General features: G+C 39.4%; 7 protein-coding genes across 9 annotated transcripts in view; 5 read left to right on the forward strand and 2 right to left on the reverse strand.

Annotated features, from left to right (window-relative positions):
- The first annotated feature begins 9,409 nt into the window (after window positions 1–9,409).
- On the forward strand, window positions 9,410–18,918 carry rheb (Ras homolog, mTORC1 binding). The gene is made up of 8 exons (XM_086272168.1): window positions 9,410–9,722; window positions 10,493–10,564; window positions 14,383–14,450; window positions 14,566–14,648; window positions 14,753–14,809; window positions 14,911–14,958; window positions 15,364–15,445; window positions 18,116–18,918. Exons 1-8 carry the CDS (start codon window positions 9,671–9,673, stop codon window positions 18,206–18,208), a joined length of 555 nt encoding a protein of 184 aa, XP_086128294.1. The 5' UTR covers window positions 9,410–9,670; the 3' UTR covers window positions 18,209–18,918.
- An 875-nt stretch (window positions 18,919–19,793) lies between these two features.
- On the reverse strand, window positions 19,794–21,260 carry ly97.3 (lymphocyte antigen 97, tandem duplicate 3). Its single transcript, XM_086271391.1, has 4 exons — window positions 21,126–21,260; window positions 20,672–20,741; window positions 20,308–20,430; window positions 19,794–20,090 (listed from the first exon to the last, which is right to left on the reverse strand). The coding sequence occupies exons 1-4, from the start codon at window positions 21,228–21,230 to the stop codon at window positions 19,984–19,986; spliced, it is 405 nt and encodes a 134-aa protein (XP_086127517.1). The 5' UTR covers window positions 21,231–21,260; the 3' UTR covers window positions 19,794–19,983.
- A 995-nt stretch (window positions 21,261–22,255) lies between these two features.
- On the forward strand, window positions 22,256–24,898 carry LOC147308107 (gamma-crystallin N-A-like). The gene is made up of 4 exons (XM_086271385.1): window positions 22,256–22,406; window positions 22,605–22,853; window positions 23,308–23,453; window positions 24,583–24,898. The coding sequence occupies exons 1-4, from the start codon at window positions 22,386–22,388 to the stop codon at window positions 24,716–24,718; spliced, it is 552 nt and encodes a 183-aa protein (XP_086127511.1). The 5' UTR covers window positions 22,256–22,385; the 3' UTR covers window positions 24,719–24,898.
- A 2,322-nt stretch (window positions 24,899–27,220) lies between these two features.
- Window positions 27,221–39,782, forward strand: LOC147308108 (activin receptor type-2B-like). Its single transcript, XM_086271386.1, has 11 exons — window positions 27,221–27,736; window positions 31,074–31,281; window positions 33,116–33,231; window positions 33,620–33,771; window positions 33,949–34,092; window positions 34,257–34,400; window positions 35,086–35,234; window positions 35,442–35,556; window positions 35,700–35,838; window positions 36,078–36,208; window positions 36,497–39,782. The coding sequence occupies exons 1-11, from the start codon at window positions 27,685–27,687 to the stop codon at window positions 36,689–36,691; spliced, it is 1,545 nt and encodes a 514-aa protein (XP_086127512.1). The 5' UTR covers window positions 27,221–27,684; the 3' UTR covers window positions 36,692–39,782.
- Window positions 39,783–40,554: 772 nt separating this feature from the next.
- Window positions 40,555–72,148, forward strand: LOC147308109 (rho GTPase-activating protein 29-like). 3 transcript variants are annotated; one of them, XM_086272177.1, is made up of 22 exons: window positions 40,555–40,761; window positions 41,382–41,773; window positions 54,936–55,079; window positions 59,100–59,199; window positions 59,515–59,587; window positions 59,839–59,899; window positions 60,497–60,646; window positions 61,246–61,310; window positions 61,419–61,529; window positions 61,722–61,802; window positions 62,142–62,309; window positions 62,444–62,581; window positions 64,274–64,461; window positions 65,799–65,965; window positions 66,469–66,603; window positions 66,978–67,076; window positions 67,680–67,843; window positions 67,971–68,159; window positions 68,347–68,484; window positions 68,744–68,979; window positions 69,533–69,833; window positions 70,186–72,148. In XM_086272177.1, exons 2-22 carry the CDS (start codon window positions 41,473–41,475, stop codon window positions 71,443–71,445), a joined length of 4,269 nt encoding a protein of 1,422 aa, XP_086128303.1. In that variant the 5' UTR covers window positions 40,555–40,761; window positions 41,382–41,472; the 3' UTR covers window positions 71,446–72,148. The 3 variants fall into 3 exon arrangements, with proteins under 3 accessions (XP_086128303.1, XP_086128304.1, XP_086128305.1); XM_086272178.1 differs by lacking the exons at window positions 40,555–40,761; window positions 41,382–41,773; window positions 54,936–55,079 and adding an exon at window positions 57,897–58,187; XM_086272179.1 differs by lacking the exons at window positions 40,555–40,761; window positions 41,382–41,773; window positions 54,936–55,079 and adding an exon at window positions 58,454–58,636.
- A 636-nt stretch (window positions 72,149–72,784) lies between these two features.
- Window positions 72,785–117,253, forward strand: LOC147308110 (retinal-specific phospholipid-transporting ATPase ABCA4-like). The gene is made up of 50 exons (XM_086272182.1): window positions 72,785–72,936; window positions 74,200–74,312; window positions 74,539–74,632; window positions 74,819–74,960; window positions 75,060–75,199; window positions 75,849–75,976; window positions 76,150–76,347; window positions 80,740–80,829; window positions 83,163–83,400; window positions 84,298–84,437; window positions 85,060–85,176; window positions 86,990–87,187; window positions 88,642–88,847; window positions 90,735–90,911; window positions 91,710–91,932; window positions 92,653–92,874; window positions 93,386–93,590; window positions 93,686–93,778; window positions 94,243–94,440; window positions 94,915–95,092; window positions 95,429–95,560; window positions 95,694–95,833; window positions 95,916–96,053; window positions 96,422–96,603; window positions 96,801–96,906; window positions 99,468–99,673; window positions 100,209–100,263; window positions 100,510–100,569; window positions 103,349–103,509; window positions 103,775–103,899; window positions 104,005–104,103; window positions 105,000–105,281; window positions 105,513–105,545; window positions 105,681–105,786; window positions 105,877–105,951; window positions 106,238–106,407; window positions 107,894–108,071; window positions 108,194–108,309; window positions 108,511–108,658; window positions 111,081–111,204; window positions 111,991–112,120; window positions 112,261–112,381; window positions 113,077–113,139; window positions 113,387–113,493; window positions 114,188–114,329; window positions 114,617–114,751; window positions 115,044–115,147; window positions 115,347–115,439; window positions 115,580–115,829; window positions 116,287–117,253. Exons 2-50 carry the CDS (start codon window positions 74,247–74,249, stop codon window positions 116,401–116,403), a joined length of 6,951 nt encoding a protein of 2,316 aa, XP_086128308.1. The 5' UTR covers window positions 72,785–72,936; window positions 74,200–74,246; the 3' UTR covers window positions 116,404–117,253.
- Window positions 117,254–140,229: 22,976 nt separating this feature from the next.
- The window catches only part of LOC147308111 (noelin-3-like), a 10,262-nt gene continuing 6,970 nt past the window's right edge, over window positions 140,230–143,521 (reverse strand). Inside the window, exon 6 of the mRNA XM_086272590.1 lies at window positions 140,230–142,455. Within this exon, the coding sequence (XP_086128716.1) occupies window positions 141,778–142,455 (678 nt within the window). The 3' untranslated portion in view covers window positions 140,230–141,777. The remainder of the gene's footprint in view (window positions 142,456–143,521) is intronic.

Genomic DNA, 143,521 nt, shown 5'->3' on the forward strand with positions numbered 1-143,521 from the left:
GTTTAACTCCTCTCTGGAGGGGAGAGGGAGGGGAAACAGGAGGACAAAGGAGGGGGGAACAACTAAGCTGTAGTGCCTCTTCACCTCACTGTACAATACCTTGTGCAATACTTTTTGTAAATAGTCAACAGTGCAATAGACTCAATACTTGAAATGTGCAATTCACTTGTATTTTTATTTTTTATTCCTATTTATTCTATTTATCCCCTTCGTATATTTTATTTATATTTGTCTCTGTATTTATATATGTGTGTGTGTGTGTGTGTGTGTGTGTGTATATATATATATATATATATATATATATATAACAATTCTGTAACTGTAACTTCGGTCGTTGCTGTGCTTTTTGGAAGTCGAATTTCCCAGAGGAACCCACCCGAGGGATTAATAAAGTTCTATCTTATCTTATCTTATCTTAATTTTTAATACTTTGTCAGGATTTCTTAGCAGGCAGGTCCTAAAATCTGGTAACCTTGGATATCACCAAAGAATGCATTTTCTCATTTTTAATGCTTTCTATGCTTAAATAAGAGCTCTTTTAACTACATGTTGAGGGTTCGCAGCACAAACACAAATGTTACATTTGGCCAATCAGATGGGATTTTAATACTCAAGGCTAGTCAAGCTTTTTATCCTTGAGAAAACTAAATGAATAGGGCAACACTTTAGTTCTAGCTATACTGTTGGTTCCTCTGGCGGTTGCATCCATCCAACCTGCCATCCAGAGGCTGCAGTGTCACAGCTGCACAAAGCGTGATGTGTAGCCAAGTTTTGGACCAGATTAACTAGTGTGCCAATTGGTCCATCATCATATATTCCTTTGAAGCTCCTACATGGACACTCCAGTACTGGCTACAGTCCCTCAGTTTACTCACAATCTAAAACAAGTCATTTTAGCTCTTCTTCCTTTGAGCTAATGTTATTTCAGTTAGTTGCACCTCGCAAACAGAAGGCCTGAACAGAGGATAGGAGAGGCTGCTGTGCCTGAGATGAGTGTGCTCTCTTAAGCATCATACACATCCAAAATAGAAAATAGAACAGAAATAAGGAAAAAGTCTAATAGGTCTACCTTAAGTGCAAGTTCCAAATCTAAATAGTGTTTTACAGAAAGTAAATAAATACATACATGAGTAAGTAAGCGACTTCAGTTGTGGGCATCTCATGGATTAACAGGGCTATGTAGTAAAACACACCAACGGGAAGACAAATTATGTAGCTTTGCTGATTGCTACATGACATAAATTTAGCATGAAAGCGTTTTTCTTGTAAACGACTGATAAAAAATGAGCGAAGCTTGCCAGAAACAGTTGGAGAACCGCTGCTTTAGGCACGTTGTTAGCAATAGGAGTGCCCTTGTTTTATTTATTTTCAGCGCTTTGGCTTTATTTTTAATAAAAGCTTGTTTATATTGCAGCCCATGGGTTGAAATCACACAGTCAGACAGACATGCATATTCCAACTGAAAGTCTTTAGCTGGATGGTTTGCACACAGGGTGGTGCTGGTGTTTTAACGCTATATTTGTCTGTCATGCATTTACATATAAAGTAAATTTTAATGAAAATGATTTGGAAACCATAAAAATTTGCAAGCATGTCTGTAGTTTAACATGTATAGTTTTATTATCATTATAGTTACTATACCAGCATGCTGTTCTTGATGTTTCACAGGATACATCCCAGTGAGTTTAATTAAGTCTTGAAAGTATATTTCCTTAAACATTTACTAAATGTTGTCTGCTCTTTATGAATGCTATACAGCAAATGACATCTTGTCATGTTGTATAATCTATTTTAAACAATATATAACGTGAACCATAAAGATGTTGTATAAATGTTATGGGGGAAATATGAACTCGCTTTCCTTGACAGCCTTAAAGAGTCTGACCAGGACTTACAGCGGCCTTAGTCATCATTCTCCTCCCAGTCCAGTAATCAAAGTACCAGGATGACAGTTAGCAGTGATATCCTGCTCTGGGGACTCGGTGGCTCTGCTCTGAGCATGGCTACATCAGCACTTATGAATGACAGGTTGAACCATCTGTTTGCTGAATTGGACAACAGAGCTGTTGAGGTGCATTGGCCATTCAGGCAGCTGCTTGTGCAGCATGTCTCATCTTGGCAATTTTTCTTCCTTTTTTTCGTTTTGGTAAATTCTAATACCCCCACATCACAGAAACTTTTGTAGAAACTGGCTGACTGGTAGATTTCTTGTGTGTGTGTGTGTGTGCTTGCAACAAAAAACAAAGTCTTTATATAGCCCCGTTTTTGTTTTTTTAAGGCAATCTGCAGTGCTGATCTTGTGTATATGTGTGCCACGGCTAATTTCACACACAGCAGGATCGCTATATCCTGCCATCCTCTATTTACATGAAAAATGATACCTCAGCTGTAACTGTCAGACCATTGCCCCCCCCCCCATGTGCAAACGCATCCCCGGAGTGGCAACACCGGGCTCAGAACACATGCTGTCAAATATGCAGAAAGACCTTGGCTTCATATGCATATCCCTCATTATGGGTTAACTGTGTCATCTCAATACCTGAATAAAGCCAACACGGATGGACAGATGGAGGAAGGAGATGGGACTGAAGCGAGATAGGTAGGTTGATGGATGGATGGACAGAGGGAATAATGGTTGTGTCTCTGACAGAGATGTCATCGTGACATACCTCTCTCTAACACACTGTAGCCTAACACTCTGTCATAATCATGTGTGGCATGAATCTTCATTAGATGTTCCTTTTCTCCATCCCGTGCATGTTTTCTTCGAAATGAATTGTCCTTTCTACACCAGAGGAACAGATGTGTGGAAACAGCTTGAGATTTAGATTACAAGAAAATGGGATTTACCATTCCTCCTGCATTCACACAACACCTTAATACAGAGTCCCATTAGCGCCAAATGAGGATGAGTTATTCACTCAGCGAACAGTTACACCCTCCAGTCCTCAAGGCGACAAAAATGATCTCATTTGAGAAAGCTCATCTGGTTATGTGGCACAATAATGACTCTGGATGAGCTACCTTTAGAGACTCTAGTTCAAGATATATACTATTATTACTTGTTCATTATTGTGGAAGCTTCTGGCGATGACAGATGATATATGGTTTCACTGCCACAGAACCTGCTGTAGGTGTTTCTCCCCTGTTAAAATGTAAGAACACACCAAGACCCGAGGCTCTTTAGAGCCCATATTGCAGACACATTACTCCTCGAAGCTAGCACTCCTCCTGAAGTATATGCTCGCTCTTAAGACAGAATACAAGACAAGATCAGATCTGAGAGACAAGAAATATGCATTTCGCAAGCCCTTTGACTATTACGGTCAAAATTAGCACCACGAAATGGGAGAAAGCACCCGAGCAGGGCTGCACGGTGTGCCACCTGAGCTGATAATCGTCTATTATTCAGCAGGTGCAGATGTGAATATTCACACCACTGGACACTTTCCACCACTTTCCCATTTGTGCACGTGCATGTTTTCCTCCCTCAGCTAATGGAGTCTGTGGATGTGGCTGTGTATTTTTCTAAAAAATTGAGGATATGTCACACATTTGAATTGCCATCTGGAAATTGGCTGCAACACCGCTCTGCCTGAACCTCCAGGTGACACAAAGGATCTACTAAGCAATGCAAATTAGTAGGGAGGAAATTTGAGGGAGTGTCCAACAAGTCTGCTCGGAGGCTGTGTACGAGGCCAAGAACATTTCATTTAAATGTTACAAATGTTCATTTATTTACCAGATTGGACACGCTGACGTTGCCCCTGGCTTGTTGTGCAAAATGTCAGCATGGAAATAAAAGTGTTGTTATCATATTCAAGCATACTGAAAAAATACTGGCGTTAAAACACAAATTCACAAACACTCTGCGTCTTTTTAGAATATTTTTCACTTCCTTATCAACTCTAAGTGAAACACCTCTAGTGTGTATCTTGTAATCTGCTAATCTCTCACCTCAGGCCACATGCCAGGCATCTGTAGTTAGATATGTAGTGAAGCAGCCAGATTCATCTTGAGATAAACTGGGACAACATGATGAATAGATAATAAAGGCACCCATGGGAAAGCACTATCCGGGTTAACTCCACTGCGTAAAGATACCATTTGTAATGATGGCTGGAATCAACGGGGAAGCAGAGTGAGCAAAGCTAACTGGGCTCCTGAGTGACCAAATCAGTCGTGACTTTGCTGATACAGCAGATGGGGTGTACAAACCAATTGTAGCCTTGACAACAACAAGTGGGGTGATGAAGTACCGCCGAGCATCCTATCTGGGTCTCACCTGCTCATTGCTATAGGCTACTGGATGCTAAACGAGAACAGCTGTACAGTCAATGCAGTTCTGCACAAATCACAGAGAGATAAACTTTTAAGGCTTTTTTGAAGTACAGGTTTTGACCTGGTCACAAACTTCATGCTCAAGAGAAATGTGGGAAATGATGATCAACAATTTATAGTCGAACTGGATTTTAAGTTTTGGGTAAGGTCCTAATAGGATTTCTAGTAAAACTTAAACATTATGGCCAGGCTTGCTGCTCTGATCCTGGTACTGCTTCCCGATTTCCCCTTCATCTTATTTCCTTCCCTTCACTCCACTCTCCGCCAGATTGCTCAGCTCTCTGTTTGAGGTTTTCCTGTTCAGCTGTGCACCAGCTCACCTCGCTCCAGCTCACCAAACCAACTGACTGTGGATTAATCCTATCTGTCCCACTCGCCAATCGTCTCCAGCTACCCAGTGGCCATCAGCCACTTGCCTTGCTCCAGCACCCCAGCCTCAGCCTCTACCTCTGGCTGAGCTCCTCCAGCCCCCATCGCTCTACAACACCAGATGGCGAGTCAAAACTTCCTGCCTGCCACATCACATGCTGTTCATTTATTACTATAAATCTCCTTCAAATTTGCTCTTAACTCAGTTTCTTACATCCTGCTTTTGGATGTTCCAACCCAATATTATTCATAAAATAACATAAGAGGTCACGCTGAATAATCTAACATCCACATTAACAAGGCATTAAAATGCAAAGAGACATTTACAACAAGAACAAATGTCAGAGCTATGTCCTTGGAAATTGTTGTTTAACAATAAAATTAAATTAAAGAAAAGAATTGAAGTTAATGGGCTGAGTTTGCTCAGGTACTGCCAAGGCAAAGTCTGAATCAGTTAGTGTTACTATAATATCTGTTTTGGAACACATCTGATACAGTCTGGGAGGGAAATGCAGGATGTAGCTAACACATTTCAGATTTTTAATTGGGTTTAAACCAACTGTCGGCTGATATTGGCAGTGATTTGGTGCAGTTTATTTGTTTTATCAGTGCTTTTTGCTGAAAAGCTGCCTGCTACATCTAAAACGAATGAGTCTGAACCATCTGCTGGAGCAACTCTTTGCATATATATATTTCAACTATTGCATTTTTTTAAAAGATGCTGATCATAGCAACTTTAGGATGATTCTAGCTATTTTTATTTTATCTCAGTTTTCATCATGTGCAAAAGAAATGACAAAAAGTTCAGTTGGCAGTGATCATCGGGCTGATCCTGAAGTCACGGTGACAGCAAGTGTAGCGCATGTTTGAGTTATCAGAATCAGAATCAGAATCAGAATACTTTATTGATCCCTGGGGGAAATTATTTAGCCGTTCAGCAGAAGGACAATAAAATAGGGGAAATGTCACTGCCAGCTAGAATAAACCATCTATTGTGTGTGGTTGTGTGTCAGGTGTTATAGAGAAACTCATATTGGAATTTTTGTTTTGACTGCAAGTGACAGAAGTTTCAGGGCTGATGATTTTTCTGTTCACGCCACCAGAACTTGAAACAATAGGATCTGACAGGCTCTGTTCTAGAAATTAGGATGCTTGCCAGACCATCACTGCCAGCAAGCCATAAATGTTTCATGTGGTGCTGATATGGTAATCATTGGACCCCTACAATGACACCTTGTGAGAGTTGGATAACGATGGCTGTCTTTCAGGCCTGTGTGACTCTGGACTCAGTCCAACAGCTGAGGCACAGCCTGAAGTGGGAATCTGTCTGCTAAAAAAGCCGAGCTGGATCCAATAGGTGGATAAAAATGTCAATAAGATGAACAATATGAAGGTGCACCAGGTGTCCTTTAGGCATCGCACAGCTATGGACTATTGCAGAGATATGCCGTACAAATACATTCCTCTTACTTAAATATGCATTCCGTTTCATGAGGTTTGCGAGAGGGTCCAGGTGCCCAGTGGTGGCACAGACCCAGCTGGAGGATGTGGCTGACTAGTGCTCAGGCTGGCATACTAACAGAGCCAGGGGTGCTTTTCACAGCGAGTTGAAAGAGGCTGGCGCTGAAGCCACGAACCCAGGATTCATAAACGCGAGCTCCAGCTGCATGCCCACTACCTCCCATATAGATAAAGAAATTAGAGACTAGAAATGGTAAATGGCCTGTATTTATATAGCGCTTTACTAGTCCCTAAGGACCCCAAAGCGCTTTACATATCCAGTCATCCACCCATTCACACACACATTCACACACTGGTGATGGCAAGCTACATTGTAGCCACAGCCACCCTGGGGCGCACTGACAGAGGCGAGGCTGCCGGACACTGGCGCCACCGGGCCCTCTGACCACCACCAGTAGGCAACGGGTGAAGTGTCTTGCCCAAGGACACAACGACCGAGACTGTCCAAGCCGGGGCTCGAACCGGCAACCTTCCGATTACAAGGCAAACTCCCAACTCTTGAGCCACGATCGCCCTAGAAGTTAAAAAGCATTTTTTTTAAACCACACCCAAGACTGGACTTGAATACTGGTCTTGTGACATTACCTGTCACATGCAGCAGATGCACGTTGATCACATCTTCCTGCTGATGTGAGCACGACCTGTGTGATACAATTTGCTGGTGTGAAGAAAAAAAAGAAACTTCGATGGGACGGAGCAATAAAAAGGGCAACATTTCTAAAACAGCTCAATGTATTATTTGTCTGAGCTTCGTGTAAGCCTTTTATTAAAGTGAAACAATCATGTCAGACACCTGTTGTTCTTGCAGGGGGTATTTATTGTTGGTCTATGTCAGCACACTGAAATCCCTGGATAGACCATGGCTGTATTAACAGTATGACCTATTTTTGGTCATCATAATTTCCTGAGCATGTGTGTGTGCGCGTGTTTGAGTGGGAGAGGCAGAGAAAGTGACAGTGTTCGTGTGTATGAGTGGGCATTTGTGTGTCCAGTGATTGCATGCACCATATTTTCTGACACCCAATGTCATGCAGAACAAATCGCCTATTGCTGACACCAGTGATTTCTTGTCTCTACTGCTGAGAAGTGTGTGTGTGGAGGCAAAACAGTTGGGTCTTACTGACATTTCTGTGATTAAGTAGTAATGGTCCAGGACGTGACAGGGAAACTGGGGATTTCCTCGGTCACAGGGCAATAAGAACTGCACAGCTTGGGCCTGCGTGCTGCTATTTTTGGGAGTGTATATAATTATTTCAAGAGTTCTGCCACCAGAACTTTCTAAACTGATGTTTAGGCGCTCTGTCCACAAAATCCAACTTTACCGGGTGAATTGCTTGTGTTTGTGCCGAGGGATGATTGGCAGACATGAGTAACATTAAAAGCAAAGAGGACTCTCATTATCCCACCACCTTCTCCACGCCTGCCTTGAATTCCAGTCTGCAGATGGACTTAACCCACTAATTGCGGCTTGAGTTCCTATGGTATTGTTGCATGCCTGCGGTTTAGTTTAAGGTTTTAGTTATATTAAGAGATGGGTATTTTAGCGTTTGTAATAGAATATGCAATCAGCCCAAACAATCACGGATGTGTGCAGCGTGATTTATGCACCTTGTGCCTCACTGTTCAGGGACTTCTTATGACTCGATAGTGTGGAGCAACAGGGCAGTTTGTGATTTTAAATGTGATGCAAAAACGAGATGGAAACAAACAGTTGATGTTTCAGTGGGAATATAAAACAGTTATTTGTGCACATAGGGCTGCAGTACTCCAGTGAGTCCTAGGTAGCTATAAATGATGCTCTGTGGACATCTAGTGGCCAATGCTGAGATAACTGAAGCAGGATTTATTTAAAAGCAGCCCAGCTTTTTAAATCATCAGGCGCTATTACAGTAGTAATAAATCTTTACTTGTAGTAATGAGTCTAAGTCTTTAGTGGCCCCTCAATTCTTTGTCTTGTTTCCATATTATATTCTTGTAATGTGTTTTAAAGTGGTATTGAGCAATAAGTCTCCAGGCTTTCTGAAGTTCTTTCAAGTTTTTCTTTGGACGTTGGCTGCTTTTTCAGTCATTTTCAATCGAGTCCACATACCTGAGTATGAATCTTTTTGTTTGTTTGTTTGTTTGTTGCACTTTTCAACACTGTCCATTGAATTATCCAAGCTTAAACAGCACTTAACAAATTTAGCAGACCACCAGCTAGTCTAAGGTTCATGCCACAGAACCCTTAAATTAACAGTATTTACAACATTCTGAGGTTAGATTGTGATAGATCCAGTACTGATACTATCGATTCCAGTATTAGCAGTATAATATTTATTTAGATTAGCCAGTGGAATGGGGAATTTGTTTCCAGCTTCTCAGCTCAGCATGTAGCCCACTGAACAGTTTTTCATTTTGTTGTTTTGTTCGTTTTTTAAATGAAAAATATACCTCAAACATAAGTATACCTTTTTGTGCTGACTGTCTATTTTATTTATAATCTATTGCACATTTAAACAACAAAAGTTGACTCAAAGTCCTTTAGAGACAGGTACATCTAGGTCTCCAAAAATCCAGTTTCAAAGCTGTGCTTTATTGTTTTTGTTTCGTTAACTAATAATTGTGAAAAGTAAAAATCCCAGTGATTTCGTGAACATTAAAATGTGTTCAGAATTTGCAAACTGGTGAGGATTTATCTCCTAAATCATGACACTCGGCTCTCCCCTACATATGCTGCCTTCATAGATTAAAAGTATCGGTATCACTGGTATCTGGCAATACTGGCCCTGAATTTACTCAATGGTATTAAAACATTTATTCATATATAATTTTCCTTTCATTGATGTTCTCCCCCAGTATTTCCAAGCATTAATCTATGTTAACCTACTAATCTGTGGGATTGCAGTCGAGGCTGTTTCATTGTCATGTGATGCCTTATAGCCTCATTTCACACGGCCTTCTGCGCATCTACATGAGTAAGGACCATCATCCCTGTTCCGGTCCTTCCTGACCCTAAAGATATGAATGACACCCCGCCCGACCACCCAGCACGTCACGAAGCCTGACACAGCCAATGAAAATGTCCAAACCGGGTGCCGCTGATTAACGGACAGCTGCCTTATCCAACGGGAGCTTTCCGTGCGCCTTCATCCCCCGCCTGTGCTCTACGTGTAGCCAATCAACGCGCAGGATCAATTACTAATTCATTACTTCGCAAAGGGGAGTGACGCAGTTATTGTAGATGTATAGATACTCCATGCTTTTCTCATATGACCTGAAATTACATTTTTTTCAAGCTTTCACGCAAAAACAAAATCCACATAAACACAGCAAAGCAGAGGGATTCCCACTGTCATCTGCAAGCTGCATGACCATTCTCTGCGCCCCTTGAATTTGGATGCCATTCCGGGAGGAGGTTGCGGTAAACCCCGAGGACTAGATGCGATAACCATAAGGAGACATGCCGCAGCCGAAATCACGAAAAATCGCCATCCTCGGGTACAGATCCGTAGGTGAGTATGGAACGGAAGCTGAGTACAGCGGGGAAAGGCGGCTTCGAGTGGGACGCAGACCCAAGATTTTTAGCGGCCTTTCAGGCCAGTACAAGTCCAGCGTGAGAGCGCTTTACGCCTCCTATAATAGACTTAAATTATAGGGAGTAACATCTGACACGCGGCGTCTCAGGGCGGGCGAATGAGCGCCACCAGGTGAGACGTGGCTCTGCGGTGTGAGTGTAGCAGCGCAAGAGGCCTCCCATAACGTGTGCAAGAGAGAGATTTTAATCGATCTTATTGATAGGTTTCCGTTAGCCCTTAACCCCGGTGCCATGTTAGGCAGTGCCATGCCACGCAAAAACCATCGACGGCTTTGACGCATTTAGTTTGCGGTTTATTTAGTGATGTGTAAAAGCAAAGGATGTTGAGGATGGCAAGATGGCACACACAGATAGCACGACTGGAGGCCCAGGCAGCACCAACTGCAACCCTGTAATATCCCCACAGAGACGCGTGATGTGTTTATGTTTCCCTGCTTTGTAGTAACCTCGACGATTTCTAAACATGTTCATCAGTATAGTACAACGTGCTTCATGTGGCGCATTTAGGCTTGTTCACGGTTATTAAGCTTTATATTTGTATTTTTTTGTATCATTGTATGGCTACATTCACTCATAGAGACTGATCTCGACAAAAACAATCATAATGATGACTTCTATAGATGTTATCCCTTAATTGCTACACTGACTTCCTCCATCTGAGGTTAACTATCGTCTCTGTGTTTACAGGAAAGTCCTCTTTAACCATCCAGTTTGTGGAAGGCCAGTTTGTTGATTCCTATGACCCAACAATAGAAAACAGTAAGTGGGGATTTTTTTTTGAAATTCATACAAAAACCGTGTTTCCCCCAGGAAACTCTTTACATGAGGTGGCACACAACTCAGGTCCCTGTCTCTCTTGTGAATCAGTAAGTGAAGCCTACATGTATTGGCCCCAAAATAGCTGTTTCTGTGATATCCTATCCTCAGCATTGCTGCTCAGTGTGTACCAGCAAAGCTGACTATCAAGTTTATCCTTATTTATCATCCCAGCACTACAAATGTGTCAGTTTGTCATTAGATGCTCTTCGTACAGCAATGAATAAATCCTTACTGGTGCATCTTCTGTAAGGTCAGAACATCGTGTTCCTCATTATTTGTCATTTACTGTCAGCCCCACACTCGGATTTGCTTACAGCCAATTCTCACACCTGAAAAGCTGGAATGAGGATGTGTTAGCTTACGCTTTCCAGCTTTAAGGTTGTTCAGAGCACCTCGTGACAGAAGAAGTTAACCACCAAAGGATTTCATGGAGTGACAGTTGTTTTTCTTTCATAACTGGTTTATAATTATACTACATCAGGAGTACATCCACTGTTTTTGGTCAGATGCAACATTAAATATTAGAGCTTGACCAATATAGGATTTTCAACATTTGGTGATTTTAAAAATCAGATCTATCATCATATATTTTTTTTCTTTCAGATGTGAAGCACAAACAGATTTACATTTATTAATTGTATTATTATTTATGAGTCCTTATTTAAAAACAAAACATGACAGTGCTTATTAAAATAAACTTGTCTTATTGTCACAGTTAGTCTGGAATTTCCCGTTTCTGCTCTGTCAGACTGCTCAGATCGGTGTTTGCTTTGTTTGTGGTATCCAAACACCTGCTGGCAAAAGTCAAGTCACAGAGGGCCCTCTAGTGGACAAAATGTGCAACATCAACACTCATATCTTGAAGGGTGTTTCTCCTGTTTCTTCTTTAGTCTTTAAATGTTCATTTATTGTCTTTTGATACCTATATATCAGAAAATAGCTAATAAGGGAAAGTATTTGCTATTATTGTAGCCATTATAGTTCATGTTTGCCTTTATTAGCTATTTGCCAATTTCATAGACTCCCACCGATATAGCTGCAGGACCGATATCAGTTGGGCTCTATTAGATCTTTAAACTGCACTTATATGGACGCAGATATCACACAGCAACTGTTGTACGTAAAACACAAGGTAGCTTTATAATCGCTGCTGTTTGAGTCGTAGTAGTACTACACATGACAGTAAGTGGAATGCATTTGTACGCACTGTGTATATTCCACCTTATCTTTGTGGGTTTTTAACAAGGTTTAGAGACCCTGTTATGAAAAAAAGCAAGTTTGTTGTTTACAGAATTTTGATTGAATTTACTAATGAATCACTGCAGCTAGGGCTGTTCGATATAACGATATATATCGATGACATATAAAAACGTCTATCGTTTGATTCTACACTATCGTTTGTTTCGTGGTGTCGCAAAATAAACTGTTTACGGCAATATTTTTTCATTATTTTGATGGTCACTGTAGTGGCTATATTAATTTCTTAAAGTTCTCTCTTTCTCTTACATTTAATATAACCACACTACAGACAGACAAGCGTTTGTTTTTATGCGTTGTCGTTAGCAACAACGACGGTAAAACCACCGCGTGTCTGCTTGTTCCACATAAACCTTTCACAGTAAAGCTCAAGATCCTGTTGAGACTTTTCAAAATAAACTGAATCACGTGAAAGATGCAGAGTGTTTACGGATGAGAAGCAAAAAAGAGCCGTCAGGTGCTAAAAGATAAACCTTAGACTCAAACGTTAGAACAGGCTTTTCGCTGCAGCACGCCGTGTAATAAATACTCACAAAGAAAACGGCGGCCGTTACAACCTATGTCTAAAAATGTATAGTTTCATACATCAGTTAAAATACTCGACTCCAGGTACACGACGCCCCACTGGAAACACTTCACACAAGTCGAGCTGCCCGAGATTCACAGAATTTACAGAAAAGGTTAAATTTTTGTGATTTATATCGATATCGGGCGATAGATGTCTTAATATCGGGATATGAGATTTTGGTCATATTGCACAGCCCTAACTGCAGCTGTAATACAGTAATTCAATGTGATAAAAATGTGGTAACATTACAAAGCTTATGCTTTATATTTTACATTTTGAACTTAAAGTGCAGTATGAGAGAAAACGTTTTCTAAATGTGTCTAAATGTACATTATGTTTAAATTATTTTTAAAACTTGTATGATCTGTTCTCAAAATCTAAATTCTATATTATGACAGCTCTATGGTCTAAGTGACTTCTGATTGAAAGATAATGATTTGCAAGACTTTGCTGTTACCCAGCAGGGTGTGATGTTCCTTCTAAGCAAATGCATTTAAACACCGCAACAGCTGATTCCACCACTTTCCACACTTTCAACCAGAAAGAGAGAGCTTTCTTTTGAGATATCAGCCGGCGTGCCGTTTGGTTGAGATAAACGTTTCTCTCCGACTCGCATGCAGCGGGACTTCTCTAGTTAAGAAAGGGAACTTTTCTTAAAGACAATTTAAAAGCACTATTTTGGAGCGCAGGAGAACTTGCAGTTATTCATAACCTCCAAAACAAACCTGATCCCGGCCACCCCAGAGATTTGAGTCTGAATTGTAGGTTGCATCTGTAGGCTATTTCTCTTCTCCCTGACATGTTCGCTCACATGCTGTCCCACCCTACGCTTCTTAAATCTGTTGTCTGTATCTATAAATAATCCCTGGATGGTTAATGTAAAATGAAGTGCCAGCATTATCAGTGAGATGCTGCAGACATTGCATGCAGAGATCCAACCACTATTCATAAATGGGGACTGTGTAGAAAGGGTGGCAAGCTTCCGCTTCCTGGGAGTCAATATAGAGGAGAACCTTTCCTGGAGTGTGAACACCTCCGAGCTGCTGAAAAAGGCCCAACAGAGACTGTACTTCCTGAGAATTCTCAGGAGGAATAACATCACACAGAGACTGCTGGTGTCCTTCTACAGAGCCACCATTGAGAGTGTTCTAACTTACTGCATATGCATCTGGTACACTAGCTGCACAGGGGCTCAGAGGAAAGCACTCCAAGGGATTATTAACACCGCCCAAAAGATCACTGGCTGCCCTCTCCCCACACTGGAAGTTCTACACAACGCCCACTGTTTTAAAAAGGCCCAAAACATCATAAAAGACACCTCACATCCTGGCCACTCCCTGTTCGAACTGTTGCCCTCAGGCAGACGGTACAGGGCAATCAGAGCAAGGACTAATAGACTCAAACACAGCTGTTATCCAACTGCAATAACACATCTGAATACTACAAAAAAATGTCCATCACGCCACTCTTGTGTTAATCTATGCACGGTCTGAAGCATGTGTGTGGGAATGTATGTGAATGTTTTACTGTTATATCTTATTAGTATTTTAAGTATTCTATCTATTTTATTTATTGAATTTTATTGTTTTATTTATATTTTGATATTGCTAGGGATGATGCAATGATCGGGGACCATTCTTAATTTTGTTGTTCTCATGACAATGACAATAAAGTTTCTGATTCTGATTCTGATTCTGATGCCCGCTGTAGATAATATGACCCATCTCCAGGCTATTGACATTCCTGTCCTGAATGTGCTCATTGGGATGAATCTATAACTGGATTGTGTCTTGTATGTCCTGCAGAGAGTAATAAAGATACACTCAGCTGGATAGTACTGCATAGTTGCACAACTGTGCTATATTTGTCATACGTATAAGAGAAAAGAAATGTATTGTCGTATCTACAAAACATTGTTGTCTTGTATTTGCAGCATTTACTAAGATGATCACAATAAATGGACAAGAGTACCATCTCCAGCTTGTAGACACAGCAGGGCAGGTATGTCTCAATGCGCTGTTTATGAACCTGCCAGTGGTTTTGTTGATTTTTCTTTTTTTTTAATGTGTGTCGTAACAGTACATGCTAATTCCCTCACTTCAAATCCCTTTTCCAGGATGAATACTCAATCTTCCCACAGACTTACTCCATAGATATCAATGGCTACATACTGGTTTATTCAGTTACATCAAATAAAAGGTATAGAATTCCCTCCACTTCTCAAAACCAACCTAAATATCTCCTGTGTCCTGCATAATGAGGTGCACTGAAGAAAAGCAAATAAACTTTCCCGTTTCTTCCAGCTTTGAAGTTGTACAAGTTATCCATGAAAAACTGTTGGACATGGTGGGAAAAGTTCAGTAAGTTCAACTTTTCATTTTGCTCTTAAAGCCATTTCAAGTCATATGACATAAATCATGCATAAATGACAACATGGCATTTACTTTTTCCTGCAATGCAGAGTTCCAATTATGCTCGTCGGAAACAAGAATGACCTACATATGGAGCGGTAAGCGCTAGCACACACCTAAATTGTACATCCCTCGAGACAATAGGTATGCACATGGGTCACGTTTTTTTGGTTTGTGTGGAAATTTATATTTGGTTTCTTATTATTTGCTAGCAGAAATGAAAATTTCTTGTAAAACACACTGAAATACTGAGTATTTAATATTTAGTTCACACATGTCCCAAATGAAGACAGAAGCCATTTGCACTAAGCCAGGAAGCTGTGTTTAGCACTGTGCTTTCACTGTACACAACCCAGAGTCAGTGGATTAACATACACAAGCAGATTTCTAAGGAATTTAATACTGTGGGATATTTAAAGCAGAGACTGTGGCTTTATTCTGAAAGACAGTATTTGTGTTTTGGTCTGACTCTGCTGTCATCCCTGTGATTTTGCGCTCTTTAGAGTAATCAGTTGTGAAGAGGGCAAAGCATTAGCTGAATCCTGGAACGCTGCCTTCATGGAGTCCTCAGCTAAAGAGAACCAGGTAGGAAAGGCTTATTTAACTATCAGTGTGGGGGAGAAAAAAATGGGACTCTCCACCATTTGACTTTAGAACTGAAGAAGCTTCTCGGATGAGAGGTGAAACGTCTTCAAGTAACTTAAAGAAGTCCAGACGCTTTTCTTTGCAAGCTCCTTTGACTACGATGACCTGGATGACTGAGAACCTTCACAGACAACAAGGTGTGAAGTTTACACATGCTCCCTGTGACTGTGTAGGTTTCCTGCCACAGTACAAAGACATTCGAGTTTGAATGACCTTTAAATTGCCCACAGTCATGAATGTACCTGTCTTAGTATGTCAGCCCTGACATCATTTGGCAACCTGTCCGCTGCATATGAGGCCTCTCACCCAGTGTCAAGTGAGATCAGCTCCTGCTTGCCTAACCCTGTAGAGCAAAAGCCTGTAGATATACTGGAAGGATATGCGGATGGAAAATTACTGAATTGCTTTCATTGCACAGTGATGGTACACATCCACAGGATTCTTCATTTTCACACTTTGCATTTTCTCTCAGTGGAGACAAAGTTTCTGGTGCTGGATTGTGTTTCAATCAGGTCATCGAGTTGCCCACTCATAGAAGCTCTAGGTTACTTTAATAAAATCAGAGGTGACCTAGTATGACTTGAGACCTGTGAGAGCTCCTGAAAAAATGTAATCTAACGTGAAGACAGCCTCATCATGGACTTCCTGGTATGTTTTTGTAACACCAAGACAGATTTGCAAAAGAACAATAAAGCTGGTTTCAATTAGAAATTGTGGAGCAGCTGAGTTATGGCTGGCATTTATTCGACACTTTTTAATGGTTCTTCTGTCAAGCATCCAGCGCAGTTTGGTATGACTGGCTTGACAACGATCGTAAAGTTGTAATCTTCATTATGATGATGTGTGAAACTTGTGAAAACTTGCCTTTAACGCCATTACCTCACGGTATTACACATCATCGAAGACCATAAAAGGTGTCACTTGGAGTCTCAAACTAACATTTGACTTTGCTTTTTACTTCAAAACTGTGACCTGCAGCATTTTTTCAATGGCAGTTGTACTTATTAATCTTTAATAATCAGTCTTTACTAAGCCACAGGCTAAAAGGCCTCATACATAAGCTATACTTGGTAGCTGGCTTTTGGTAACTGAAAACACAATCAGGTGACAGGTTCATTTAAACGAGACAATGCAAAGTGACATGTTTATGTTTGTCTTCCACTTCATTAAAGCAGACACCCCAGGAAGATCTGGTTCTGATATGCAGTCGCTTTACTGTCAAGAGCAAATATCGAACGTATGAAGTGACATTGGAATTGAAATGTGATTAAAGGCATATTATACAGCTGGATTTAAATCTGCATAAAATGTCTTTTTTTTTTAAAAATCAGGAAACCAGATAAATAAAGCAGTCTGCACTGATTTACATCAGTCCAGGAGATAATAACTTGTCGCCTATAGTTGCTTTATACAGTATGAAAAGCTTCTCCTTTGTTTTATTATAGTCTTGCAGCTGCAATGCCACTGCATGACCTTCCACTATTTTTCTATTTATTGAATTACATACAGATAGCCTGCTTCAGAGTAAAGTCCAATCAATAGCACACACATCAGACTGGGTCTCTTATGATATGTATTGCACTGGCACTGTTAATGTGGGAGATGTAGGATCACAGTGGCTCATCAGTCCTGTCTGTCACTGCCTTCTTTCTTAGTACCATATGGTAAATGCTAAATGGACTAGTACTCATATAGCACTTCTCTGCTCTTACTGAGCCCTCAAAACACTTTTATGCTGCAAGCCACATTTATCCCTTTGCACACACACTCCCCTACAGCACTTTGTTTTGTGGCTTTAAAGGCTTTTTACCCATCATAAGCATGATCATATGTTGATATCAGAGGGATTTTGGGCTTTACTGTCTTTCCCAATCGTGCTTTAAAATGTGGTTATCAGGTAGCATTCTTCAGTAGTGAGATTGTGCTGCTTTACACCAATATGAAACCTCAACAAGAGTCCCTTAGCTCTTTGTGCATTAGCTGTTTCACAGCAATGAGCCCAGTGATTTGACTGGCTAAGAGTGAATTTAGTAGTCAACAATCAACCTCTGATTTATATTCCACTTAAGCCAGCCCAAAATAGCAGGTGTGCTTGAAGCGCCCACACAGTCTGCCTTTTCGAGACCTATCATTTGGCACTTTTCACGGCCCCTGCATTGCAGTGTAGACCAATATGTCAGCACTGTGTTTCCTCCCTCCAAGTAGACTAAATGTCACTAATGTATTTTTAACAATAGTTTATCCTCCCTAGACAAAAATGTGTTTATTCGGTATTCTTTTGATGCTAACCGTTTTTGCCACCGGCTTTGCCATCATACCCTAATAGTAGACAACAGTAAACTAGCCACATGTGAAATACAAAACAAACCCTCCTTCTGTTTGCTGCTGGATATATTTCTCAACATAGAGTAGCAAAGTTCATATTCAGGATGTCAGTTAACCAGCTTCAAATTAAGTTAGAGGCAATAGTGCTCAACTTCAACACAATGAGATCTCTGTTGTGACTAAAGTCTGTGAGGCTCCAGTGGATGAGGAGCAAATTCAAACGTGGTGTACTGAGGCATGTGACAGCATTCTTTGTGTGTGTGTGTGTGTTTGGCGCTCTCTTAGACGGCCGTGGAGGTTTTCCGAAGGATGATCCTGGAGGCAGAAAAGATGGACGGTGGCGTGCAGCCAGGAAAAACATCCTGCTCCATGATGTAGAGCCGCCCAATCAACACACAGGACACTGCACTGGGATATCCCGTTACTTGAAGGCTAGCTGCCAGTTCTCCTCCACCTCAACTGACTCCACCCCCAGGGTCCTAAATATCCAATATTGTCTATTTATGGCTCTGATTCCACTGTTATTTATCAGTATTCCCTTTTGTCATCCTTGTTTTTCTTCATGTGTTTGATAAAAGAAAAGGACAAGTGGTGGCTCCTTGTCTTGCATTTTCCACAACCCGCCCCTCCGTCTCTGGGCTCGGCACTGATGCAAAACACAGAATATCACAGATGTATCAGGAAAAATCCTATATCGGAAATGATGACAACTGTAACTAAGTTAGCAGTGGCTCAATGAATCTTTGCTTCCCGATATGCAGCTTCCATTTAGCCCCTTCCCTGTTTAAATAAAATGAGATAAGAGGATTGTCATATCTATCAGCCATGCATATGCCTGGAAAATGGTTAGATAAACACAGTCATTTTTTCTGATACATCACCTGCTGTTTGGTCCCATCCATATGCATCTCTTTTTCTACTTCATCTACACACCGTACCCACTTCTCTGTCCCTCGGTTTGTTTTCATAGCAGATACTGTCAGCCAAAAGGAAAAAAAGAAAAAAAAATCTGCATTCATTTTCTAATGTTGAAAATGTTGTACAAATGTTTTTGATTGTAATCATTAAAACGAAAAGTGGTTATCTAAGCAGGCTGTGTTTTTGAATTATTGCAGAGGCTGTTAGCTAATGAGTTTTGTCACTAGGAAGGCAGGGTGTTTCTCTTTGTTTGCACCCTTTTAATGATAATTGATATGTTTGGGCTAAAAGGAGAGAAGTACTTAGCCGTTTTGATTTGTTGAATGCTTTGTGCTTCTTCGTAAAAGATGGAATAAATTGAAAAGGGTGCAGGATGCAAGCACAAGGAGAATAATGATGTAATGATTTAGTGCAAAGTAATAAAGGTTTGTTCCACCTCATTGCAGTATAATAACTAAATGCTGATTCCATGCTTACGTTTTCTTTTTTTCCCCCAGGGAGCAGTTACTACACTTTAGAGGCACATCTAAGGTATCCAGCACTGACTGAGAACAGGAGTTGCAGCCATCTGCTGTTCAAACTTTTGTTTGTGAGATGTACCCAATCAAACGCAGGCTGACTTAAAGAGATGGGGGAGGGAGCTATAACAACTTATTATGGCTAGAACATGAACTGGGAGGCTACAATACTTTCTTACAAAAGAAGAAGAATTTCTATGAACTGGTATTCATGGAAGTTTCATTTAATTTAGTCCAGAAATACAAATATATAGCTGGATATGAGCATAATAAGTCCAATTTAATGATAATCAGTGAGCTATTGTTCCTTTAATAGTAGCACAAGAGTTTTTAAGTAAATTGAGGTATTTAAAGTAAAACCTTGAACTACTTGGAAGAGCTTTTATTACAAGAAATAACCCAGATAATAGTCTGTTGCAAGTATAACATGATGAGATTTTCTAACATTTGCCTATTTGGGGATTAGTAATTGGCTCTTTAAGAAAAAAAAGAAACTTAGTGTCAACACAAGAATAAGGACAAGCATAGGCGCTTTTTCAAAGTATTTTATTTTTCAGTCCAGGGAACTTCAGAGTATATTTTTCTAAAAATAGCTGCTTTAATGTGTTCACACCTGGGTTCTCCCCGAAGCAGCTGCAGTCTGCAGGATTCACTGGGGGTTAAGTGCCTTACTCACACTGGACTGCAGTAAATTGTAATTTTCTTTGATGTTGAATTTTATAAGGTGTTGCACATGTCTTCGCTGCAGCACTTCATATTAATGTAGGCGTTCATCTTCAACATTTCGCAGCTGTCCAGATCCATGCATTTCTGGTAATGGCCATCTACGAAAGCCAGATGAAAAGGTTATGTTTCATTTTTTAAACATTTACACAATTCACATACACTCGACAGTCTCCATTATTATACAAGGAATAGTGTCTCTGCTCTATGTGACCTTAGAAAGTTGATCAAAGTCATGCTTTTTTTATATAACATAATTTGCTTCTTGTACTCTTTGCCCCTTTCCCTACTGGAATAAATATAAGATGAGGAACTTACACGGTGCTTTGAGGAAGTTGGCGGAAGCGCACCCATTCTTTTCTGGTTTGCATGTTTCTACAGTGAGTTCACAGCTACCTCCAGCCCTTTTTGGGACACAGCGGTGGCAGTCCAGGGCTTCACCTGAAAACCAAGAAATAGAAAGAAGATTACAGAATAAATTCTGTCATAATGTGGCCGAAATGTATTTTGGGACAAAATAGCATTTACCAAGGATTTAGAAGTTTTAATTTAGATGTTAAAGAGTGGTTTGTGTAGGTTGTAGCTCACTGCAGTGAAGACTTTATAATGAAGAAAATGGTGCTCACTGTTGCACAGTAGCAGAGGTTATGTTTATACAGTGGAGAATCAGTGACAGACTCACCGGCTGTAAATAGCAGGGCGACAGCAAGAGCCAAGACCAACAGCTTCATTGTTCTGTTCAGCATTGCAGCCTATGCAAGATAAAGCACAGGCTTGATAACACGGACACAAAGTGCTTTCAAAACATCAAATTCCAGCACTTTTAATTCATGACATTTACCATGTATTTTAAACTTTTCCCTGTACTGAGTATTGTTTAATGGTCATATAAGACTCTAGAAAGTGACACACTCTTGAGTTGAGTATATATAGTTTAATTATATAGTTTGTATATAAATGTGTCCATATATCCCAATGCAGTATTTAAATTTGACAGATCATATATGATCCCAAAACTACATCATTACCTATGTTATATGCATGTTATTAAAAATGTTCCCAAAAAACTGCTGACAAGATCTAAAAGACAAACTGCATTTGTCTGAAAAAAGTCTTTTATATATACACATACATACCTTGCTGTATGTCTGTCTTGGTTTCTCCCAGTGACTGAGAGGACATCGGCTTTCCCTCTTTATATAAACCCTTTCATACTTTGCACTGTCATGGTAACATCCCATTAGGTTCTGTGGCTCTTTTAAGTCTATATACTTAGCATTGCACTCATCCGAGTACACTGTGTTCAGGGGTCATAGTTTCCCAATGCTCAGATGCCCTCATTAAGCACGAGCTGTCCACCTTTTATCCACTGTACAGTCTATAATTCATGAGAATTGCTAATAGCAATGTATGCATTCAGTTCAACCTCATATATCTATTTCTATAAGATACATTTGTACCTCAGGGGAATAAGAGAGAGAAAGAATCAGAAAGAGTCAGACGTACATTGTGTTTGCTTAAGGTGGATCATGTGTGACCTGTAATACCTCTGTTTAAGTGCTCTTTAACCTGTACTGACCAAATTTGATTTGAATCAAAACATTACCAAGGCCCTGACATGAATCGGCTCTTGATATAAATCTAATGAAAGGAAAGTAAAAGGGTGGAATAGCCACTTGCTGTTAAACAATGAAAGGAAATGCCTTTAAGTCCTTCAGAGCTGCTGCTCATGAAACTAAGATATCTTACATAGTGCAAAGTATTACGCACATTCACTTCTACCTACAGTATGTCCACATCAAATTACATCTATTCATAGTTGAAAAGCTGGTGACAAACGTGCTTTACAACCATGCAATAACTTGCATAGCATGCATAGACTGCCTGGTCTAACTCTTGGAAACATTCGTTCGGTTAAAACGCGTGAGCTGCTTTGCACACACTCCTGCCATTAATATTCATTTTAAAATAGGTTTTATCAGCACTTCAAAACAAGATGACAGATTTATTGTTTCCACTGAGCCAACCTTTCACCTCTGCTTTAACTTTCCCTCTCTGTGTTTGTTTTCCTCCCCATCTCCTCCCTCATCTGGACACAGCCCAAATATTACCCTGCAACCCCCTCCGCCTCAGTATAACATCACTCTCAAAGCCCAATCAAAGCAAAATCTCTCTCCCGCTATTGTTTCGTCCTCCCGAGCCAAACTCCAATATCAGCACTGGCACATGTAAGGGAAACTGCCCATGTGGCAAAATATCTAAACCCCCCATTGTTGTGCTTTTGTTGCTTCTCTCTCGCGATACCGCCACACTCTGTGCTGTCCATATATATCTGGGAGTCCAAATTTGTCCACTCCTATACTGTGTGAGTAATTTGGAACAGCCAACAGTGGAAAATGTCTCAGTACTCAGGAAAGGTGAGTACCACAACAAGAATGCAGCCACAGATTTAGGCCAGTGTTTCACAACAAAAGTTAATCACAATCACATTCATCTTGATGACCGGTCCAAACTTAGATGATTTTTTTGCATATCAGTTAGCTAAACTGATATGCAACATTTTTACTGTTTATTAGGAGGAAATACTCAAATCCTCACTGTTGTTATGAATATAGATTGTCTTCTATGAGGGGAAATGTTTCACTGGGAGAAAGCTAGAGATCTGCAGCGACTGTGACAACTTCCAGGACCGAGGGTTCATGAACAGAGTGAACTCTGTCCGTGTGGAGAGCGGGGCCTTCGTCTGCTTCGACCATCCAGACTTCAAGGGCCAACAGTATATTCTGGAGCATGGAGAGTACCCTGAATTCCAGCGCTGGAATGCCCACAATGATCACATGGGATCTTGCAAACCAATCAGGATGGTAAGAGTGTGTGTGTGTGTGTGTGTGTGTGTGTGTGTGTGTGTGTGTGTGTGTGTGTGTGTGTGTGTGTGTGTGTGTGTGTGCGCGCAAAAGATAGAGACCCCAGGGACAGACAAATATTTGGTTGGTTAAAAACACAGGCAGATGGGCACATGTGTGGCCTCATTTGTGCGCCTCTGTTTGTTCAAAGTAATAATGTTGGATCTACTTTTGCATAACAGACATCATCAAAGAAACTTTCAAGTTTTTACATCTGATACTTATGTAATCAGCTTAAAGAACTGCACTTATATTTCATCCTCCACATTTTCTAACCTTTAGATTTCTATAGGTGCAAGTGTTTTGTGCCCACAATACAGCCTCTGTCACATAAAGGAGAAAGCCTTGGTCGTTTGCAGAGAGCTGAAGTCAAACACTGTTGACTCAGCGATCACGCATGTCATTATCCTCCCAGCATGGAGAGCACTACAGGATGGAGCTGTTCGAGGGGGACAACTTCTCTGGCCAGTGCGTGGAGCTGTGTGACGACTGCCCATTTCTCCAAGCACGAGGCCTGACCAAGAACTGCATCAACTCTATCAAAGTTTATGGAGATGGGGCGTACGTATCTTTGAGGCCATTTATAGTTTTTGATTTAACTGAGAGAAGAGCGCATAAGACATGCCCTAAAACATTTCCTTCATTATCCTTAAGTAATGAACTAAACCTTTGTGAAACTGGCCACTTTCGACTGACCTGTTACAAGGTCATTTCACACAATATATTTTCCCACTTGTCTTTTGTTGTACTTAACAAGGCAGATAGTTCCATAAACAGATGTAAGCACAAATACATATGATCTGTATTAATTTTCTGTAGGCGTAGAAAGCTGACAGGTTGGGTTAAAAGAAAAACAAAGGCTAGCATTCAGAGAAAGTCCAGTCTGGCTTACGTGCAGGGCAAACTTTTCTAGGTGCCAGACCAATGACCAATGTGTTGCTCCGTATTAAACCTCACACATAAAAAATTTACAGTCTTTAACAGTGTAACAGCAAAACAGATGTTTTCATCATTTTAATAGGGACTACTTCTTTGGCGGAAAGCAGACTTATTAAAAAAACACTGACTAAATACAGAAAAATAAAATAAATATTAAAGTAAAGGTGGGAAATAAGTTTAAGAAAATGTGAACATAGTTATCTTGAATGCCAGTCTTTAAAAAGAGAGAAAATGAGAGAAAATGAATTTACTGTGGATCAGAAAAAGAGCAATGTTTGACTGGATCTTCACATGTAATTGGTCAATATTGTTAGTGGCATGAACAAAATTCTGAAGTCTCAGAGGTGGGGCATTCTGGGGCTTTAACAACAATGTTCTGAGGTTCAAAGTCAGCGAAAGGGCCTTTGATAGAGACCAATTAGGGTGTCTGTTTCTCCCACTACTTATACGCTGCCAGTTGTCTCTTCAGTGTTGGTGTTTTATTGGAGGCACCATTACACAACAAGTATTACATTAGAAAGAGTCTATCTCAAAACCAGACTTCTTGAAGCCTCAGCAAATCCAAGCAAAACTATCTACACCGACTGATCTCAGCAAAAGCAAATTAGAAAATGTGTTTTTATGTTTTTAATCTTTAAACATCAACCAAATTAGAATACTGCCCGAAACTGTTTAGTAAGCTGATTTTCTTTGCACTAATTTATTACATGTTTGATCCATTAGCTCTTATTTATTCACTGCTACTGAACAGGTGGGTGTTGTACGAGGAGCCTAACTACCGTGGTCGCATGTACGTCGTGGAAAGAGGAAACTACTGCACCCACATGGAGTGGCAGGCTGAGAACCCCAACATCCAGTCTATTCGCAGGGTTGCAAACTACTTTTAAAACCATCTCACTATCGCTGTCAGTGTGACTGCAGGGAATAGATCGACTACACTGTCAAGTCATCTCACACGTGGCTCTGTGGGGCGATAATAAAGATGAAGAAAATGTTTGGCACTGCTTGTTGTTTTATTTTTGTACTGAATTATTTAAAGGTTCAAATAAAGTAGTGATCCTACAGCATCTTCAATCTTACTTCCATTTATTGTTTTCTTCTATTAATGCACACTTTTTGTGCAGCTCCCAACTTAACCATCGCATTTCATTGTAGACATGGCTACAGGCTATGATTCAGGTAATTGCTTTAAGTGCTGTGCTTTCCCGTAAACTAATGGATCCATTGCAAAGTTAAGATATCCTGAATACCACTCCCACGCAGATTAATAGATGTATGTGAATTTTATTTATCCAGGGGGGCAATTAAATTGTTGTAATAGTTTGAAAAAAAGAACTTACTGCCTGATAATCAACTATAGAAAACGCTCTAATGAAAATGTCCAGTCTTTTGGCACCTACACAGGTGAATGGTCTGCAGAGTCAGCACTGAACAGGAGAAACTGTGTGTCCTTCCTACATATACAGTGTATAAATCAAAAGAGAAAGAGAGATTCTGCACAGGGTGGCAAAGCAGCTGTGCCTGCACTTGGGAGCTCTGCTACCACCTAGTGTCATCTATCTATTTTACTGCGGAGTATTGACACTCCGCTCAGGGTGATCTAAGGATCATGGCATAATTAACACCTGAAATTAATCTGCTACATGCTTTGTATGATGTGTATGCTACAATATATAAAAAAAAAAAAAAAAACAGAACAGGAAACACAATTTCCAGTATAAACCTCTTTTTTTTTTAAACCTTGTAATTTAATCTGACAATGCACATCACATATCCAATGTATTTTATGCCATCTACAATGCAACACAATAGGTGAAAGGCTGGTATACTTAAACGGATATGTAATTAACAGTCTTTTGTAACACTATGAGCTCATAGTTTCATGCTTTTAATGTGCCACTGCATCATTTCCCACATGTTCTCATTCTTCTACAAATGTCACACCAGGGCTGTGGCCGCTGGACCTTTAATGAGCACTCATGTGCTTTCTCTTCCAACTGTCATGACAACAGAACATTTATCTTTACAAGGTTTCGCTCTTGGCCTCTATTGAGTTACAGGGTCAATACAGGATAGCTTAATGAGGAAATGCTTTGTCTTAAGTTACACTGAATTGGACTAGTTTAAGGGCGATTACCTATGGCTAACCCTATTCCTAAGCCATTTGCTGCATAAATTGGCTGAGTGTCACCAACATGCCATTAGTCAGAATGTCAAAGTAGGAGAAAGAGTAGAGGGGCCGCTGTGGAAGGCTTAATGGCATTTTAACAATGTCACTGTTGATTTTCTGTGATGACGGGACTATTTATTTTGCACAAAAGACCTCAATTTTTAAAAAGTGAGCCTTAAATGCTTGGAAGGAATCTATGCACCTTACTATTAATACACCTTGACTACTTGCTCTAATGGAGGCACACGTTTCCTTTTAAGTAGGGAGTTCATAAAAGAGAAGCTGGATAAGCAATGAACTTTAATCCTTATGAGGGAAATACTTCTCAACTGTCTGTTGACTGTGAAAGTTAATGAACTTACTAATCCTTTGACACAAAAACATGTAAGATCACAAATTGATGGTGTTAAACAATAACATTTTAACATGAGCTATTAGTAGAATATCAGATTTGAACACTCTGGGAGATTATTGTCACACACTTTAAAAAAAGAACAAAAATAAAGGTTGCCAGTACATTATGTAGCACGGTTAGCTCTGTCTTGGTAGCTCTACATATTATATATCTTATATTTAATACTGTGTGATGGTAATTAGAACGAACGCATTTTAAACAGCATTTATGGTAACGTGCTATTCCAAATTAGGTCAGCTAATTTTAGCACCGCAACTTATGCATAAAAGATCATACAGACAGAATTTATTTAAGTACTTGTGGGGCTGCAAAAGCTATTTGTCACACTGACACAGAGGACGACGTGGTGTATTATGCATACAGCAAAAAGAGATAATTCTGCATTTGTACAAGCTTCCTTTCACATTCATAAGCATTAGCTATTAATCCTCAATTTAAAAAAATTCTTTGAAAAAGTCCACACACATTGCATTCTCACCTTTACCTTCGGTTGCATTAATCAATTAGCCTCGGAATAATTATGATTATGGTTTAAATGCGAGGCTGTCTGTTAAGAACCAAGGAAGTGGTGGGTTTAAACCAAACCCCGACCGCAGAAAGTGCAAGTCTTGTATCGGCTTCGATTCGGGACACACACCGACGTGGAAAACACACCTCTCTCCGGCATTTGTATTTCTGACGTGATATGTGTAAAAAACAAAAAAAAAAAACAAAAAAATGTGATAGTTATCGACAGGAAGCAAGAATAAAGTCATTTCAGGCGTGTATCTGCGGTGTCGCGTTAAGGTCACTCGCTGGCTGCCTGAATTCCCCTCTTTGTGTTTATACATCCGGGTTTCCCTGTTTGCAGCCCATTCCCCATTTAGAAGCCATTTTGGACACAGATCAGTAACATGCATGTAAACCCCGACCGACCTCCCGACGCAGCGGTGCTACTATTCAAGTGAATAACCTTAAAAAACAACGAGCTTCCATCTCGGGTGTTTTATCGGCTTCCTATTCGGGTTTTGGATCCACTTCCGACGCGAAATGAAGCACCTATTAATGGAATAACAACCTGGCAGTCAATTAATCGCCCCTATCTTTTCTTGCAACATTGTTGCAGCGTCGCGGCTATTGACACGCGCTGTGGCCGTGGTGGTTTAGGCTGCTGGAGGGACCGGAGGCCTGTGGTCGTTTTGATCCTGGACTGATGTTTTGGGCCACCTGAGTTTTAATGTTCGCGACGGAAAGCGGGGGAAATCTCTGCCCTGTATTTAAAGCGGAACATGTCTTTTTCATGGCTGACTTGTTCACTTCTTCTGGGAACTTTATGCGCAGGTAAGCCGCCGTTGTTGGTCCCGAATTTGCAACAGTTTAGTCGAACAGTTCGCCGCGATTATTTTCATTTTTTTCGTGGGAGTGTGAGTAATTTGTTCGCGTTTGAAATTTCGACCCGCGAACGAGTCCGCGGTTGCGAGTTGTTTAAACTTTGTTGGCAGCTCGTTCAGCTGGGATTTTTATTTCCCCTCTACAACCATAATCGCCTTTTCTCCGTTTAGCCCCCTTAAAGACAAATATGTCACACTCGGGATTTTCCCTCATTTAAACGCTCGAATCACACGTAGTATTTTCACAGGAGAATATATCTTATTATTATTATTTTTATTTTACATGTATCCAAATTTAAAACTGTTGCTCCTTCGCTGTGGCAGGAATAGAAGGCAGCAGCTGCATCAACATCCTGAAACCTTATAGGCTACCTCTCAGGTCTGCACTCTTGTTTGTGGTTACGGGCTCAACAAGAACCTTCTCCAAACACTCTTCCCTCTGTAAGGATTTGTATGAATCGTTGGCGTTTGATTTGGAGAGACGGCAGCTGTTGTCACAAGTCAGGTCTTTGTCGTGAATCGAGGTTATTGTCTCCCACTGCTGAAGTCTCCACAGGGTTTGACTTGGTACCACGTGAAATTGAGCAAGAGGGTTGTTTTTTTTCTTTTGTTTGTCGTTTTTTTTGCCAGCGTTTTTAAGCCCATATGGATAATTTTTAATGTCCCAAAACGCATGCAACCCCTCTTCCTAAGCTAGGTATCGCGTCTGTGACTGAACAGAGGGCTTTGAAACAATAATTTCCACTTTAGGTTTTTTTTCCCCCTCTAACTGTAATAAAAATTTAATTGAGGCACAGCTTTCTCTTGTGTGTCAGCAGCACTGTGGCTAATGTCTTTATGGTTAATAGATTAGGACTGGCAGTGTACAGTAAGCTGCTTCTGCGGAATTCATGTTGTTGTGGTGTAAAAGCTCAGTAAGTGACAGAGGGAGGGGGTTGGGGAACGATATTGTAGTAAAAGTCCTCGCGGATCATGTGACCGCAGATATCAGAAATGCCATCTCGGTTCAATGAAGCGTTGAGCATCGCTGCTGTGTGTTTTATCCTTTGCTACCTTGCTTACTTCCAACCTTTTTTTTTTATATATAATGACTGCGATCTCTGGCCACTGTGTGCATTGCCTGTTTCTTATAATGAAGTCAGTTGTGTGCTGCTGAACAGCAATATGTATGCATGCGTGCCTCTGAGTGTGTGTGTGTGTGTAATGGGTTAGTGGGGGTAATATTGGGGGATGGGCAGGCTCCTATAGGCAGGGATTTAAAGAGACAGGCACCTTTTTTTTTTAAACCCTCCCCCCCGCTGAACAAAGATTAGGCCTGGATGTCCAAGCTAAATTGTGACTAACATGTACTCCATGTTGTCTGCTTTTGTGTTTGCCACAAACCCAGTTAGGTAAACAATTATTAGGACACGGGACACATATTTTATAAAATTTGCCTCTTTGCAGCACCACAGTTTGTTTGAAACGAAGCAATCTGATACAGCTGGAGTTAGAATTTCAGCTTTAAATCAAGGGGTTTAAAAAGAGTGATTGCATTTACAATTTTTATTTGATTTATTTATTTTTTTTTACATTTTCACAGCCTCAGAAGTAACTCAATAATTAACTGATAAGACTTTTGATATCCATAGTTATAGTATAGCTGTTCAGAGGAACTCTCAATTCACAAACCGAAGAGGTGTTAATGCAAATAAAGGAGCCCATTATTTGGCTGACAATAAATAAATAAATACAACAGGGTGTAACTTGAAGAATTGTGGGTGGGAGTGAGAATTGGGTCGAGAAAGAAAGGATGCGCTAGGCAACAGGAAAAAGTCATGCAAGACTATGAGTGACAGTTAAAGTGTTTGACTTCTTTTGTTTTTGAAGATTTTTTTTTTCCCAACATCCAGACATTGAGCTGGGTGTAGGACTCAAGAACAGAAAGGTCATTGAGAATTCCATGACAAATTTCCCAGCTTTAAACAAAAGCCTGGAAAGTTTTGGAACAAAACTCTGGATAAAGCCAAACGTTTACTGGAATGATGGTAAGAGAAGAGGATGGAGAGGAAGGAGGCATCTGTCAAATATGGTTGAGATAGTGGGCGTATCATGCTGCCAGTGAAATCGAGTTGGTGTTTGTTCATAGATATACTATAGAAATACATTTTACACTGAAATTCAGTCAAGTGACTTTGTGCTGTGGAAGTCATTGTGTAGTGTTTCACAATGCAGAATAACAGTGAGCTGAAATGTGTTGCAGAAGCAAGCTCCTTAAGATTCATGTTGATTTCATTCACATGATCTCAGCCCAACTGGGTGTGCTTTTCAATAAAGATAAAAACTGAAGGCCAAAATACCCACAAACAAGCTACAACTGAAGGTGGCTGTAGTCAAGTCCAAATGAAGCATCTAAGGAAGGAAACCTGCTCAGTATTTGGTGTTGTCCATGGATTCCAGACTTCAATGAGTACAAAGAAGTTTTGTGCAAGTACTGGTAAAAACGAATCCATGCATGTTATAATTGTTTGTTCAGCTACTTGAAAATCAAGACCATGTGTTTAGAAACAAAAACAAAACTTAATTCATAAAAGGTTAGTTCAATATTTTATTAAACCCCCTGAAAATCTTAGAGTTCACACTTGAGTCACACCTAGATTGCTTCCTTTCAAATCCATGGTGGTGTGGTAAAGAGACATAATTACTGAAAGTAAGTCACCATCCAAATAATCATGGAACAAACTGACTGCACACGTCTAACATGAAATCCAAGAAGAGAAATGAGAATAATGCCTTTTCATTAAATCATTCACCACTGGAAGACTGACAGCTATTGTAAAAAAAAAAAATTACTGTAGTTTATTTTCTTTAGTGTTTCCTGTCAAAGCTCTCAAAGAATGTCTTATCGGTCTTTCCAGATGCGTCTGTAGTCTTTATCTATAGAAAAAGAATGCCGACGTATTCATGCTGCGATTCTTTACCACAGCAGGGCATATCATTGTTTTATAGCTAATTGAATTCTGTAATTTTCCCCTTCTTCTTTTTTAACTTTTCACTCTCTGAAAAGATCTTAGTTAATGTGATTATGCCGAACTTCTATTCAGCACAAGTTTCTTAGCCCACAGGAACTCCCTTTTTACTACAGAGAGCTCCCAAGCTTGGATACGTGCCAGAGTGACGATGGAGGCTCTGCTCGGCGATGTTTCGTCGTGGCACGGAGCGGAGCCTGCGCCATATGTCTGTGCTTCCGCCATTGAGTTTCGATTCATTACGATGTGAGCTGACTGAGACTTTTCTGTCATTCTCAGGGTACAGTCTTGGCGAAGCGGAGACCCGGGAGTGTGTGTACTACAACGATAACTGGCGTTCGGAGAGGACCAACCAGAGCGGCTTCGAGCGTTGCGAGGGGGAAAAGGACAAGCGTCTGCACTGTTATGCCTCCTGGCTCAACTCCTCAGGGACTATCAAACTGGTGAAGAAAGGCTGCTGGCTGGATGACTTCAACTGCTATGACAGGTCGGATAACCGTGCGAGGTCATTCGCTGCTGCGAATTTGCATTTATATTTCATGTACCTGGCTCGCAACCAGACTGACGACTGACTGACATTGAGGACAACAGAAAAGGTTCCCTCAGTACCTGCATATAGTTCAGTGCATCTTTTTGTGCCCCTCTCTCACTCTGCACTGTTAAAGACAAATTTAAAAAATGTTTTTGCCCGCCTTTAGTTTAATAAATGGAAGAGTAATCTCTTTTTTTCACCTCACCCTTTGGCCTCGTGATTTCGCAGAGCAGGCAACCATCTCATGCTCTTTGAATGTTTAAAGGATCTTTTTCATTTAGCCTTGTGATGTTTTAAAAGGTGAATAACAGAGAGAAACCATGGGAAAATATCAGTTGCATGCCATAAAAGCAACCACGTATAACAAGAAAAGGAGATTAACTGTGGTCCAGTTTCATATTGCTTAAGGTGCTGTCAGGCAATCAACCATACAGGTATACCGAGACAATTTTCTTGTGCATGAAGCATAAGATATATTCAGATATTTATATTAGCCACTTATCCAATTCAAGCTCACAGATATTCATCTTCAGACTGCTTGTTTTGGTTGATTAGTTGGCAAAACCTAAAACACATTCACTGTAGAATGATATAAATGTGAGAGCAGTGGCAAATATAGATATTAAGAAGCAGATGCCAGGTAATTTTTAGCAAATCATTTCCAAGTATGGGTGTTTGTGTCGGGGAAGGTTCTCTGCAGCCTACACATATTTGTGCAAAAGCCAGATAGCCTCTGTGAGCAGTGCAGCACACAGTTCAGCCTGATGATGGCAGATACATACTGTGACACGAGGCCACTCAGGATTTTGTACGTGAGGAGGAGAATTTAAAACTAGTCTTTATCAGAAGTCTGCATTGAATTGAGTGCCGCAATCAAACTTTCCAGTTATTAACATGCTATCCACAGCCTTTCCAACAAGCGGGGGTCCTCTTGTGGCATAGAAAGGGGAGCTGGAGAAACGAGAGCTGCGATAATTGATCCTACATGACACAACTGTGTGTGTGTGCTTTAAAATGTGTATTTTATGTGGCTTTTATTATCCTTTCGAATACTTTGGCATAATTTGCTAGATTAATGTGCAGATGTTGTGAGTTGCCAAATGGCAATTAAGTGACTATTTCACTGAGTGTTAGTGTGAAATTTGAGCATTACCAACATGTGACTAAAAGCTAGAGTGGCATATGTAGAAATTGTAGGTTTAGGTACAAGATGCTGAAATCTTCATTTACCCGTGAGCTGCTGAGGGTAATTACAATAGAACCTGGGGAAAAAAAATACATTTGCTGGTCAATTTAATCTGTGTGAAAAGCACCATTAAATGATTGTAGTAATTGAAGAGCAATGGAGCAGGTGGGGAATTTTGAGTACATGAACATTTAGTGTCAATGGTTAATGGGAGGAATATGCAGATGCATAAAGTGTGAGAAATCCTGTGATTCCTCGGAATTGGGAACATCTGCTGTCTTAAGAGGAGTGAAAAGATGAAAAATTGGCTGTAAAAATTATTTTTTTTCCCACCCTAAACACAAAAACTCTATAAATGTAGTCTTTCCTGCCTTATATTTGTTGATACCAGTACAAGTAACCACGCAAAGATGTGCATTAGGTAATCTGTGGCAATATCCGATCCAATTATTAGATTGCGTTGTCTTAGAGTTAATATACAGCAAATACATGAAAACCATAGACTGACACTACTAAACTTTAACAGCCAATAATAATATCAGAAAATGTTTTTGTCCGTTGGGTCTAGAACAGTAACGTTGATGCGCCATCTGTTGTTTTTAGGCAAGAGTGCGTCTCCATGGAGGAAAACCCTCAGGTCTTCTTCTGCTGCTGCGAGGGCAACTACTGCAATGAACGATTCACCCACCTTCCCGACTTGATTGGCAGTGGCAACCGAGGTGAGTGGCAAATGCATCGTATAGATAGTAAAGATCTCTTCTTTCCCACTGTGATTAGTAGGAGTGAATCTGCATTTCAATGAGACTACAAATCTCATTAATATTAATAAATGACGCCATATTTAAGAAGGGGCTATTGGATCTGACCGATTTTGATTATTGGGAATGTGTGTGATTCTTCTGGTTCTGGCTTTTTAATCGAGTGGGATAAAACAAAAATTAATCTCTATGTTAACTAATTTCTCATCTTAGAATTGATGTCAGGCAGTCTCTTACCCTGCCAATTTAAAATCAGCTCTCACAGCCTGTGAGGGACAAACGTGATGCTTAACATATCTTATGTGTCATACAGCTGACATGCCGTAATTATTCTGTACCTCCTTGACAGTGAAAATCCAGCCTCCACCCCGAGTACCTTCCCTGCTCAATGTGCTGGTGTACTCCCTGCTGCCTCTCTGTGTGCTGTCCCTGGCCCTCGTTCTGGCCTTGTGGATGTACCGCCACCGCAAACCTCCCTACGGCCATGTAGACCTGAGCGAGGTGAGACGGGCTATGCTCATCTTAGTGTGAGACTTGTAAGGCCATCAGTAACGTAGTCCTGACAAGGATGGAGTGCTTGTCACTTTTGTGTTTTGTAGCACTGAAATTGTTAATGTTTTGAGGTGGATTCAGCAGTAGAATAAGATGTTTTTATTTATTTTTATTTTTTCTGTTCAGGATCCAGGGCCAGCTCCTCCATCTCCCTTGGTGGGTCTGAAACCATTGCAGCTTCTAGAAATCAAAGCTAGGGGGCGCTTTGGTTGCGTTTGGAAGGCCCAGTTAATGAATGAATATGTTGCTGTTAAGATCTTCCCAGTTCAGGTATGTCATTAATTCTGGCTTAAAAATATACGTCATATGCTTCAGTGTATGAAGAGACGCCTTTTTTCTTGTTCTAGATTCCATGTGCGCCTTTTTGTTTTTGACCTCCAGAATGCTTCTTTGCATCTTCAAGCTCTAAAAATAACTCTGGTTTGTGTTTACAGGATAAGCAGTCATGGCAAAATGAGCGCGACATATTCTTGACTCCGGGGATGAGACATGAAAATATCTTGCGTTACATCGCTGCAGAGAAGCACGGAGCCAACATGGAGACGGAGCTGTGGCTTATCACAGAGTTTCATGAAAGGGTGAGAACATATTCTGTCTACATACAGAATGCACACAGACCGATACATCAACCCCAAAGCAAGTTTATGGTGAGGTATACGGCTTTTATGTCGACTAGTACCGCTGGAGGTTTTCCAATATTGAGCGAGCCTCTCTGTTTACCTCAAAACAAGAAAAGAGAATCGCAGCCTTTATTAAAAAGAAGATTTCACCACATATGTCTGATCTGCTGTTCCAGTAAATCCAAAAGCAACAGATCAGGCAGTGCTGCTTAAACTTAAGGCGGTTTGTTTTTTCTAAGCGTGTAGCTTAAAACGTTTGTATTTGATGTCAGATATTGCAAGATGTTGTGCATTTGCAGTGATGCTGATATATGAGGACGCAATAATTCTAAACACAAGTGGGACTGATTGTTGCAGCACCTTTTTATTCTTGGTATTGATACAAACGTGGTTAGTTGGAGGCATCAGTGCATGTGTCATTGTTTTTTTTTATGGTAAACGTTTAAATTGCTATTTTTGATGTTTTGAAGTATGAAATTGGGTTTCTGTTATATTCTCCCAGACTACAGTATTTGCTGTCAAATGGAAATGAAAGCAATTCCTGCTCCTTGGTGGATTCAGCAACAGCTTTTCGGTTATGCCTACGCCTGAATTCATGCGCAGTTGCTAATCCTTGTTTCATAATCCTTTTGTGTGTGAGCAGGGATCCTTGACAGATCACCTGAAGGGCAACACTGTGACCTGGACAGAGTTGTGTCACATAGCAGAGACCATGTCCCGCGGTTTGGCTTACCTTCACGAGGACATTCCCAGTTACAAGGGAGAGGGGCCTAAACCTACAATTGCACACAGGTAGGAAACTCAGCCTGGATTTCCTCAACTCTCGTTAGTTCACTAAAGATTAAACTGTTGCTTTTGATTTGAACAGAAATCTTAATTTACTGCTGCCCTCTCCTGGTTGTACCTCATTTAATATCTTTACTATGACAGTCTTTGTCTGACTTCTGTGACTAAACCTCCCTCTAATTAAGACATTGTAATGTGAAATTAATTCCCCAGGGACTTCAAGAGCAAGAATGTGTTACTACGAGATGACTTAGCTGCAGTCATTGGTGACTTTGGGCTTGCTGTAAGATTCGAGCCAGGAAAACCTCCTGGGGATACTCATGGACAGGTATGTAATAACTTCACTACTGTTTTTTTTTTTTTTTGGGGGGGGGGGGTTGTCTGCATTGGCTCTGTGATGCAATTGTTTGCAGGAGTTTCCTTCTGCTTATTCTTAAGTGGATAAAACCCCCAAATTCATTATCCGTCTAGGTGGGTACGAGGCGTTACATGGCCCCAGAGGTGCTGGAGGGAGCCATCAACTTTCAGCGAGACTCCTTCCTGAGGATAGACATGTACTCTATGGGCTTGGTGCTGTGGGAGCTGGTGTCCCGTTGCTCCGACACAGATGGTGAGTCAACGTGGTGAAGGAATGTGGCTTCACATTCATAGGTGAAAAGGTCACATTGCTTGACCCCGGGCCAGTAAAGATTCGTTTTTGTTTTGTCTGCAAAGCAAATGAAGGGCAAAGCTGCAATGTGGATAAAGTTACTCTTTAAATAGTTTTGAATTTTCAGAAGTCAAAGTACTGCAGTATTTTCTTCTTCTGCGTAACACTTTCCACTCTGTTGCTTTGCTGTCCCTTTGTAGGAACAGTTGGCGAGTACATGCTGCCATTTGAGGATGAAATAGGCCAGCATCCCTCCCTGGAGGATCTGCAGGATGTGGTGGTGCACAAGAAGATGCGTCCAGTCATCAAGGACTCCTGGCTCAAGCATCCTGTGAGTAACAGCATAATAGCTACTGCAGTTTCAGCAGCAATACCAGGAAGTGGTGCATCCTTTTAGTGAAGAGCTCAATGATTTGAGGTTAAAGTTCTTTGAATTTGTTGTGGCTTTGTAACTTTAAAATGAATGGCTTAAATTTGGGGTCATTAATAGAGTTAGAGATTTCTCTGATTTGGGTTTTATATTAAAATTATGAACAGAAGATGGACAAGTTTAGTAAAAATAAGCAAATGCAACTGCCAAAAAGAAAATCCTTATATATTTTGTCTTTTGTGCGTACAGGGGCTGAGCCACATGTGTGAGACCATCGAGGAATGCTGGGACCACGACGCAGAGGCTCGACTGTCTGCAGGTTGTGTCGAGGAGCGCATCGGCCAGATCTCCAGGACAATAGGCAGCACTACCTCAGACAGCCCCATCTCTTTAGTCACGTCTCTCATCAACGAGGACCTACCTCCCAAAGAGTCCAGCACCTGAACGGGTGACACCATCTTTCACCTGAGCTCCTGACTTTTTATTTTTCAAACCCAAACTCAGCAGATTTTCGTGAATATTTAAAAAAACATATATATAAAAAAACAAAAGAAAAACAACAACAAAAAAATACATCTAGCAACTTAAATGCAGCTGCTATTTTATCCCAATACTGGTATTTTTTTCCTGTTTTTTAAAGTGTGTGTGCGTGTGTGTGTTTCAAGTCGGATCCTACTAACACATCCATCTGCTGTAGTTGAAGTAGTAATAAGCTATGCGATGGGCACATCTGATAACACCCATGTGTCAAATCTTAAATGTTGTCATTACCTCATGTGTTTCTTTTGTGTTAGTCTATATTGTTTTTTTCTTTTTTTTTAAATTACCTCATGGGTTGTCATCGTCGTATTTCGCGTCGTGGTCCTGATCGTCTGCGGCCAAATGAAATGAACCTTTTTGCTCCAAACCTCAGACGACGTGCTGCACACCTCGGAGGAACCGTTTTGAGACTGTTAGACAACATAAATACATCTTCCTCAGGGGTTGAAGCTTCTCGATTTTGAAACTCTGAGTGCGCTCCCTTATTTTAAACCTGTGATTTCCTCAAAATGAAAAACGGAAAAAAAAAGTTTCAAAAAACAAAAACCGGAGCACAGCTGTTTTATTGTAAGGGAGGGAGCTAAATGGGAGCTGTATTGGACATTTTGGACTTGGATTTGGGGCAAGTGTCTTGTCCTCGGGGAACTACCTCTCAGGTATTCAGTAGGCTTCTTTGGAACATTTTCTCTAAGTTAAGAGCCGAGCTATCGAGCTAGCTATCATGGACATATTCCTGGATTTTTATTTTAGTTTTTTTATTTGTTTGAATTCAGAGTTACTCCTTTGCCAGTGCCAGGGGCATTGCTGGATGCTGTCTGAAGTTGCAATGTTACACATTCTTAATTTGAACTGTGTGAGTGAGTGAGTGTGTGAGTGAATCTGAAATTGATATGATGTGAGATGGATAGAAAGTTTTTAAAGTGAGAGTCATGGGCCATACTTGAGTAAGCAACATGTCTGTTTTTTAATTTCCATGAGTGCGTGTTCAATAGACTCAGTCGGACACCAGTTCCCAGATACCTCAGTCACTGTATGTCATGCAAGGAGAGCTCAAATGGTTGCCTTTTGTCTCAAATGCAATGCCATAGTTGTACCATAACATGAATACCATACATTGAATGTCCGTTATGCTGCTGTGACTATTCCAGGATACTCAAGGATTTGTAGATGTACATGCATTCTTTGTTAATATAACGCTAACATGTGATTACTATCCACGATATAATGTGAGGCTAATATTCTGTTTTTGTGCGTTTTTTATTTTGACTGGGTAAGCCGTCAGGTGCTTACTCCTACAGACTGACCTCAGATATTCTGAAAAGTACCTCAGGCTTTTTCTACATGTATATCAAATTGTGTTATGTATTTTATTGTGTTTTTGGTAGTTGAGATATTTTATTGCTGGTTGGGCCTCTTGTCTGTTGAGATTGAGATTTGATTTGATTTTTTTTGTTTTTTTTAGGAGTCTGACCAGTTTTCATGGTGTTAATTCTCTACAAATCTAAAAGAAGATGGGCAGATTTATGTAAATATGGGTGTACACACAGATGGCGAACACTGCTCAGTGATTTTTGGGGTGGGGTTTTTTTTCTGCGCTCTCTCTCTTTTTTTTTTTTAATAACACAAAATCAGGGCATTAATGTTCTCATTTTGCAGAAATGGAAGAGATTTCTCAGTTCCACCTCTATATATTTAAATAATTTTTATAACTAGCCCTGCATAATAATTGTTTTTCTTTTGGTAGAGAGTGGCGGTTACTGATTTCAGTGAATTTCAGTGAATAATGGTATCGGTCCCTCTGGATCAGAAGCTGTGTGGGTTGCACTTTGCATTATAGAGCTCAGTGTGTATATTATCAAGAACAAACAGAAAAAAACATACAGATTCCTTTTGTGATTTGGCTTCCTGTTTTGAACAGTATTGCCTCAATATTAACCTGCTGGTGTGATGTTCAGACTTGTTTAGTGCTAGTTTAGCCACATTGGACAACACACAGGCTCATCTGTTGTACGTTGATTAGTGCTGTGGAAAGATGGTGATTTTTAACAGTGATCTGTAATGCTTGCCGATGTGCAGTTTTGGTAAAGGACACTAGAAAAAAAATATCAGTCGAAATGGAACAATTACTTAACATTTTTAAAGTGTTTGGAGATCATCGTGTTTGTACCTACATTGATCGACTGATGATGCAGCACCATTGGGAGTCATGTGAGCGGTGGCATGTGCATGGTCCGAGGGTCCAGCAATATTTATTATACAGCAATAGTCTAAGTCTATCATAGTTTAAGACATTTAAACTCAGCTGTGACTTAGCAGGTTTCTTCTGCAGATCAATAAACTACATCTCATCACACCTGGACCATGTCCTGACGGCGTGGATGCGCTAAAGTCTCCTGATAAGTTGGGGGGGGAAATGCTGACGGTTGCATTTTTAATGTGAACTGAGCATGGCCCAGGTGCTTTCACGAATTGTGCCAGAAATAAAACAGCAGTCGCGTAGGGGATATCTGCTGCGGTCTGTTGTTACCTCCAAATGCTGTCTTACACCCAGCTCTTCTGAACAGAAAAACCAGTTACCTCATGCAGTACCTCATTAGTAACACTAACATGGAGTCAGCCTCATCTTCAACAAAAAGAAAAGAAAAAATGTATCAATTATTGCGTGTGTATATATCTATATATACATATATATATTTGACAAATGTAAAGGTTTTCTTCCTTTTCATGTGTGAATCCCGTGAAAGAAATCTTTTTTTTGTTTTTTAAAGTTCACAGTCAACATTGTTCATTTCTTGTCGTGTGGATGGATGTTTGACTGAATTGTGTGACTTTCCCTGTTTATGTGAACTGTGTGTGTGGGGTGTATGTTGGTTGATGATTTCACTAAAACAGTACGAATGGTAATTTTATCTGTGAAACAAAATGCTTAGAAATATAAACTAGATGAGAATAGTCATCCTTTTGTATATGAAAATAAAGACAAATCTTGATTAACCATTACTGGGTAAATGGAGTTCTTTGCATGTCTCTCACTGCTTTCAATACTGTCTGTCACTTGAGACAACAAAAAGATTAAAATCAAATAAAAGTGCTGTGAATATTTAATGGTAGAAGGGGGAAAAAAAATACGTGCACTATGCCTAAAGACTGTAAGACCGTTCAGGGTTTTTTGTGGCTGCATAAATCCACTAGATGGCAGCAATGGTGCTACTAGTTTGAACTGGTTCATTTGCAACATTTCAAGCTCAAGAGTACAGTCTGGCTTGAGTTCACAGTGAATGCTGGTATCGCTTTCCGTTAAATCATTGGCGTACGTTTTAGTTATTTTTGCGGCAATTGTGGAAGAAATTAATAAATGGACGCTCACATGATTTGTAACTCTTGCAATATTTTATAATACAACAGTAAATACAAAGCGTTAAACGTCACCAAATGTTGCCATGTATCTGATTCTAGGAAAAGCCAGAAAGTCACTACCGCATTCAGTCATCCGTATAATCTGGCTTCAGCTCATTCCTATAATGAGATCATATGCCTGATAGCTATTACATATTTTAGGCAAAGTAGAATGGCAAAGATTGGCTATTGTGTCCTCAAATGTACCCTGTATCCGATAAAGATACATTACAATACCTCACATAATTAAGCCACCTCCGTTTGCGCTTCTGTATTTGGTATCAAAATAAAACGTCCGCTAGCACATGAAGGCATCACAGAGCTATCCTTCGGAGGAATCTAGCCAATCAAAACGCGTCATGATTGTCATGTGACGAGCCGACTGGTAAATTACGATTGACTGGAGAGTTGCCGATAGTCAGCTACTTCTCGATGTACAGTTAGGCAAAGCTGACAACTTTTTGCCTTTGTTGGAGTTTGTTCGTGTCTCACGGAAATACTTTGCTGCCTTCTCCGTCTTCAATAAGCAACGTTTTATTTGGATATTGTTCCCATTATGTCAGCAAAGAGCCAAACAGGTGAGATTAGATAGCGTATTTTGGCTGTGCCAGGAATGCAGTTTATGACCCGAGGTCGACTGTTTTTACCGGGGAAGTAGCATCACTTTTTACTGTAAACTGTATGTAAAGAACCAGCACCATTTTAGTAGTTGCTAGAGTTCAAACGTCTCTTGCAAGCTTACATTGTGTTAACCTTCTTTTAACTGGATTGTTTTTTTGGGGATATTTTTTTGTGTGTGAAAATGTGTGTTACTAAAGGATAACGCTGTTTTGTTTTGTTTTTTAGAACTTAACGTTACCTTAACTAGCTAAGAGCTAAACGTTGCTTTACAAAACTTTACAAAAAACGTAATTAAGTAAAAGTGTTAGCTAAAAGTGGAAAAGCAAAAGTAATTTAAAGAAATGAAAGAGTGTGAGAAAAACCCCCATTACTTTTATGAACGTTATACGTGCTGAAACTCAATAGTTTTTTTTTTAAATATATATTTCCCCTCATATAATAATCATAATAATAATGATATAGGTTGAGTTCCGTGGTCACTGTATAGTTTTTTGTAATATAGTAAATTGAAATAATAACAATAATAGCCCGATCTACAGATAGACATCAAGTCCACGCGTCATTCTCTGTCTTTCAGCTGTCCACGGACCAGGGCAGCGTGCTGAGTTCAGGGGTTAGCTGGCCTACTGTACCCCCAGTAAAGGGTCGCAGCTGCACTGAATGCTGGGATGCTACGGAAGGGCAGCGGCAGCAGCAGTAGTGGTGGTGGAGGCGGTGGAACAAAGCACACCCAGAGACTGCCACAGAACCTTTCCGAGACATCTACAGAGCCTCTATCAGCTGGATCCAGTAAGACCTTGAATATGGGGCGCAGTTCAAAGAACCCAAACCCTCTGAGCAACATGGGCCTTACCTCCCGCCTGATAGGGGCACCCGGAGTGGATGTCGAGTATGTAATGCAGCTGGTGAATGATGTGCGGTTGTTTGCTGATGTGCTACACAACCTCAAAGAAGCTTTCCAGTATAAAGGTAAGTTCAGGTAGAGCTGGAATGTGGGGGATTGTGTGGGGGCTTTGGAGGTCAGGGAACCATAAAATGACAGATGATGAAAGAAAATGCACCCTGGGCGGTAGTGCATGCGCCATTAACATCAGATTCAAGGACATTCTTGAGGTTATTTTATGATAACGTACTATTGTTAGCACCGTACCTGCTTTGCTGACAGGTACTAATCCATCAGTTATGATTTCTTTGATATCCTAAGTCACATTCAAGTGATAGTTGAGAGAGCATGAAAAGAAAAATAAGAGCAGGAAAGTTAGTTTTTCCAGTTACCTAAGTATCTGAAATCAAGCAGCAGTGCTGACCGATGGTCTAGAAATAAAATCCTTGCTCTTTGAACTGAGAAACTAAAACCCAATAGTTAAAAGTTCTCTGCCAGCAAATTCCACTAAACACCAATTTATGTGGCATCATGTTTTCTTTGTTTGGCCAGTTGTAGCAAATTCCACACACCTAAACCTTTTTATAGCAGACTGTAGTGAATATCTTGTTTTGGAATCACTATTACTATATCACACCTTCACTAACCACAACATTTAGTGGCACACGAAACTGTAAAACACTCTGAACAAAGTGCCCAGGAAGACTGTGCATTTCATTTGTGATATTACCTCCCAAAGTTTGCCACCATAACAGCCAAAACCACCTGTGGCATGTTAGTGTGATAACAGCCTCACGTCAGCTACACCATGACTACATACTTTATACAGAAGAATACAGGACGAGCAGAGATTAGAGCAGAAACAGGGTTTACATTCTTTCTGTTTTTCTCACTTGGCTTTGATTGCTCGGCACTTGTTTGGAGACATATACAAACACTCTGCCCACACAAATGCTCATTATTTCACACATTATAAATACTGATAGTAGCTTGCTGTGAAAGGGCTGTTAGAGCTTTTTTATAATCAGCACTTAAAAGTTTAAAGTTGTCAGTTTAATAATTGATGACTACTAATGTTAAATTGCAGATTATAAGTGTAAGATTATGTTAACCTTATCTCCTACTGTACTCCTAAAAGACACACATATGCTGGAGTACTACTGTAGCTCTGGTAAGAAGGAGTGAGTTGTTTAGCCATTCCTCTGTCTTGGGGGAGGGGGTGAAACCTCTGTGTGAGAGAGAGAGACTTGGTTCTTGTCGTGCTGAGTGTTACTCTGAGCCGTCACAAAAACATTTGGGGTATTTACCTCCCCAAGAACAGCAGTGGTTATTCATCAGGTGGGATGAAATCATACCGTATGACCCCATAATGTCATTTGAATTAGTGTTTATTATTGCCGAGACACTGACATAAGCAGAATGGCAGACCAGCGCGTGCAAGATGCTGTTGCTGCAGTGTGGTTTCCTGCTCATGCAAATGTAAACAATGAGCCATTTTTAATTAGCAGTTAAGCAACAAAAAGTAACGAAAGATGGTAGGAGAAATCAAGCATTTTAGTCAATAGTTCTAGTTTAAGTAGAGGCTATGATTGGAGACTTAAAGAAAGACAAAACCAAACAATGCCCTTTCATTTTAATTCTAGCAAACATGAATCCAACAGGTATAGTACTTTGAACTAAAAACTATCTTTAAAGCTTAATAAATCTTACAATCAAAGTCTTAAGACCATTTCTTAAATGAAATGAATGAAATAGATGGATGAATGAATGGTTTACAGTAGCCCTTTATAGTGTAGGAAGATGGCTCAGCTTTTCATTTAAATCAGTTTAATCATACATATTGTTGAAAGTTTGGGGACTATAAAACAATGGGTCACAACACATGCATAGACATCAGGCATTCACAAAGGTTCTTGGTCATCATCTATGTTTGTCTACTACATTGTAGCATCCCTTGTTGACTTGGTGATGAATTGCTAATCTTATCATCTAAATCTTTAAGTCTTAAATTTGATTGGAGTTAACATATTAACAGCAGTTTCTATTTCATTTTCATGAAATCGTTTTTTAATATATATATATATATATATATATATATATATATATATATATATATATATGTGTGTGTGTGTGTGTGTGTGTGTGTGTGTGTGTGTGTGTGTGTGTGTGTGTGTGTGTGTGTATGACTGAACCATGAATTTACATCCTAAAATATTCAAATCATTAGGGTTATTAAAGGGGAATGTATACTGTAATTTCTGCCTCAGTTTGAAACAGTTTTACTGTTGTGTGATTGGCAGCATGCTCTATGTGTCCTTTACATGAACAGACATACAGCCTCAGCGACAGGAAGAAGGTTTTGAGAGAGGTGTGGAGGAGGTTAGCGAAACGTGTGTCGTCTCTTCTGTTATTCTGTTTTGTTGAGCACTCTGTGTGTGTGTGCGTGTGTGTGTGTGTTTTCTCTCTCTGAAAGGTGTGCAACCTGTTGAGATCTTGCAAGCTTTTATTCCTGTTGCAAATAGGCATCCCATATAGGCATCAGAGTCCCATATTTCCACTTATAGAGCAAATGTTAGTTTGGAATACACTTAATTTTCCACTAAGAGCTCACACCATACTTCCAAGAGGCAACACATTAGCACACAGCATGTTTGGTTGGTGGAAACCCACAGAGACTATCCATGGCCATAAGTTTGAGTTAGCTAGACCACCCACATACACACCATGAACTTAACATCTAATGTTTCTCCATAAATAGATTGTCGTGAACATTTACTCTTTGTATTATAAGTGGGCTTTCAGTTACAATGCTCACAAGAATGGTTAGCTAGCAGTAATCAAGCTGTCAAAGAATATGGTCTAAGAAAAGCATGTGAGGGTGAGTGACCTTTGATTGAGTCGGTGACCCCTGTCCCCATGCTTCTTTTATCCCTAAATTACCTCTATCCAATCTCACAGCCTATAATCAATGAACCTTATTGTGTTATCCCTCTACACAATACTCATAATGGTGTTATGATCCTGATGTAATTGTTGAACTCTAACATTAGAGTTGATTTGCCTGAAATTGTAAGTAGTGAAATGTTAACATGTAATTTCAGTATATTGTTTAGCCCAAATCTTTGCTAAAAGAAAAGTTGAGAAATTATATAGTGAAATCACATATAATCCCTTCATGTGATTGTTGTCAGTGTTGAGTCAATTTCCTTTTGATAGAATATTTCTGCACATCTGGTGAGGATGAATGGCCTTTATGCCAGTATTAGAGCATTTAATAGTATGAATGTAGTGCACAGTACTGCAGGGCCAACATTAAAATGCAATGAAAGTGTCGGGGAAGGTTCTTCATTGTTACGTTTCCATTTTTGTCTGTATTCAGCTGCAAAAGACAGTTTGGTTAATAGTTTTAATCAGCATGAAAAAGGAGTCCTCTGCACGCAGTCTAGCTGCTGTCCCCCTCCCATCCCCCCGCTCTCCTGCATACTCTGCATTCCTTCTGAACAAATGTTCACTTGTAGCTATAGTGCCTTCAATAGACTACTGGAAGGTGCGAAGCACATTAATGATAAAAACCTTGCAAAATAAATACACTTTAAATTTGAGGCCACGGTAACTATTCATAAAGTACATAGCAAAGCTTGTCGTGAAATTACAGTTATAATAAAAAAGGAAGAATAATAACCTGCTTTAAAGGGAGTAAAGAAGTATTTCGCTGAATGAATGTCACATGTTGGGCAACAAGCTTGATAGCATTTCATATCTTTTCTTTTGCTTTTAGAATTTCACACTAAAATATCTGTTTTTGTTTTTTGTTTCTTGATTTTTCTTTCTTTCTTTTTTTCCCTCAAAATGTTGAAATTGGTGACGGAGCTCACTACTTTGTCCTTCGTCAAGCCAAAACAATTTTAGGAATGTGTGTTTAGAAGTATCCATTGTAAGTTCGGGATATTGGGGCTTAACGGGATGAGGTTTTAATTTTAAATGTCTCTTATGACAACAGCAGATATGCATCGGAACAGGATACAAAATATTATTTCCTTACAGTTTTCTTTGCTCAAGAGAGTCTGTATTTCTTATATTATTGTTTTAGCCTCAGGTGCAGAAGAATTTCACACCAGTACCTACCCAGTTGCACATCATGGTAGATTAGACATCTTAAATCATGAGCCTAACCATGAGCTTAAGAGCTTATTTAGTCATTGTATGGTTTTCATTGTACAGTGAGTTTGTCCAAAGATAAACTAAAGATGATGTTCTTCACACAATCTAGTTCTTTTTAAGAGGATTTAAATGTCTTTAAATGAGGAAGAACTGAACAGAACATAGGCCTGTGAGTCAGCTAGACTCATAAGCCCATGTTCAGCTATTAAAACTGTTGGTGTCATCATGACACTCTGATAAGATCTGGCTGTACTCCAGTTAAGCTGCATTGTTCTGTGCCTCACTGTACCAGCCTGTAACTGTGTTGTTGTCTAAAGGAGTTTTTTTTTCTTGAATGTTTTTCTGCTCATAATGTTTTTTCTTGAGGTTAAAAAAAAGGTTAAAACTTTGTCAGTGGCTCTCAGAAATGTTCTGTCTTTATCACTGAGCAGGGTCATTTGTTTTACGTCTATACCTTTATTTTTTTATTTATTTAGTGATTATAAAGCCACTGTGGGGGAAAAAAACAGCAATAGCTTCCACAAATATCCTTTTTCCCTCACTCATACACACACACACGTAAGTGCTCCTGTGCCAACTGAAGTGGCCACTTGCAGGTGGTGCCTTCAATTGAGAGAAAAGCTGAAATCTACCACATAATGGTTTAATGGCCTGCTGCTCTTAGTAGAAAGAAAGGCTAGAATTGTTGGGCAGTAACTTTCCCCTGTGATGCTGAAGGATGTTTTTGTGCAAGCTTGTGGTTGGGGTGTGTTTCCTGGGGTGGGATTTATGGTTATGGGCTGTGGATGTTTGTGTAGGACAGTGGTCATGGAGAGTGCTAGATTAGGCACTGGAGCTCCTGCTAGCAGGGGATGTTACTGCTGCTGATTGGGTCAGACTCTTGAAATTTACAGCTGTGGGACAGGAGACAGGCTTGCAGCAGTGAATGAGCCAAGGCCAAACTATAAAGGGTTTTTTTTGTTTTGTTTTTTGTAGAGGAACAAAACCATCTACTGTATGTTGTTTTTCCCCAGCTCTGACTTTAGGAAGACAACAAAAACTTTGTGCCTGTCCCCACAAGTTCTTAGTCTATTCGTTTTACATGTCTAAAAGCATCAGTCATTTCTCTTGCCCAAGACAACAGTTTCTACAAACATTTATCAAACAGTGTTATTTAGCCAAGTAGGTGGAGATTAATTCTCACTTCTGTACTACCAAGTTCTCTAGGTGAGGTCATCACATACCTGTGCCACAAACCTCTGTAACAGTGCCAGGCATTCATCGTTCTTGTGATCATAACAATAGCCTTGAAGATGACACTATTAGTTCATTAACTGGCTTGAATCATTCTTCAGACAATAAATAAATGAATAAATAAATATTTCAAATTCAAGCATTTGCTGCACTTCTCTAAAAATCATCATCATGGATTTTGGACAGTTCGAAAATGTCACTTTATGCTCTTAGAAATTATGCTTGGCATTTTCCTTAGAGTTTTATAAACATGAATAAGGGTGCAAATAACAAAAATTAACAATAATAATAATAATGATAATAATAAGAATAATAAGAATAATTCAAGTCTCTAATCAGAGAAATTCAAGAATACATGTAATGAAGTGATGCCCAGACCTTACTCAGTGTAGTTCACTATTAGTCCGAGAGCAGGTAGATGTTTATGGGCTGCCCACTGTTTACTGTCTTTGTTAAGTCTGGGGCTCACTTTGTCTCCAAACAAGGCATGGGAAAGAAAGAGCAGCACCCAGCAATGCTGTGTTTGTTTAGGCAGAAGGGGAAATTAGTGTTTAGAGACGGGATCCTGACAAAACAATTCCACCTATTCCATATCAAGTTGCAGGCAGCTCAGTAATACCAGCAGAGTATGATACAGTGATGTTTTCTGGCTTAACAGTTTGCTGTTGAAGACATTTGTGTATAATCTCTGCTTGGCTTATTTATTTCTATCTGTGGGAAACACGGAAACAAACAAGTGGCCGTTGGAGGGGGAGTATTTGGGTTGATGGCTGATTCACCAATCAGAACAGTGTGTCATCAACCTGGTATGTGGCACACAGATATACATCTGAAACTAAATCTGAAAATCATCCGCTGCAGTGCGGTGTGAACGTGTCACCTTTCCTTCTTGAAGAAAAGAACGAAAGGTCTTGGTAAAGCCCTGCAGCTGTTTCCCAAAGCAGCGCTGTGCCACCAGAGATCCTGAGGCTTGTTTCATGTCGAGCAGATCGCGTGTCCAGACAGGCCAGTTGAAAGCTTGTTGTTATCAGTGGGGGGAGCAGAGGCTGTAACCTCTGTCAGGCCACCTGAAGATTTGGATTAGATTGGTCTCTGCAACCACTACACTCACAATGAGCTTTATTAGACACAATGGGTACCCACCTCCCAAACACACACACATGCACGCATGCACAGACACACACACGCACACACACACACACAATAATCTGCGAGGCAACATTAATTTAAAGGCCCAACGTTTGAGCTGCTGTATGACGTTAAAGTTAAGTCACCACAGACCTGCTTAGACATTGTACTCCGGAGCACATGTTTTGAGTATTTAGGAATATAATGGCATTATATATGTGGGTGTTTGCAACACACTGCATAGAGATTTGACAGCAGAGAAGCGGATTATTCTGAATGAGTGGTTTGAGAACTTTTTATTGCCCTTCTTTTCCTGGTCACTAGTTTTAGATTAATTCCTTTACCACTTTTCACTCTACACCCATTGCATTTTTCAACCATGTTATTTAGAATCGATTAGATGAAAAAAGGCTGCAGATGTTAAAGGACTTTCAGATTAAGTCCAATAGTATGGTCTTGTTTTCAAAGCATAATGGACACTGAGGAAAATCTTTATCTTTACTAAGAAACAATAACAGCCATTGGTTTGGCTTTTTATTTGTTTCAAGTTCGTTTGAATATTATTTAACCATCCAAGTGGCCAATACATTTAGAACTAATTCTAGAAGCATGTCTACCCAATATGCCATGATGTTATAGAGCTTAATTAATTTATTAGCAGTTTATGACATTTTAAAAGCAACAGTACCAGCTATTTCATGGTTGCAGTCTTAATTATGCATATGTATCTGCATTTTCCTCTGTTTAAATATATTTTCCTAAAAGAGAATGAGATCTTGATCTTGTAGGAAGTAAATGAAGTAGACTAAGCCTTAAGTGTGGTTGGGACAACACCAGCTCATCCCACCACTGTAAAGAAAGACAGGGGAGGTTTGAGAATCACTGAGGTAGGTAGGGGGTCTTCCTTTAAACAATGTGGCCTGGCTGTATGCCTCAACCCTGTCATCTCTACCAGAACAATGGAGTGGCCCCCACAATCACCAGCGAATTTCCAGTAAGCTTTTTGATGCCATTGTTGTGACAAAGCCACTCATCCACTGCTTTTTTTTTTTTGCTAATCAGCTTTCTGACTTGTCTCATGCTGCAGTAAGCAAAGATACTCTTATACAATTTAAAAAAATAAAAAAAGAAGCAACAATGGTAAACACTGACCTTGCTTTGGCAGCTTTATTCATGTTCCTAACGTTGAAAAGTCTTTTTGGTTATATTTTTATTTGCATTTTTTGGGTGGAAATTAGCTGCAATTTAAGTAACCTCTCTGGGCCCAGACTATACTGGCAGAAAAAAGGAAAAGTATGTGTAGCTTGGTCAGAAAATAGTTTAAGTATTTTTGCACAGATGGAATAGTATAATGTCTGATATTTTTATATGCAGATTTTTTTTCACAAACCCTTGACTGAAATGTGGAAACTGTTTTTGCTTGCCTATTTATATTCCAGCAAAACAATCCAGCAGGTTTCGCAGGTGTGGTGCAAAATGTTGTTTCAGTGGATTTATGAAACTCTTCTCTCATCAGTGTAGATGCTGTCTTTATTTGTTCATGCTCGCTGGCAATATGTTTATCATTAATTGAGATTGCTGGCTGCTATTTATACATTTGTGCCATTCCAGTGTAGTGTTTTAGCTCTGCACAGTGCCACATGTCTGACAGCAGGCAGTGCAGCAGTAAACAAAGGATGAAAAAATGCCTTTTTTGGCTTCAAGTATCATCTTGTAGATTGGCTCAGGACATTTGTCCTTGCTGCCACAACATCATGGCTATCCGGTTGTTCAGTCTGACGTCACTAGCCGTGTCTGGGTCTAAACTCCGCTGCAGGTCCATATATCAAACGATCACTATGGGATTACTGAGAGTTGAAAAACTGTCTAAAGTCTTTCATCTTTAATAAAATGATCAGCGTTCTGCTCTACCAGGTGTAACAATTGAGTTTAACATCCAGGCATCCATGAAAACGGAATTTATGACATTTAACGGAGTTAGAAGTTAGCAGGGAGTTAGCTCGCTAGCTTCTATCTAAATACAATATAGCATGTCCTGACTGCGGGGTTTTGGAAACAAATTAAAACGTACAGCTCTGCTATCACTTCCAGCATAAATGAAGACAGAAAACTAAACAGCAGTGACGTTTGTAGGGTTACTGAAGTTGGGCTAGCTGGTATATAATGATGTGCTACGTGACCGCTAGCGACACAGCTATGTTAGCATAATATAAACAAGCTAACTTTTTTTCCACTCGATAAAAGTTAATGTGAGTGTTCTCGGTGGTCAGGAACAAATGTAATCGCATGGCAGGGTGCTGTAAAAGGACCAAACTTCAGCCAGGAGAACAACTGAGATAATCCATCCACAATACGAGGTTAGTCATTCATATACTGCTGCATGGGCTGGGCTGTAGTTACATCGTAAGGTTTTAAAAACTGAGCTTAAGGTAATAAAAGCCGAGGGAGGTCAACAGTGGTCGCTGACTGTTTTAGGAGCTTTTTGAGATCAAATAGAAGAAAATACATAACATTAAACATGTTAACAACACAAAAGCCATATTAAACGCAGACTACTTTAGACCCGGAAGTAGGATTCGTCGCGTCCTCACTGAACAACCGGATTGTTATTTCCTCACAATTTTTGCCCCCTATAGTGGTCTGAAGAATAGATTAGTCTAATTAAATTCTTTCCTTTTCAGAGGAAAAGGAAATGGGTGATTCTCATCTACACTACTGCTGTGATACTGTAACAGAACCTTCAGTCATGCTCCACTAGTGTCATGCTAAGTAAAACAATTCTCAGGTGTGCATCTCATTAGGACTGGCTCTTATATGCTAATATATGACTCACACATGCCTTTGATAAGAAAATCTTCAAAAGCCAGTGAGCTAGCCACTCAGTCCCTGAAGGGGGTTGGGGGTTTGGGGGTGGTTAAAAGGAAGGAAAGGGTGCTTAATGAAGACCTATCTTCAATAGGTGGACTTCAAAGTCTGTGTTGCAAAGTCAGGGCCTTGCACCTTGGGGGAAATGACCAAGTGAACCACCTGCTGTAATGGACACCTTTTTGTTAATCCTTGGGTGGAACCTTTGGACAGGGTATGAGGGGCAAGATGGACCATGTTGTTAAGCCATTTATATTTTGTGAATGATAAAAAAACAGGTCTTGTTGTTACTAACCTAACCTTGCCATTCTTCTTCCTTAGTCTCTTTGAATTTCTTTTAATTAAATTCAGTGTCTGTTTTTCTAGTCATTAGTTAAATGTCACAGATGGTGAGATGTCGAAATTTCAAATGGTCCTTTTTACATTTTTTACACCAGCCAGTTGGAGTGGTGTGTGTGTGTTTAAAAAAGAGTAGGAAGTGCAACAAAACCACTCCCAGACTTTCTTTTTCACTCCCTCTCTAATTCCTTTTAAATTTCCAATAAATTTTGTCTCGCCTCACCCTCCTGACTGCTAGTGTAGCTTTGATGAAGAACAGATGAGTTTCTTTTCTCAGCCAGTGCCCCTGCTTCTTCCAAAACAGTGAGTTAAAGATGAATTCACCTATTGTGTGGTGAAGCTTACAGGGCTTCTGGTGATTAGGTTGGATCAGAGCAGGACTCCTCTCCTGTTGTTGCTGTGTTGTGTGCATAGGTTCTTTGTGTCACATGATTTATTGTTTTTCATGCTGACTTCTATTTTTCCCAAAGTGCTCAGCTGTCTGTTAAAACCCTGTCTACGACCACTTGGAATGATGTAGAAATGAAAAAAATCAGAGCAGCTATGGAATTAGAAAGAAGACAATCTGCGGGTAGAAAAATTCTTGGTTAGATACGCAAAACTGTTCTTCGGCTTTGCGTGGTTTTACAGGAAAGAGATACCTTTCATAGCAGTGATACACTGATGCAGTGTGATAACATAAAGAAAAGAAAGTACAGGAGTAATCAGATTGCATTTTGCACATTTTTTTTCATGTCGTCATCTTGGGTAACTTTACTGGCATTCAAAATATCTTGCAGAATCCCCCTTAAACAAAACATTCTATGTTGCTAACACTGTGTAGAAATTTCATTTCTACATCCTTGTCCACAGAAAGAGCCCTATGACTTGTATTCATTTTACAGATTGTATGGAGCACAAAGTCCTTCCCAGTACTGTTGCACTAACCATTCCTAATAACTAATAACTAATAATAAATATTAGATTTACCTGTCCATCAGGACTGAAATAATGACAGAAACTATAGATGGATTTTTGGCTCACTTCTGACTACAAAAACACACAAAAAACACGTCATCATTTCAGGATTCATCATCTCTCCATGTATATGAATATTAAAGTTGTGACTGAGACAGATTAACCTGTTTACAACATACACCTCTTCCGTTGTACGTGTTGTCACTCTGCCTGGAGGAAGCAGAAAACAGCTTGCATCACAGCAGTTTCATGCAACCGAGATCATTGCTGTCACAACCACAAGCTTCTGTTTTCCACCTTTAAACTGGTAGAGACACAGCTATAGACACTGATTAAAAAAAAAAGTTACACAACGTACAGTTATGTGAAAAAGAAAGCACACCTTCTAAGGTTTTATACGTCAGGACATAATAAAAAAAATCTAGTCCTTATCACCCTCAATAAATACAACATCAGATGAACAACAACACAACCCATATTTGCAGAACAAATTGTTTATGCATAGTTTTATTTGTACCATAGGTATCATATAAAAAAGTTATACTCAGATACTAAAAATTGTTATCAGATTAGATATTCATTTACAACAGTATAGATAAAAAACAGTCCCATCTTTGCCTCCTCCAGCTGACACACAGCTTTACTTTAGCTATTAGCAGTTATCAGATTGCCACATTAGTTGTAGGTTATAAGTAAGATAGCAGGTAGCAGCTGTGGCGAATTAACAAAACAATGGCATTAGTGGTGGCACTAAGTAGCACTTCCTCTCTGGCAGTTCCATCCTTTGTCCAGTATATCCACTAACCTTCTATTGCACATTTCCAACCCATCTCAACCTTATTCCACTTAGTTTGTCTTAAAAAAGCTCAACCTGACCTGTCACACTGATATACACATTTTTAATCTTGCCCCTCCTTTTTACTCCTAACTAAAATCTCAGCATTTATTTAACTCTGCCACCTCCAGCTCAGCGTCATATCTTTTTGTCAGTACCATAGTGTCCAAACCATACATCATACCAGCTCTCACCTTCTTGTATACTCTTCAGGCTTGCGTCACTCTCTTCTTTATCTCTCTTGTGGATGGTTGACTGCACGTATTTAAACTCATCTACCTTCACTGCCTCTAGTTCTTGCATCTTTGCCTTTCCACCTGCCTCCCTCTCATTTACACACTATCTATTCTGTCCTGGTTCTACAGACTTTCATCCTGTGTCTCCCAGTGTATAGCACCCATTGTAGTCCACAGATACCATGGAGACTCCAAACTGACCTCATTTTTCAGCATCGCCTTTGCAAACAAGAAGGACGTCAAAGCGAATCTATGATATCATCACACCCTCACTTTGAATCCATCTGTCACTGCTACCGAACACCTCACTGCTGTCTTGCTGTCCTAATATGTGTCCTACATGACCTTGACATGCTTCTCTGACATGCTTCCCTTCTGATCTTATCTATATTTCTCCCCACAACACTCTCAAAGCAAACATCACATTTGTATTGCTGTTTCTCAGCATGAAGCTACAGTATACTGCTGCTCAATAATCACTTCTCTCCTACTCATCTGCATAACTCCACAGGCATGTTATCTGGGCCAACCAGTTTTCCACTTTTCATCGTCTTCATAGCTACCTTTACTTCCTCCTTGCTAATCCTCTGCGCCTCCTGATTGACTAGCTGTCCCTCTTTCTTTCATTTTCATCATCCTTGACTTCTTCAAATCTTCTGAACACATTCTTCACTTGTCAGTAAATTTCCATCTCTCTATTAATCATCTATCTATTCTATCTATTAATCCAGCTCTGCGTTTCAGTCTCTCTGCCTCACTAATTGATAAAAGTCATTTTCTCCTTCCGTGTCCAGCTTTACATATAATTCACTATAAGCCTTTTGCTTTGCCACACCTAGGCTCCCAGTACTCCTGTCTGCTTTTGCCATAAACTTGACTTTCACACTATTTCTTTGCATTCCTTTGAATATTTTCCTTCCCTTCCACATTCCACCACCCAGTTTTCTGTCTTTCTGCCCCTCCACTACCATGCTTGACAGTTAGTATGGGGCGTTTGTGTTGATATGCTGTGGTTGGTTTCTGCTGAACATTGCGGTATGGTCTCATCTGTCCAAAGGAAATTGTTCCAGAAAGCTTGTGGTTTTGTTCAGATGCAACTTTGCATTCGTGAGCGGTGCTGCCATATTCTTTTTAGAGTGAAGAGGCTTCCGCCTGTCAACTCTTCCAAACAGGTCATACTTGTTCAGTCTTTTTCTAATTGTACTGTGATGAATTTAATATGCTAACTGAGGCCTGTAGAGTCTAAGATGTAGCTTTTGGGTTTTTATGCAGTTTTTCAGAACATGACGGACTCTTCATAGTTTCCAAAAATATTTTAAAAATATTTGTGAAGTATTGTTTGTGACACTGACAAAGGAATGCCAAGAATTAACGTGACATAACTAACTTTAAAATGCAGTGTAATGGTGCTCATTTTGACTAATAGATGAAAATGTGTGATTCGTCTTGTTATGTTCTCAATACTTTCATGTGTTCTCCTTTTTTTTCCCTCAGAGAATTTGGAAGGTCTTCAGGAGGTGGTGCAGCAACGTTTGGCGGAATTAGTTCGCATCCTCAAAATTGTCATTGGCAAACACCAGACGCTCAACTCTTCTGACATTCTGGGAGCAGCTGGCACAGTTATTGCTAAGGTCAAAGGTGAGTAGTTTCTCGCTAGTATGCATGGATGAGACACACAGTTGAACTTGCACACTGGCACCCAGATGATGGTCAAATATAGATGCGTGGAATCTCACGATTGTAACACTGATGTCAGCATATGGGTCTACGTCAGTCTCTCAGATCGGTGTGGCAAATACGGTGCTGGAATATTACACTGATCTCTGTTTGGTTAGGGTCGGCTTGGAGAAATGTTGCTAAAAGCTCACACTGTAAGAAGTTGTTATTCCTTAAGCAACAGATCCATTTCCTGTCTCACAAATGAACACAAACAAAGGGAAGCTCAACTGAGAGGTTAATCTGCTGGAATTGAGATCCACTGCAAGTGTAGTTCTTCTCTTGATTTGAACTCAAGATAGATATATACATATTTCAGCTAATGTGGAAGCCTTCAACAGAACTGATTGTCGATCTTTACAGTCGCATTTGTTCTTTGTTTTTACCTGTGTTGTAAGGTGTCTGGATGTCTGACAGGTCACCTGGCTTATCTCAATATTTGTGTTGTGACCTAATCCTTAAAAACACTCAAGAATGCCTGTTTGTAGCCTGAGTGTTGCTTTGACAATGATGAGAATACAAAAGGGAAACAAAATAGACAGATTAGCCAAAGAAATTATAGGCACTGTGAAGACTGATCTTTACTGATGGCATGAGTCATAAGGACAAAGAATTACACCAGCTTAGTTTAGACATATTTATGCAGCACAAAGATTCTGAATAGCTGCAAAAAATCTATTTTTTTTCTTTTATCTCAGTTAGAGAGTAAATTATACATATCAGATTGATTAAAACATTAAATGACTTCGTTGATGTAATTTTAAATTTTAGAATATGTGCTGTCAGTTATATATTCTAAAAGCTATAGCTATATTTTAAATATCAGAAATTTTCTAAAAGAAAGATGAAGTAGAACTGAAGTGAAGAGAAAGTAAGCACTAGTGTGAAATTCATATCCATACCCTGATATGAGCTAAGTTGGGTGGATCCCTAATTAGAAAAATATTTCTCAAAATATTTTTCACGTCCTGGCTCTCCCTATGGTAGCTGGGATTGGATCCACTTTTCCCACAACCCTGATGAAGACAAGCGGAAGAGAATGGATGAATTTTTGAATTTTAAAAACCTTAACTATTTTTAAGTATTCAGTAAAACTAAAACTGGACAAGAGTATGCATGAATCAAGACCTTAACCAAGTTCATTGAGTCATTTGGTACTTGGAGACAACAGTTTCTTTCTTTAGAAAAGGCATTGCTTAGTTGTGGTTGGAATAACAGTTCTCCAGTTAATGCCACTGCTGAGATTAATGTGGTTTAAAAGCTACGTGCTGTGACAGAGTTATTTTTTAAATTGCAATGGTCCACTTATTTATTTAATTATTTATTGTTGACCCACCTGCTTTGGCTGCTTAACAAGAGATGGAGGCCCATGGGGAACTACATTGCTCCACTTCTCTCTGAAAACCCTGGCAAAACCAGCATGCTGACACGTGGAAACCAGGGCATGTAGTGTAAGATTGAAAATGAAAATAAAATCAACACTTCTGTCTGATGTCAGGCTTGTGTCATTCTGTACATGGCAGTGTGGTGTTGATCCTTATGTGTAAAGCTCTGCTATAGAGTGTTGCATTAAAGCCAGTGCGTTCATATGTAGTTGAGTTTGGAGTTTGCCTGTCCACAAGGGGGTGCCTTATGTCAACACTCTCCCTGGATGAACTGTCCCTAATGGCCAGTAGGTAACACAATACTGACACAGGCTGCTAGCCAGAGGATCGAAAAGGAGAGGTTGAAAGAGGGATGAATCAGTTAGACATCAGATGAAGAGTCAAAGGTCTGGATGATAACAGGCCTTGTGTGCCTCACTGTCTTCAGACCGTGTCATCTCTTCGCCCATGTTCCTCTTTGAAGCTTGGTCATGGCACCTGGAGCACTGGGACAGCTGCCAAAATTCACTGGGAAAAAAAATTCCTCCTTTCTTCTTCAAACACATGGTTGTCTAACCTGTTTCATGTGTGATATGATCTGCTCATGCTCTTACTGTTGTTTTTCTTAATTTGACGCTGTGTCGAAAACTTGACAATGTCAGAAACATGTTGTGCTCCAGTTCAACTTTTAGCCTGTGTCTTTGTGTGTCGTCACAAAGATAAAAATCTTTTTCACAGACTTTCATTGGCTCAGAACAAACCAAGTCAAGCGTTCTTTCCTGGTCACATTTCGTCTATGTGTTCCTTTTCCCCTCCCACTACTGAAAACTGCAGGGCATTGCAATAAAAGTGTTGACTTCCTCAGCTTATTGAAATTCTTTCCTCGCTTTCTGCTCCCCTTTGTCTATAAATATGCTTACAGCTGAAAGAGTGTGTTTGTCTAAAGGAGTCAGTCTTGTGTGTTCGTGACAAAGGCGATCTTATGTCCCTGTGCTCCTTATTGTAGAATGATTAAATTGATTTTAGGAAAATGTGTTTTTTACTGATAATGGATTCTGGGTTTTTTGGGGGATTTAAACACAGTTGTTGTTTTAGTTTTACCTAGTAATAGAGCCAAGTAACGTTGGTGATGTGCTTCCAATAGAAACATTGAGACATCTAAAGTCAGAATGATACACCAGCTTTAGCATACTTTTTCCTGAGCTAATGTTCCTACTTACAGCTAAACCATGAGAAAACAATGGGTCCTGCACTTGAATGATGCAGTTTCCATATTTCAGTCATGACAAGGGGGGCTGAGCTCTGGAATCATTGTTAAAGGACCCACAGGATGTCCTGAGGAAGAACTCCGCGCTGAGTTGTACGCTAGCATTCAGGGCCAGTGAGGTGCACGGCAGGGAGGTTCGCACCACACCTCCTCTCTTTTTGGTGTCCTCGAGTGTCTCCCTGGAAAGTGGGGTTGCCTCTTCAAGCCAGGATGCCGTGACTTTTCTGTGCTTCTTTATAAGCTGGGACTTAATAGTTTATGCTTTTACAACTGGCATGGATGGAGATTACTCACGATGAGAAAATGAAAGCACAAAATATAGAAAGTGTTCTCGAAACGAGATCTGTTTAGAGATTTTTGGTCCCAGTTGCTAGACAACTGAGGCGGCAAGGAGAAAAGGTAAGTGTTGAATATATCGCTACATGTCATAGAACTCAAGCTGTGTGAGTGTTTCCTGTTGTGGGGCAGACAGGAAGTACTCAGCTCAGTCAGATTTCACTGACTGTGCCTTTAGCTGTCCTGATTATTTTCTGCAAGCGTGTTCTTGCTGAGTTAAGTGTTTTATGAGAAAGAAAGTTCTGTGTACATTTTATCGAAGATTTTTCAGTCTTGGATGGATTTCTAGAGTCAAAGGACATTTTGCTGTTACCAGATCACAAAGGAAGGAATGAGATTGTGTGCATGTGTGTAGTTTGATTATTTTTTGTGAATGATCAGCGTTGGAAGATGGCCCCAGGGATATTAACACCTTTAAATGGAGGAAGAATTTCTTTAATTGTTTTTGTAAATTCTTTGAATATCAACCTCTGAAGACTTTTGAACCTGCTCCAGGAAGACATTTTGATTGGGTAGGGAGATATGCAGGCTGCACGTCATTGCGTTTGGCTGCTTCTACTCTTAACACGGTTTTTAAGCTGTTCTTGTAACATTTCTATTAAACCTCTTGACCTTGTGTTACTGACTTTTTATACATCCTCAAGTATGTCAGCACTTACTTGAAGCCACTTAAACTTATAGAGGCGTAAACACTTCCTGCAAAAGCCTAACTATGATCTTAGAGGCTTACACGGGTAAAACAAGAACAAATGTGCTTGCCATTGTTGCTTTTTTAATACTAATTTTAGAATTTTTTCACAGGTCACTCATTTGATCTGTTTGGCATTTGTTTTTTGCTTTGGAGGCTATGAACTTGTCATCTAGCCACATACAGATTCAGTTGTATCAGTGCTATTGTTGATTGATTATGTATACAAAAGCTGGTTTGTAATTCCATTTTGTTTGACCAGAGTTCCTGTATGTCACTCTCCACAGCTGTTAACTTCTCCACAACCGTGAACCCAGAGAATAAAAAAGTTATATTTGCCGAGATACACACATCCATTGACACTTTGGCATTCACATTCGGCAATGTGTGAGTACAATGCTTGTTTACTTTTTTTAACCAATACTGGATTTTATTACTTTTTGTGTTGTTGTCAGGAAAGTTGGGCTGACTTTAGAGCTCAAGACAGCAACTTATTGGTCTTGTGAAGCTATAATTGTCTCTGTCATGTGTTTTGAATAGCAGGTTTGGGCTTTGTTCTGTGTTTTTGGTGTAAATACTATCTGTCAGAGTTGCTTTGTTATTGAATAGATTGCATTTTTGACCACAGGCGTTTACATGCTTCTCTTTTAAACTGGATTCTGACATATATGTATATATGTACACAATTATATATACCTTTAGAGTTTCTGACTTCCTTATGGGAGATGTGGACAGCAGCCCAGGGTTGGGGATCGCCCAGAAAAACAGAAGCAGGGTGAGACACTATCTTCCTTTTCCCAGCTTGCACAGTTTCCATATATCTTTTCTAAAGCTTTGTTTTGACGGTGACAGTTTTCAAAGGGGTGCACTTAAAGCAGCAATTTTACCCCGCCCCCAAGTAAAAAAGCCTCAAAGACTTGCTTTCTGTATTTAATTGGGTTGTTGAAATCCCAGCTGCCTCTGATGTCTGACTTTGATTGTATGTCTGCTGTTCCCTCCTTATAATCTGAAATGTCTTTTTCACAGTCTTCTGACAACCTCTCTGTGGATCCCGAGGGATATGTTTCAGAGAAAAGGGAGCTTGTGGGTAAGTGTTGTTCACGTTTCATCATTTATCTCTGCGCAATGAATATAAAATAAAACATCACCCTGATATGTAAGAGCTATTAATGGCTTCCTTACCAAGCATTTAATTGTTGCTGTCAGAGCAGCCTGAAGTGTCAGTTTGTGTGTTAGCAGAGTGATTTAGTGTTTGGACTCTTGAGTGCCTGAGGTAGACCCGCCTTAAAACCTCTGCTTCCACCCCTGTTATTTCTGCTGCCCTTTTCATACTACATCCTCATTTTTCCCTCTCCGTCCACATATCTGACATTCCTTGCCTGTTAAAGAGTAGTTCTGTGTGGGATGGGAAACACATGGGATTTGTGTTGAATCAGATTCCGAGTAGCTAGAAAAGGTTGTAAAAAGAAAACGCTGCTCTTAGACTATTTTAAAAGATGCCTAGTCCTTTCATATCGACCTACACTGACAATGCCGCTGACCTCGTTGTTTTTCTTCCCCCTTCATTTACCTCCCACACACACACACGTCTGCTGGATAGTAAAAGTGAGTTCCATCAATCCAGCATTGAGATATTTTAGTCATACTACTAAACATGTGGATTTCTCTTCTGTTGACTTTACAGGCTCAGAAGTGCCACAGCCACGAGAGGAGGAAGTTGACTTGACCTTGCTGAAGAATGACAGTGGAGTTGAGTCCGCCCTACTCTATGCCAAGACCTGCTCCAAGTACATCAAAGATCTTCTGGCCTGGATGGAAAAACGGCTAGCCATGGGTGAGACTACTGACAGTTTATTAGGTTGGAAACAATGGATTACTGCACAGGGCTTAGGACATTAGATTAGATTTTTTTTTCCAGAAAGAAAATGCTGCCAGTATAAGTCCACACCATCTGCACTGCAAAAGGCAGATAAATAGAGTTAACAGTAAAGTATATAACTGACCCATGGACAAAGCTAGAGGAGTTTTTGGAAAACTGTTTCTGCTGTTATATTTACAATATTATTTGTCTTCCTCACACTCAGGGGAAAGCTAGATTTCAGAAGAAAAACTCTTTCCATTTAGACTTCTCAATGATTAAAATCATTTTAATGTTTTGCTCAAAATTATTTGTACATTTAAGTAATTCAAAAAATAATTTCTACCACGCCTTATTGTCAATAGGCCATTCTTTATTATATATTAGACAATTACATTAACAAAAAGTAAGGCAGTAGAGGGCTACAAATTGACTAGGGTTCTAGAGGCTTTAATACTTCATACAGAATTTCCTTAAGGTTTAATAAAGTATTATCTATTTATGAACTGTATGTAAATATGTTTTTGTTGAGTCATTTCTTATTAAGCATTCTTAACTAATTCTCAATTTTTCAGATATTGAGAATGCTAAAAGCTACGTCAAAATGGCTGAGTCTGCAAAAACACTGGCCAATCAAAAGGTAACTCAGTAGCCACGCTTTAAAGCAATATTGATTATATTGGCTGGTTGTTAGGTCTTATACAGTAACCCCAAAGACTCATGTATACATATTTTTTGTTTGTTGAAGGACTACATGCCATTCAGTGACCTCTACGTTTCTGCATTCAAGAAAGACATGGAGTACAACCAGCTGCTTATTCAAACCTCCATGACTCTTCAGACCAATAAATTCATGCAGGTAAGAGTAACGAGAAGTAAATTATGGCCCTTCACCACTTTATCTTGTCCCTAACAAAGAACATCTGTTGGGTTATTTCATTGCATAAAATAATCTGTAAAAGTACATTAGTTTATAAATTGTGTGTTCTTTGCCTCGTTTTTATTAACAAGTAATACTGAAGTGTAATTGTTGACTTTCATTTCTTCTCAGCCTCTTGTGGCTCGCAAAAATGAACTGGATAAGCTGAGGAAAGAAATCAAGGAGCAGTGGCAGAGGGAGCAGAAGAAAATGGTATTTACAGAATCACTGTGTAGATGTTGTTTGATAATTACTCGTAGCTAAGTAGAAGAGCTCCACTGTAGTGTTACAGACTGGTGAGCTTTCCACAGAGCATGTTGCAATGTTATCAACCTGCCAGGAGATTAGTCATCAGTGACTGAGGTGGTGTTTCTATTATAGAAAAATGTCAAATTTTCTAGACAATGGCAACAAACGAACTTCGGTGTGCCTTTTCAAATGCAAAGCTGATCGTCCGCCAAACGTATCTGATTAAATTTATGATAACTTTTGAACACATATGCCACATTTTAATCACATGGTCTTTGTGGCTGATCTGTGTGGCTTTGGCAGCAAGAGGCAGATGCAACCTTGCGAAAGGCACGGGTACTGAAGACCCAGAGGAGGGAGGAATACCAAAAAGCCCAGTCAGCAGCAAGTCGCTCTCAGGAGGATCAGTCTAATGCTGGGAACAAACAGCTGGAGAAGAAGAGAAAGCTAGAAGAGGAGGCTTTACAAAAGGTGGGCGGGAGAAATGAAAACAGAAAAAGTAACTGGTGTCAATATTTTGTGGCATTATTTGGTATGGACAGTAATTTTTCTGTGCGCATTTCTTCTCTGTCCTTATGCTATTCTCTGTCCATTGTTTTGGGTAGGCGGAGGAGGCCCAGGGCCAGTACGAGAACTGCATAGCTGACGCAGGGAGCAGGAAAATGGATCTGGCTAATGCGAAGAGCACTATCCTGACTCAGATCCGAGAAATGATCTTCCAGTGTGACCTCACACTAAAAGCTGTGAGAAGCAGTTTATATTTCTGAAAGAGTAATTCAGACTGTACAATCACTGTTTTAAAAAAAGCGTATATCTTATATGTAGACCACAAAATGAAACTGTAAAACTTAAATATGTTATCACTTTCAGTTTAACTGACAAACCTTCACAAAAGCTGGAGTTCTGTTTCTTTCTGTGTGATTTCATTTCACAATGTTTCTCCATAATAACTGAAAATAGAAGTAGCTTGAATACTATATAACTGATATCTGTATTATATACTGCCCTTCTTTAGTTTGGGGTTAAAAAGAATTATGAATTAAAAGATTATTTTATATACATTTTAGAGGAGGGTTGAAATATGGACTGTGACCACAGTACTGGGTAATCAATTCAAATTTCAGAAAGGTCTCAAATAGTAAAAGCTTGCTCTATATATGTTTAGTCAGTGTTTGGCTGTTTTCTTATTTGGACTATGAGTCCAAGTATGATCGTAATCATTACAGTGCCATGAAAAAGTATTTGACCCCTTCCTGATTTGTCTGTTTGCATAATTGTCACAGTTAAATGTTTCAGATCATCAAACAGATTTTAGTATTAGACCCAAAGATCATCTCATTAAATAAAAAATGCAGTTTTTAAAAAAAATTTTATTAATAGAAAATTGCTATCCAAACTTACTTGGCCCTATTTGAAGAACTAATTGCTCCCTAAACCTAATAGCATTTGCGACAACTGGCAATGAATCTTTCACATCGTCTTGGAGGAATTTTGTCTCACTCATTGTTGCAGAATTTTTTTAATTCAAACATATTGGAAGGTTTTGGAGTATGAATGGCTTGTTTAATATCATGCCGAAGCATCTCAATCAAATTTAAGTCTTTGGCTAGGCCACTCCAAATCCTTCACTTTGGCTTTTTTGAGCCATTCAGAGGTGGACCTGATGCAGTGTTTTGGAGCACACAAACTGATGGCTGGACGTTCTCCTTCAGGATTTTCTGGTAGACAGTTCAAGGTTCTATCAGTTATGGAAATATGTCCAGGTCCTGAAGCAGCAAAGTAGCCCCAGACCACCATACTAGCACTATGTTTGACTATTGGTTTATGTTGTTGTTTCAACTTAATATTTTCCCAAAAGTCTTGATTACCATCAAGATGCTTTTGGACAAATGTGAGACGAGCCTCTATGTTCTTTTTGGTCAGAATCGAAACTCTCATGGATGGGTTGTTGATTACTCTTCGAGTAATATGGTTGACCAGCCACTCACTGGGAAAGTTCACCACAGTTCCAAGTTTTCTCTGTTTGTGGATAATGGATTATGGTTCACCTGAGTCTCAAATGATTAGAAATGGCTGTGTATTTGATATAGACTGATAGATGCCAGTGACTTGGTTTACCATCTCTTATTTAAGTTTCTTTAGATTGTGGCGTGATCTCTTTTTGTCACACAGGTTCTAAATAAGTGATTTATGGATTTCGCAGTCTGGCAGTAATCAGCTCTGTGTGTGGCTTTTAAAAACTCAGCTTTGCAAAAATTCTGGTTAATCACAATTCATTTATGATTTAACAAGGCAAAATTACTTTTTCACATAGTGCCATGTAGATTTGGATAGCTTTTTTTTAAAACTGTTTACAGTTGTTTTGGCTCTCTTTCTTTATGTGTCATTTGCTGACTCATCCAGTTTAAATTTCTTTTTGTTTTTTTTGGTTTCAGGTGACAGTGAACTGGTTTCAAATGCAGCAGACACAGACCGTGTCACTTCCTGCACACTACCAGGCCCTGTGTGAGAATGCCAAGTTGTATGAGCCAGGCGAATGCTATGCAGAGTTTGTGCGTAACCTGTCCAAAAATCTCCCTAAAGAGCATCTTCACTCCGACTCCATCTCCTCTGAAAATACAAGGTATGAAGGACTATGAATGCAAACTCATATCCTAGAATTTTTTTAAAATTTTTAATGATTTATTGGTCCGCTAAGAGGGAAGCTTATAATAAAAATGGCTTTGAAATGATTATGCATAACATGAAACTAATGTTTTTAAAATCAAAACTTCCTAGCTTTGTACAAGTACTTTTAAGAAGGACCTGCTTGTTATACTTTTTTGTGATACTTTATTGCAGTTTAAAATTTGCCATAATTCAGCAGAATGTTGTACATGTTGCCATAATATGTGATCATTGGATTTAATTGAGTTGACACAGACTGTCTGTAAGTAGACTCACAAGTATTAGTTGTGTTGCATTTTTTGGTCATTGTAGCTGAAGCTTCATTTTTGGACGGCTGATTTTGAAAGTACCTTTTGCTGTCGCTCACACCCCTTTGGAAGTTTCTCAGTTCTTCTTTCAGCAAAGGTTAACAGTGAGTCAGAGTTGGAGCGAGAGAAAGAAACTAGGAGAGACAGAATGCGCGTTGAATTTCTTGCCCTTCCTCAGGAAATATCTGTGGCTCGGGCTGAATGCAGGAGGGAAGATTGCGAGCGTGAGAGTATGGCTCTGGTTTGGAGGAGTCCCAACACTCTATATAGTTTGTCTGAATAAGATAAATGCTCATTATTACAAAGAAAATAATGCACACTAAGTTAATAGAACAATTAATGATGCTGGTACATTACTTATTATTAGTAAATTACAGATGTTGCTACAGACTAAAATAGCTGTCTGTCTGGAATGTGAACTTAGTACTTAGCTACGTTTGTGCTTCCATTTCTCTAAAGGCATTTTTAACGTGACATTATGTGTCGTAGCCGTCTGCTCCTGGGCCTAATTTCAGTTTCTGTTCCTTAATGTTGTCTTTCAGTTTTTACCAGAGCACAAGTTACTTCTGAAAAAAAGCCTTGATAATTACACATAACGCACACACACACAAAAATTGTATGACTTTTATCAACATGTATTTATAGCTGTGCAATTACAAAAGCCCTGCCAGATCTCTTAATTCTTTTCAGTTGTTGGACTAACTAAATATTGCTGAGACTGTATACGCATGATAAAAGTGTGCTTAAATCTTGTATTTAAATGCATTAAAAACATATCAAAGGAATTCTATTCTGAGCCAGAAAAGCAAAAAACCTATGCGCCAGGTGAAGTAAGGGTTGAGTCAGCAATCCTGTCCAAATGCGACAGATACACACTGAAATGTAATAATGCTGAATAGGGCAATAGGGTTTAAAAACAAAACAAAACAATTAGTCATAATCAAAGTTCTAATTGAAAGCCTTAAATACCAACTTTATTTCTCAGATTTGGCAGCAAAAGGTCAGTGGGCAGCTATCATTCCTCCCACGGCAACCTGTCACAGGCATCCACCACCTCTTGTGACGTGTTGAGCGGAGAGGAAACGGACAGTACCATACATCGGCCTGCAAAGATCAGTGAGCACAGGTCCAGCAGCAGCACAGACATACAAGGTACATTCAAACACATGTTAAGTTTATTTAACTTGCTGATGCACTTTGAAAGTATAATGGTCAAAAAGAATGGTTGTTGTCTGTGTCTGTACAAGAAAATTCACAGAAATTCCCCCTTGGTGTCACATTAGTGCTATAAAGGGGAGTCTTAAAATAAACCTTTATCCAACATAGCTATGTACTATTTTAGAAACTGCACAATTTTAGAAACAAGCTAAGAATGATTGGCACTGTTGCTGGAGGTTGAATGTCTTTATATGAACCTCTCAGGGACTTACCCTGTGTTCTGAGTCATGGAAATGTTCTCTTGACTAGAGTCAAAACAGTTTGGGTTGTGTGTTGCTTAATCACCATAAGTCTGGAATATCTGTGTAAACTGCTTGTTTCTGAAAATAACTAAAACTGACACTACAAATGTCGCTTCACGAGCGGTTGCCATGTAGCTTTATTTTCTGTTGTTATTCTGTTTGTGTGTGACTGTGGGTCTGTGTGTGCTTTTGCAGCTCTAAGAAACCAGACCCCACTGAGAGCATGGGGCTCAAGTAGTCAGGGGAGCCAGGGTGGGATGTGCAGTGACTCAGAAAGTGCTGGAGGCAGCAGTGAGTCAAGGTCCATGGACTCCCCCACTGCCAGTCCAGGTAAGAGGACTTTAAATTTTAAAACGTCTCATAAATTCATTATAAAGGTCTTGTGAGTGTTTGACCAGTAGTAACTGAAAATGATCACATTAGGCAGGGAAATGAGTATTTGAGGATCTGGTTAAAAAAATATGAATATACGAGACAGTAAAATAAAACTTTTATCATATTGGACACAGTCTAAGTGATCTGAGAAGATGAACAGATATGGCTTTTACTGTGATCTGTTCACTTTATCTTGTGAAATATTCAGCAGTAAATCTACTCGTGCATGGTATAGCTTATGTTTTTATCTAGTGTCCCTGATTTTACTCTTGTGTGGTAAAACTACATTTTCATATAGTAACTGAGCATTTTGGTACACATTTGTTCAGGCGACTTTAAGCGCCGTTTGCCCAGAACTCCTTCCACTGGGACCATGTCTTCTGCTGACGATCTGGATGACAGAGAGGCACCATCCCCCTCAGACAATGGTGAGATATGTTTGTAATTGTGGGTGTGTTTTGTTCCTGTCACTGTATGCTCTCTGTGTACCCTTCTGCTCAGGAGGATAGAAAGGTAATCATTGTATACCTTTTTGTGACAAGGAAGTCTAGAAAGGGATGGAGAAATAGTTAGCGACCATTGCACAATTCTTTATCATGTATTACACATGGCGGTGTTCTGCTAGTCCAAATCTGTGGTGGTTTTTGCTTAGATCAAATGTTTTTATACTCAGTGGCACTGCACAGATAGAGGTCGTGTTAGTTTTGGCTGATAGTTTCAGCTAACTCTTCCTGTATCTGTGTTGACCTCATCCAGTCATTGTGTTCTTACTGTGAAATTAAACAGCCAATGAGCTATTTGACCTATTTTTCAGTGTGCATGGTTAGAAAGCCCATTTAACTATAAAAAGCCACCATAATAGCAGATTTTAAAATAATTATGCTAACTAGAAGATAGTGTAATTCTCTTACAATTTAGGTTTTTGTTTTTTTTTGCTTTGAAGTAAATGCCAGCTTCCCTTCTAATAATAACTCTGAATGATGTCACTTGTCGAGTTAGTTCCTTTCCTCATCAGCGGTTCTGTTTTTTAGGTCTGGCAGAGATGGTGACAGAGACCTCCAGTTCTCCTGGTCCTTTCCGAAATGCTCAGATGTCCAAAGCTGCTCAAACCCATAAGCTAAGAAAACTTCGAGCCCCGTCTAAATGCAGAGAATGTGATAGTCTGGTCGTTTTCCATGGAGCTGAATGTGAAGAGGTACAGTAAATATGCTCATCGTGATAATTGTCTTGTGTATTAGGTGTTTATAAAGGATCAGTGTATTTTGCAATTCTGCAGGGAAGACACAAGTTAATTATACTGTCGCTTCATTTGTCTTTTACAGTGCTCCTTGGCCTGCCATAAGAAGTGTTTGGAGACACTCGCCATCCAGTGTGGTCATAAAAAGCTACAAGGCAGGCTACAACTGTTTGGTATTGATTTTGCCCAAGCAGCAAAAAACAGTCCAGATGGTATCCCCTTTATAATCAAGAAGTGCACTTCTGAGATTGAGAGTCGAGCCCTCAACATCAAGGTAAGTCTTTTTTCCCTGTGATGCAGGGATGGTTACTTTTACTACCTCATCTCTTATTGTGTTGCAGTTTTAAAGCTATAAAAGTTCATGTGTGACCTTAAATACAATACCATTGACTTATGTATCAAGTATTTTCTGTGATTATGAGTTACATTAAAAAATGCATTGGTCTGTGTACATCTCACAGGGCATTTATCGTGTGAATGGTGCCAAATCACGCGTTGAGAAGCTCTGTCAGGCGTTTGAAAATGGGAAGGACTTGGTTGAGCTGTCTGATCTCTCCCCTCACGACATCAGCAATGTTCTCAAGCTCTATCTTAGACAGGTGGGCCTGAAATTCTTACTTGTTGGGAGGTTATTGAGAATTAGCATGCCACTTAAGTTAAAGGTTGTTTATGTTTAAAGGCTGTTATGATCTGAAGTATTGTTAAGTTAATGTTAAGTCGATCATTTAGATTTTACCCTTACTTTATTGTGCTTCTTTCATTTGGATTTAGTTTTTTGGGTACATGTAAAATGACTTTAATAGCATATTGATATTTTCCACTACAAGAAACTCAAAACACTTTGGTTGTTTTACTCAGTTACCAGAGCCACTGATCCATTATCGATTCTACAATGATGTCATCGGTTTGGCAAAAGAGTGCCAGAGGGTGATAGTGGAAGAGGCTGATAATAAAGCTCAAAACAACCAGCCAAGAGAGAAGACTGGGCCGAGTATGCAGCTGAACAGAGTCATTTTTAAGATCAGAGATCTCTTCCGCCAGCTGCCCCCAGCCAACTACAGGACTCTGCGCTACCTGATCGCACATCTACACAGGTAAAGGCTGAAAACCAAAACCCCGAGTTATTTCAGAGTGTAAATTCAGTCTGTTCCTCATAATTAGAATAATATGTGTAGTTCCTCATAACAGAAAGGGAAGCAGAGACTTCTCTGTAGCATAGCAGAAGTAGCAGGCTTACTAACACAAAATTAGTTCTCTGTCGATCTCATTACACGCAACTTTAAATTTACACCACCATTAATAAAACTCTAAATAGAATATATATATACTTTAATTTAACTTAGTTGATGTTCTTACTTGATTTGCAGGACTTTTAGACCACGGCATGACAGAAACATGCAATTGGCATGTAGATGATTGTTGAGGTTTTGGTAGTTGTTTCAGATTCTCAGTGTCAAAGGTGATTCGCTGAAAACTATTATCACATCTTGTTATCCAGATCAATAAAGGGACCGATGCTGCTCTACAGAATGTCGCTTTATGTCTCATTTTGTTGTGTTTCATTAAACAGATACAGCAATACTTGAACCATACCTAGAAAGATGTCTTTTTCAAATGAAAACTGTTATCACTCTTTGACTCCCACAGAGTCTCAGAACAGGCCGAAGAGAACAAGATGACTGCGAGCAACCTTGGCATCATCTTTGGCCCCACACTGGTGAAGCCACAGCATACAGATGCAGAGGTGTCTCTGTCCTCCCTGGTGGATTACCCCTACCAGGCACTGATGGTGGAGCAGCTGGTGAAGCACTTTCAGACAGTCTTTGATGCATCTTTCCTACCTAGTTCTGACACAAGCAGCGCTGGCCAGGCCTCCCCCAGACTTACCCCGCAGGAGAAGATTCGACAGCTTAGCAGACACTCAACCTCCCTGACTGACATCAAAGAGGTGAGGAGGGATTAAGGCAATCATAAAACCAAATTTGAGTCATTTTGTTTATGCTGTGATTAGGGTGTAACCAGTCAAGTGAAAAGAGGCCATATGTGCCTTTAAAATGATCTTTCCCAACAGTTCAGTGTTAATAAAATCAACTTTAATACAGTATATTAATGTAATCAAAAAGATTCAGTATTTTTTTTTATTTTTTTTAATAGAAATTACTCTATGGCACAATTTAAAAAAAACAACAACTCATCTATACAAAACAGTAAACAAAAAATTCTCCCTCCTCTAGGTTTCAGGTGTTTTTGTTACATGTAGATACAGTTTAGTTTATTGTAATCTGTTTATATCGTTTCAGAGCACCAAAATCTACAAAAGATACTCATCTGTCATCCCATCATCTCACATCATGGGTGAGGTGCAGGAGGTCCGACCAGGAAAACACAAAATAGGGGTCTCGACATTGGACAGAGTCAACGGGGTCCAGGCTTCTAGTGGAGGAGATGTTCAGAGATCAACCTTAGTGTTTGGTCGTCCCAGCACCATCGTCTCCTCTGTCACCACCATGGCACCAAAGGTACAGCTGCGCCACCAGCGCGCCAGACAAGCGTCTCGACCAGTCAGCATGCCACTGGAACGCCTGCCCGCACCAGCTCAAATCGGCGAGAGGAATAATCGAAACACCAGCGATGTTGTTGATTCAGGCTCTGTTAAGCGGGAGACCATTGCTGAAACTATACAGGAGATGCCAGAGCCAGAGAGGGCTCGGCAAAGTGGCTCATCCAGGGTTAGTACCTACTACATTACTCCTTTTATTGACACTCAGAGGAGGACGTGGGACAAGAAGTACAAGCACTATGATGTTACACCCAGGACTGCTATGATAATGGCCAACCTACCATCTGCCAGTTCTGGAGTGCAGCCTGTAAAGGCAACGATACCTGTTAGCAATGTTGCAACCCCAACAACTGCGTCTGTGGTTCCAACGACGAGTAGCGTTAGCACCGTATTCTCCAGTAACCTTTACACATCGTCACTCAAGTCTGTTTGGACCTCCAAAAGGGAAAATGACACTCAGAGTTCACTCCGCGAGTCTAGCAGCTCACCAAACCTTCCACTAACACTCAGGGCACCGAGGACTCTGCACCCTCCTTCTGGAACTTTCTACAAGCCCCCTGTTTCCAACAACGGCCGTGCTACAACACTCCCAAACTGGAATACTACTTTAACTACCGCCACCACCACCAGCTTATCATCCACCCCCACCATCATCTCTACTACCATTACTTTGTCACCCACCACCAACATCACCATCATTACCACATCACCTGCTACTACCACCACCACCACCTCATCGTCTTTCCCCAACAGCCCTGTTGAAGCAGCGTGTCCGTCCCCTGTCCTTAAAAGCCCCACACAGACGCCACTCCAGACTCAGGACTCCACTGACAGTGCCATAGACTCTGGGGTCTCAACCTCTGCTCCCATGTCACCCCCTCAGTCTCCTCCCCCTAGCAGCCCTGACGACCTTAGCCCTAGTGAGAATAAACCTGTTTACCAAAGACTGCGACCCCGGCGGCTGCAGGAGCTCGAACACAGAGAGGCTCATTTTGTCTGACACCAAAAAAAGGAGAAACAAACAAAAAACTCATATGATATCTGTAAATATTACTTTATCACAGTGAATGCTGGGGAAAAGATTTTTATCATCAAGCTGAGCATGGAAGGAAATGTCGACCTGTGAAAATAAACCATAAAAGTGTTATAAAAGTGCTAATATATTCTTTCATATGTCTAAGTCAACAGCAGCTGGTTTAAGCGCTCAAAATGTCGATGCCAACACAATCGTTTATTGCCACATTTTTAAATAAATAAATAGATTAAATGTATGACAAAGAAAACTGGCAACAAATCAATTTCTGTCTGAAATGAACTTTAAGCCTATCACATTTCTTCTTGAATATTTGATTTATACAGAAATATATTTTACACACTGCACTTAATAATCCAGGTTCAGATTCTGGGGTTCCTTTCATTTTAAAAAATTAGTTTAACTCTTATTCCACTAGGTATAGATGTAAGTACTTCAAGCATGAGGGTTCTTACTGATAAAGAAGTCAACATTTACATCTTTTAATGTGTTCATAGCCTGTGATTGGTACATCTTTTCTCAGCATGTAAATCATTTGTATCTTTGTACATTTTTATATTCATTGATGCATATTCCATGTCTGTCACAAAGGTTGTGTTTATTCACATTTTTGTGACTATACGGAAGACGAATGACACGCAACAGTTCCTGCTGCAAATTAAACATTTGAAATGACTCTGTTTGAGATTGAGTTTTGTTGTTGTTGTTTTGTTTGTAGATTTCTGTTCAGCGCCCTGGAGAATCAAGGTTATATTTGAAAGGTTGTTTTAAATTCATTGCTTTATGCTATATTTATTTGGTGTGTGTCTGTTTCAGTTTTCCCTCTTACTTATAAGGGTACTCACTTTTTTCTTCTTTTTTATCTCTACACAGTAGCTTTAATGTGATACCGTCAAGATTTCAGATTCCCTTCACCTAATTTCCCATGTCACCTACTCCACCTTGTCGAGCTGCTCAAAACAATGAGTCATTTCAGAACTGAAACAAACCCCCTTGTCTCTGAGTCTGATCAGCTCCTGTGTCACTCGGTCCAAACTGATTTATTATGGAGGTGCTTAGCTGAAAGGCTTTCTTCCAGAGTGATGTGCAGTGACTGTGCAGGTAAATCTTGCTCCTTTATCTTTCTAAAAGCACACTGGTTGCCGCCGTGATGAAACACATCTCCAGTATAGGATGAAACATCTCTCCACCTGGATTCCTCCTTTCCTCTTCCATAGGTATCCCCTTAATTCTGCCTCAAAATGGATGACGGTTGTGTTTTTTCTGCTTGCCCATGTTGAGCTGGGAGATTAGAGCAATCAGATTAGGAGTGCTGCTGACCTGCAGGCAGAGGAGAGGGAGTGGGCAGCTAGAAGGCACACGGATCTCTTACCTTGCTTAATTTTTTCCCAATACTTCAGCTTGTCGGTGAACCTGTTTCTCTAGATGTCGTTCTACTTTTCTATCATTCCATAACAGGTAAGGATCTATATTTACTTGTTTAAGCTTGTTGTTGACTAAGTTGTTTGGAAGATCGTGTAACAAAGAGATATGGCTGCTAATTACTGTTTGGCTTTTAGATTCACTCAGAACATCTTGGTATTGATTTGCTGTGACCTTTCTTTAAAGGGATGAGTGGACCCAAACTGTATCAGAACTGCCCCCATATTCCAAAATGACTATTTTTCTAACTTGCATAAAGGTAAATGACAAATTTAACAACAAACAAAATAAGACTTCAGACTCAGTGAAGGGTGTCATGGCCACTGGTTATACTTGAGGGAAGCTTAGCCAGTTCGTACACCTGTGGGAGATATTGGAGCGGTGTGTTAGGGTGTTTTCTCCACCATCACCACAGCAAATGAGGGACTATCAATGCAATAATTGCAATGGTGTTCACTCTGACCAATAGAGACATAGAAAGGTGCCTAGGTACATTAAAGCTGTTCTGGTGGAACATGGCAGACCAGTGCCTTTTAAAGTGATTTATGCCAGGGTTTTTTTTCTTCTTTTTTTCAGCTTTTTTTCCCAAAGATGAGAGCAGAAAGCACAAAAACCCCCAAAATTACATCCAGAGATGTCACATACATAATGATAGCTTTTACTCTCCTGTTTCAGTCTTACAGCATCCCCTGTTTTCCAGACAGGTGTTCATGCGCTCTGAGGTAATCTGTTGGACACGTTGCACTGAGCAAATTACTCTTCATGTCCGAGATTTTCTGAAGCACCATCTGCACATATCCTGTATATGTCACTGGCATTTTCCCCTTAACATCTCCCTGAAAATTAATTTGCCTTTGGAATACATCTGCATGAGAGTAGGTTCAAATTGCAAGTATAAAGCTTTATTTGTATACACGCACAAAGTCATGTAAATACATCCTGTAACCGTGTCTGTTAACACATATGGTAGTTAATAACATCACCCATTGCCACTGCAGGTAAAATTTGTCCTTTTGCATTAATTAATAGACGTTCAGTGGTTTTGCGGAGCCTGTCAGGGTTCTGTGTGTTTTGTGAATTAATTATCTGCAGTTGTAGTAAAACCTCTCATAAACCAGTTCAAATATAAGTCTGATATGAAATGAGCACAAGACAAAATCCAGCCCAAGACAAGACGTGCTCTTAGGGCTAGATCCACATATGGGTCTTTCTGAACTCCAATAATTTGATCTAGTTTGTCTCGTGTCTTCGAAATAGCTGTAGTAAATGTCATCACTAATGGAGTTATGTTATCTACAGGTTTATTAAAGTCTGATGACCCCTTCCAGGGGTTGAGCTGCAGAGCAATGAAGACTGGCTCTCAAGTCAGCCTGTTACTGTGGAAAAACTGGACTCTTCGAAAGAGACAGAAGGTAACACTTTTTATATATATTGTATATATATAAATAAATAGTATGAGAACGACAGAAACACAACCAAAACAATTACCATAGGGTTTGAACATTAATATACATACATATATATATGTATAATATATGTATATATATTAATGTTCAAACCCCATGGCAATTGTTTTGGTTGTGTTTCTGTTGTTCTCATACTTCACGGTGTATGACTGCATCACATCTGTCTATCCAGATCCGCTTCCTGGTGGAGATCTTCTGGCCAGTGTTGCTATTCATTGGTTTGGTGTGGCTGAGGAAAGCCAATCCACTGTACCAACAACATGAGTGTAAGAAGAATTCGCCAATTATGCATCAAGTTTTCAAATTAGAAAAGAAAAGGAAAAGACAAAATTGTATTTGCTGAAATTCCTTTCTTTCCTTGTAAAAATAGTATCCCTTTACCCTTTCACAGTTCTGTTAACATCAAATCACAACCTCTCACATTGCCTCTAACGTAGTCTGTGTTTCTTTAGGTCATTTCCCCAACAAGGCGCTGCCCTCTACAGGGATTCTCCCTTGGATTCAGGGCATCTTCTGCAACGTCAACAATCCCTGCTTTAGATATCCAACCCGAGGAGAATCCCCAGGCGTTGTTTCCAATTATAATAACTCGGTGTAAGCATAACTCAGCTCTTTTAAACTTGGTAAAAACCACTTTTAACCTTATAAAAAAATGTTTTTTTTTTTGTGTGTTTTTTGGGGGGGTTATTCCAGATTGGCGCGATTCTACACCAACATCCAAAAGCTTCTGCTCAATGACACGGAGGTCCAACAGCTTGGCAGGCTTTGGCATGAAATGTCATCATTCTCAAACTTCATGGAAACTTTACGCAACAATCCGTCTGCAGTCTCAGGTGAAGTCAAAAAAGAGGAAAGTGGCCAGTAGACGTTTTTATTAATAAGCTGACAAAAAAATGACTATTGAGAACAAGGTTTCTGGACAGATGTGAACCCAAAGGTGCTAATAATTTTCCTTTTAAGAGACATTAATTCTTAACCTAACATAAACAGAAAACAGTAGCTATAAAAATATTTATTTATTTTGTCCAATTTCTGTAAATTACGTTATACATTTTCAGTGCTGCATGGATGCAGGCTTTAAAAATATCTTTTATTGTAGATTTTGCCACTTGCTTTAAAAAGTACGTACATGACATCTACACAAAAAGAATTCCTCCATGGTGGTTTATAAACTTCCCTTCACTATTTTTCACTTTGGCCTTTTAATCCTGGGTAATTTGCACATTATGGTGCTGAGTCACATGCCGTTTTTTATGACTAGGCCCAAAGGCATGCCCGAAATGTGTTCTCAGTATTTCTTCCTAAGAAATTAGCTTTAGTTTTTGGCAGGGAAATGTGCATAAACACCCTTCCTCACTGCGCTTTCTCTGAAAATCTGTGTCAATCTTTTCTGCTGTGAATCATTTCCTCAGCGCAGTGGGTCAAAGTTATTTTTTGCTGATTTTGACCTTTCGCTATCTCTGTTCATGATTTTCCATTTAGGTCGCGGGCTGAAGGTGGAGGATATTTTGAAGGATGATGAAGTTCTCACAGCCTTCCTGTTAAGAGATGCCGGGCTCTCGGAGTCTATAGTTTATCAACTTGTCAATGCACAAATACGACTTGAACAGGTACATCTTTTTAGAAAGATTTTTGCAGAGGTTAATGATGAATTTTTGCAGAGAATCAAAATTAAAACCATGCTTTACCTGGATTGTGGCAATTGCACTTGTCTAAAAAGACATTATATACATTATAGTAACTTACTGAATATGAATACAAATATTTTGATGCTGTTTTGCAGTTTGCATTTGGAGTCCCAGACCTGCAGCTGAAAGACATAGCATGTAGTCAGGCCCTCTTGGAGCGTTTCCTGTTCTTCCCCACTCGCATGGGACTGCATGGGGTCCGCAATGCTATGTGTGCCCTGAGCCAGCAAAGGCTCCAGAGGATAGAGGATGTCCTGTATGCTAATCTGGACTTCTTCAAGATCTTTAAGCTGGTTAGTAGCTTGTTTTAACTTATACAGTGGTGCATCATTCATATCACTAGGTGATGATCTAGTATGTCTAACAGCAGATGTTGGTTCCCACATCCACGCACTGCTCTCTATTGAAAGACTGGTGGATATCGATGAGCATCTCTTGTGTTACTGTATTGATTTTGCATATTTACTCTGCTTTGGAATGTCAGGATGTATTAATGCATTAAGTCGTGTACATATTTGTATTATATATTATTTAATATTTGTAAGCACTTTAATCTATCAAAGTCTGGTAGCTTCACAGTTTAAACCTGAAGCGATAAATGTGGGTCCAAACTGTCACAATTTCTGGAGGCAAATCATGCGGAGAGAGAGAGAGAGGTGTGGATCCAAACGCAGACACAGAGGGAAACTGAGCTGAGATGTGAACCAATAGCGGACCGTTTATTTAGCTGCTGATTGATTACAGGAACGAAACTGAACAGTGACTTGACTCAAACTGAGATGTCAAACTATGACCTTTACTTTGGCTGTGACTATGGGAGAGAACATAAGCAGACAACCAGACAGCTAACAGTAAGAAACACGAGACCTAAGTACACTGGAGGGTAATTGGGAAAGTGAACACACATTGGAAAACAGCTGACACAATTACCCATAATGACACAACAGGGAAGTGTAAACAAAACACATAGAAATGCAGCAACAAGAGGAGGTAAACCTAAGAACTAGAATTTGCAGAACAGAGAAGAACTTGAGTGCTGGAAGTACAAAACAGAAACCATAACACTAGAAGTCATAGCCATAAATAAACCCAAGAACAATAGTAATCATAATAATAGTAATACAAATTCCAAAACCCTGGGTCACTGACCCAAGACCATAACACAAACTCAGGCAAAATTGTCCTACACAGTTTTAGAGACACACACTGCTGTGTATTTTCCGACTGTTTCAGGCATATTCACTGCAAGACGTTTTCAGAGAGAATTCATTAAATTTTGGCCAATAAATACAGCTCAAACCTGGATTTAGTCGGTGCAGACCAGACAGTCACTCATCTACAAACCTATTATATGGACTTTTTAATATTAGCTGCGGGATCAGTAAAATTGATGTAGTGGAAGATGGAAAGTCTTCACATCTGGCATTTAGTCATGGAGTGCCACAGGGTTCTGTGCTGGCACCAATACTTTTTACATTATACAGTACATGGTTTCCTTAGGCAATAACAATATCAAGTACCACTGTGTTCATTTCCATTGGTTTACAGATGATACCCAGCTTCATTTCTCAGTGAAGCCAGGTGACACAAATCAATTAGCTAAACACTGGGAATCTTTTTAAGACAAAACAAAGTTATTATATAAAAATAATGGATCTTACCTGGTGTCTAACCAGACATATACCCTTGATGGCATTACACTGGCCTCCAGCAAAAGTGTGAGAGCTCTTGGAGGCAGTTTTGACCAGGATATGTTGGATAGTGTGGACATTAAACACATGTGAAAGAAAGCAGGACTGCTTGCAATATCTCTTAAATTAGAAACATCCCATCTTAGAGTGATAAAAAAAAAATAGTTCATGCATTTATTAGGTCTAGGCTGGATTATTGTAATTTGGACTATTGTCATTTATTTTTATGAATTTGTTCTAAATGTTCCCAGCAAATACTCAAGTTTATCCAAAGAGTACTAACAGATCATACTTCATACAGAGATCACATTTCTCTCATATTAGCGTCTCTTTACTGGTTTCATAATGAATCCACAATTTAATCTGAAATCCTTCTCCTCACATACAAAGCTCTGAATAATCAGGGCTCATCGTATATGAAGGACCTCATTGTACCATTTGATTGCAACAGAGCACTTCACTCTCAGACTGCAGGCTTACTTGTGGCTCTTAGAGTTTCCAAAAGTAGAGGGAGAGCTATCAGCCCCGTCTCACATGGTACCATCTCCCACTTTGGATTTAGGAGACAGACACACTTTCTAGTTTTAAGATTAGGGTTAGGATCCCTTTTGATAAAGCTTACAGTTAGGGCTGGAATAGGTGTCTCTGAACCATTCCTTATCTATGCTGCTGTAAGCTCAGACAACTGCAAGACTTCATGTGATACACTGACTACTTCCCCACTCATTTCTTCTTACTCACCATGTGTTTGTATACCACTGCAGCATGTCATTACATTTTTGTCTACTCTCTCCCTTAGTGTGTGTTTTGCCCGTCTCTTCTCTTTCTCCCCCGCCAGCGGGTTGTGGCATATGGCTGCACTTCCTTGACTCTGGTTCTGCCAGAGCTTTCTTCTCGTTAGAAGGCAGTATTTTTTTTCTTTCCACTGCTGCAAAGCACTTGCTCACAGGGGGCTGGTTGTTGGCGCTTTCTCCAGAATACTGTACAGTTGTTACCTTATTCTATAAATGGCCTTGAGGGGACTGTTGTTCAAATGTGGTGCTATCTAAATAAACCAGAATTGAATTGAACTGAGCTGAATTGGTACTGTCCTCCAAAAGCTTCAAAAGTGCTACAATACCAGTAAATCTTCTCTGTAGAAACTGTACATGTATGTCGAGGTTTGCATAGATATCAGTGCTGCACGTGAGGCCCAGTAGCTGGCTCTAGCAGGGGAGTCTGTAGAAGTGTTTGCTGGTTTTATTTTAGGCACTGGCTCTCTTTAGAAATGTTCGATTATCTTAAAAGCATATTGGGACTAAAACAGACCCTTTCTTTTTTAATAACACTTGTATTCACCTGTGATTATTTGAGCAAGTTATCCTCAACTCAAGAAATGTTATCTTCATTTTTGTCCCTTGTCTCCTTGTTCTGCACGCACACACAAATAGTGAAACAAAGAGTATAAGATCCACAAAACAACAGCAGGGACTCTCACGCTCATCTGAAATGATAAGTTTCGCATATACAAAATGCACCTGAACTTTTTTTTACATTATTAAACAGCTAACAGTGTATAACTAGAGTTAGCTAACGCAATAGGAAAAATCTTTTTCCTAACGTGTAACAAAAGATTTGTTTGTTGAGACAGGAAACCTGGCTATTGGAATATATGTAACTGACACTGTAATTGACAATCAAATTAGTCATTCTGTCCATACTCTTCCATCTTATAAATTGCATCGTATTTATATGATATCAATGTCAAAAACTCCATTTCACTGCATGTCCAGCTGTAAATGTTGTACTCTCTCTTTATCATATGTCTGTGTTGTTCAGCCTGGGTGAGTCAGGTGATTGGCTGAGGGAGTTTACATGGCATTATCCTTCTTGGCCTGTTTCTTTAATGGGCTTAGAGCCTGCCTGCAGACTCTGTGGTATTCTGTAAGACAGGATGCCACTTCTCATACATATATTTTGAGTCAACATAGCTTCTAGCAAACCTGGTTTATATGGTTGCTAAAAACCTGACAAATAGTGCATCTTCACAGTGTTGCTGTGGCTTTAATTACCATTTTTTAAAAGAAAATCCTTGGAATAGTGAAGAAGTTGCTATAAATAGCTTGCAAATTAGGGTCAATTAGAGACTACCCTATATTTAGACTTGAGAGATGTATGTTGTCAAATATCTTAGAGATGAAAAATCTGACCTAGAACCTTAAATTCCCCCTTTTGCCCTATGGTAACTGGAATAGTCTCCAGCCCCCCCACGACCCCGACAAGGATAAGCATAAGAGAATGGATGGATAGACAGTTTATGTGTGGGAAATCTGATCTCTTAATTTAACTCGTTAACTCCATCGCACATCATGCCCATTACCACATTGACCTTGGTCTCATAGCAGCTGTCCTCCCATCATTACACTCTTGACTCCCTTCTTGCATCAACTTTTCAGTGCCCTCCCTTCCCACTCCCTTGCTTTCTCTCTATCCCCCTCACCATACTGCCTCCCTCCTTCCTTCGTTCATTGAAATTCAGGCACGAAGAATGCGAGAAGAAGGATATCTCATGTGTGTGTGTGTTTGTCTTGGCACTCCTGGTTTCCTTACCCTCAGCACTCCTGCCCTGACCAGTCATTTCCTAACACCTACTGTTAATGGTTTCTCAAGAAGATAATGCCACTGAAGGATGCGTAGGGGAGTTATAATACGTAGTTCCACATCAAACAATTGGTGGATCTCAAGTTTAGCACAGGTTAAAAAAAATATGGCATTTTCTGTGCGTTTGATGTGGTTTTGCCCAGTAGTGTATTGCTTCAAATTCCTGGAAGTTTCCTGGAAATCACTTGTGACCAGATATGAATTTACAAGTCACAAGCTGAGATATTATATGATTTAAAAAGAGCAGTAATGGTTATAACATAAAAGAACAAAGGACCAGTTGTGTTTAAATCCCCCTTTATCTGTAATAATCTCATTTTACTTTAATAGATCTCCTGTTTTGTTCCCCCCTAGATGCCTCAGGTTTTGGACAGAAGCTCCGTGGGCATTGACCTGCATTTCTGGGGCCAGGCTTTTAAGGCAACATCAGCGAAGATCCAAGATGTAAGTAGTCCAAATGTCATCCATCCCTTCTCTTCTGCTCCTTGAGTCTCTTCTTCTTCTCAAGCCCTCAGTATCAAAGGCACTAGTATTTTTAGTCATGCAGGAAACTCGCCTCTTCCGTTGCTCCCCGTTCAAGAATCGCTCCCAGAAGAAGCTGAATGATGTGCTCAATACTGTGAGGGTTACATGTACAGTATGTGTTAAAAAATACATTTTTGCAAGTGCTTTGTGAGCTAAAAATATGTCTGTTGTGTATCTGCATACATGTAATGTATATGCATGCACATGCATTATAAATGAATGGATCTGAAACACTAACTACAATGGAATAGAACAGGGTTGAAGAGAATACAGTAGATACTGTAGATTACATTTTTTTTCTACAAGAAGAACACACGTGGAATGGAAATGTAAACACATATACACACACTTGCGCAAATGAAAGAAAAAAATGTATGAATGAGAAGATAATTTTCATTTCATTTCATTTATTTATTTATTTCACACTTGGTGCAACAGATCAAACAATGAACAAATAACTGAAAAAGTAAAAAGAAAATGGATGATAAAAAATAATAAAATCAGCTTTCAAGAACTATCACTATTCAATTAAAGTCAGAAGAAGGAGACATAGTATGCTGACATGTTGTCAACAAGTCACAGCCACACAGAAACACTGATACGTTATTACACATCTAAAATATTAGACTAAAATAGAATAAAACTAAGAGAGTCGACTAGAACAAATACGGTAGAACATAATGAAATGGGATGCATTGGTTTATATATAACAAAAAGCACAAACAGTATAAAACAGCATTGTAACACAATAGAGTAGAATAATGTGTTTATCAGGCAACACATACACACAAATCACTGTGACTGAGATGTGTGTTTAGGCACGTTCACGGTTTGTCCCAAGGGAGAGCGTATCCCATCATCACCTTAGCCAGGGGTGAGAGAGAAAGAGAGAGGAGGGTGGGAGGTAGAGGGAGGGAGGAAAAGAGGGACATTCTTTTGAGGTGACACGTCCTGTAGGTGGGACCTTCGTATCACCGTGGTGACAGAAAGGCGAGCCAAAAGCTCTCATTACCCACCTCTTCTTCCTTTCAGTTCAGTGTGTGTGTGGATGTTTCTGTGCGAGAAATAATACATAAGGAAACAGAGGAAGAGGGAGTGAGCGCGACAGACATGAGGGGTGTGTTGTAGCATGCTTATGTCTGCGCGTGTCCACATGTAAAAGGTAGCTTTGAGTAGGAGTCATAAACGATCAAAGAGCCATTTTCATCACTCACCTCTGGAGCCAAATCAGTGATGACCCGTGCTAATAAATCCAAATATGATTTGAACCAAAACGCTCCCGGAGGAACTCAGTCCTACCAACATGTAGGAGCAACATGCAATACAATTATTGATGGCCTCCTTCATTATCTTCACAGAGGAAATTACATGTAGCAGGGAGAATTGCTCTCCTGGTTGAAGCTATTTTTGTTCTCTCAATAGGAGGATATTTAATCCACCTTGCAGCTCAGCTCTGTCCAACTTCTTTGCTTATCTTTAAGCTATTGTTTTCTTGTGACCGTTTATACTTAAAAATTCACAGGGCATGAATGAGTATGACAAACATAAATATCCCTGATCTGTGTATAATTATCTGATGAAGGTCAAATAACTCAAAATGGATTGTTTACACTTTCCAGCAATACCTAATAGTTACTCATCCTGCTGTAGGCCAGAAAATGTTTGGTCGTACTTCTCAGCAATGATCAACAGACACGCCAGACAAAAAAAAATATAAAACTTAAAAACTAACAGCCAGTCAGGGTTTGAGATACAGCATATAAACCATTTGGTGTTAGGGGTGTGTACTGTATATTAGACAGAGGTGATTGAACTCTAGTTTATAGGTTAAAGGTGCTTTAAATCCTAGTTTATTCTGACGATAGTAAATCCTATTTCCCGACTTGTGTTATCCGAGTAACCAACTTGTAAATATAAGCTATTAATCATGTTCATATCTTCTTTATAGTTTACACATATTTTACTTCATGTAAAGTGTTACCAGTATCTCATTTTCTCTGTGTGTACAGGGAACTCACTTTTTAGGATGTGCTCTGCTTTGTTGACCTTTCCACCAGTAAAATCCAATTTCCGTTTGATTTGGGCTCACCTTTTTTGTATTTTGCATTTTGTGATTAGTGCTAATTGCAGAGTGTGTTCACTGTGACCATGTTAGCATGCTAATATTGAAGCACTGCTGTATAGATACAGCCTCATGGCTGCAGACTATCGGATTGTTTAAAAGTTTAACTGGGCCTCTCTGTCTTGCGCAGATGATGCAGCAGGAGAGCTCTCAGGAGCTCATGAAGGCAGTGTCCTCCCTGTTCCAAACTGGGGGTCCTTCCTCTTTCACCCAGTTGATGTCCAGCGTGTCAAGTCTCTTCTGTGGATATCCTGAGGGTGGGGGCTCTAGGGTCCTGTCTTTCAACTGGTATGAAGACAACAATTATAAGGTGTTTCTGGGGGTCAATGGCACCAAAAACCACAACTATGCCTATGATGATACTACCAGTAAGTAAAGAGGGATTTTTAAAAAATACTCTACTCAAATATAGTATTAAGACTGTACTTGTTACAGATAAAAATCACAGAAACAGAAATATACCTGTACCTGCTGTATATGATAGCGCTATATATGATAGTGTTTTGCAGACACCACAAGTAGTTATAGTATGACTTTTTTGAAATCTAAAACAACGAGTAAAAAATATCACAAGTTTGCATCACAACACATACTTATGAAAATGTCACAGCTCTGATGCCTGCTGTGACATTCAGATTGTCCAAATGTCACAGAGTTATACATTTTCACGCTTACACAACCTGCAAACACCTCTCTTTCATTTGGAATGAAAAGTTTAGATTGGAAGTGACTGGTTGACCTGGAAAGAAAATACTACAACGGCCATTCAGTTTCACTCGTTCAGTGCTTTTCATCATATAGTTTCATTCAACATGAAGCAAGAAATAAATGTGCTGTAATTAAAGTGTGACTTAAGAAAAAAATACCAGTCAGATATAGTTAAATATTAGAAAAACACACCTTCTTACTTCACGTATTTATTTCTATTTATGCAAATGCAGTCTTTACCTATGCTTATTGTGTATTTGTTACATGTCGTTTGCTTTCATTAGCATGAGAAGGTGGGACAGAACTAATTTCACAAGCATAAAGAAAGATGTTTAGATCACTCAGTTATCATTTGGACAGAGTTTGCCTCAAAAGGCAAAATTTGTTCCAGAAGGTTGGCTGATATGCTCTGATTGGCTATTTTTTTTTAATATTAAGATTCTTTAGTTGATCATTTATTACGTCTGAATGCTTGAGACTTATGGAGGCCATAAGGAAAAATTATTATATATGAATACCATTTGTTTCTCATTCTCTTCATCTTTCCCTACCCCTAGCTCCCTTCTGCAATGCCCTGATGCAGACCCTGGAGTCCAACCCTGTCACGAAAATTGTGTGGAATTCAGTCAAGCCCCTGCTGATGGGAAAGATCCTTTACACCCCCGACTCCCCCGCAGCCCGCAAGATATTAAAGAGTGTGAGTGAGACCACCTCCAGCCTGACCCATCACCTCTCTCCCTTTTCCAACTCACTTTTGCCCCACTTCTGCGATTCTTTCAACCCTCAGTATCAGTGTAGATGCATACAAACCAACCACCCACCTTTGGAATGAGCTGACTAAAGAAGCAGAGGAAAGCAAAGGGATGGTGACGGTGATGGGGGTGAGGGGTAATGTGATGCAATGTGAGGGATGGGAAGAGGAGGGAGAGAATTCAGTGTAAGTGTGGGGGCGCGGCAGTGGAAGGAAAAACAGATCTGTTATGTCTCTTTTAATCCTCCTGACACAAAACAGAGTGGGGTTTCGAGAGTTTTGAGCGGCGTTTTGAATGTAGCCAAATTACATAATGTAACATTCCATTGTTATCCGCTGTATGTTGCAGCTTAAACCTTAGATAAAGTGTTAGTGGACTTTTTTGATCTCTCCTTTTTTTTTTTTTTTAACTGACACTATCCTTTAACAACTGACACTTCCACCAAACTCATTATTGACAGTGTATTTAGCACAGAACGCGACCGCTGTGTGTTAAATATGCTTTTGTTGTACTACTCTGGAAATATTTTTCAACTTTCATAGGATGTGTGTATTTGTGTTTGTCCAGGCCAACACAACCTTTGAGGAGCTAGAGAGGCTCCAAAATATGGCCAAGGCCTGGGAAGAGGTGGGACCTCAACTCTGGGCTTTCTTCCAAAACAGCGTTCAGATGAACATGATCAGGGTATGATTACTGCACATTCCTGCACACTAATTTAATGCACATTTGCACATCAACTCTCCTTACTACCACTGACATTATATAAAGAGATGGACACAGCCACTGTGAATCCACCCATTAGTTTGTGAAATCCTATTTTGAGCCCTTCATTACTTGGATAATAAAATAAAGTAAAAAAAACAAAAAAAAAGCAGCTAATGCTAGCAGGCTTTTTAGCAAGCTGCATCCATATATATATATATACACTGCTGATACTGGCATCTTTATTAGTACTCCTGCTCAGCTGTTTGTAATTGGAAATATTTAATCAGCCAAACACATCGCAGCAACTTGATGCATTTAGGCATGCCGACATGGTCATGACAACCTGCTGAAGTAGAAACTGAGCATCAGATTGAAGAAGAGTAGTATTTAACTGTGGAGTGTTTTAGAAACTGCTGATTCACCAGGATCTTCACACATAACCATCTCTAGTGTTTACAGCATTTCTGGGTGAAAATGCTGTGTTGACTACTTCAATCAAATAGGAAACCAACAGTAACTCAAATAATACATTTTGCAAAACAGCATCTATAATTGCACAATCCATGAAGCAGATGGGTTACAGCAGCAGAAGACCACACTGGGTGCCACTCCTGTCAGCTGAGAACAGGAAACTGAGGCAACAATTTGAGGCTCACCAACATTATAATTGAAGATTGGGAAAATGTTGCCTGATCTGATTGTTCTAATGAATGCTGTGAGATTCAGATGGTAGGGTCAGAACTGGCATAAACAACATCTTTCCTCGTAACATTTCAGATTCCTGGTGGTGATGTAATTGTGTGAGAGATATTTTCTTGACACATGTTGGGCTCCTTATTACTAAATGACCATCAATTAAACACCACAGCCTACCTGAGTATTGTTGCTGACTATGTCACAAAGCTCAAATCATCTCAAACTGTTTTTTTGAACAAGACAGTTGCTTCACTGTACTCAAATGCCATCCGGAGACACGAGAACTTAATCTAGTCGAGCACCTTTGGGATTTAGTTGAACAGCAGATTCACAACATAGATGTGCGGCCAAAAAATCTTCCACAGCTGCATGATGGGGGCTTGAGCCTATACCAGCTACCATAGGGCGAGAGGCAGGGTACACCCTGGACAGGTCATCAGTCTGTCGCAGGGCTAACATAGAGAGACAGACAACCATTCACACTTACATTCACACCTATGGGCAATTTAGAATCACCAATTAACCTAACCCCACTGCAAGACAGACATTTGCATTAAAAATGCTCCTGAAGGGACCCCAAACATGGATGAGTTCAGTGACTTGAATTAACAGGTGATATTTCATAGATGACTACCAGCTACAGCTGCCTGTGTTAGTTTCCACCTGTCAGGTACTGAATAATCCACTCAACCATCTGATTCAGTTCTGTGACTGAGTGGTTTGTGGTTATGTGTGTGCTGTCAGTCAGCAACCTCAAACCTAGTAAAGCAAATTTAAAGTCTTTCTATAACTAGTATTATTTAACCGCCCCCCCCCAGATACATTTAAAAGCACTAGCTAGTTGAATATTATGTCCACCCACATTATGTCCATGTCTACCTAGCATAGATAATTTGTTCCCAGTTAATTACTCCTGATATTTAGAGATTCATATTTATGGCCTCTAACATAAGGTTGGTCAGCACAACCTTGAAAATGTTAAATTTTACTCCTTACTCTACTATGTAGCCACCTGAATCAAACATTTTCTTCTACATGAGCATGTATTGTACTGTATTTCTATTATGCACAGTAACTCTAATCTCTCTCACTGAAGGATACACTGAGGAACCCAACGGTGATGCATTTCATGGACAACAGTCTGGTGGGAACTGAATTTACCACAAAAGACATTCTCAACTTCCTCTATAATGGACCAGAGCGAGAGAGAGAGGCGGGCATGCCAAACTTTGACTGGAGGAACATTTTTAACATCACCGACCAGCTCATACACATGTTCAACCAGTATGGAGAGGTTAGTAACCTGTCTCTATTTCTGTGTCTCCCTACTTTTTTCCTCAATTTTGCACATTCCTATGACAAGGCATTTGGCCTTTTTGGTAGGCTTTGTCTAAATTCTACAGACAAGAGCGTCTGTCTCCCAGGTCTTCTTCCTCGAGACTGTGCCAGGCTTTTTGACACAGGGCACAACCACTTAGCACAGCTCTTCCATACAGCAGCCTGAAAGGTGGCAAGAACATGTTTGCTGTCACCCCCTTCCCTTGTTTCCATTGTACATTCAGTGATAAAGTAGAGAGTAGATGGGAATGAGTCACCCCCCTCAAAACCCAGTGCTTTTTTAGTGTACAGCACTTCATTCAAACAAACTCCTGTGCTTGCTACATAAAAGAGGGCAAATCACTCTATCCATCCTTCACGCCTTCTCTCTCTTCTTGTGTCTGATTAAAAGGGGGTAGGGTTTGGATTTTGGAAAGAGCCCTATCATTGCAGGCACCTCAATCTACCCTTTGTCTCCTAGTTTAGTGCCAAGACCCTTCAGAGCTCCACAAACAATCCAGGGGGATTTAGCAAATTAGATATAGCTGTCAGTAATCACTGGGCCATAGGATAACTGCTGTAGTTAGCATGAGGTCCTCTTACTCTGTCAGGGGTATGTTTCTCACACTGGCATCCTATTGGAACATGTGTATCAGTGAGGCTCCTTCTTCTCAGCCCATCTCTGAGAGAACATCATTGTGTAGTGACTGTGTGTTCACATAAAGATGAATGGGAAGTGATCTCTTGTCTGTCTTTGAGTGCTCTGGGGGTATTGTACAGTAATGTGAATGAGGACATTAGACACGGTCTACATGGGAGTGTGAGAGTGGGGTTAGAGAGCTGTATCTATGGTGTACATAGTGGGAGTTTCACATGGTAATTACACACGTGGTAAATAAATATAGCAAGTGTGTGTGAGAAAATGAGAGTTGCGATTAGTGTGTGTACATTAAATGGATTTTGCTTTCCTGCTTGCATATATGAACATGCCTATGTTTGCCACTGCACCATGAATATATTGGCTCACATTTTCCCATGTGGCCAGATTACTCCACTGAAAAACCCATAAAAACAACAACAATGATTTAGGATTCAGCTCAGAAAATAGATGCTTAGAAAATAAGGAAACACGATTTGCTTCCAGTATTTCATGGTAGTTATAGTGTTCAGCATCTAATCTAATGCATAATCTAATTAGAATCGTACATGCACTTGCATACTGTTACATCGATTTAGATGTTATAGAAGAAAGGGTTATATATTTTTTCTTCTGTCAGCACATTGAACAACACCACTGCTTAAAAGGCATCAGTAACTACACATACATGAAAACATAAATATTTATACTTGCTAAATGCTAAATCATCGCCCTGTTTCACTGCTTCTTATGAACACAAATCCACATCCTCCTCCATGTTTCTCTGTCTGCAGTGCGTTAGTCTGGATAAGTTTGTGGCCTACACAGACGAATCCCAGATGATCCATGAGGCTTTGCACCTGCTGGAGGAGAACAAGTTCTGGGCTGGCGTGGTCTTCATGGACCTGTATCCCTGGACCACAAGTGTTCCGCCGCATGTCAAGTACAAGATCCGCATGGATATTGATGCGGTGGAGCGTACCAACAAGATCAAAGACAGGTCAGTAATGAATGACTACTCAACATTTGTAACCCCCTAAAATAAAGCTAAATGACAGCTTTTGTTGTACCTTAACCACTGCACTCAGAAAGTATCCAAATCCCTGAAGCTTTTCACATTTTTTTATATTGCACTGACAAGCTAAAAGTGTTCAAATTAGATGTTCTTTTGTGATCAATTTGCACTCAGTCCCCCTCCACAATTATGAAAATTCTTTAAACTGATTACAAGGATGGAAGAAAAAGAAACATTCAGTCGACAGACCTTGAAATGTAGCCCAGGCTTTGCTGCATTTAATATTCCCAAGAGCACATTGAGTGACCTCTATAATTCTTAAACTGAAAAGGTTTGGATTCAAGAGGGTGACTATATGATCAAACTAAGCAACTGGGTGAGCAACTCTTACAAAGTGAAAACCTGCGTGTAGTTTACAAAAGTTCTTCTAAAGGACTGTCAGAAAGTAGAAATTAGGTGATTTGGTCTGATTAAACCAAGATTAGACTGTCTGACATCAATTCTAAGCACCGTGTCTGGAGAAAGCACCCCAAACAGTGCACTATGGTGAGCATGATGCAGGGGTGGGATTTTCTTTTTAGAGCCAACACAGGGAGAATGGTTAGGGTTGAGGGAATTGAGCTAATGGAGCAAAGCACAGAGACATCTTCCATCTCTGTGCTTTAAATGAAAACAAACTCCACTGGGCTCAAGACCTCAAGGTGGGTTGAAGGTTCACCTCCAAATAGAATAATTACACTAAAGACACATAAATCCAATACCGGAGTGGTTTGGGGACAGCTCTGTGAATGTCCCTGAGTAGGTTGTTGGAGAGACCTGAAAATGTCCCTCAAAAACTAAGAGGATTTTCAAAGAATGACAGAAAGTCGTGAGCCAAGGAATCACTGTGTCATAGCAAGGAAACCCTGCTTCAAAGCCGAAGGTGCTTTAGCAACAAGCTGAATAAAGTGTCTGAATATTTAGATTTGTGTGACAGTTTTTCCTGCTGTGCAGTAGTTTAAAGAAAATACAGTTTTGAGCATAACATGTGAAAAAGTAAAGCGTCCTTGCAGTCTAACCCATGTTTTTGATGCTTTTGTTTCATTGGAGTAATTATTTATTTTTTCGATGCCAAAAATATCTGAAAAACTTCCTCTTTACTGTTTAAATTAATTTATCTTGGGACCAAACAAAGAGCTCGCAATTATAATAAACATCTTTGGCAAATAACAAAAGCCATTCATGGGCTTTAATTGTACTTAATTAAAAGTAGAAATAAAATTGATTAGATCCATCAATATCATTTTAAAATCAAAACCAATATCATTTAAAGCACTAAATATCCCTGTCAGCTTGGTCCTAGATTTTTTTAAAATCTTGTTACTGCCACTTTAATGAGGCAATTTATATGGATTTGTGACATTCCCCAGAGGAAAAGCTTCTCTCGCTGTCTTCCAAAGGTTTTTGGCTGTTCCATACCTGCCCTTTCATCCAACCATGTGTAGCTCTTACATGCATTTCCCCTTTCTCTTTGATCTCTTTTTCATAAGCAGACAGTATGTCAATATCCCCCGGGGTGAACAAGCAGATTTAGCTGTTTGCAGCACACCAGCAGGCTGTAATGGAAGCAGTGGGACTCCTGCCGCTATACAATTGAATAATCAGATTGTAAAAGAGCTTTGAGTCAGACTTATCCGCTTAAGTAAAATCAGTGTGCACAGTGTTAAAGACTTTGGCTTTAGGATAATTTATGGTGGAAAGAAAATCAGTGGAGATTGTGGCCGGGATTATTTAATACAACTACAACAACTTATATATTATTCTGATGTGATGACAAACACCATAATCGCGTAGATCTGGACATCTTTCATTCTTCTGTGTCCTCTCTCTCAGGTACTGGGATCCTGGTCCTAGAGCAGACCCCATGGAGGACCAGAGATACATCTGGGGAGGTTTTGCTTACCTGCAGGATATGATTGAACACGGCATCATTAAAATTCACACAGGCAACGACTGGCCACTCGGGGTCTACGTCCAGCAGATGCCATATCCATGCTACGTAGATGACCTGTGAGTTTACCAGTCACTGCAGTCCTGCAGCATTTTTCACAATATGTCTTTTCATTAAGAAAGCTTTAAAAAGAAATAGATAAAGCACTTGCTGCACATCAGAAAGTGTAACAGTGCTTTAGAGGGCTGCAAAACCTATTATTAATAGAATAATATACAATTAATTGCAGAATAAAAATGATGCTCCTGCATATACTGTCCATGCAACTGATTCAATTTAACCTAAATTGGTGTATAGTTAAGATGAAGCTTTAATTTATTAATAGATGCGTTGAATAACTGTCCAACTCGGTGATTAACTGCTTAACTTCTTTCTGTGTGGACAGGTTTTGTAACTGAATTTCAGTAGGTTTCAAAGCCCAGTCAAGCCGACTCAGACATACAGTAGAATGAGAATGAAAACTCACATTATGAATTAAACATTTTCAGACTAATCAGCCAACTTGAGTGCTGGTTTGTTGAAAGCTAAGCCAAGGACAGTAAAAAGGTAAATTAAAAAAATCTTGCTTTCATGCCATTCATCTTGGTGGCTCTTGTTTGAACGTAGAGTTGGGTATTGCTGTTTATTGCAGTCTGTATTAGTGCTATTCTAGTTATTATCAATGGAGGAACCAAATGTGTGAAAATTTCTAGTAGGCGTACTACACTACACTGAATTTCCTCTCTAGAATACAGCCTTTTTATGGAAATACGTGCTGCTCTTTTGTCTGACTAAAATTGAGATTAATGCATTCTGTGCTGAGAGATCACAGAATCAGTGTAATCCTAATTCCTTCCTCTCTCCTACTTCCACTCTAGCTTCATGATCACACTGAACCGCTGCTTCCCAATATTCATGGTGCTGGCCTGGATCTACTCTGTGTCCATGACAGTGAAGAGCATCGTGCTGGAAAAGGAGCTCCGTCTTAAAGAGACCCTCAAAGCCATGGGGGTCAGCAATGGAGTCATTTGGTACACGTGGTTCATCGACAGTTTCCTCATGATGACTGCGAGCACAGTACTGCTGACCTCTATTGTCATGGTAAGAAAACACAAAGAGCTGGTGAGAAAAGGTGAAAAAAAGCTGAAAGTAAGACTGAGGGTGTTTTGTCAGCTCTTAAGAGCATGTTTATTCAAACCTGCAGCTTGACCCTTGGGCCTATATGTTATATTTGCTATCAAAGCAGTTTTAATTTGATTCCTCAGCACAAAGTGGCCTGCATGGCACATTACTTTGTTTTGAAGTAAACTTATTTGATAGTAGATTTGTTATTTAGTTCTTGAACTCAGTTAACATGTTATTAATGTAATAAAAATGCAAAAACCAGTTAAATACCAAATCCTCGTATAAACTAATTTATGCTTGAGAGGTTTAATTACTGTGACCTTAATTATAGGGCCCAAAAATACTTTGTGGCTCCACACAGATGGAATAATTGCTAAATATGTCTCTTTTGAATAGTAAAGGTTGCCATACCAAAAGGTTGTTTCGGAGGGTTCATGTTTCACAGGGTTTAATGCTGCCCTCTTGTGGATCATATTAACACACACACACACACACACACACACACACACACACACACACACACACACACACACACACACACACACACACACACACACACACACACACACATATATATTTTATGTGTTTTTCCTCTCTCTACCTTTTTTTAAACCCTAAATGTGCATGTTTAAATGTGAAAGTAAAACTCGCTGCAGAGATAGTCATGCTCTATATATATCTCCTTTTTAATCTCAGGGTGGCAAAGTGTTGCATTACAGCGACCCGATCCTTGTCTTCTTCTTTCTGATGACTTTCACTCTGGCCACCATCATGCAGTGTTTTCTGATGAGCGTGTTCTTCAACAAGGCCAACCTGGCAGCAGCCTGCAGTGGCATCATTTATTTCACCCTCTACCTACCTCACATCCTGTGCTTTGCCTGGCAAGACCGCATCACCAAGAGCATGAAACTGGCTGCAGTATGTTTATTTTTTTGTTTAAAGTACAAAATCAGACCTGAAGTTATGCTTTTCAAGCATAGTAAATATGATTTACAGTGCTTAACACATTCATTAAACTACTAATGTATAGTTTATACTATAGTTCCCCCTGCATATACTGGGTAATCCAACAGTATATGGTGTATTTTTTATAAATATGTCAAATTACTCTTATTTACTTCCATTTCTGAACAGAAAGAATTGTTTTAGCGGTTGAATGCTTGATTAATTTCTATGAATTCAGTCGTTTTGCATCATAAATAACAATAAAATTTTAAGTTTTAAACAAGTTTTTAACAGATTTCAAAAATATTTGTGCTGTCATGTTTTATGACGAGTCTAATAAATTAGTTAAGCGCTGTATTTAAGTAAATCTCATGGTAAACATTAGCAAATTTAACCCAGCTGACTTTCATGCCTACACACAGATATTTAGCAACAAATGAAACGAGTGATCATCCTGTTTTTTTTTACCCCTCATGTTTTTCAGAGCTTGTTGTCACCTGTGGCCTTTGGCTTCGGGACAGAGTACCTGTCACGGTATGAGGAGCAGGGTTTGGGCCTGCAGTGGAACAACATTAAGACCAGCCCCTTGGAGAAAGACACTTACTCCTTTCTCACCTCCATCCTCATGATGATTTTTGATGCTGTCCTCTATGGTATCCTGGCCTGGTATATGGATAATGTTTTCCCAGGTTGGGCTTACTTTATATTCTACAGTATTTTAGCAATTAATTGATAGTATGAGCTTATTACTAATAAAATCAAACTATTTGTGTCTGCCCATTAGGACAGTATGGCATTGGTCGGCCATTCTACTTCCCGTTCCAGCCCTCCTACTGGCAAAGACCTAAACCCTCACACACAGAAACGGCAGACAACGGTTAGTCAACAACAGAGCAGCACTATGACTAAAACAGGAGTCAAAGAAATGAATTTCTACCTTTATTCTTTATGTTTAAAATTGCGGCTAGAAGGGCAAATTATTACCAGAGGAATAGTGTTGTTGTTCCATTGAATGTCAATATAAGGTGAAGTTAAGGCTCATCCAGCCCATCCCATCAGTGTCAGAGCTGGAAGTAAAATCTAAAGCTTAGTAAAAGACAGATAATAGGGTGTCTGCACTTTGAGTAACTGTCCTTATAACCATATGATGGGTCAACAAAGCAGTGTATTATTTGAACAAAGAAAAGATTAGGTGCTTTCTTTCTTCTTTCTTTTTAACTGGAGAGTAAAAATCAATATGTAACTTCAGCGCTTTCATGGTGATGATTTTTAATTATAGGCCTGGTAAAACTTTGATCAAAAAGCATGCTAGTAAGCTGATGTACTGTCTATTCCTTATAGTTCCTGAGAAACCTGAACCAGAAAACCAAGAGAAGGATATCGAGAGCAGACCAGAGACAAACACCTGTAACGGCTCAGCCAGCAGGAAAATCTGCAAACACCAAAGTAAGAGGGAGCAGCGGGAGAGACAGAGGGAACTGCTGAAACAGCAAGAAGAAGCGCCAAACCAGGAGGACGGCCAGGACTCGGGAAATGAAGGTGATGACACAAATACAGAAGAAAAGCTCAGAATGCTGAAACAGTAACTTTGACTACACTTCACAGACTAAACAAGGAGAAGGCATACTAGATAATGACACAGTTGGAGAGAGATGCCACACTGCATGTGAGGAACTCTCTGGGGGCACCTGGTGGAAACATGCAAATCCTGCAGCAGACTGGAAAAACACAGGGGAAAACGGAAAATGACAAATTTGTGCTGATTAGAAGCTGTAATTATATTGTTATTAGGGAAACTGCTGGGACAAGGCCTCAGTCAGGTTAGTGAAAGGAAGGGAAAATAGTATTAGGTAGGTAAAATACTGAGAAATCAGACTAAAAACTCTCTTTCCTCTAAGTGCTCTCAGAAACTTTCTTTCAGAAAGAATTCCATCAAATTAAAATAAACGTTGAGAGATACTGTGTTATTTCTGTCATGTTTTGATAATATTTTCAATCTCTTTTTGCATGCAGACCAGTCGTTCTTTGAGCCTGACCCAGTAGGCCTTGTCATGGGGGTGCAAATTCAGGATCTGGTGAAAGTCTTTGATGGATGCTCTCGTCCAGCTGTCAACTGCCTCAACATTAATTTCTATGATGGGCAGATCACATCCTTCCTGGGGCACAATGGGGCTGGAAAAACCACGACAATGTAAACTGAAATGTTGTTGTATGAGTGTTTCTTATAGAAAGTACACTGATTTTTAAAAAAACACACACTGAAAAGATGTAAAGGGAATTCATGTAGTGTGTCTGAGCGGCAATGATTCAGCAACATTTCAGATTTGAATGGCTTTCACAGAAGCCTCTATGCATTTTGGAAGCTCCCTGCAAGGGTATTTCATTAAAACTTGACAATCGTCTTTAAAAAGTCTTTAAAAATGATCTACGCAGAACTTTCTGTTTGGTTTAGATTCAAACTGAATTTTGATAGCTACTTAAAGGTTGGTAACACCTGTTTATGATGCTCTGTTTCTGGTTTTTGCAGGTCCATCCTGACCGGGCTCTATCCTCCCACATCTGGCACAGCCTATATTAACGGGAGAGACATTAGAACTGACATAGACATTATACGCACGTCAATGGGGATGTGTCCTCAACACAACATCCTCTTTAACCAGTAAGTTCTATTTTAGGTAATTTAATCAACTAAACAACCAACAACAATATTAATAACTTTTACGTTATTCAATCATTCACAATCAGCCTTCTTACAGAAACGTCTCACTTACTACTGCTGTGTTTTGTACCAGTCTTACAGTAGAAGAGCACATCTTGTTCTATTCACTGCTGAAAGGTCGGACCCAGGCGGAGGCAGAAAGGGAGGTCGAGGACATGCTTGTGGACCTTGGGCTGCCTCACAAGAGAGATGATGAGGCTCAGAACCTCTCAGGTCATTGCTTGTTTCTCTTTGTGTGTGAGAGAAAGCAGGAGAAAAAAATCTCTTTTAAACATCTGTTCTATTCACATTAAAGGCGGCATGCAGAGGAAATTGTCGGTGGCTATGGCGTTTGTCGGAGGGTCAAAGGTCGTCATCTTAGACGAGCCCACCTCAGGAGTGGACCCCTACTCCAGACGATCCATTTGGGACCTCTTACTGAAATACAGAACTGGTAAAAGCTGTCTGTAAAGTCACATTTAATGGTCTGGTCCACACTTTAACTCTCTCAGTAACTTCATTTTGTAACTCTTAAAAGGTGTTTTTTATCCTCAAGTTGACTTTTCACTGTTCCAGAATTTACTGAAGAATGAAAGAAAGTCTTTTGAAGCTGTACAGCTCCCCTGAGGCACTTGGATTTTGTAGAGAACTGATCAAAAGGGGAAAATTCAACTGAGTGGCTACAACAAAAGACAGAATTTTAGTCATAAAACCAATAAATTCTGCATCCGCTGTAAAAGCACTGAAAAGCTTTGGTATCACACACTACTTTGTTCATGTACAACAAGCCAAGATTTTGATAAAAGCTCGCTCCTTGTGCAGGCCGCACTGTGATCCTGTCCACTCATCACATGGATGAGGCCGACCTGTTGAGCGACCGCATCGCCATCATCTCCAAAGGGCAGCTGCACTGCTGCGGGTCCCCCCTATTCCTCAAAAACTGTTTTGGAGTTGGTTTCTATTTGACGCTTGTACGGAGGATAAAGGACCTCAGGAAGAAGGAGGTGAGGATGAACTTTTGTGCTTAATCAACCATCTGTAATGCTTCTCATCTCAGCAGGTTTCTGCACAGAAAACAAATCTGTTTCTACCACAGACATATGCAAGAGAATACGTGATTTTTGTCTGCTCACTTTTTAGTCAGAAAATCCTCTTTTTCTTCTTTTGCATTGTTCAAGGTGTTATTTTCTATTTTTGTCAGAATAACTGCGACTGTGCCTCAGACTGTTCGTGTTCCTGTTCCATCTGCACCAGATATAAAGATGAGTCTCAGAATCAGTTTCAGCACCTAGACAGAGTTTTGGATGGTAAGTGGATATCGTATATCCCTTTAATCTTCCTCCTCATGAGCAATGCCTCAGGAGTTGGTTTGTTTTTGCGTCTGTCTATGTTCTCTTGTTTTTCTGTTCCACTGAAGACAAAGTTTACACAAAATGTAGATTTTGGAAGACAGTTTTGGAAAACGAAAGGATTTTGGCTCGCTCTTTCTTCTTCAAGGTGTGTTTTGGAAAGTAGAACTCGGTTTTCAAGTTCAAGTTAAGTTTTGTTTTAGGGTAAGGACGAGGATAAGGGTGCGGCTACCACACTGGATATCAGAGAAGTCACTGTAACAATACTATTGGCTAAGAGCAACATTAGAGGTAGCACATTTTAAAATTGGTGCATTGGGCTTAAAGCAAAGCCCCAGTTTCTCAAGACTCTCAGGACTCTGCTTGGTTCAGCTATGGTTTTACCCTCTTTTACCCACTTGGCCCATTTAACACTAGAATATATGCGACTCTTTTACACTTTTCATCTATCATGCTAGCTCTGACTTATGTTATCATTAGCAGCAACTGGGCAACTGGTAAATAGAGTTTAAAGGCAATCAGCTAAACTGATAAAGACCAGATCCACACGGTCCAACTATCAACACAATGTTGAACTGTTAGCCATAAAGTAACTGGTGCTGATATTATCATATGTGTGTTATTAACTCAATATCTGTATCTATGAGTGGAGTCATATAAGTGATGCTTAATGAATGTGGACAAGGGTATTATTACTATTACTATCAAAAAAAAAAAGCCCAAAATACTGCCTTCAAAAATGTAATTATATGTAAATTTCCATATATTTTGTTACATGAGAACAATGTCAAATGTTAGAGTTAATAGAATCTGGTAAAATGAAGTTTACTTGATTGGTATGCATTAATTATTTGAATAAACCAGCCTTTATGTATGTCAGAGGTATTTTATTCAAAATTATTGCTTTATGTTTACTGAGAGAATGAAGAATAATTTTTTGACTCTAGGCTTGTGGTGTTGTTATATATAAGAAACAAAGCCAAAGGCAATTGAGATAATAAATGTTTGAACTGTCTGTGATTATAATTATAATCCTGGCAGCGATGGAGTCATCAGTATTCAGATGACTTACATACACTCACTCACTTTATTAGGCATACCTGGCTAGTACTGGGATGGACTGGGTTGGTCCATATTGAGGTAATAGCACCACACAGTTGCAGTAGATTTACTGGTTGCACATCTATAATGTGAATGTCTCATTCCACCAAATCCCAAAGGTGCTCTACTGGTTTGAGCTCTGATGGCTGCGGCGGTCATGTGAGTGCAGTTGGAGATGATCTGAGCTTTGTGACACGGTCAGCAACAATGCTCGAGTAGGCTGTGGTGCCACAATAATTTTTAGTTGCACAAGTTTGTGCGCACAGACAAGGAATTTTACTTTGCTCTCTTCATGATATGGTTAAATAGGCAGTAACTAATTATGTAACTTAGTACTAAAAGGGTTCCGAAGTGTGTCAAGAAAATATCTTCTGTAGCTGTAGCTCAGCAGGTTCAAGCTGTTCTGCATCCTGCAGAGATTGTCTTCTACCTTGGTTGTAACAAGTGTTTATTTGATTGACTGTTGTCTTCCTTCAGCTTAAAGCAGTCTGACCATTTCCCGGCTGATGTCTGAAAACAAAAAAGGCATTTTCACACAGAGAACTGTTGTTCACTGGATATTTTCTCTTTTTCTGATCATCCTCTGCAAATCCTAGAGATGGTTGTGCGGGAAAATCCCAGTAGAGCAGCTGTGTCTAAGATTCTGTCTCAGAGCAGCTTGTCTAGCACCAACAATGATGCCACAATCAAAGTCAATTAAATCACATTTCTTCCCCCTTTTGATGCTTGGTTTGCATTCTAGAAGGTCGTCTCAACCATGCCTGTATGCTAATTATATATGCTTAAATGCACTACTGGCATTTCTGTTAATAAGCAGTTGAATAGGTGTAAATAATAAATGTATCGTACAGTGAAACTCCTGGTGCATAGCATCAGCCTTTTACAATAGAGCCCTGCCTAATAAAAATGTAGTAGTAATGATAATAATGATAACAATAATAACGATAATAATAATAATATAATGTCATAATAATAATACGTTTTTTCTTTTGTAAGTGAGCGCCCTCACAAGTGTAGCAGAGGAGCACGTGTGTGTGCAACCTGCTGAGTTGTTTATACGTTTCAGTATGGACTTGTTGAAATTTGCATCACTGGCCCACTTATCAAAGTTGTAAAACAGAACATAAACAGACAATTTTTTTTCACATTCCCAATTTAATGGTCATATTGACCCATGAGCTTGCTATTACTGTTCTGCCTGAGGACACGTACTTAAGATGCAACCCCGTGAAGCTGGTGAAGTGTAAATTTGCTTATGCGTTTATGTGCTTGAATAAAATTTTTTGTTTTTTGTTTTTTTGTTTTTTTTGCATCTCAAGCAGTTTTTGTTCCTTTGTCCTTGTGTTGGTTTCTGCTATTTTGGGAACACTTTGCTCCTAAGTAGCTCATTTATATGTGAATTTCTGTCCTCTTTCCAGGGGATATAGACAGCATCACAAGTCTTATCCACCACCATGTCCCCGAGGCCAGGCTGATTGAGATGATTGGACAGGAATTGACCTATTTGCTCCCCAGTAAAGGGTTTAAACATCGGGCCTATGCTAGCCTGTTTAGGGAGCTGGAGGAGACACTTGCTGATATGGGTCTAAGCAGCTTTGGCATCTCTGATACATCACTAGAGGAGGTACGGATGTCTGTTGTTTGTTGATACTGTGGATAGCTTAAGAGTCTTCAGAATATGTATTTATATTAAATTTTGGAAAGTTTGAATTTTGATAAACCCCGTTTGAAAATTCTGATAAATGAAATAAAGAGCCAGACATTGTAAGAGAAGTTTGTTTTTTGCCCTTATTAGTACTTTTAAAAGCTCTGAAAAGGTCAACATTTGTTTTCATTGGATGGATTAGAAAAATTGTGTACTTTTAAACATGACATGCCTCTGCAGCATTTTAACTATATTAATACATCTGTAAAGTTTTTTTTTAAAGACCAAGTGCTATAAGATTTCAGCTAATGTCTTTATTAGACTTGGATCCTGCATCTTTTCTTCTTTTCTCTTTTCTGCTGTTGCTTTCTACCTGCACACAGTTCTAGGGATTTGTCAGTTAAAAATTAAAAAAGAAAAAAGGGTACAATATATTCAGAACATAAAGGATGAACTTATACTACATGAATGAAAAGTTTTGAAAGTTAAGGAAGTTCTTTTTCTCTCTCTGCAGATATTCATAAAGGTCACTGCAGACGGAGAAGCTGCGAATAATGCCACCACTCCTGGTAAATACCACCACTGATATTCTCCATGGCCTTTTGCTGGAATTGAATTTCTGACCCTTTGCCCAGTCTCACACCTGTTAGTGTTGCGTATCCTCGAAGTAGATTATACAACTGTGACTATAAAAGCAGCCAAAGTACTTGTTTAGATTTCAAGTGTGGTGTGGTGCTTCATTTGTCTTTTTTTAACCCTCTAGTTTGTGTGCATATGTGTGTGTTTTTTGTTTCACTTATGTGTCCTACTTCTAGAACAGTGGATGTTACAAGGGAGAAAAAATGGCTGCAATGTTGGCATAGAGGGAGATGAAGGTCAGAGCGTTAAGAGCCATTAGACTGAACTCTGGCAATATAAATGCTGTTTTTTGTCACTGAACCTGGGCCAATCAGATCTTTTTTTTCTTTCATCGATTAAATATTTTATTCCTAACTTTTTATGTGGGACTTTTCACATAAGGACAGTTATTTATAACACTCTGAAAGGCATTTATCCCAACCAGGGAAGCAAGTACCCCAGAGAGTACCTTTCCAGTAGCTAGGGGTACTATAACCATTAATTAAAGAAGTGACCTTAAAAAGTCAGGTAATGGGTAAGCAGTAAAAATAACAGCCAAAGGGAATGCATACACGATTAAAATGTAAAAGTGACTGGGTACTTTAGTCAACACTGAAAATTTCATACATATTATCTATGAATTGAATTCATAGACCCAGAAAGATTTCAGTTTATGATATTTTCATGAGAACAGCAGTTTTTCTTTTTTCCAAGTGCACATATATGTTGGAGTAGAAGTCTAACTAATTACATGACCTCTTTGACAGGTGTAGAAAAATTGTAAAGTGTAGAAATAAATTCTACATGGGTTAGATGAGGTTTTCAGAGATAATTATATACCCACTTCCATTTATATTTGATATTTACATGTTTACATATTTGATTCTTTATGTATGCACTTTCAAAGCAATAATATTTATGTGTTGAATTTACCTGAGGATAGGAATTCCTGGCTTCTGATTGGTTAGTGAAGTCACAGGGGGTCCGAACAAGGAAGTTGTGCGACGAGTGAACATGCTGCTAATTTAGCTTACATCCATCTCCATCTTACTGTTTATAATAGCTCAGAGAGATTTAGAACCACATAGCGATCCCTTCGGTTTCAAAAGTATGGCTAACTAAACTATTAATAAATAGTATGGCTAATTCATAGACTGCGGCTTAACAACTACAAGTCTTAGTTGAGGAAGAGATGAAACATGCTAAAATTACTAATGAAAGTATGGCTAACAGTTTTTTTTAAACAACAATATTTGGACATGGAAAGATAAAAGCTTGTACAAAAGTTGGAATTGTTTCCTGAGAGTACAGAATAATCTGTTAGTTATTGATTTACAAGAAAATTAGTCTAAAACAGCGAAATAGTAGACAGAATGTTGAACTAGTATCCTAGTTGCTATGGACGGGGGATACAAGTAACTGATTATAATGAGAAACATAATAAATTCAAAGCAGATTAGAAACATTATGAGATGAATTCACCTGAATATGAAATGAAAAATGTTGATGATAAAGGGTTTTAGTCCACCTGACATGATAACCCTGAGGTAAATCAAATTAGAAAATGATGACAACTGTTATACACTGCTGTGAATTTTTTTTGTCCTGCGTTCTGATTTCTTATTTTACTGCATATTTGTCACAGTTAAATATTTCAGACCACCGAACAATTTTTAATATAAAGACAACCCAATTAAATATGAAATGCAGTTTTTAAATGATGATTTTATGTATTAAGGGATATAAACTATACAAACCTACCTAGCCCTATGTGAAAAAATAATTGCCCCCTGACCTAATAACCATTTGTGTCACCCCTGCATTCAAGTGTTTGCAATAACTGGCAATGAGTCTTTCACATCACTTTGGAGGCATTTTGGCCTGGACGTTGTTGCAGAACTGTTTGAATTCATCTCATTGGGATGGTTTTGAGCATCAACTTTAAGATTATGCAAAGAATCTCAATCAAATTTACATAGAATACCTTTATTTTTATTACCTGAACCATTCAATGATGGATTTGCTGGTGCTCTTTTGGATCGTTGTCCTGCTGCACAACTAACATGTGCTTCAACCTCAGGGGACAAACTGATGGCCATACAGTCTACTTGAACATTTTCTTGTAGAGAGCATAATTCGTGGTTTCATCAATTATGTCAGGTCATCCAGGTCCTGAAGTAGCAAAGCCGCCATGAAAACCCTCAAAAAAGTTCAGCTTTTGTCTGGTGTGTCCACAGACAAAACGCTTGGAGACCATCAAGATATTTTTTGGTATTAGATCAGCCTTTTTGTTCTTTTTTGGTCAGCAGCGGTTTTCACGCTGCAGCTTTTCAGTAGATGCCATTTTTGCCCAGTCTCGTTCTTATTGTTAAATCATGAACTCTGAAACAAGTGAGGCCCGAAGTTCTTGCAATTTCTTTGGTAGGCTGGCCACTCCTGGGAAAGTGCACCACAGTTCACTCAATTTGCACATAATGGTGCTCACTGTGGTTCACTGGAGTCCCAGTTGTGTTGTTTTTTAAAATCTTTCAACCAACTTCACTTTGTCAAGTGTATTCTTGATTCAACAAGAAATTAATAATTGATCATTTATTATTTATTCTTCGTCTGATATTAAAATTAGTTTCATGATTTGAAACATCTAAGTGTGACAAGTATGCAAAAAAGTACTATTCGAGCACAGAACATGTTTTCTGTGACCATTTAAATCCTTTTGTGTTAAGCCTCACTCAGCTTGAATGGCCCAGGTACAGGCTGCCTTAGTTAGAATTTAGTGTCTGTTTTTGCTGCTTATATGCTCTTTTCTATTTATAGTGCTGCATCAGATTCATATATTTACTCGCATTCATGCATTTGTGGTATTCAGAAAATATATTCATAATCCTCAGAATACTTTAGATGCCTTGCTCAGTGGATTTTAGTAGTAACACTCATTCACAGCCTGTTCCCACATGCAGATTATGCAGTTCATCTAAAATGCTTTGTTTTCTGTAGATATGGTTTTAGTGCTGCTTACTGTTTTCTTGTTGAACACAGAACATAATGGAGTGAACCCCACCAACCAGTCATCGGACAGCAGTGCAGGAAAGGGCTCCAGGCAGGTGAAAGGTGGATTTCTGATCCTGAAACAGTTCCATGCTCTGCTGGTAAAGAGGTTCCACCATGCCACACGAAGCCAGAAAGACTTTTTGGCACAGGTACAGGATCTCATAAACATGGGAATGACGTGATGAGTGAAATGGCTTTGTGGTTGCATTGTGTGGAGCATATAAACTAAATAGACTGGTGTGAGTTTCTTGAGAGACCTATTTGAATGAATTTGACGGTTTTAACAGATACAATGTGTTTACTGAGAACATTTTTTGAGCCAAATTTGTTTGGATGTATCTGCAAAAGTGTCCGCTTATTTTGCAAAACATTTTCTAAACTGTTGTTATTATGCTTGTGACTGTCTGATTCCAGATCGTCCTTCCTGCCAGTTTTGTCTTGATAGCACTGATCTTCACCATGATTGTCCCTCCTTTTGGAGAATATCCCAGTCTCACTCTGAGCCCCTGGATGTACGGACAGCAGTTCACCTTCTTCAGGTGTGAAGGCTTTAGATAAATCTTTCAGTAACATGTTGGATGATAGATATTTGCTTTTTTCTCCAATTTAATTTTCTTCTTTGTATTTTTTCATCACTGTATTAGCAATGAGAGGCCATATGACCCCAAAATGAAACACTTTATAGAGCGCTTGCTAAAGCCACCAGGCCTGGGCACGCGATGCATGGAAGGAGAACCCCTAGGGTGAGCATTATGACTAGAGATAACAACACTCCTTCTGCTACATCTTAGAGCACTGATGTCTATTTTCTTAGGGCTCATACAATGCCAGGAAACGGTATAGTCAAACAAACACATCTTTAAACTGTATCCATATGTATTTTTTTTAATAGAAGCAAATCTGCAGAATCTGGATCTGGAATAACATTAAACTCATTTAAAAAAAATAATATTCTAATTTGTTGTCAAATACTTTAATTTTAAGCTTCATACTTCCGTTTTGAGTTATTAATCCAAAAGACTAAAAGTCATAACAGTCAGCTCCAAGAAGTTTGGAAGGAAAAAAAAAAGCAAAAGCAGTGAGAACAGAACTTTTTTTTTCAGTACAATAACAAGTAGCATTATACAGGGGAGTCCCGAATAAAGGTGGGAGGTAGTGACTAGACCACTCAATCTCTAGATGCTGCTGGCGTTGAAATAGAGTGAGCAGATGGCTGATGGAGACTTCGGATGAGACTCCAAGGACAGTCCGAATGAGCTGGGTGTAGGGAGGAGGAGGGATGAAAGGCACAGTGAGATATTACAATGAATTCAAAAAGCAGGAAAGTTTTGGAGAGCATAAGTAAAGTGGACAAGAGCTGCAAAATTAAAATTTAGACTTTTGACAAAAATGAAATAATGAAGAATTTAGGGCAGCAAAAAAACCTTATTGAACTCTTGCTTTAACTTCATTTAAATTATTTATTGGAGAACTGCAAAAAAGCAAAAAAAGCTTCATTAAAAAAGAATAATCCAGTGGCTGAATTATATACAGTGGATGGTTAAAACTACAACTAAGTATATACAGTGCATAGATAGTAGCTTTACCGCATGAGTGATTTTACCTTTGCAGTTTAATTTCTTCACTCCTCTCCCTCCAGAGTTCCCTGCAGTAACAGGACCCCAGAGTGGGAGTATCCTGATGTCTCCCCAGCGGTTAGCAACATCTTACAAAGTCCTGCATGGAACCAGAGAAACCCATCACCTTCCTGCCAGTGCAGCACAAGTAACAAACTGACCATGATGCCCATCTGTCCAGATGGTGCAGGAGGTCTGCCCCCTCGCCAGCGACTGGAGCCAACGGAAGACACAATGCTGGATCTGACTGACAGGAACATCTCTGACTACTTGGTCAAAACCTACCCCAGTCTTATTAGAACTAGGTGAGTTTGAATGTAGTTGTAAACTGTACTCAAAAGGTAAAACCAGGTGGATTTAAAGAAGAAATACAAGTGTGTTAAAAACCCTCACAGAGCTGGAAAATATGTCCTAAAGGAAATTAAAAGGAGAAAAGGTCTAAGGCAAAAGAAAAACAAAGAGCTAAAAAAAAAGAAAGGCAAATAGCAAATATTAATGATCATTCTCCTTAATGAAAACTACATTTCTTTTCACAGTTTGAAGAGCAAGTACTGGGTGAATGAACAAAGGTAACAATTTTATTTCTTTATTTAATATTTTCTTTCCCCATTTTTGTTTTGTCGTTTGTTACAACGACACAGCAATGTGTTAAAGACATGCTGATGTTAGGAACTGTGATGTGAGTGGATATCTTCTGTCCTCAGATATGGAGGTTTGTCAGTTGGAGGGCAACTCCCCATCCTGGATGTGGACCCTAAAGACATCCGGAACGTTTTTCATCAGCTGGGATGGATGCTCAACATCACTGGGGTGATTATTCTTGTGTTATGATTTACAGATCGAGTGTGCAAGTTTGAAATAAGTCAATAAAAATTAATAATAATGAACTGCTGTCTGCAGGGTTACTATAGCAGACTTGCCCTGAGGGACATTGGCACTTTCTTACGATATATGGAAAGTGAATTCAATATAAAGGTAGGTGTGCAGCTCGATAGAAGAGTGGGTTTTTCCACAAATAGCAAAGTGGCACAAATGACTGTAAACGCAAGCAGTTTGACAGTCTAATACTTTGCTTGTGTTTTACAAACCTTTCACTTTCTGATTGTCTGTCATGTCATTGATTGATTCCTGTAAGTTAGCTTAAATGTTTTCCACTTGTAAATTTATTCTGAAGACTACATTTGGAGATCCTCTATGTTGTGTAACAGGCTGATCACACAGTTGCGAGATGTGCTCAATTAGTTCTGTTCTTCTCTGCCAGGTGTGGTATAATAACAAAGGCTGGCATGCCATGGTGGCCTTCATCAATGTGGCTAATAATGCTATTCTGCGAGCCTTCCTACCCAGAAATGCCAACCCTGTAGAGTTCGGGATCACTGCCATCAACCACCCACTAAACCTCACTAAAGAGCAGCTTTCTGAAGTCACTGTGTGAGTAATAACTGTAGTTTTTTCTTTTTTAGCTGTGTTTAAATGTATGTGTTTGTGTAGTCTGTAAATCAACCATAGAGGGTATAAAAGATGGACATAGGTAGAAATCTGTGGGGAAGTGCCTTAAACCTATAATCTTTTCCAATGATCCACAAAGTGAAATGCAAAAAGAAGACTGATTGCCTATATATGACTAGCACATACAGCATATTATTATACATACCATATTTAATGACCCCGCTTTTCACTTGATTTACTACTTCCTAGTGACTATAAACATTTTCCTGGTGGCTTTAATGTCTCAGTTTCTTATTTATCAAATTTCATTTTCATTTTATAAATTATGATGCCATTTAATTTAGTCACATTAGTTTAAATTGGACGTTAAATCAGGATATGATTAGGGGCAGGCTCCGTCAAATTCACTTCTTACTCATCACGTCTTGTTTCAGCATGGTGAAAGCCAACATGCTCAAGTCCATATTTTCAGAATAGGACTTCAAAAATCATTTTGAATCCACCTTTTTCCGTATAGTCTTTGAAGTCCAGCGTTCAGGTGTTGTGATGGACACTGCAAAAATGCATATGTACAGACCAGAATTTTATTTTGTTCTATCATTTTTCTCTTATTATGAAAAGAAACTGAACAATCAGAAGCTAAAGGCGCAAGTTACTATGTGTGTTTCTAATGTTAAGCTGTGAATTATCACATTATTTGGATTTAGCTTAATATACATGGGTTGTCTTTTCTGTAGGCTTAACATATCTAATAAGTTCAAGTACTGGTGAAAGGTTTCAAGCCACCTTTCATTTCTTTATTTTTTGTTTCCAATGAGCCAGAAGTTCTTTTAAAAGTGATCTTGAGCAATGCGTTCTGAAGCTTTCTGACGGCCTTTGAAAGATTTTCGTTTTCAGTCATTTTCAGTTCAGACTTAGTAACTGACTATTTTCAGAGGAATATATTTTTTAACCACTTAACACTGACTTATGAAACATTCGATCATAAAAAATGCACCTTATTCAAGGGATGAAAGAATATTGTTGTGTTTACACATAACAGACAAACTGGCAAAGAACCAATTTTAAGTTGTATCTTTTAGCACTTTGTTACCAGCAGCCTGTCACAAAAACACATCATTTGTTCCCATTTCTTTAGTTCAATCTGTAAAAATGCCAAAGAAAACAGAGTTTGACAGACATGAAAACATATTGTTGCACCAATAAGTTGAATCCCAAAGATTCAAAAATCATCCTCCACTTCTCCAGAAAAAAGGAGAAATGTGGTGTGGCTCAAGACTTTGGCACAGTACTATAGAGATATATTTATGGCCAAAAAATGCTTTTATTTTTAATTATCTCATTAATAATTGAGAAAACCTAAAGCCTCAAACCATTTGTGACTTAGCATGGATTCAGCATTGTTTTTAGTCTCTTAATAACTAACCCCAGAATATATAGAACTGACTTCATCTGCTTCCTCCATCAGGCTGACCACTTCAGTCGACGCCGTGGTGGCAATCTGTGTTATTTTCGCCATGTCCTTCATCCCTGCTAGCTTCGTCCTCTACCTCATACAGGAGCGCGTGACCAAAGCCAAGCACCTGCAGTTCGTCAGTGGGGTCAGCCCTGTAGTTTACTGGGTGTCCAACTTCTTTTGGGACATGGTAAGTGAAGCTAGACTGGCTTAAGTGAAATGTAATAACTGTATGTTAATATATCCTATATCAGAGCTATTTTTCATAATATTGGATTTCTGTCTTCTTAATCACTCTTCATGTTTATCTAGATGAACTACACTCTCAGCTCTGCAATGGTAGTTGGCATTTTCATGGCTTTTGACAAAAAGTGTTACACATCACCATCCAACCTGCCAGCACTAATAGCACTCCTTTTGCTCTATGGGTAAGCTGTTGTTTACTTTAATTTGGTTCGGTTTTGTTGTTCTGTTGCTATGGTATAACAAGACAATAACCGAATAACTAAATAATTGACAAAAAGTTAATAGAAAAGTTAAAATTAAAAGTACAAACAAAGAAAAAAATATTTTAAATTGAGAATTTTTAAAAATATGTTGGTTTTTGTCTTTTAATCTCTTGCCTTTAGGTGGTCAGTGACACCCATGATGTATCCCTTGTCCTATATATTCAACATCCCGAGTACAGCATATGTGTCTCTGTCCTGCATCAACCTGTTCATAGGCATCAACAGCAGTGCCATCACTTTCATCCTGGAGCTGTTTGAAAACAATCGGGTATGTACTGATTAAAAACCATGTAGCCTTCTAACATTTCACTGCACTTAATGCTTATTTGAATTAATCATTACATCTTACATTATGTTTTGCATTTGCACAGTTATACTCACATTCCAGTTCAGCTTCACCAGTAACTACAGGGCAACATTTTCAGTGCTATTACTTTTGGAATGAAGCAGCCACAGCTGAATCGCATACATTTATAAAACATTACAAATGTTTTTACAATAGTGAGAGAACATTTGAAAGCAAAGAATATAATTTTTGTGAAATAAACTGAATAATTCATGAAAAGTTAATAGATGGTGGTTTGATGAAGTAGCAAAACAGGATTCTGAATGAAGAAGATAGGACAAGACCTGTAAAGTCTAGACACTGGAGGATGAGTTGGATGAAACGGCAGGTGATGGTTTGATTGGGGATCAAAGACTGAGGTGATTTGAGTTTGAAAATTGGAAGTAAGATTGGATCAGAATTCTTCAGTGGGAAAGGAGATAAATAGAAGAGCAAGAACAGACCAACACATGAGTGCAGAAAGACATGAGAACACAAATGTTCCTTATTAAACTCACACAAAAGCTTTTTCATAAAACAATACAGTGATAAAACTGTCACCAAACAGTATTTTGTAACAGTGACTGTTTATATTCTAAAATATTATAATACAGCAATATTATGGTGTCATAATATCTACTATATAATATTATTATATGTATTGTAATATGACTGAGTGAATATTATGGTCATTTTATTCTTGCTCCCTGATGGCTGAATGAGTAAAATATGTTTTTAACCATATTTTTTGAATACATTCCTGCCCCCAAAGGATTTGAACACATGGCAGCTGATGTTTACCAACAGGGACAGAATGATCAGAATTAGGATTAGAGTCAGGGGAGTGCTGTTGGAGAGTATATGGCTTTTTAGCATAGCAGGAAAGCACAGGTGTTACTCATCACATTAGGTGCAGATCTATACTAAGTCAGGACAATGTGACAGTCAGCTGGCATGCAGAGCACTAGAAACCTTACACTGAAGCAGTTAAGTGGAATTTCTCTTTTATAAAACAGCTATATAGTAGGTGCTTACACAAAAGCTGATCAATTGTTTGGCACAGCTGGGGAAGCATGAGGGAAGTTAAGCTGCTGGTCTGCAGGGCAGGGGATAACTAATAACTGCAGGGCTTTTAGACTCCTGATTGACAGTTTGGTGTGAACATGTAAGTCGACCACAACAACTGCCAACACCTATGCTGGCAAGTGGAAAATAAAGGAAAAAGAGAAGCAGAAGGAAACTGAAGTTGGAGGGAAAGGGCACATATGTGCAGATGTGCTCTCATCGTGACAGGTGACTGCCTGCTCAAAAAAAAAGAAAAAGAAAATGGAGATTGTCCTTCCCTCCAGATGGTTCTGTCCAATGCACATCTGTACACAGCTTCTCTCATGACATATGAGTCATGAGAGAAGCTGAAGGTCAAATGGGCTATATTTTTGTTGCCTGATATTTCCAAGGATTTCAGAGAATTTGTGCATTTCTATGGTGAAAAAACTGTTTGCTTTATACATGAATACATTTAAAACCCATTAAAAAATTAATTGCTATATTTTAGACTTATCTGTGTAGGCGAAGCAAGACATAAAAATGATCACTGGAAAGAAAGAGGTTTTATTTCAGCTGAAAAGAAGTATCGCTTTCTTAATTTCTAGAGTCTTGTTCTTTGGGAGAAAAATAGGAAACAGCTGAGGAAGGCTGTTCTTATATCAAATGTGCAATTAACATAAGAAAAGACATCTGCTCCAGTGTCAAGCATGACTGGGTGGTGGGTCTACTTTGAAGAAAATTTCAGCAACTTTTTAAAGTTTAACAAGGAGAAACTATGTTTATACCAATTTGATTTGGGAGCCCCTGGTTATGTCTCCCAAGTTAAATTGGTCCAGGCGCAGACCTAGCAATTCAGACAACCCCTAGAAAGACAGAAAAAAGAAACAAATGAACCTCACCTGGACTATGGATACCAGAACCTCGGCCTGGAAGAGTGGCAGCCAGACCTTAGCTTGTGGACCTTATTGGGCCTTCTTTGTACCCCATCTGTAGATTCCACTGTTCGGAAGTGCACTTGAAACCAGGATAGATGATCGATTTTGTAATCATCAATCTCTGGCTGTATGTTGTGTGAACTCAGGTGAAAAGAGGGTGAAATGTCAGCTGATTATCACTTATATGAGGTGTTTTGGGAGGAGAACCTAGAATAGACACAGGACATGCTAGAGAGATGAATATTTGCATTTCCTGGTCATGTATATGAGCTGTTCATTCTTAGAACATCTGATGCATTTCAAAATTTTTTAGAAAAGATGTTGCAATTATGTGATATATTTTTATATTTAGATGTTTGAGGTAACTTTTTTTGTGTGGCCAGTCTTTGCTCGTGTTCAATGAGGGGCTGAAGAAAGTCCTGCTGGTGTTCCCTCACTTCTGCCTGGGACGGGGGCTGATAGACATGGCCATGAACCAGGCTGTTACTGATGTGTATGCCCGCTTTGGTATGTACTGTGTACCTATCCATCATTTTAGCTGATAAAATTTCATACTGTGTGATTTGTGAAAATATTCAAGCAAACTTTTACAAAATTGCTAATTTGGGTTCTCATAGTTTCTAGTAGTTTGTACTCTTAATACCACACTGTAGTGTCATGGCTGGGGTAGCAGACGTGTGGTGTTGAGAAGGAGGACCCAAGATGCAGGCATAGAATGTGATGCGAGTGAACTAATTACACGAGTGACAAAGTGGCAAAAACAGGAAGAGCAGAATGGGGAGTTAACAAAAGCTAAACTGGGGAAAACCAAAGAACTAACCTGAAACCATAAGAACACGGAGTGATGAACCAGGCAGAGAGACACAGAGTTACACAGATGACATGACCATAGGAGGGAAGCACAGCTGATCCTAATTCACATAACGATAGGAAGACACAAGCTGAACACAGTGAAGTCACACATGGATCTACAAAGTAAAACAGGAAGTATACACTGACGGAACAAAGAACACGAAACTGACTGGGAGCATAAACCGTAACCAAAGAACTGAAACATCCAACCCCAAATACATAATCAGAATACCCCCAAACATGAGATAATAATAATAATAATAATAATAATAACAATAACAACAACAAAACGCTGGGTCACCGATCCAGGACCATGACATGTAGATCTTCTAGGCTAGATTAAGCGTAGTGTTGTACCATCTGTACTGTCTATGCATAAAGTACCCTTTCACTCACTGAAAATTGTAGTAAAGTTTGAGTTTGGACCTCGTCTGTTTCCAGGTGAAGATTACACATTGGACCCTTTCCGATGGGACTTTGTGGGAAAAAATATTTCTTTCATGGCAGTGGAAGGCTTTGTTTATTTTATTCTTAATCTTCTGATCCAGTACAGATTCTTCCTGGACCACTGGTAAGAACACAGCTAAAAGCACACTAGCTTAAAATTTAAATAAACAACAGTAACTTAACCATAGGGTTAGAATTTAGAGCAGAGGAGCTCTTTTGCACTAGAAGCTTCAGTGCTGATGATTTTTTTTCCAAATCTCCCAGGTTGTCAGACTACAAGCAGAGTCCTGCACAAGATGAGGATGATGATGTTGCAGCAGAGAGGCAGAGGATTTACGATGGAGGGAACAAGGCTGACATTCTGCAGATCAGGGACCTCTCTAAGGTATACATTTTAATCAAACGACTAATTTCATATTTATTGTGATATTTCATTGCGCATTTTGGATTATAAGACTGTATGAAATAGAAGTTTCAAGGTTTCTTCCAGGCCAGTTTTGTTAATTTCATTTTCAGCTTCAGAATTAAATTTATTTCCAGACATCCTTTCATTTGTATTCACATCAGCATCCAGTTAAATGAAAAATTAAAAACAGAGGGGAAGGCACTAAAGGTTAGTATTCGTGGGAACATTCAGAAAAACTCCAGTGGGATAAGTACTGAATACAGAAAAGGTCGCCACACATTGGAATTACAGCTCCCTTTAATTTCATTAGCAATGTTTCTACCAGCTACAGGTCTCATCATGCAAGTATCTGAAAAAGAAATAAAAGTTGTGAAATTCAGATTATAATGCAAAACAGCCCATAAATAACATAAGTAAATCCCTCTATGGAGACGGAGCAGGAAAGAAGGTGGGAGTTGTTTTATTTTTGTTTGTGTCTCAAGTAACGCGAGAGTGCTTTCCCGATACCAGAATCATAGAACTTTTCTTTATAAATACTGGATAGCAAACTTAATGCAGTGCTAAACATGAATTGAACTATTTTCCCAAAAAATCCACCACCTTTTTTAAACATAAATTCTTATTGTTCGAGCAGCACTACACAACTTAAATGTCTCCCTGCCTTCTCTGCACAGACGTATGTGGGCAGGAAGAGGGCAGCTGTGGACCGGATTTGTGTGGGAGTCCCTGCAGGAGAGGTAAAGTCACTGAGGACATTTATATTGAGACCTACTACTCTTTTCTATTTGCTGTCAGTTTTCTCTTTCTGCATCTCTTCAAATAAACTGACAAACTGATTTGGCAACTGATTTGCAGTTCTATATTTATCTCTTCTAGTTAGTCTAATCAAGCTTGATCGAATGTGATGGAATATGAGTTTCATTCTATATAAATGGGAGTTTATTTAAGTGCATTCATAAGCCTGTTTGCGTTTTTTCCTGTTAGTGCTTTGGTCTCTTGGGAGTAAATGGAGCTGGGAAGACGACAACCTTCAAAATGCTAACTGGTGACACTGATGTCACCTCTGGAGAGGCTTCTGTGGCTGGTTACAGGTACATAAAGTTTATTCAAAAAAATGGTCCCTGGATAACAGAACACAAAATCTGTTCAGGCCTGCATCGGATGGAATTTATTCAAAAAATAGAAAACTTTGCTCTTAGTTTATCCTGCACACAGTTCCAGATGAGTGAAAACCAGAAACAGTTCACTGAATAAGACAGTTTGAATACGGGAAGGTCAACCTGACATTACCTGTGTATTAACACCATCAGACTATTAAACTCATCACTGTGATGCTCTGATTGGGGAAAAAACGCAGCCTAGGAGGGCTTGAATAACAATTAGATTTCAAAGTCTAAATTCTCATTTTGTCAAGGAGTTTCATGCCAGTTATTTGAAAATTCACAGTTTTCCCCTCAGAATACCTGCTCAGTTAAGTGGAAAATGTCTTTGAACAAAAATCTAGGGATTCAAAGAATGTGAAGCACCGATGTGTCAAATGATAGTAATTATTGTCTGACAAATATGGGCATTAAATTAAATACACTTGACAAGAAGATTAGGTAAGCAATGTTTTAGTCCCTTTCTATTGAGAGGAATCAGCTTCTGAGCTTCTTCAGATAGCTTTCTTAAATAATCACTATAGATCTGTCCCTTCTGGAATTGATTGATGTTTTGTTATTCCTACCATGTTAGGTGCTCCGTCAGCCCACTGCACTGAATTGCATTGTTTGTCCTGTTTTGTAGCATCTTGACAGAGATTCTGGATGTGCACCAGAACATGGGCTACTGCCCTCAGTTTGATGCCATCGATGAGCTTCTTACTGGCAGGGAACATCTCTACCTTTACGCTCGTCTCAGAGGGGTGCCCGAGTCAGAGATCCCCAGAGTGAGTTGGACTCCAGCTGCTTTACATATCGAACAGGCTAAGGATGTTTTTCACTCGGCTAGTCCAGTGACACTTTAGTTCAGCAAAGCAGTAGAAATCTGCTTTGTTCATAATGGTTTTGTTCTCTTTTTTTAAATATTTGCCCATTCTTCTTTTCTGTACTAATTTTGCTCATGCATTTTATGATATTTTATGAAATGCTATCTTAACGGGTGGGTTGTCCATTATAAAAGATCACTGTTTTGGATTCAAGTAGCCACTAAAGATGAATCTTTTTCTCCATCTAGGTTGCAGAGTGGGGCATTCAGAAGCTGGGTCTGTCAGAATATGCAGGCCGCTGTGCGGGGACTTACAGTGGAGGCAACAAACGCAAACTCTCCACAGCTATTGCAATGATTGGTTGCCCGGCCCTGGTGCTGCTGGTGAGTTAGCCAGTGACGAAAAGCTCATGAGCCCATTGTTTGGGATTTTAAATTTTTATGCAGGGATTTATCAATGAAATGCTCTATGAATCCAGATGGGAAGCCATATGGGTTCAGTCAAGCCTGGCCTCGAATGTTTTATACACTGGCAAGCAACTGTGCAGATCAGTTCAAATTGGCATAAATCTGAGATCTTTGCCATATGCTGATAAAGAAAAGGTTTTGGTCTCTGTTTGCATGGAATTATGTGCTCAGACATTCAAGTTGGCTGTTTCTGGCTCTGTGCGTTTAGGACGAACCCACGACAGGGATGGATCCCCACTCTCGACGCTTCCTGTGGAATGCCATCATGAGTGTGATTCGGGATGGCAGGGCCGTGGTGCTAACGTCACACAGGTTCGCCTAATAATGAAATTAAAATCCTCTGGACACATTTGCTGCACCAGCTGACCAAACGGTTAACTGTTGATGAAATCATGGCTACATTTGCATTCACTTGATTTCGCCACAGAGGTGCATGAAATGATGATGCATTGCTCAAACATGAAACAGCAGCAGTAAAAATAAAGATGGATTATTGTTGTTTTTTTACCAGCATGGAGGAGTGTGAGGCTCTGTGCACTCGACTGGCCATCATGGTCAATGGAACCTTCAAGTGTCTGGGTACCATTCAGCATCTCAAATACAAGTAAGACATATTTTGACTGTTACTATTTAAATATATAAGTGGTCATTTAGTCACAGTGGCATTTTCTAGCTAATATCAACTAATGATAAGAGCACATAAGGAAACATGTTGAATGTTTTGATGCTGTTTCCTTCATTTAGATTTGGTGATGGCTACGTGGTCACGATGAAAATCAAGCCAGCTAAAGCAGGCTTGTCCCCAGAGCTGGAGCCTGTCGAGAGCTTTATGGAGACCAGTTTCCCTGGCTGCGTTCAGCGGGAGAAGCACTACAATACGCTGCAGTACGAGATCGCCTCATCCTCCCTAGCGAGGATATTTCAGCTGGTGGTGGCCAATAAAGACAGGCTCAGCATCGAAGACTACTCTGTTTCCCAGACAACACTGGATCAGGTTTGGATGACATACAACAATGAGAAATGACACTGTGTTAATAAAACGGAAGGGTATTTGTCCCATGACAAGGAGGCAATAACTGTCAGTTTTTGTCATAGATGAAAATATTCAATCTTTAGGTTGCAATTTTTGTCATTTATAAAGAGTACATAAATAACTAAACATATTATGCATGTAATGGAGTTTTACCATGAACAGCTAGAACTCTTATGAAAACATATTTCATATAATAGCATGGTTTATTTAAACACCATCTGTGTACACACATCTTCCCCTCCATAGGAGAGATTATAGTTGTTGATAAATATATTCATAATCTGCTAATAACTGCTGTTGTAAGCCTGACATTTAAATATCACTTATGTAGAGCTGGATATAAATAAATTATGATTCAATCCTATGCATTATAATTTATCACTTGCATTAAAATGTTGGCGCACTTTCGGTTTTTCAGGTGTTTGTCAACTTTGCTAAGCAACAGGCTGGAGAGGACGAGGAGTTAACGCTACACAGACGAACGGCAGGTGGAAGAAAAGACATCAAGGTCTCACCGGTTAAGAGGAAAACATGAAAAAGTCATGCAAATGTAGAGGTGTTACTCCGCAGGGCAGTAATATACTGTAAAACCACACACCGAAATTCAACAACTTTAAATGTTTTGCTAGCCAGCTGTTTTTTTTTTTTTAGAGTAGAGGTGAATGTGACCAGCTCCCTGCCAAACTGACCTGTGGAAGAGTTTGCTTCTCGAGCTACAGTCAAACTTGACAAGCTCTTGTCTGCAAGTGGAGAGTCATCTTATATAACTTTTAAAAATCAATAATGTCTGACACATTGCTTTGACCTGACACTTTCCGAATTACTTTAAACTTCAAGCTAAACAAAAGATTCTTCTGGAAAAAATTGAGTTTTTTCTGCTTAGACTGACTGGCTTGTATAAAAGTGTACATATTGTATGTTTAATGAATACACTAACAAATACCCTGTTAAGCATTATTTTTATTGTCTATTATAATGAACACCTGTCACTTTTATATATAATATTTAAATGAAGACTCATGCTATGTATTGTTGAACTGTCTAAATGCAAAACATGTTTACGATTGATTCTGTTCTTGTCAGTATTTTTTTGTTGTAATTTTATTACTATTTTCTGCTGTCTTTTACATCTACGTGCTTTGTCAAATAGCACAATGTTTTCCTCTTGGAAAAAAAAAACGTATAAAGAAGCATAGCAAGGCTGAAGAGGGAATCTATTTTGCAACTGACATCTGTTTAACATGCTTTCCACATGCTCTGTGCAGTCCTTTCTAGCTGATTCGCACTTCCATCAGTCACAAATAAAGGAGTTTCATGAGCTATATATGAAGTGTGGTGTAATGTAAATGTGAAGTGCTGTATTTCCTATTAAATATTTCAGCCTTCCCGTGCTTCTTTCAAAGCTCCTTGGTGTTATGGTGGGATGCTCAAAAAGAGGAACTGAAAGGCTTTTCACATTGCTGACCTACAGTGACTCCACTGACCTCCATTCTAAAGCTAAGGAAGCAACTACGCAGATCAGTTGAGTCAGTGGCTACAAGACGGCTTTGCATCGGGGGCCAAGGCGACACTGTGCTGAGTGGCTTGTCACAACCTGGATTTTTCTGACACATAGTCCAATTACTGTTCTCCTTCAGTGAGTGGTGGTGTCATTGCCTCAGGCTGCCCATAAGTCTGAATTCCATTGGCTACCTCAAAGAAACAGAAGGATGATGGCACTGTGCAATTTCAAGGCTGCTAATGAATTCTCTGGTGGGGATCTGATGCTCACTCTCTGCCCATATGGTCATCTGGATGAGGCTGATGAGCATGAGTAGCACGCTGTGGGAGAGCAAACAAGTCATGCATCAACAGTGCGTCCAGAAAGTATTCACAGCACTTTACTTGTTCCACATTTTATGATGTTATAGCCTTATTCCAAAATGGATTCAATTCATTTTTCACTTCAAAATTCTACATACAATAGCCCATAATGACAAAGTGGGGAAAAAAAAGTTTGCTTGAAATTCTTGCAAATACAGTACGATGGTTAGTACTGTCTCACAGTAAGAAGATCCTGGGTTAAAATCCACCATCTGGCCGGGGCCTTTGTGTGTGCAGTTTGCAGATTCTCCCTGTGTTTGCAGTCTAAAGACATGCACCTAGTGGGGTTAGGTTAATTGGTGATTCTAAATTGTCCATAGGTGTGGATTCGAGTGCAAATGTCTCTGTGTTAGCCCTGCAGCAGACTGGCAACCTGTCCATGGTGTACTCTGCCTTTCACCCTATGGTAGCTGAGATCTGCTCCAGCCCCCCCTGCAACCCTGACTGGATGTATGGACGGATATTACAAATAAAAGACATAAAATGACAAATGATCATCTGTCAGATGTTCCTACAACCTGATTGGAGTACACCTGTGGGAAAGTCAGGTGACTTGACAAAATTTAGAAAAGCACATATCTGTCGACATAAGATAGTTCACAGTGCATGTCAAAGCACAAACCAGGCCATGAAGTTCAATACTGTCTACAGACAATTGTCTGTACATCAGAGACAAGATTATTTTGACGTACAGATCTGCAGAAGGATACAGTGGCCTCCATCATCTTTACACGGAACCACATTTTGGAACCACCAGGACTCTTCCCAGAACTAAGGCTGAGCGATTGGGGTTGAAAGCCCTTAGTTAGGCTCAAGGCAAAGATGAATGTAGCAACATACAGATATATTCTTGATGAAAGTGCAGAGTGCTCAGGACCTTGAACTGGGACAAAGGTTCATCTTCAAACAGGACAATGACTCTAAACACCCAGCCAAGATAACAAAGGAGTAACTTCAGCACGACTCTCTGGACAGATCTGATAATGGCTGTGTACCAAAGCCACCCATCAAACTTGATGGAGTTCATGAGGTTCTGTAAAGAAGAATGGGAGAAAATGCCCAAAAATAGGAATGCCAAGCTCGTAGCATCACACTCAAAAAGACTTGAGGCAGTAATTGGTACCAAAGGTGCTTCAAGGAAGTACTGAGCAAAGGCTGTGAATACTTATGTACATGTTACATTTTACTTCTTTATGTCTATACTTATAGATATCTATTACTTACATTGGAATAGTAGTGGTAGAATAGTTAAATTTATGTCTTGCATATTTCCACAACCATATCCATAATCACATACCGTGTATGCCACCGTTGTATATAGTGTATTATCTTACTTATTTTATATTTGTTTGTATTTTCCTTCTGCTATCAGTACCTGAGCTGAGGTAACGTAAGAATTTTCCCACCGTGGGATCAACAAAGTCTTATCTTATCTTATGTTTTACAAATTTGTAGAGAATTTCAAGCTAAAATGTTTTCACTTTATCATGGTGAGGTATTGTGTGTAGACTTTCAAGGTAAAAAAAAAAAGAATTTTGGAACAAGGTGTTAATATGACAACATATGGATCAAATGAAGCGCTGTGAATACTATCTGGATGCCTGTTGTTGAATCCTGAATGAGGCCGACTTAAACATTGAGATTATCTTCAGTGCAGCTGAATCAAGAAGCCACATTTTGAATATACAGAACAGTGTGGAAAACTTAAACCTGTATTATTACATTTTAACTTTCATTTTATTCATTTATCTTTATTTTTTTTACATTGCAACTCAAGACCAGAAATCTTATCTTATCATCTTATCCCAGCTGTCACAGGCCAAGAGACAGGGTACAGTTTTCCAATTTGTCACAGACGCCTCTTTCTGTCATGCTGGGTGACATAAACTGTGTTTCACAAATTTTTTTTTCATATGATGTAGTAGCAAATACTGTATTTTCCATAGCAGCATATTGAATTGAGAGCATTATACTGAGTTACAAGAAATTAAACATGTTACATAATTGAAATGTCCTCTTTTGTGATCAGATCAACCATTAGGTCATGCCATAGTTGTTCTCTTATTTAAAGCCCTTTTTTCTGATCTTGTGGAAAGAAAATCACTCTACTGGAACTGTTGTTAATGTCAAACTTCTTGATGCTTGTTTTAATTTGTCTCTTTTCCATCATGCCTGTCAGCCAATTGCCCATAACTGGAATTTAATAGTCTTTCAAGCCCTTGAAAAAGAGGTTTCCTGTTATTTCCAGTAAAAAATCTCTTAATCCATGTGATGCTTACATCTGATTATCAGATATTCTTGCAAAGTGTTGTGTATGTGCACCAGCAGCCATGCAAGAGTTTCTGCAACAAAGATAAATACTCTTGTGTGAAACATGCCATGGTAATAAATACACAAATCTGACAAGGCTTACTATCTGATACTGATTTCTCTTTGACACCCTTTGGTGTCAGACAAATACACAGTGACAAACTTATCAAGACCTTCTCAAACAGCATCATTAAAGCATGTAGAATTGGCATCTTTAGATGTTCAAGCTGCCTGCGGTGTGATGCAATCAGGAGCACTCACGCACTTTAAATGAAAAAGGGCTCAACAACAATTTGAAATGTTAGTTAACTAGTCATAGGGGGTGTTACTGTGCCTGTGGAAAAGTGAGTATTGTGGCTGCTGTGGGTCTTAGGGAGCTTTGCCACTTCAGTGGATACTCTGAGAAAGTTAAGAGCAAGAGAAGCCACTGTTACATGCTGTTACATGCTGCTGCTGTGGACCTGAAATGAAATGGACATTTTCAAATGTGCCACAGTGACCATTAGGATTATAGAAGGTGTAGGAAAGAGTGTTTAAATCTCTTCTGCATGTGTTCAGATTGTTTTAGTGAGCAGATTTTAGTGATCCATTGATGATTTGTAATTTGCATGCAAAGCTTAAGTCATGTCTCACTGCATGCAGTGGACAAGGGGTCCTTTTGAGTTTAATGCTATTTTTTAATCTTTTCTTTCTTTCTTTTTTTTAAACTTGTGGGTCAGAGCGGCAGATATTTTGTGTCACAAGTTTAATTGGGAGCATAGTTGAAGGATGGACTCGGAGAAGGTTAGTGGTGTATCTGTGTTCAGAGAGGGGAGTGAATAAACTTCTGGATGAAAGACGGCGCTTCCGTCTGAGGTTAAGCTGATGAAAATTGTGTATCGAAGTTGGTGAACATTATTTTTATTATGTGAGAGAGTTAGGAATTGGAAAAGGAGAGCCAGACATTGGACTGATACTTATACAGCACCTTTCCACTCAAATTCCACACTTTCTACTACAAGTGAGTAATTCCTACACACAAATATTCCTGTAGCACTTTTGTCTATGCCTAAGCACATTCTGATATTCACATAAATGCAATGGGGGCAATGTGGGGTATCTTCCCCAAGAATACTTTGTCGCGTGGACTGCAAGAGTCTGGGATTGACTCACCTGATCCAGCTTCCTACAGGAGGAAATAGTTGGCTTGATTTCTGTGGACAAAAGGACCTTAGTTAGTTTTACTGACTAGTTTTTCTTTTTCTCCCCCTCTTTTTTGGATTAGCATCTTCCAATTTTTCCCACTCTTCTAATTTGCTTTCAAAGTGTTCCTTTACCATTTTTAAACAGTGTATATATGATAGCAACTATCTGTAAGTGTTGAGCAGCACCATCCTCTGACATGTAGACGTTGCTGTGTGACCGATGAAAAGTATGGAAAGCAAAGACAATATTGAAACATTTTGCACTCTTGGAATGATTTCAATTATGTTCACTCAGCTCTGCAAAGTTTTTGTCTTCTTTTTCTTTTCCACCTTCTTCTTGGTTGGTATGCGGGATTTGCATATATAACAGATATAGTGTTGCAACACTTGGTTGACCATCTGTACCTAAAGTAAGTGGATAAAATGTCAGGTGTTGCATTTTTGGATTTGACAGTATATTTTATTTTGCTCACCGACATGTCAGTTGTATTTATCATTTACTCCATAGCTGACATTTCAACAGTTTTCATCTGACTCTACATACTCCGTGTTTGTCAGCATTTACACATCCAGTGGCATTTTCATTGCCTTCATTCCTTAAACTGAGTGATCATCAGCTTTAGGTGGTAATCCAGGTGATGTCTCAGATATCTCAGCTGCTCTCAAACACAAGGTCTTTACCTTTGAATCAAAAAGTATTTCACAACTTTCACATTGAAGCAGAATTCATGTATTTTCCTAGCTAGAACTTAAACTCACTTTAACGGAGATCCTTCAGTTTATTTGCATTTTTTGCTTTTATCTCAACTAGTCGAGCTTTAATTTGAATCAATAATTCAACTTTACATATAAAGAACTTTAAATGTTGTAAATGTAGTCATTTGTAGTCATCAAATGTTGTCCAGTGTAGTCATTCTAGTTTTGTTCTAGTTATTGCATTTTGACTGATTCTTCAGCTAAAATTTAAAGCTGCTATAATTGCGTTTTTCCATAATTACCAAACTAGATTTCTGTCATCTGCAATCCATATTCTGGCTACACCAGAAGCTGGAGTTGCTCAGTTGCAGACTCAGTATCTGATGGCCAAACATAGTGGTGGGATGGTAAAGACCTAAAACAGAGTGAATAGACTTACATTTACACGCTTTAATTATACAGAGCAACACAGCAAGATAAAGAAAGCAGCACATAAATCAGCCTTTACAATAAACTATTCATACCTTCAGTGTATTGGACCAGAATCAGACAAGTGAGAGGGAACACATTCATCAATACAGTCTGAGAAAAGTCTCAGCTGTTTCCTAAATTAGCCCAATCATGGCGTTTCCACCTAGAAAGCAGGAATCATCAGTCATTTGTTGATAATCAATCTGTGACTGTACTGACCGAGTCAAACGTTTGGAACGAGATATATTCCAGAATGCAGCAAATGATGAGCACTCTGTATTATATTTCTGAGAACTCAGTGACTGCTTTGAAAGTTTTTCATGGTTTTTGAAGATGCTTTTGTCAAAAATGTGCCCCGTAATCAACCACACGAGGGCAATAATTTTATTAAAAATATCCAACCAATGTCTTATGTCAACAACGTGAAGTATTTCTTCTGAGGCATCCCACTGTTATCGACTCAGTTCTGTGCCCCGAACCTTCAGGAGGTGTCTTTTGAAGTCTGAGGGATGTGTGGGCTCATAGAAGGAATTGCTGATCAAGTGTGCTTTTAAAGTACATCAGCACTGTGCAGCCAGCCTGCATCTTCTTGCCTATATGTGTGTTTTTGTCTCAGCTGCAGGAGCCGCTCTTGAGAGATCTTGAGCAAATATTTCTCTCTAACCCTCCCACAGCTGCTCCACATTAAATATTTTTCATGTTGCATAAAATGTAACTTATGTTGTTCGAATTTTAGCTCTGGTGGATGATTATCTCAGAAATAATTGCGAAAATTTTGCTTTTGTGAATTACTTTTATTATTCATAATCAGTCATAACATATTTTTGTGAAAACTTGATCTTGTCAAGTTCTCTAGGTGTGCCCTTCACTCACAAAAATCCAAAACACGAGGGCATTAGCATTCAGAATGCACACCGTAGATAAAAAACAGTCTCAAAGTGAAGTCACTTAGGACTCGTGGGACTGACGGAAGAATATGAAGCTATGCTGATGGATTGGGTTTGTTAGGCGAAATAGGGACAGAAAAAAAGAAGTTTCTGGAGTTTGTCTCGTTAAAGGCGCCTTGTCAGCAAGCGAGATAATATGGTCTGGGTGTGTGGGCTTGTGTCATCCACAGGGACAAAAATAAGCCAGCTTTAATCAATAGTAGAGTTGGCTCATCATTAGTTTGCCATTCTTGCCCTCTTGCTGATGTGAATACCAATTTCAAAACTCTGTGTGTTTAGGCTATCATTTACTGTGGCACACTGTCAACATTTTCACAACTGTGGCTCAGGAAACACTTTGGTGCCATCAGTTTAATGTTCTCCCAAGGTGTCTCATCAGCTCAGCTCGGCACACAGAAACTCAAAATCCTGAGACAGAATGCGTTTGCTTCTCTGCAGCCATGATTACCATAAACCTCTAGCCAAGGTGCCGTAGTGATATAGTGAGCCATTAGAGATATGACAAATACATTCATTAGCTTCCTCACAGCACCTCAGCTCCATGCTGTTACTCCCGGGGGTAAACTACCTTTTTGCCTCCAAAAGGTAGAGGTATTGACCCCAGGGGTAATAGAAGATGATTGAAAAAGATGGATCTGGAAGAGCTACCTTCAAGTGCTGTTCTTGGCCTATTGATTATGAAAAATCTCAGAAAGTGTGTGTGTGTGTGTGTGTGTGTGTGTGTGTGTGTGTGTGTGTGTGTGAGTGGGGGGTGTCATAAAAAGCTCATAAAAAATGGAGAATTTTCTCAAAACTTCTGTATGCACTATATTACTGTGTGCAAAATGATTCATCTGTGTTGCTATAGGTCTACCTACCTACCAAGCTTCCTTGGTGGCCATTGAAGTGTGAGTGTGTGTTAAAAGGTAGTGTGTATGTGCTGACCATTTCCTGTTTACTGTAATTAAACAAAGGGGTTTTGGAGAGCATTGGTGGAGGTAGGCCATTAGCCATTGTTTTTTTTCCATTTGTTTCCAATTTTATTTTATATTTTTACTGGTTAGCACTGTAGCCTCACATCAAGAGGGTCCTAGGAGTTTTCTCCAGGAGCTTCAGGGGGTCTTGGTAAGGTGATTCTTGCAAAAGACTTTTAATTTTTTTTTTTTAAATCTCAACAGTTACACTTCCTTTTTAAGCAAGATAGAAAATAAATGAAGAAGCAAGATCTATCTGGGGTAAAATGGTGAGCTGCCAGTCAAACATACCGTTTCATTTGGCTAATAGCTCAAAGGCTCCACAATGGATGGAATAACTTGCACTATCAGATACTGTATGATATAGTATTATTGACAGTAATTAGGTCAACCTCGCAGACTGTGTTGTCACCGGACGCTCTGAAATATTCAGATTTTGAATGCTCTATTAGATACTCCACAAAGTGCATAATAGGTTAGCTCAACCATAGATTCAATTGTGGAAACTGAACTATGAATAGTTCCCTGTTAAAGGTCACTCAAACCTCATTTACGGAACATAATTAATTTATTTGCCTGGGGAATACATGTGAATCTCTCGTGAATGCCTAATTGATTTAAGCTTAGCCCATTAAATAATGAGAAAGTCAGAACAAGTCAGTTTTTGCTAACAAAAAAAAAAAAAAAAAAGTGGTATGTCCACTAAATGGCACATGTTGATTGTAGTTTTTGAGTCTAGTCTAACATTTACATAACAGGCTTGTGATAGTCGCTGAGTGACAGCTTTTAGAAATAGCAGATGTAAACATTCACAGTTGGCTTCAGTCTGTCCTGATACAGAGCAGGCTCATAAAACCTGTCCCTCCTAACCTTCTGTAGTAGCTGAGCATAACGAGGATGATGCAATTAGTCTTCTAATGTCAGAGACAATAAGGCTAACAGGGCGCCAGCATACTTATTGTAGCTTATTGCAGGTCACTGTCAAGTGATCGTCTGCATTGCTAGCAATAAGGGATAATTCGGTTGGTCCTGGCTCAGCTTCGGCGCCTAATAAGCTCATCACTGGACCCACTTCAGTTTGCCTACCAGCCTGGCATTGGAGCGGATGATGCCGTCATTCACCTCCTACATCGTTCCCTCGCTCACCTGGAGACCGCTGGAAGCACTGTGAGAATCATGTTCTTTGATTTCTCCAGTGCCTTCAACACCATTCTTCCCTCGGTTCTAAAGGACAAGCTGGTGAACTCTGGAGTGGACCATCACCTCACTACCTGGATCCTGGACTACCTCACCGACCGACCACAGTATGTGAGGACTCAGGGCTGTGTGTCGGACAGGGTCGTCTGCAGTACCGGGGGCCCCACAGGGAACGGTTCTGGCTCCGTTCCTCTTCACCATCTACACTGCAGACTTCTCCCACAATTCCACCCAGTGCTTCCTGCAGAAGTTCTCTGATGACTCTGCAATAGTCGGCCTCATCACTGATGGGGACGACAAGGAGTACAGAGGTCTGACCCAAGACTTTGTGGACTGGTGCCAGCTGAACTACCTCCAGATCAACGCCAGTAAAACCAAGGAACTGGTGGTAGACTTCCGCAGGCACAAGCATTCTCCACTGCAACCACTGAACATCCAAGGTATGGACATTGAGGCTGTGGACAGCTACAGGTACCTTGGTGTTCATCTGAACAATAGACTGGACTGGACTCATAACTCAGACGCCCTCTACAGGAAAGGGCAGAGCAGGCTGTACCTGCTGCGGAGACTCAGGTCGTTTGGAGTGGAGGGCCCACTCCTGAAGAAATTCTATGACTCTGTTGTGGCTTCTGCTATCTTTTATGGTGTGGTCTGCTGGGGCGGCAGCATCTCTGCTGGGGACAGGAAGAGACTGAACAGGGTGATCCGAAGGGCCAGCTCTGTTCTAGGATGCCCTCTGGACCCAGTGGAGGTGGTGAGTGACAGGAGAACGGCGGCTAAGCTGTCATCCCTGATGGACAACATGTCCCACCCCATGCAGCAGACTGTGACAGCACTGAGCAGCTCCTTCAGTGGGAGACTGCGGCACCCACGGTGTGGGACGGAGAGATTTCGCAGGTCTTTCCTCCCCACTGCTGTCAGACTCCATAATAAAGACTTTAACTGATCAAGCACACACATCCATACATATGCAATAATACTAAGTGCAATAATCCTTTCTGTCATCGTTGTATTTTTACTCAGTTGTATATAGTATTTGTATTTGTATTCTATTTTTATCTTATTGTATATTTATTTTATTTTATTCTACTGTATATAGTATTTTATTTTATTCTATTCTGTACAGTTGTGTACTGTATTTATTCTTATTGTATTCTAATTTTTGCCTCATAACTTTTGCACTGTCCACTTCCTGCTGTGACAAAACAAATTTCCCACGTGTGGGACTAATAAAGGTTATCTTATCTTATCTTATCTTATCTTATCTTATCTTATCTTATCTTATCTTATCTTAATTCAAGCTTTGGATATAAACAGGTTTTTTTGGTTGCTTTCTTGCTTAAAGTTGATGGATAAAGTATAATGGAAGCTAACTTGGCATAAACACTGTAAACACTGGAGCTGCACATATAAAACTGTGTTTATTTTATTTGTTTGTGAGTGGATTAAACACATACTGTTTGAAACATAAATAATTTGTGATCTTTTTATTAAACTCAAGAGAAAGTCCAGCTGACTGCTGCTCCCTAACTTCAGTCTGTGTTAATCAAGTCGCAACCTCCAGTAGTCAAAGCCAGGTATGGTCAGTGTCAATAACAGCATTGGTATTGGTGTCGGATAAGTACTAGTTAGTTAGTTAGTTAGTATCAGCACTTTAGTTTCACTTTCTCTTGACTATGTTCAGCATGTTGCTCCTGTTTCATCAAATATTAGACAAGTCTGTGTAAACACTGCTCCTGTCACAGCATACTGCTATGCTTTTTATTGGAACTAAAAATATATCTCAAACATGAACTAAGAAAATGTCTGAATTTAATAACCAGTGTGTGAGAACTGTGAAAGCCATTTTGTTTTAACTTATTAACATTGAAAAGCAAACACTGTAGTAGTGGTCGTTAGAATATATTCAGATTTATTGATGGAGCATTTTAATGCAATTATCCAAAGGTTAGCATGTCTTCATGTGTGGTTAACTGTACTAACAGAAGATTCAAGCAGTGTCTAGCTCAGTTTTGTTGAGTGAAATTTTACAATTTTATTTGTATCTTTCTTAGTTTCTGCTAATTAGGTATCTGTGTCCAATGCACTCGCTTTGCACATTGCTAATCATGCTCATTATCATGAGCTGATAACTTAGCACTCCACACTATCATCAAAACATGGTCACTGCTGGGTTAATGAATCCAAGATTCAGGTCGTGGCTGCAATGCTTTAAAAAAAGTTTAATCTCTGAGTCTAATCTAACCCATGCTAATGGGGGTGGGGGGGCGGATACTAGAAACCCAAAGGTTTGATGCCTGACTCACCCAGTCAGGACCTTAATTGTGTGTGTGTGTGTGTGTGTGTGTGTTAAGAGAGAGAGAGAGAGAGATTTTATAGAATAAATTGTATGAATTTGTGTGAGAACCAGGCAATTTGGCTTGTAGTATAAAAGTTCTTTGAGTGTGTTTGAAAGGTCACAGCTGGCATTGAGAATACAGCTGCAGGAGAATACAATTCATTACTTGAAATAGCAAGATCCAACTGATAACACTACAAACACCGAAAACAATGAAGGCCTTTAGTTTTAGGCGATAGAAACAGGAAAATTCTTTGTTCATCTACAAGAAATACAACTAGATAGCATCTGATATTTCATTCAATTTTCAGTTTAAATAAAGACAAAGAAAATAATATTTTTGAACGGATGTCAATATGAGAAAGACTGTGATCTTTGCTGCACTTAATTCATATTGTGCTTCAGAACTTTTCCAGCTATATATACATATATATATAAAAAAAACACCCAGCACGCCCCTGCGGGCGGTTTATCCTTCAAGCTCGGGTCCTCTACCAGAGGCCTGGGAGCTTGAGGGTCCTGCGCAGTATCTTAGCTGTTCCCAGGACTGCGCTCTTCTGGACAGAGGTCTCCGATGTTTTTCCCGGGATCTGCTGGAGCCACTCGCCTAGCTTGGGAGTCACCGCACCTAGTGCTCCGATTACCACGGGGACCACCGTTACCTTCACCCTCCACATCCTCTCGAGCTCTTCTCTGAGCCCTTGGTATTTCTCCAACTTCTCGTGTTCCTTCTTCCTGATATTGCTGTCATTCGGAACCGGAATATACAGGAATATATATATATATATATATATATATATATATATATATATATATATATATGGACACACACTTCGAAGTGTGTGTGTGTGTGTGTGTGTGAGAGAGAGAGAGCGCAAATTTCAGGCAGTGATTGTAAGTGATTTAATAAAACTGCCATATTTCTTTTATCATGCTCTTTCTCTCACAACCCCGGGAGCTCTTTCCTTGAAAGAACAGATCCAATCTCTTTTTACAATACCCACACGAAGGCCTTGGCAGTCGCTGGCGCAGATCAATCTCTCTGGCTTGAAAGTTAATCTGGGAGAAGGGCCTGTTTGTCTATGCCCTGACATGCTCAGCTGTCAGTCAAAGATCTCAGTGCACCTGTCCTGACAGCTGTAGAAGCTTACTTCCCAAAGAGCCCTCCCAGGACCAGTTAGATGACTACCATCTAACTTTATCAACAATTCTAGCCAAAAAAATTAAAAAATTTTAATTCAGAAAAAAATAATTTTGCCCATTTTGTCTGCTGTGGATTATATATTGAAGACATTTAGATGGCAGATAATGGAGTACTGTACTGAGTACTGTATTCATATATACCGTATTTTTCGCACTATAAGGCACACTTAAAATCCTTAAATTTTCTCAAAAATCAACAGTGCGCCTTATAATCTGGTGCACCTTATGTATGAATTCTGGTTGTGCTTACTGACCTCGAAGCGATTTTATGTGGTACATGGTGCTCAAAAATCTGTCAAAAAATGTTTTAGTACGACTTTGGTAAGCTACGAAGCCGCACCGCTTGATGGATTGTTGAAGCATTATGGCTACCGTAGTAAGGAGCCTCGCGGAGCAATCTGGGTTCAAACCTCCGTCCGCTTCAAGTTCCCAAAGTCAACATTGCTGCTTTACCAGGTGTAACAATTAAGTTTAACATCCAGGCATCCATGAAAACAGAATATATTAAATTTAATGGAGTTTGAAGTTAGCAGGAAGTTAATTCGCTAGTTTCCACCTAGACATGATATAACATGTTCTGATTGAGATATTTCTGAAAAAATGAAAACGTACAGCTTTGCTATCACTTCCAACTGTTTAGAAACTAATCAGCAGTGACGTTTGTAGGGTTACTGAAGTTGGACTAGCTGGTTTATAACAATGTGCTACGTGATCTCTAGCGTCACAGCTATGTTAGCATAACATAAACACAGTGAAGCTGGAGGATGAACGCTAACTGTTTTCCACTTGATAAAAGTTAACGGGACTTGTTTTCATGTGTAGGAGTACGGTGCATATATTCTGCATATTGTACACATATGCCTTAAAATAACTTCACAGGCCTCAGGCATCACTGACTATACCATACATCATAAGAATCACTTCTATATTAAAAGTGATATGCATTTATAGAGTACATAGTTATGATGTTTATCTTAAACACAGTGAAAGCAACAAAATCAAGGGAACATCAACTTGTATCAAGCGACTTTGTGTTTTAATACTATTGTCATGTGTGGGCAGAACATCATAGTGCAAATCTGTAGCCAAACGGAGGCTAATCAAAAGGATGGATTCCTTTAACCTGAGTAGGTACAGAGTCAACAAGTCTGGGTTGTGACAGTTTTATTGAGCTTATTCATTCAGAAAGACAAACCCTTAGCTGCTGTGCACACAGATAAGGAGTGATTGCAAAGGGGTGCAGCAGAACACACAAATGCAAACCTAAAAACAAATGACAACTAAAATGAGCATTCTTATGAAGCAACAGTGTGAAGGACAAAAACAAATTAAACTTTGTCTCCATCTCTCTCTCTTTATCTGCATCTCTTTCCATCTATCGCTACAAAGCAACAACTCATTAAAGTTGCTGTACAAAAACGTGACAAAGTAGCTTCCTCCCATTTCCTCTACCTTATCTCCCGCCGTGAAATGTCTTAAACTCTCATATGACAATTGCTGCCTCTGGGTTCAGTAACTTGGTTTGGTGGACAGACAAACCAGACTTCATAGTAGCTTTGATCATCATAACAGCTTGAGGGGATGTGACATTTATGCTGCTCACGTGTACATCTTTTTTGTCAATAATTGCCATTGGGGGAATCAGAGAGCTATAAGGGGAGGTGCTGGCAGATTACACAGCAATGTTGCTGATGGTGTTTCACTTTTCATATTTGTTCCTTATATCTCCAAAAAGTGTTTTTTTTACCCTTGTACTATTTATATTTGAAGACCAAGGGCTAGCAAACTGATTCCCATTATGGTGAATCGTGCATAATACATTATAAACAATTTTGTCTCAGAGGATATACCTGTCTCTAACTATTACAAGCCCATTAAAATGAGGTCAATGAAGAATTTAGTGCTGGCATTTTTAATCTACATTAATCATTGTTTATACAAAGAGGACTGGCCTGAGGTCCAGATACATACAAAGCATTAATATTTTAAAGCAGTATTTTTTGAAGGTTGTTGACAAGCATGCTCAAAACTGACTGCCTGAATTTGGATTAGGACTGCACCAGTGATGATGAACAGTATTCGTGCTGTGTGTAGAAAATTTAGGACATAAAACTAAAATAAAAACATTAAAAGGCAGATGGGTAATAACATTAAAACCAAACTGTGCATCTTTTGGAAGATGAGAAATTATGTAGTCCTCTGCTTACTAATAAAAACGTATTATTTGATCTGCAGTGACTGAAAACTTTATGATGACTAATGTTAAGTAGAAATACAGCTGTGCACCTACACACTCAGTAAGTAAACTGAATTAATGATATGACTCTTCTTGTTATGCAGAATTTTTGCATTTGCATGGCACAGGCAAGACTTGCGTAAGTGCTCATATTCCTATTGCTCCCAGTCAGCTCAGGGAGTCTAATTCACATCATGTGAATCTGGGGAAATGAAGAGAGCTGGGGCTCTTTGCAAAGAAAATGCAGTCCAGATGCAGCTTTGCAGACCCCACAGTTGGTGTGTCATGTTGCAAAATCTGTCTGTCACCAGCACACTTTTCCTTCTTCCTCTGCCCTCCCACAGTCACAGATGTCGACGGCGCTTTTAATTATCCGGCAGGGTATAAATACACCTACCTCTTTTTCTCCCCTAAAATAATATTACAAAAGGTTCTAAAGGGCAGTTTCTGCAGTGTAAACATCAACGGTGTAAAGGTACCTTATTTGGGAAACTGTGCATCTGTTTCAAGAACTTTTGGCTTCTGTTAATTTTTTGTGTAAAAGTACATTCACTTTTTATTAAAGAAAATTTTTTATTTTGAAAAGACACTTGAAATTCAAGCTCTCTAGGTTTCCTTCATCTCAGCTGTAGAGTTAGAAGATGCCACACACTGTATTTTATAACCCATTCCCACTTCATGCTAATTGCTTCTGAATGGCACATTATGTAGGGGGGCCTCAATGCATGAATGTGTCTCCTAGTATCCACACATGCACTCATGAGCGCTTCCATGCAATAGGTTGTAGGCGAGAAAAAAATCCTCCACAGTGCACTTGACCTGCACTTGATAAACTCTTTTCTTGATTGTGCTTTGAAGCAGTACAGTTCAGAGCTGAATCCATCTCATATTCAATACAGTCTACTGCACCCCACTTGTCTCATCTCTTGGGTTAGCCAGAAGGAGGTTAAACTTCATGACATGTTGAATCTAACCTAAATATATCACCTATTACAAAGTTATGGTAGACTCAGCCAAGATAGATCGTATAAAGATCTTTTTTTTCCTTGGATTGACCTATAAAAATAAGTATAATCCATCCATCCATGCAATTTATCCTAGGAGTAAAGGGGGACTGGAGACTATCTCAGCTGGACGAAACTACAAGCATGGGGAAAACATGCAAACTAGACATAGAAAGCTCCCAGTGAACCAGCAGGTTCAAACCCAGAGTCTTCAATCTGTGAGGAAATAGTGCTAAACATTCTAGATACTGCTTCAAATAAGACCAGTTTTAAATATAATATTAATAATAATTAATAATGAAAACTCTTTGCAAAAGGAACAATTTACAATATCCTTTATATAGAGTAGGCAAAAAATGCCTCTGGCTGTTGTCAAGACCTGTTGTGAAGTCTCTTTGTCTCTAGTGTAGTTTAGTTCCTTAGGTGTGTCTCATTTTCCATTAGCCCTCAGTGTGTCTGTTTGTATTTAAAGCCTCAGTTTGGCGTATTTCTTTGTTGTGTACTGTTTTTGTTTACTGTTGCCTTCTGTTGTCCTATCTTTGAATGTGGTGTAGCAGGCAGAGAGAGGTCCCAAAATGCAGGACTTGGCACACTGGCTGAACTGAAAAGTGTTTTATTGCAGGTAGAAGACTGACGGAAAAAATATCCAGCAAAACTAAGCTGGAGCAAACTGCTGAAATGCAAATACTGACTAACAGACAGGCGCACACGCAAAACATAAGGAGATAATGACATGATAAAGAACAGAGGGAAACTGAGGACTTAAATAGACATGAGGTAATCAGGGAAAGAGACGCAGCTGGGGAAAACAAGGCGCAGGTGAATACACAAAGACACACACGGACGATCAAAATAAAACAGGAAACTAACAGTAAGATTGAGACTAAAATCCATAAACTTGAAAGACCAAAGTAAACACAAAGACAAAACTGACTAAACACGAAAGCTATAACAGAAACATAGACTCGGCATGGGGAACATAAGAGTGCTTGAGAATACCAAAGAAAATAATGAATACAAAATCAGAATGAAAACCTAACCAAGGGAAAAGTAATATTAAAACTGAAAACTACAACAAAGTTAAATGAAAAAAAAAATCAAACACAAAAGTGAGTCTCAAAAAGAAAACGCTGGGTACAAAACCCAGAATTATGACGATCATTGCTGTTTTCTGATCGGATTCTGTTTATTTTTGGAATTTCACTGGCTCTTTGGACCGGCCTATTCCACCATTAAAAGTCAGCTTTTAATTAACCCTCCTTGTGAGTAAGCATTTGGGGCCTCATTCTCCTTCATATGAAAACTATGGAAGCGCGGTGCAAAGATGGGTTGCAAAGTGGCTTGCCGAGGCAGCAGCAGCTGTGTACAGGCTAAAGCACCAGATGCAATGCTATTCTCAATTTATATCACGCACGAAACCATTATTAACAAAGTTTTTACCAGTTGTAAGATTATTAACATCTTGTAGAGTTAACAGGCGCATGAGCACTGTGGTGATGTTCTGCTAGTATGTCTGTGTACCTGCCTGTTATGCTTATTTTGAGGAAGATCAATCAACTGCTCCTGACCAATTAGTGGTGCATGAACAAGCCTTTAGCTACTCCCTCTCTCCCAGGAATCAGGCTTTGCAGGAACAGTGAAATTCACTAGTCTTATTAGTACACAACTATATAAAAAACAATTCCTGGAGACACGGCACATGTATACTTAACATATTTCTCACCAACAGTGCAAAAGAAGCTTGTAAATCCTTATTACTGAGGGATAGAGAAGTCTGCATCTTAAAGACTGTAAAGAGTCAAGAAAAAATATCAACTTGGCTGTAATGTGCTCTGTTTACACCTTTTGAGATATTCTATAGTGCACCATACATCCCTACAAAAGTAGGGATGTATGGTGCAAACCACACAGTAGCATGTGTGGTTTGCATCTTGCAGTTTATTAACTTGCATCTGAAAGTGTATTCAGCTCACAGGTTCTTTTGATAGTGTCTTAAGGTGACAGCTAAAGTACTCTATAACTGGAGACAACTGAGCTGTGAATATGTGGAATGGCAACTGCTGTTTCATTCTGAGGTCATATGGCACAGCAATATGTGTATATAGAAAAGAAGTCAACAAATGTAGGAATTACTTCCATCAGAGGTATTCATAAAAAAATAAAAACAACACACACAACACCCAGCACGCCCCTGCGGGCGGTTTATCCTTCAAGCTCGGGTCCTCTACCAGAGGCCTGGGAGCTTGAGGGTCCTGCGCAGTATCTTAGCTGTTCCCAGGACTGCGCTCTTCTGGACAGAGATCTCCGATGTTGTTCCCGGGATCTGCTGGAGCCACTCGCCTAGTTTGGGAGTCACCGCACCTAGTGCTCCGATTACCACTGGGACCACCGTTACCTTCACCCTCCACATCCTCTCGAGCTCTTCTCTGAGCCCTTGGTATTTCTCCAGCTTCTCGTGTTCCTTCTTCCTGATGTTGCTGTCATTTGGAACCGCTACATCGATCACTATGGCCGTCTTCTCATGTTTGTCTACCACCACTATGTCCGGTTGGTTAGCCACCACCATTTTGTCCGTCTGTATCTGGAAGTCCCACAGGATCTTAGCTCGGTCATTCTCCACCACCCTTGGGGGCATCTCCCATTTTGACCTCGGGACTTCCAGGTTATACTCGGCACAGATGTTCCTGTACACTATGCTGGCCACTTGGTTATGGCGTTCCATGTATGCCCTGCCTGCTAGCATCTTGTACCCTGCTGTTATGTGCTGGATTGTCTCAGGGGCATCTTTACACAGCCTGCACCTGGGGTCTTGCCTGGTGTGATACCCCAGCCTCTATGGATCTTGTACTCAGAGCTTGTTCTTGTGCTGCCATGATTTTTGTTGATGTTTTAAAAATATTTTAATAAGTGTTAATGATAAAAATGCATCACACTAAAGTAGAGAGTTGTATCTTTTGCAACCTGAAAATTGCAATGTAATTTGTAAAGCGTCACAGCAACAAAGCACAATTTTCAAAGTTACCCATCTGGAAAAAACGTAATTATAAGGTGTTATATACAAAAATAGGCCTTTAACGGAGGCAAAATCTTGTCTTGTTATAGCTCTACTTTAAATGTGAAATCTAAGTGTTCTCTGCCACCAATAGCTGTTAACTTTAATGGCTTCAATCATCACAGCTGACTTGTTTTAGACACATTAATCTGCAGCTCAATCTTGAACTCAAACGGTTTTCCGTTGCCCTCAAACACACCTTGAATGTAAGTGGGAACACCCGATGCAATGAAAACTGGTGTTTTATAGAAGCAGCTTCTTCACTCATTTAGGTGGGAAACGAGGATGGGAACTGAAAAAAAAAACTATCGGAAAACACACATTCTTTGTTTGTGTTGTATTTTTCTGTTTTTCTAAAATATGCCATATCCATCTTAAAATGGAAAAATCTCTTTCCATGCTTTTTATTATTGTCTCTGCTGATTCCACGCCTATAACTACAGCACTGAACAGTTGCATTTTCAGACAGTGATAAGGTGACACAGCAATGATTTCCTCTCTAACTATTTGCCCACAGCTGTCAGAATGATTTGCTACACCATATGCTATGATTTTCTCAATCACACAAACAGTTTTTATTTCTGCTTAAAGGATATTTCACACTTCCTATAGAGATAAACATGTGATTTGTTTCAGATCCTTTGTGTTGGCAAAGCTGAGCTGACAGCTAAAGTAATTCACACTGTTGATCAGCAGATGTTAATGTCTACACTGTCATAATTGTAAACACAGGCTCCTACTGGAATCTCATCAAATAGGATTGGTTGGACCACAGAAGTTACATTTCTCATCGGCTGATGGTAATGGCTTTCAGTATATATAAAAATTGGACTGTTTGTTAATTCATATCTACAGACTACTTCACATTATGTCTCATAAATTGGTCTGGTTGGGGTTCATTTCCTGTAAACTGTGTGTTGAAATCAATCACTGACAGGAAGCTGTTACCTAGCAACACATTCACAATAAAGGAAGAGGATAATCCTCAGTGTTCACACTGTATTCGTGCCCTTTTTAGTGTTTTTGTGTTGTTTGCTTTGAACTGGAGGTATTAAGTCACTAACGTCCCACATAAATGTTCAATTTAATTTCATTTGAGGTGACAAGTAAAAACAAAAGCGTGGAAAAAATACATGAGAAATGAAAGAAGATCAATACCACTCTCACTTTGCCAAATACGAAGGTACAACAAGCAGCTGCTAGCTTAGCTTAGCAAAACAACCGGAATCAGGAGGAAACAGCTTGCCTGCCTCTGACTTATGGTAATAAAATCAGCCTACATGGTCTTCCAGAGTTATATTTCATGTTCTTAATCCATGAAAAGCTAAAATGTTGGTTTAAAAGCTGGGTTACGTGGAAGAATAAATAAAGTTACTTCAGGAACAGAACAGCTGCAGACTGTAGCTCTTTAAACGTCATTCAAGAATCAAAATATGAAAGCGAAAAGGGACATTTCTTCTAAATTCAAGCTATAACTTTAAATCACAGAAAAACATATTTTTCTTGGTATGAAAGTTTAGTATAAATCTAATATATATAGTAACTGTTGTAATATTCAGCTTTTAGGGCTGCAGTCTCAAGGTCCTTGATTGTTAGTTGGTGAAGTTGTAAGGTGGAGCACGGGACACAGTGCACTAAACTTAAAAAAAAGAACTAATAAAAAATCAAAACCTGAGTATGTGAGTATACTTCACTAAACTGAGCACACTAATAAAAGAAAGAAAAGAACTTTAGCCAGCGGCAAAGTTGACAGAGTTGATAGTTTATTGAGCTCTTGCCAGAAGGAGTCCTTCACGAGCGGTACATAGCTGTACCAGACCCTGACTTAAGGTTAGTTATCTGAATTTAGAATTCAGTGCTTCGAGATACCGACAGAACCATAAGCTGACACACAGGAACTTGCTTGACATTGCACTCAAGGGATCGATAACTCAAGAGAACATGAACTCAATGTGGATGCTTCCTTCTTTGTGGCTGACCTGCATTAATCTGACCTGGGGGAGAGTTTTGGCACTCAGAATCTAGGCTGTGGGTGGTCAGTATTCTCACAGTGTATGCTACTGTGCGTCCTGTAATTGCGTGTGCTATGTGTATGTAGTGTAGGGATGTTACCCTGGCAGCAGAAGACAAACAGAGCATCATATCTCCTGACTGCATAAAGGATCCCTAATGAGCCCGTGTTCGTGCTGTATGAGTGAAAAGAGCAGCACACGAGGTGTGAAGGGAAGTTGTAAAAGAGTGTAATTGCTGTAATGTGGTAGAAGATTTTTCAGTGTTCTTACTTGTGTTACATTATTCGTATGATATGACGCACATCAAAACAAGATTGTGGCGTGAAAACCATTATTTACTTTGAAACTTCTTTAAACTTGTGGAAATGAACTTCCCCCGTCATTAACCTTACAAGATTTGATGAAGATTGTGTTTGCTTCATAATTATCTTCTATTCTTGATTTATTGTTTCTTTCCTCTACAAAATGCCATTTGAGATTGTTTACCACCCAATATTTATCCGGTTCCCATCTTACTAATCTCTTCATCTTACATTCCTTATCTTTATTTTGGAACAAATTAATTCTGATAAGAAATCACTTGTCTCAGTAGTGCACCAGCTTGATTGGTTTGGCTGGTCAAGATGAATTTCTGGAATCTTGAAAAACTGTGTCCTCGAGTTACAAACTTTTCAGTCTTTATCCATGTCAGCTAAGAGGTTGCTCCATTCTTGAAAGGTTGGCCATTTAAAATGTAACTTGTAGTGTGGAGCCTGGGTTCCTGTGTTTAATGGTCTTATGAGCAGTGGGTGGGTTTTTCCTGTCTTATGACTTTGCACCAGCGACGTTCCATCAGGGCAAGCAAGGCAACCAGTGCTTGCCCAGTGAAATATAAAAACAGTCAACAGTTAAAATAACCATGAAAGTAAGTAAAGTCTCTCTTTATTTTAATCTCATACAACAGAGTCATGAAGCTTCTCACCTGTTTGCATCCATCATTTAAATTATTACCATCGTGTGCTCTCAGGTGACCCTGGAAGCAGGCTCGACCCTGGTTGACTTTGTTCACTTTGCAGTCGTTAATGCCTTTCATGCCTGGTTTAAAAAAAACAGGCAAATTGAACAGCTGAAGGCTGCACCAACACTTTTAGTTTAACATTACTGAGAAATCTCTTGGTTGACTGAATGCACTTTTTAACATAAATTTTTAATGATTTTTTTTATTTTTATTTCATTGTTTATATTTACTGTTAATGTCACATTACACTCAGGCATTTTAATTCAGCTGTGATATTTTTGGGTGGTTGGTTATATATTTATTTATTTATTTTTAAATCGATGTGTGTCCCTGTTTTTCTGATATGATTAACAGCCTTTTAGAGCAACATGGTCCACACAGGACAGCTGGACTACAAACATGATTTTATAGAAGACAATGCGTCACTGGGGATTGAACATTGAGTATAAAGTTATAAGTACAAGCATGAGTGGTCGATCTGCAGTAGTAATATCAATCCATATAGTACTGATGGGAAGTATTTTTTTGCAGATTAAGTACTTTTACTTTTAATAATTTAATTTACCAATAATGCAGTTTTTTGGGGTAAGCATTTTGATAACTATGGAATAGGTTTCAGAATTTAGCCAGGAAGGACTGCAAGTGAAGATGTCCAGGAGGAATGTAGCAAGAGGCACGAGACTCATATAAAAGAATACAAGATAAGCAGTACAAAGGGGGCGCACAGCATCTCTGCTTGGCTTTCTGTAAAAGTCACTGCATATAACTTGTTTGCGCTAATTATGCGTCCTTTTATCTTTTTCATATATACATCATGAACTGCATGAGGCATTAATACCAAAGCAATCTCACAATGTCCATCCATCCATCCATCCATCCATCCATCCATCCATCCATTATCTTCCATTTAGCCAGTTTAAGGTCACAGGGGGGCTGGAACCTATCCCAACTACCATAGAGTGAGAGGCATTAGCACAGAGATACAGACAACCATTTGTGTGCATGTACACATCCTATGGGTACTTTAAAAACACCAGTTAACCTAACCTGATTAACTGCATGTCTTTTGGGTTGTTGAAGACACAGGGAGAACATGCAAACTCAAGTCTTGCTTTGAGGCAACAGTGTTAACCACTATACTGCCCCACTGTTTGGCAAGGTATGTCAGTAAAAAAAAAATTCAGCATTTTAGGGAGAAAACAACAGGTTCTATCATAATCAGCACACTTATCCACTTAAGACTAGTTCACCCTAAAAACAAAAAACCACAAGAAGCATTCACACTTAAAGTTTGATTGCCTGTCTGTATATTTAACACAAACATGTAGTGAGGTGTGAAAGTGTTGGCTAGCAGTAATGCATGTTATATAAGATGGTAAGCATTCTTCTGCTTTTTCTTCTTTTTCTCCCCCTAGGAGGCCTCACAGCAGATCATTTTCCTACATCTCATCCTATCCCTACCATCCTCTTCTTACATCCACAAACCTTTACTGTGTTTTTTCTCTTATCTGAATCTTCAACAGGATGCAAAAACAAAACAAAAAACAAACCACAAGCAAGGGGAAGCTGCAGCTAACTGACAGAGGAGCTGAAAAAGCAGGCTTTGTACACTTAGCCTCTCACCCCTCTCAGGTGCAGCCAGTTCTCTGATGACCCGCATGACTGTTGCTGAAAGCAAATGGGGAGGAGCAAAAATCAAGTGTTATGCATATTCTCTGCTTGTCAGCTGTCTGTACTTTCCTTGTTTGAATCTTCTTAGTTAAAAAAACACAGCAAATGCTCATTAAAATAAATAAATAAATAAATAAATCTCAATATCTTTTTGAAGATGAAAATAGCTCTGAAAAGCCACAGATATTTGTATTTATTTAGTTTTATTTCTTCTTTAATAACTCCCAAGAAAGTCCACTGTGAACATTAAACTATATTCTTTATAGACACAGACATACCATACTATGATTTTGTTGACAGCTAAAGTGATCAGACATATAGTATTGCACAAAGGTCTAACATAACATAGTATACAACACATGGATGTCACTCATGAAAAATGGGAGTTTTTCAGTTTATAGAACCACTAAAGTCCGGATACAATTCAGACCGTGAAGCTTTTGCAAGCTGTTGTCACCAAGTACAAAGTGATATTTACAGCTCAAACATGTTGCCCTGTTGCTTATGAAGTATTCAAGTAACAGTAAAGTTACAAAGCTCTTATCAAGAATACAGTGATTTTAAATGAGTACAGTGGTGCAGGGAATAAAGAAGAAACAATCAAACCCTTACAGCAGAAAAGGAAATGCACAGCACTATGACTTAATGAAAACAATACTTTATTTGGGTTATGTATAACTTCTTATTTACACACATGAATCCTTGTTAAAGTTTTCTACTTCTGTATAAATGGTTCTTTACCAGGGACTAGTAAAGCGCTATACAAATACAGGCCATTTACTATTTACCATTAACATAGTCAGAGAGGAGAATGGAGCGTTTTGCAAATGCAAAATACACAAACAGTTACAGTAAGAATGCTTTTACGACAACAAGCATTCATGCATGAGAGCTGTTACCATCGGGCTCACAGAATATACTGCACTGAATAAGGCATACAAACTGTTGCTGAAGTTACAAAAAAGCTGCTGTCTCAGAGTACTAAGTTAAAGGCAACTAGACTTTGGGTTGCGTTAAGTACTTTGACTTAGTACGATGTAGATGTCATAAGACCTGAATGTCTGAGGATTTTCATAGACACAAAAAAGCCAGTATTAGCAAAAAAAAAAGCCAACATTAACTGTACAGGTGCATTATGGTTCACCACATTTCTCGTTGTCTTGAACGAAGTCAAGTGCAAAAGTTTTAAAGTAAAAGTACAAAGACCAACTGAAAGCGAAATGCAGGCAGTGAAAAGCAGGAATAAATTAGCAGATCATGATGAATAAATGGCAAAGAAAGAATGGAAACAAAACGAACAATTAACGAACACAGAACTCAAAAATGAATAAATTAGAGGGCCTGAATAAATGTAATACTGAACGGAGAAAACCATTATAAATATGAAGACTTCATTTTGGAAAAGCTTTCATTTCAGAGTGAAAAGGGCATGAGAAATTACTTTAAGTTCATTGTTAAGTGTTTCAGAGTTTCAAGTGCCATTATTAAATCCAAAATGTTTTCAGGATGCTTCATAATGCACTGAATTGGTTCATTTTGTGCTGTCATTTATTTTATAGGCAGTGTGACATTTTCAATTAGACAATATCTTACTCAATTAACTCTGAAAAAACAGGTAAACAGCTTCATGTCAGTAAATAAATGCAAGAAAAAAGGCAAAGCTTATTAGGAGAATTTAATAATTTAATAAATAAATAACATTTATTTTGACATTCAGGCACAACCTTTAAATTTCCATATTTTAATCTTTTATGCGTACAGTACGCTCCCCGCCTCTAAGAGTCATCCTCGGTTTTAATGATGTGGAAAAGTGTAACGTTAAACAGGACCTGGTGGCCATTGTTCCAGCCGTAGAGAGCACGGTCCCTGGCATTGTAGTCCAACATAGACATGTGGAAATACTGGTTATGAAAGGGTATGTCTGTATACTCATAAGTGGAGGTTTTAGTGGAGTAGGCATAGTACACCTTGGCTCCGGTCAGGTGGGAATTAGTAATGTATAGAGTCCCGCAGATCATAAAAGACTCTCCGGCATTCCTCTTTGAATATTCTGTGTTCCATGTGTTGATGATCTGGAGCGTGTCTGGATTCAGCTGGCTGATAACAATGTTGCCAGCATTTTGGTTGGTTGCATACACGGCCCACAGTCCCAGCTCGTCTGCCATCAGGTCGATGTCTGAGAAGCCTCCCCAGGTGTAGGGGTACACATTGTGGAAGCCTGCCGACTCCAAAGCCCTCTGCGTGACCACGCGACCTGTCTCAAAGCTGTACCTCACGATGATGTTGCTCTGCATTTTGTTGTAGTACAAAGAGCCGTTGTATACTACGTGGTTTGTTCCAGCCCATTTGAAAGGCAGATTGTAGGTTCTGGATTCAACTCCTGCGACAAAATCAGTGATGGACTTAAACTCTTTTACTATCTTGTTGTTGGTGTAGCTGTCCATGTACCACACCTGGGGGGAAAAAAACATAGAGATGATAATGAATTGTAATTGGTCAGTGGTTTGTATTTAAAATTGTGATAGAAATAAATTTTTTAGCAAAATAAAGAAATCACAGAACACATGAACTCTATGAAAGGAAAGATAGAAAGCAGCCATGGCCAGTAATTTTTTATTAGCCAGATGGTCGATGATACACTAATAAGGTCAAACCAGAACCAAGGAAGTGTGACTGCAAGCACCCAATGAAAATTTTGTAATCTAGTCACATGAGCAGTGCTTTGTTGAATAGGCCAGTCTGTATCTGTAGCAGTTCAAAGTGCTTCATGCTGTTGTCTTAATAGATATGCTAAATAGGAAAATGCATGACAAGCGTCAGAAAAAGGCAAAGAAGAAGGCAGCTAGCTAGAAAAATGATGAAGACTTTTGAGTCGATATATATAGCTTGTCCTTGCTGACTTCTTAAAAATATTTTTACTTACATACAAATTTTCTTTATTTTTTTGAGCCATATCGCCCTACACCTGTTTAGGATATTTGTAAGAGCCTTGCAGCACTTTCACTTTTTAATCTTTTTTCAGTATGAAAAGTATACTTCTAAAAGAAATTTTTTTGCTTCACTTTTTTTTAGTGATACTAAAAAGCTGGTTTGCGATGTTATGGATGAATGAAATGACATTTTATTTTATTTTGCATGCATTTACACTACGGGAAACTGTCCACCTCTGCAGTTTTTCGTATGTTCAAAACTGACTTTGCTAAGTTTTTACACTTCAACACATTTGACAAGGACACACAAAATGCATTTTGAGACAAACACTGATTGTTAAGTATGGGAATTCCAAAAGTCTGTCCTCCCCTTTTCTCAGTAACTCTAATCTTTTAGTGTCAGGGGTAAAACACTGACATGTAGTTTTTTGTGTACTTTTGTTTTGAATATTTCTGTCTTTTAATGTGTAAGATTAGCAATTAATGTGTCTAGTCATGACAGTCTCTGCAGTCTTGAACAGCAGTAGTGAACAAAGTGCAACATTTTCCACTTCTGCTGGATGAAAAGCAACCATATAAACAGCTTCAG

Source organism: Aulonocara sp. 'chitande type north' Nkhata Bay, linkage group LG18, assembly GCF_057382095.1.
Source record: "Aulonocara sp. 'chitande type north' Nkhata Bay isolate Kocher_YH1m ecotype deep benthic linkage group LG18, A_spYH_male_GT1.1, whole genome shotgun sequence".
Lineage (NCBI taxonomy): Eukaryota > Metazoa > Chordata > Actinopteri > Cichliformes > Cichlidae > Aulonocara > Aulonocara sp. 'chitande type north' Nkhata Bay.

What these genes read in the sequence shown, in the direction of transcription:
- LOC147308108 (XM_086271386.1), top strand. Translation starts at nt 27,685, where the DNA reads ATGTCTTTTTCATGGCTGACTTGTTCACTTCTTCTGGGAACTTTATGC. An exon ending in TCACAGAGTTTCATGAAAGG is followed by an intron (nt 34,401 to 35,085) that starts GTGAGAACATAT and finishes GTGTGTGAGCAG; the next exon opens with GGATCCTTGACAGATCACCT. An exon ending in CTGGGGATACTCATGGACAG is followed by an intron (nt 35,557 to 35,699) that starts GTATGTAATAAC and finishes TTATCCGTCTAG; the next exon opens with GTGGGTACGAGGCGTTACAT.
- LOC147308109 (XM_086272177.1), top strand. Translation starts at nt 41,473, where the DNA reads ATGCTACGGAAGGGCAGCGGCAGCAGCAGTAGTGGTGGTGGAGGCGGT. An exon ending in AGACCAATAAATTCATGCAG is followed by an intron (nt 61,530 to 61,721) that starts GTAAGAGTAACG and finishes ATTTCTTCTCAG; the next exon opens with CCTCTTGTGGCTCGCAAAAA. An exon ending in ATCTCCTCTGAAAATACAAG is followed by an intron (nt 64,462 to 65,798) that starts GTATGAAGGACT and finishes TTTATTTCTCAG; the next exon opens with ATTTGGCAGCAAAAGGTCAG.
- LOC147308110 (XM_086272182.1), top strand. Translation starts at nt 74,247, where the DNA reads ATGAAGACTGGCTCTCAAGTCAGCCTGTTACTGTGGAAAAACTGGACT. An exon ending in TCTTCAAGATCTTTAAGCTG is followed by an intron (nt 76,348 to 80,739) that starts GTTAGTAGCTTG and finishes GTTCCCCCCTAG; the next exon opens with ATGCCTCAGGTTTTGGACAG. An exon ending in TTCAGATGAACATGATCAGG is followed by an intron (nt 85,177 to 86,989) that starts GTATGATTACTG and finishes CTCTCACTGAAG; the next exon opens with GATACACTGAGGAACCCAAC.
- ly97.3 (XM_086271391.1), bottom strand. Translation starts at nt 21,230, where the DNA reads ATGGGATGTTACCATGACAGTGCAAAGTATGAAAGGGTTTATATAAAG. An exon ending in CAAGACAGACATACAGCAAG is followed by an intron (nt 20,742 to 21,125) that starts GTATGTATGTGT and finishes TATCTTGCATAG; the next exon opens with GCTGCAATGCTGAACAGAAC. An exon ending in CAACTTCCTCAAAGCACCGT is followed by an intron (nt 20,091 to 20,307) that starts GTAAGTTCCTCA and finishes TGGCTTTCGTAG; the next exon opens with ATGGCCATTACCAGAAATGC.
- rheb (XM_086272168.1), top strand. Translation starts at nt 9,671, where the DNA reads ATGCCGCAGCCGAAATCACGAAAAATCGCCATCCTCGGGTACAGATCC. An exon ending in TTGTAGACACAGCAGGGCAG is followed by an intron (nt 14,451 to 14,565) that starts GTATGTCTCAAT and finishes TCCCTTTTCCAG; the next exon opens with GATGAATACTCAATCTTCCC. An exon ending in TCAGTTACATCAAATAAAAG is followed by an intron (nt 14,649 to 14,752) that starts GTATAGAATTCC and finishes CGTTTCTTCCAG; the next exon opens with CTTTGAAGTTGTACAAGTTA.
- LOC147308107 (XM_086271385.1), top strand. Translation starts at nt 22,386, where the DNA reads ATGTCTCAGTACTCAGGAAAG. An exon ending in TGTCTCAGTACTCAGGAAAG is followed by an intron (nt 22,407 to 22,604) that starts GTGAGTACCACA and finishes TTATGAATATAG; the next exon opens with ATTGTCTTCTATGAGGGGAA. An exon ending in CTTGCAAACCAATCAGGATG is followed by an intron (nt 22,854 to 23,307) that starts GTAAGAGTGTGT and finishes TTATCCTCCCAG; the next exon opens with CATGGAGAGCACTACAGGAT.